Source organism: Vulpes lagopus, chromosome 10, assembly GCF_018345385.1.
Source record: "Vulpes lagopus strain Blue_001 chromosome 10, ASM1834538v1, whole genome shotgun sequence".
NCBI lineage: Eukaryota > Metazoa > Chordata > Mammalia > Carnivora > Canidae > Vulpes > Vulpes lagopus.
The window spans coordinates 59412017-59523463 of NC_054833.1; the positions used below are offsets into that span (position 1 = coordinate 59412017).

General features: G+C 50.9%; 6 protein-coding genes across 21 annotated transcripts in view; 4 read left to right on the forward strand and 2 right to left on the reverse strand.

The window, feature by feature from the left end:
* The window catches only part of CTC1 (CST telomere replication complex component 1), a 21502-nt gene extending 1534 nt beyond the window's left edge, over nt 1–19968 (reverse strand). For 2 of the 7 annotated variants that reach the window (XM_041771734.1, XM_041771738.1), the window contains exons 1-19: nt 15621–15756; nt 13185–13276; nt 10161–11512; nt 9799–10010; nt 9087–9231; nt 6355–6639; nt 6114–6242; nt 5350–5582; nt 5057–5234; nt 4766–4966; nt 4145–4271; nt 3492–3606; nt 3039–3360; nt 2852–2941; nt 2396–2589; nt 1103–1191; nt 835–1009; nt 441–518; nt 1–11 (exon numbers count right to left, since the gene is read on the reverse strand). The exon at nt 1–11 is cut by the window's left edge and continues 134 nt beyond it. In XM_041771734.1, coding sequence (XP_041627668.1) covers nt 1–11; nt 441–518; nt 835–1009; nt 1103–1191; nt 2396–2589; nt 2852–2941; nt 3039–3360; nt 3492–3606; nt 4145–4271; nt 4766–4966; nt 5057–5234; nt 5350–5582; nt 6114–6242; nt 6355–6639; nt 9087–9231; nt 9799–10010; nt 10161–10823 — 3247 coding nt within the window. In that variant the 5' untranslated portion in view covers nt 10824–11512; nt 13185–13276; nt 15621–15756. Of the gene's footprint in view, nt 12–440; nt 519–834; nt 1010–1102; nt 1192–2395; nt 2590–2851; nt 2942–3038; nt 3361–3491; nt 3607–4144; nt 4272–4765; nt 4967–5056; nt 5235–5349; nt 5583–6113; nt 6243–6354; nt 6640–9086; nt 9232–9798; nt 10011–10160; nt 11513–13184; nt 13277–15620; nt 15785–19173 lie in introns of those variants that run through there. The other 5 variants (XM_041771739.1, XM_041771740.1, XM_041771736.1 and 2 more) reach the window with 4 other exon arrangements.
* A 4256-nt stretch (nt 19969–24224) lies between these two features.
* Nucleotides 24225–43385, forward strand: PFAS (phosphoribosylformylglycinamidine synthase). 4 transcript variants are annotated; one of them, XM_041772217.1, is made up of 28 exons: nt 24225–24336; nt 25712–25890; nt 25974–26109; nt 26564–26669; nt 27330–27519; nt 27628–27733; nt 28523–28663; nt 28783–28907; nt 29254–29382; nt 30017–30148; nt 30284–30412; nt 35831–35904; nt 36016–36172; nt 36463–36524; nt 36656–36817; nt 37285–37410; nt 37535–37666; nt 37897–38127; nt 38287–38467; nt 38759–38842; nt 39048–39203; nt 39419–39538; nt 39814–39959; nt 40085–40292; nt 40449–40540; nt 40621–40735; nt 41359–41682; nt 41766–43385. In XM_041772217.1, exons 2-28 carry the CDS (start codon nt 25749–25751, stop codon nt 42074–42076), a joined length of 4017 nt encoding a protein of 1338 aa, XP_041628151.1. In that variant the 5' UTR covers nt 24225–24336; nt 25712–25748; the 3' UTR covers nt 42077–43385. The 4 variants fall into 4 exon arrangements, with proteins under 4 accessions (XP_041628151.1, XP_041628152.1, XP_041628150.1 ...); XM_041772218.1 differs by lacking the exon at nt 24225–24336 and adding an exon at nt 24341–24449; XM_041772216.1 differs by lacking the exon at nt 24225–24336 and having other exon boundaries at nt 24345–25890.
* Nucleotides 43386–53879: 10494 nt separating this feature from the next.
* On the forward strand, nt 53880–55323 carry RANGRF (RAN guanine nucleotide release factor). Of its 2 annotated transcripts, XM_041771336.1 has the most exons (5): nt 53880–54066; nt 54162–54278; nt 54503–54659; nt 54753–54838; nt 55049–55323. In XM_041771336.1, the coding sequence occupies exons 1-5, from the start codon at nt 53966–53968 to the stop codon at nt 55170–55172; spliced, it is 585 nt and encodes a 194-aa protein (XP_041627270.1). In that variant the 5' UTR covers nt 53880–53965; the 3' UTR covers nt 55173–55323. The 2 variants fall into 2 exon arrangements, with proteins under 2 accessions (XP_041627270.1, XP_041627271.1); XM_041771337.1 differs by lacking the exon at nt 54753–54838 and having other exon boundaries at nt 55049–55184.
* Nucleotides 55296–60011, reverse strand: SLC25A35 (solute carrier family 25 member 35). 4 transcript variants are annotated; one of them, XM_041771334.1, is made up of 6 exons: nt 59994–60011; nt 57957–58531; nt 57017–57082; nt 56527–56679; nt 56071–56205; nt 55296–55900 (listed from the first exon to the last, which is right to left on the reverse strand). In XM_041771334.1, exons 2-6 carry the CDS (start codon nt 58329–58331, stop codon nt 55727–55729), a joined length of 903 nt encoding a protein of 300 aa, XP_041627268.1. In that variant the 5' UTR covers nt 58332–58531; nt 59994–60011; the 3' UTR covers nt 55296–55726. The 4 variants fall into 4 exon arrangements, with proteins under 4 accessions (XP_041627268.1, XP_041627269.1, XP_041627267.1 ...); XM_041771335.1 differs by lacking the exon at nt 59994–60011 and adding an exon at nt 59433–59736 and having other exon boundaries at nt 57957–58303; XM_041771333.1 differs by lacking the exon at nt 59994–60011 and adding an exon at nt 59433–59736.
* ARHGEF15 (Rho guanine nucleotide exchange factor 15) lies at nt 59261–81305 on the forward strand. Of its 2 annotated transcripts, XM_041771330.1 has the most exons (17): nt 59261–59384; nt 69152–69254; nt 71251–71903; nt 72573–72905; nt 73134–73188; nt 73996–74054; nt 74163–74374; nt 74474–74634; nt 74795–74947; nt 75052–75181; nt 76547–76621; nt 76741–76833; nt 76923–77083; nt 77179–77331; nt 77503–77585; nt 77697–77801; nt 79703–81305. In XM_041771330.1, exons 3-17 carry the CDS (start codon nt 71300–71302, stop codon nt 79852–79854), a joined length of 2529 nt encoding a protein of 842 aa, XP_041627264.1. In that variant the 5' UTR covers nt 59261–59384; nt 69152–69254; nt 71251–71299; the 3' UTR covers nt 79855–81305. The 2 variants fall into 2 exon arrangements, with proteins under 2 accessions (XP_041627264.1, XP_041627265.1); XM_041771331.1 differs by lacking the exons at nt 59261–59384; nt 69152–69254 and adding an exon at nt 69721–69770.
* Nucleotides 81306–84850: 3545 nt separating this feature from the next.
* On the forward strand, nt 84851–97783 carry ODF4 (outer dense fiber of sperm tails 4). 2 transcript variants are annotated; one of them, XR_005990458.1, is made up of 3 exons: nt 84851–87523; nt 96715–96888; nt 97168–97293. XR_005990458.1 is itself a non-coding variant. In XM_041772929.1 (3 exons), exons 1-3 carry the CDS (start codon nt 94254–94256, stop codon nt 97674–97676), a joined length of 795 nt encoding a protein of 264 aa, XP_041628863.1. In that variant the 5' UTR covers nt 94246–94253; the 3' UTR covers nt 97677–97783. The 2 variants fall into 2 exon arrangements, 1 of the variants encoding a protein (XP_041628863.1); XM_041772929.1 differs by lacking the exons at nt 84851–87523; nt 96715–96888 and adding exons at nt 94246–94728; nt 97492–97783 and having other exon boundaries at nt 97168–97302.
* The last annotated feature ends 13664 nt before the right edge of the window (nt 97784–111447 follow it).

Below are 111447 nucleotides of genomic sequence, written 5' to 3' on the forward strand. Positions count from 1 at the left end.
GCAGTGGAGCACTAGAGAGAGACACAGACGTCAAGGGGCAGCCAGGAGGGTTCTGGGAGTGCACGTTGTCTGGAAGGACTGAGCAGGTACAGGGATTGGGGCAGGAGGGGGTTCTGTGCTCTACCAGGAGCCTTATGGCTCATTCTGGATCCTGACCTCAGACCAGTGATTTCTCAGGCTCGAACCCAGATGATAACCAAGAAAGTTATTTGCATCTTAGACAGAAAAGCCTTCAAGAGCCTAGAAACACTAAATCTCTCTGGGTAAGATAATAAGCATTAGGCAGGCATTCTTATCTGGGGCAGAGGAAGTCCTCTGACTTCACATGTTCTCCTTGTGGTACAGAACACTAGTTATGGCAAAAACCCCAGAGCTGGAACCACATGTTGGGTGCAGATGCAAGGCTGTGTAGTCTGGGGGTCAGGGCCCAGCGCACTGACCTGATTGTGGTCTCTGGGGGAAAACTCAGGACCTGCAGGTAAGTGGATGGCCGGAAACAACAGTAAATATTGTGAGATCTGCAAGTGCAGCAGGCAGGGTGAAGAGGAAAGAAGTCAATTTGAGGTAGAAGCTGGCACCGGATCATAGGCTTAGACACAACCTCCCCAACCCACAATGCCCCAGCCCCAGAGGGATGCTCCCTGGCTTGAGCAAAGGGAGGAACGAGGGAAGGACTAGTCTGGAGCATCTCATGAGGGTAGAGGGCAGGGGAGTAATATCAAAGAGAAGGTGTGGCAGCATGGCAGCATGGTCAGGGGCGGGGGGGGGGGGGGGGGCATTTCAGAGATCCCCAGCAGTAGGGAGGAGGAGCAAAGCAGCCTCACAGATCTTCACCTGGAAATCTTCTTCTCCAGCTGGTTGAAGTAGACTCGGGCACCTGGAAGGAGGCCTAGTGGGGGAGGCAAGTGTGGGTCTTTGATATAGATGTCCAAGTGCGGGCGGGACTGGCAGTCAGCAGCCTCCACGGCTACAGTCAGCTTCACACACCCTCTGGAGGCCCGAGCACCATCTGCAGCAGCCAAGGGAGGGGTCAGGGGCATCTGCCTAGACCACAGAGTCTACTCTACTCTACTTCACACTTTCCCGCCAGAGGAGGCATTACCAGGCTTCGTCCAGAAAGGGGCCGGAAATGGCTCACACAGGGTCCGTGACAAAATCTCAGCTGAGAAAGACACCAGGGACTCGGTGAAGCTGTAGGGTCATAGAAATACAGTGAAAACGGAGGCATAAGAAAGCAGAGATTGGAGAGAGGTCTGAGGACAAAAGGAGGAGCCCAAGTCTCTGCTAGAACATCATTTACAGGGTCCTAAAAAAAACCCTGAGCCGTGTCAAGTCACACACTAAAGGTAACAGGGCAGGCACCTTGCCACTTTGGCTCAGGTCATGATCTCAGGGTCCTGGGATTGGGCCCCGACTGGAGTCTGCTTCTCCCTCTCCCTCTGTCCCCCACCTCCCCCTGGTGGTGGGCATTCGTGTGTTCTAACAAATGAAATGTCTTAAAAAGAAGACAAAATTGACAGGCCTTACGGGAAAAACAGCTTATCACTCAAAACCTACACAAGACTGTGAGCAGAGGCCTTACCAGAAGTACCCCAGACGTCAAATGTGCCATATGCCTGTGTACCTAACAGGTGGCCCATCACTGGCAGCTTCACATGCTGGCATTCATGCCCACTCCTTCAAATTAGGGGTCCTTGAGAACACTTTCTACTAGAGACCAGTTTTATAAAAACTTCATGAACAATCCAGTAAGGCTTTTTTGCTTTTTGAAAACACGGGGAAAATCTGTGGCTTCCTCTGCACTGGCAGCTGCCCCAAGACAACAGTTGTTCCTTGAGGCCAGGAGCACTTCCACTAATAAGAAAGGTCCTGCCCTATAGAGTTTAGCTTTGTTTTTTTTTTTTAATGGTTTGGTGTTTGTGTGTGTCTGTTTTTTGTTTTGTTTTTTTTGTTTTTTGTTTTGTTTTGAAAATTTATTTATTCATGAGAGACAGAGAGAGGCAGAGACACAGGCAGAGGGAGAAGCAGGCTCCATGCAGGGAGCCCGATGTGGGACTCAATCCCTGGACTCCAGGATCACACCCTGGGCCAAAGGCAGGCGCCAACCGCTAAGCAACCCAGGGATCCCCAAGTCTGTGTTTTTTAATATTTCCTTTCATTGCTCTAACTTTTCCTTAGTTGTGAGAAAGCTTGCTTGTGATCTTCTGAAAAAATAGTAATGTACAAGGGAAAACTCAGGCATGAAACACACCTTCCATCTAAGGGGGACAGCATTCTCTGGGAGCTAAATACTGTTACAGTAACACATGCTAGGGCAGAGGACAGGCTGTTCAGCAAGTCAGCAGGCAGGAAGAGCAAGGGGCCACATGAGCTGGAGAAGCTGGTGGACATTTACTTGCCACTGAGCAGGTCGTCCAGTGGGGTCTTAGGCAGGGCCTTGCTGCTCTCCAGTGCAGCTGGGAAGTCCTGGCCATTCTCAACCTCCAGAGTCCAGTCGTCCTGGACAGTGAGGCAGGAAGCATAGCCAGCCAGCTCCAGAGGGCGGTGGGGTGTGCATGACGGCCCACCCTCCTCGAACAACAGTGGGGTCTGCCAGCAAGAAGACAACTCTCTGAGTGTGTCCTGCTCCAGAGGCAGGTTTGCAAAATACTACGACGCAATTTTGCTTCCTTCCCGGAGCGTGGTGAGGAAGTGGTCTAGATTCAGATAGGCTTTCCAATTGATCTAACTCCACCCTTCTTCTAGGAAACCTGGTAGATATAGTAACCAGGCACTGCCACGCCCTCTCCAGACCACAGGCCAAAACAACTTTCTGGGGAAGGGTGAATGAAGAACCAAATGGGGCACTCACAGGAGGGCCAGGACCCACGAGCCGGTACACTTGACCTGGGTGCAGGAACTCAAACCAGCGTACTGAGCAGCCACGGAAGACTAAGAGAACCTGGGAGGAAGCAAGGGAGGCAGGCAGGTGCTGAGGCCCCAGACAGGAGCCAGGCGCACAGGATGTCAGGCCCTGGGTCCCTACAGTCCCAGTTTACCTTCCGATCCTTGTTCCCATCTCCTTGGGGTTCAGGTGGACCCCATGCAGTCCCCTCCTTCCTCTGGGTGCCCCCAAGCCAGCTCCCCGAAACGTAGAAACTGAGGATGGGCTTGGGCACCTCTGGGCTAGCTCCTGGGGGGAGACAAAGATTCCTCTTCATCAGTGCCTCCTTGCGGGACAGCAAGAACAGCCGGCTCTGTTCTATGTGGGAACCCTCTGGGCGGGCGGGCTCTGCCTGAGTGAGGGAGGTGGCTGAGTGAACCAAGGGTCTGGGCACAGGCAGGATCAGGGCATCCGCCAGGAAGAACTGGATATAGACTCTGTTGAGACAAAGAGTAGGTTTCTTAGTAATGCACACAGGTGTCACAGGCCCCAGCACTCCACCACCTGTACCAGGTCTGCCCCTTCCCCTCAGACCTTCAGGGTGTGGCCACTATCCCAGGGGCCCAACCTGGCCTGCTGCTTCTGGATGAAGCCTGTTATGTTCAGCTCCTTATAGGAAGGAAAGTTGCTTCTGACATTCCTTTCTATGACCAACTGGAACTTCTCTGTCCGCACCAAGCAGCCTAGAGAAAGAAAGTTTTCTACTGACAAGAGGAGGCGACTGTGGAATGAGCAATGAAGTGGACCACCCTGCATGTCTCACTGCCCATCCGAGGCCTGAGCTGCTCCCCTAACACAACACGACAGCCCAGACCTGACCCCCACCTCAGAGGGATGGTATCTCCAAGGGGGAAACTGTCCCAGCCACATGTCCAATGCTGCTCCTGGCCTCCTGGGCTACAATGCCTCAGTTCTACTTTCTCATAAATCCCAAAATGCCTCGACCTAAGAAACTGTCCCTGTCCATATATCTCAGTGAGTCCAAACTAAGAAGTGTCTCCTGATGTGCACGTCAGAGGCTATGGTGGGAGAAATGAACCTTGGGATTGGTGTTCTGGCTGGAAAAACCCCTGCTCCTTTTCTCTGCCAATACTAGCGTCTCAGACTTGTCCCCAAGCTCAAGGATCAACACGTGCCACTCAGCATCTCAAGAAAACCTCAACAGGTACCTCCTCTCCCCAGTCCTACTGTTCTGAGACACCACCACCCCCAACTCCACACCTATGAACCGGGAGTCAGTGATGGGCTGAGAATGCGTGGCCAGGATCAGGCAGGGGAGGGAACCAGTCTTGTCCCGAAGCTGCAGACAGCCTTTATGAGATGAAGCCGCCAAAACCCCAATTAAAATCTGTAGGGAAAAAAAAAAAAATCTGTAGGGAGATACAGGACAAGATATCGGGTATTTGTTCAACAAATACTCAGCAGCTACTCTGCACCAGATGCTATGTTAAATGCTAGCTACAGAACAAACAAAAAAGATGTTGTCTCTGACCTCAAAGGACTCACATGGGTATGAAAAAAAACACCCAAGCATTCGCACATTCAATAGCAGGGGTGAGGTTAGAAGCAAGAGACCATGCAGGACCTCACAGGGCACAGTAAAGACTTTGCATTTTACCTTACGTGCTCTGAGAGAAACCAGCAAAGGATTTAAGGCAGCTTTGTAAGCCCAGTGAGGTTGGACCCCCTCCCTGTCTGTCGCAGGGAGAACAGATGGGGTGGGCGAGAAGAGACAGAGCCATCTAATAGAAGCCTGGTGCCGCCAAAGTGACGAGGAAGATCATGGGAGGGCAATGAAGGTAGCCTAAAGTGCAAGTCCTGAGCACCGGGCGCCCCACCTACCTGGGCTGGGTGGAAGGTGGCAGGCAGCAGAGAGAGCCAGGACCAGGACACACGCTGGTTGAGCTGGGAACTGGTCAGATGGGAAGCCTCCGGGAGGGGCAGGAGGGTCTTGGGGTCAAAAGCAGCCCAGGCCCTGCATCGCCCTTCCTCTTTCAGGGTGGTCAGAGTGGGGAAAGAACATGGGGTCTGCAGCCGCGTGTACTGTTGGGACGGAAGAGAAACCAGATAGTGCGGCCAAGTGTCCCTCAGGGCATCAGCTCCGCGACCCATCTCTCCCACACATGCTCGCACCTTCTGCAGGGGACAGTGATGCGGCTCTTCAAGGATCTCCTTGTGTGCATTCCGACGGGTACTGCCTGGTGGAGTCAGAACATCCAAGACAGGAGCCAGGAGTTGCAGCCCCGGGCTGGGGTTCCCGGGAGAGGAGTGCTGCAGGAGCTGGTGGTGTCTCAGCATGTGGGGACACAGCCTGGGCCAGGAAGAGAAGCAGTCACATGCCCCAGAGGGGTGTGTCCCTTCCAGGATCCTGCTCCCCTGGCCCTGAACCCCTCCAGCCCCCCGACTCCGAACCCTGCCCTCCTCACTTGGAGGCCAGCTCCTCCAATGCCTTGGTAGCCCACAGGTACAGCGGAAGGCCTAACTGACGTTCCCACACCAGCTGCTCATACAAGGAGGCTCCCTGAGCCTGATAGAAAGACTGAGTCTCAGGCTTCTGACAAGAAAAGCCTCGAAGTAGAATGGCGCCATGGAGGCAGGGGGCGAGCACAGGCCTTCTCGTCCCTCCACCCACTGATTGCAGGAGGTGAACATCCTGGAGCTGAAGAAAAACAGAAAAAATGAAAATGGAGAGGTGAAACTGTCAACTCAATGATCACTGGAGAGTTGCCTGTAGTTCCCTACTGCCTGGCGCCAAGAGAAACCTTTTCTCACATACTGGCCATTTCCTTCCAGCTCCTGTGCTCCACTTTCTGTCCAGCACAACCCACAACCCCCATGAGAAGCCTTCACCCTGCCCCCCACGAGCCCCGCCCAGTTTTCCTATGGGCCAGGAGGCTCTTGGCTGGTGTGGGGGAGCCACCAGGGACTCAGCTCTAGCATCTCCCCCTCTAGTTCCAAGGCCCTTCCTTTAAAGATGTTCCCAGGACCCAGACTCTACTCCTTCCTGATCTGAGCTCCCATCCAAATCACTCCTGGTATTAAGTATGCAATCCCCACCATCCAACAACACGTAAATCTTTTTACATTTTTGCTGTAGAAGTTCCTAACCTGCTGCTGCAAAACACAGCAGCCTGTGAAGGTCAGAGAAACTGTTGAGAGAACCTGTCACCAGGCCTGACCCCTCACCTACCTCCAGGGAGACACCCGGCCGTACCACCTTCCTGAGGCTGTGGAACTGCTGGTAGGCGAGGCAGAGCGCCAGCTGCCCGTCCACCTCATAGAGCCCGGCCGGCTGACTTAGCACACTAGTGACCTTTCCCTGCAAAGAGGCCAAAGGTCCAGTTGATCCCTCTTTCTTTCCTCTCTGGAGACCCGAATTTCCTGGCCCCCATCCTCATCCCTGAACTCTCAGATCTCTCCTTTTTGCTCACCGTGTAGGATAAGAGTGTTGAGTTCCGGACAAGAGCTGTTTCCCTGTCCCCGTCTTGGGAGCTACTGGGCATGGGGAGTGGCGCAGGGTCAGCCTCCAAGAGGGGACCATCCAGCTCCAGTTCCAGCTCTCGCACACATTCTGGTTTCAGCGGCAGCAGATGGGAGGAGGGACTGGTCGTCCAAACACGGTAACAGTGCCCACGGATCCTGACTACTCGCAGCGCTGTCAGCACATAGGACCTACCAGGCCAAAGGGCTCGGTGCCACACCAGCTGGGCAGGGATCTGGCTTGTGCAGGGGCAGGCAACACGGCACATGAGACGCTTCCCACGACACTGCCCCTCTGCCAGAGTCTCTTCCCATCATGATCTGACCTCAATCACCTGCTCCTCATGAGTTCTGCCTGTCTGCCAATTAAATATTAACCTTCTGGATCTGCTTCCTCTCAGAGGAGATACCAAATATTTCCTAATTCCTCCCTCAAGATGTGAACCAGCCCTAAAACTTCCTCCAAGATACAGAAACATTCCACCCCAAACTCATGGCTTTTGCATTTCCCCATCCTACCCCATAACACACAAACTACTTTGGTTTGTTTAATCATACGTATGGGGTACCACATGCTCAGACAGCCATGAAGGGAAATACAAGAGACTGGTCGCTCCATCCTAACGTATCTCAACCCCCTGGGGAACAGAGACACACACTCAAGTAACATCGAGGAACCATATACGATCTACTATCAGAAACAACACACGTTCAGCAAGGTCTTGGGGAAAGACCAAGAAAGTCAGGATGGGTAGAAATGAGTGGGAAGGCCTAGTGAAGGAAGCGGGATCTGCATAGGGCCCTAAAGAGTATCTCTGGTTTGTCAAAGTAGAGAAGACAGAGAAGGGTGATTCAAGCAGGAGGCAGCAACATAAAAGTGCCCAGAACTCAGGATGAGCAAGGCAGTGAGAACATCAGCCAGGATGGAAAAGGAACTTTCCTGGGAGCTGCATGACACAAGATGGAAGCCAAGAGGAGAGAGAAAAAGCCCAGCAATGACCTGCTGGAGACTTCATTTTAAAGGAAAACACAAACTGTCAAAGTAGGGAAATAAAATAAGCCTGGGACAGCAGGGTATCATGTGGATTGCAAAAGGTGGTTGCTGAGGAAATGCAAGCAGAAGGGCAAGAAACAGCATCCCCAAATGGAATAACCTTCCAGGACGCGCTCCTCCCACAGGCCCAACACAGCACACTGCCATTGGCAGGGCTTCAGAACCTGCTGCCAACTCAGGACACCCAAACCTCACACACCTCCGTTTCTACCCTAGAACCGGGGGTACTGCCAATCAGACCTCAGGCATCACACCTCGGCACGGGTGTTGCTGGGACCTGACGCAGGCTTACTGCTTATGCAGAACCAGTGGTTACCAGTGGTCTCACTCAGCAAGCCAGCGAGTGCATACTGGTGCCTCTGCTCTTACCCCACTGCCCTCTGCACACTATGCTTTCTTGCACCAGGACGGCCAACATCGTAGCCCCTTGTCCTATATTCAGACCCCAGGGCCCTTTCCTTCCTGTCTGAATGCCAGGATCTGAATGCTGACCCCAAGCTCTGCTCTCCTGGGCCCCCTGCACCCCAAGGCTACACAGCATAGCGCCATAGCTCCACACCCTCCACTCCTCTTTGAACACAAAAGCCCTACCCGAGGAAATCAGACCCATGTCACCCCAGCACCAGACCCTTCCCAGTGGGGCCATGGTCACTGTTCAGCAGCCTCTCATCCCTGACTGCCTTGCACAGCAGTTACCCTGAACCTCTTCTCTTTTCAGAGTCAAGTCCTTCATTTGCAAGAGATGATGATCTCAGCTCCTCCATCACAGAAGAGATTCCCTGGGGTCATCCAGGGTGACAGTATGTCTCCAATATGTCTGCAGCAGCTTATGAACATAGCAAGATCACTCCTCCCCTGAGCCAATTCCACCCTCAGCAGCATTGCCAGCGGGCTCTAGGAGACTTGAAACAGTCTAATGTACAGAAAATACAGAAGCTCCTCTATTGGCCAGGAGGAAGAGAAACAAGACCAGAAATTGGAGCAGGCCCTAAGCATTTTTTAATTTTAGCATTTTCAGCTACTTTACCTGCTAATCACTGTCACTCAAGCTTTTGACACATCCAGCCACAGAATTCTAGCAGCGCTAATAAATCTCAGGTTCCCTTTTTTGTTATGTACATAAGAACCCTTTTACTCTGTCTTCAACACTTTTAAAACATTTTTCAGATAATTACGTAAGTTATAAAACAATACTGTAAAAATTAACAATTCTAAGAGTGACTAATAAAAGCACCAAATTTTTAGAAAGTACATGTAGCCAAAAAAAAGTGCACATACTCAAAAGTCTTAAAGGTGCCAAGATGAATAATTTTCTTGCATCCTGCTAATAAGGGGAAAAACAAGTGATTCTGACAGATTCTGAAACAGTCACACACAATATGAAAGTTGTCTAGTCAAATGAGGTGCACAGCAGAAAAATCTGCTCCCTACTTCATGTGTGTGGGAGCAATGCTACCTGGACCCCCTCAACAGCACTGTCCTCCCCGCCACCCAGGAAGCAGCTCCCCTCCCCCAAGCTGCACTCTTTGCCTGTTGCACTCTATATAAGGACTCCTGCTCTGATGATCCCCCTTCCAGCTAAAAGTCCCAACACCCCCTCCAGAACCCTGCACTCACCCCAATCCTCACCTGCACGACAATGGACACGTGGCTGCCAGCTGGGGAGGACCCGCCAAGAGACAAGACAAAGTGAGCTTTCTTCTGACTCCTCACCAGAGCGCTCACTCGAATCAGCTTCCCAGCCAGGTTTGGCTGCACACCTCTGAGCTTGCCTCTAGAGAAGGAAGAAAGATTAAGACAGAAGGCCCATTTTTTATTTCCCTTTTTCCCACAGATGCCTGCCCTTCTGCTGTAAATAACCTAGTAGTCATCTAAAATTAAAATCTCCCTGGCCCAAGACGCCTGGGTAGCTCAGTGGTTGAGTGTGTGCTTTTGGCTCAGGGCATGATCCCAGGGTCCTGGGATTGAGTCCCGCATTGGGCTCCTCCAGGGGAGTCTGCTGTTCTCTCTTCATCCGCCTCTGCCTCTCTCCCTCTAATGAATAAATAAAACCTTTAAAAAAATAATAAAATAAAATAAAATAAAATAAAATAAAATAAAAAAAATAAAATCTCCCTGGCCCAAAGCTATTACTGTGAAGACGTCCTGCAAACTCGTCCTGACCTTGGATAAGGCAAACGTCCCTTGAAGACTCTGCACTCAACATCTGGGAGAGGCCCTCTGGTTCCCTTTGGCTCAGGTGGGAACACTCTACCAGTATGGCTCTCAGGACCTTTCCCGCCTTCCTCCCAGTCTCACAGCACTCTAGCCTCCCTGAGAGAGTGAGGGAAGGAAGGGTTACCTGTGCCTGAGCAGGCGGGAAGCAGTCTCTGGGTAGAGAACAGGGAGCGGGGTGAGAGGGCCAGGACTAGTGTTGGAGGGGCACACTGGTACCGGAGCACTCAGGAGCTCTAAGTGTCCTTCCCCTGAAGAACTCCACCTGGCAGGAGGGAGGTAACTCCAACTGGGGAACAGAAACAGACGACCCAACCAAGACAGGTCCAGATCTATGAGCTAGAAAAGACCAAGAGCAACAGTTAACCAGGACCCTAGCATCCCACCCACACTCTGCTACCTTTCTCCTTTCAGAGAATTCATGGCCTCGATCCCTAGACACCATCCTTGTGAGGCTTGGAGACACACGACCCTCGCCCTCCTACTCACCTCACAGTTCAAGACACCAGTGTTATCTTTTACATAGAGGTCTCCTTTCCTGCACTCCTGCTCCAAGTCCCCCGACAGATCTGTCAGTGTCCCTAAGAGTATCAGCCGCTCCCGTGGGAGGGGGGTTCCATTCGGCCCAGCCTCTTGGGTCCAGGCCTGGTATGCACTGCTGCTCCAGGACAGGTGGCTACAGCATGGGAGGTTCTGGTGGGTCTTGAGGTCCTGCACTGAGACAAAGCTGCAGAGGGAAGGAAACAGAGGTCCTGCAAAGCCGCATCCAAGCCTAGGAATTACCCACAACCCCAATGATTTCCCCAAGCTCCCAAGGAAAGATAAAGGAAAATAGAGGAGCTTAAAGGGCAGGAGCCTCAGGGCTGAGAGCCTAAGACATGAGGATGAGGTCTGGGCCCGAGGATTGGGGGGTGTCCTAAGGCAGGGTCCAATGCCACTCTGAACAACACATGGCAAAGAGAGGGCCCAGACAAAGGAAGAGGTGCACCAGCAGTCTGAGGGGATAAGCAGCCTCTGGGGAGAACGCCGGACCACACACAGCATCCCTGACAGCATCTCGGCTCTCCGCTGCATGGAGAACCCTGACAGGGCCGCCAGGGCATGTGCCTGCTGGCCAGACCTCAGCAACCCCAGCCAGGTGTCCTCCCTCATCTGGGATATCACAGAACCTGAGACCAGCGGGGAAGCAGAGGCTCAGCAGGAGTCGGTATCAAGAGCTCCCAAATCTCAAAAGATGCTTGAGATTGGCCATTCTCCAGGCAAGGTTCGCAACACTGCTCATTGCCACCCATGGCAAAGTGAGGCACCAAGAATGTGCTAAGTAATGGTGAGTTTCTCAAGGTTGTGACGGATGCACATCTGTCATCCCACTCTCCCACACACTTGCCTTCTCATGATCATCTGAACAGAAGAGAAAGGATAAAGGTACGAACCGTCACAACTTACCCTCCTCCTTATACTCATGAACATCACCCCCGTGGGAGTACAAACAGCTGGGAACGCTGTCCTGGGTGGCCCACTCCCCTTCCACATCTGCTTCATTCTTTCCCAAAAGGCTTTGGAGAATATAAAAGGCAAAGATGGAGACTAGCACGTGTTGAGTACTAGTCTATGCACATACTATAACGGGTCCATTCACACTCAGGAATGCACTGCAGCTTCACCAAAAACCCCGGTTATCACCACCAATGAAGAAACTTCAAGAGGTCAGGTACACTATGGTGTGGGTGGCAAAGCCAGGGTGTCTCACTCAAAAGTCCAGGTTCTTCCCCTGTGTTTCTCTACTTCTCTAAAGGCCCAGGACAGGCAGCTGGAGAGAGCGGTCTCTTTCCCCTAGGAACCTTCAGGACAGAAAACAGGATGGGGTCACTTTTCCCCGATTCTTCAGGGTCTAGGTAAGGAAACTGAAAGTGAGAACCCCAGATCCTTGCATTGTCACTGCTCTCCAGCTTGCAATGCTTACCACACTACCTGGCACATGGCAGGCACTCCACAAAGGAGAAGAGAAACACAGATAAATAAAATCTTTAACCCTGTCAAGTAATCCCTATTTTATTCTTGCCCACCATTCCTTACGGATTCCTCACTTCTACACAAACATAAAAATATATTTTACACTTTTCAAGAATAAGAAACTTTAAAGAGTTTCCAAATTTCCTAACCATTCCTGACTTACCACTTTTCCATTATTCAATTTTTTAAAGATTTTATTTATCTACTTGAGAGAGAGCACGAGAGCACACAAGCAGGGGGGAGTATGGCAGGCAGAGGGAGAGAGAGAAGCAGACTCCATACCAAGCAGGTAGCCTATTGTGGGGCTTGATCCCAGGACCTTGGGATCATGACCTGAGCAGACACTTGCTTCACGGACTGAGCCACCCAGGTGCCCCTCCACTATTCTGGTAATGCCAGAATCTTGAGAAATTTGGATCTTTCTTAATTAGAATATGATCACAGAGGCCACTAGGCACATACCCAGCTCACCTGTGGGAGACTCTAACCCTCCTGCATGAGGCTTCACGGCAATCACAACCTCTTCAACCACGACTAATCTGTCCCATGTTAGAGGGACAGTTTTCTAATGAGATTTCATTCTGTGTTTACATAAACAACGTATTTAACCTTACTAGTTCTAAAAACTGGAGGAACAAAGGAAAACGTGAAGCCAGTGGAGCAGAATGAGAAGTTACGAAGGGGGAAAAGAAGCTCCCAGGTAAGTGTGTCCTGAGAAATTCCTTTGGGATTAAAATAAGGTATCAGATACAAACAAAAAACACCTTTTTAATAAGATAAACACCAGATTGGGGAAAGGCTCAGGATATACATATACATTGCTACGTGTGTCCTTTGGCACAAGTCTGCCAGTTGGAATGCAGAGTGAAAGCGGCCAGTGGAGTGGCTGCATGTGTGCTCACTGAGCCTATACCTCCCTTCAGAACAGTGGGTGCTACCAGGGAGGGTAGGGAACAAGTGGGTGGGGACAGAGCACGGAGGACACTCCACTAAACCTGTAATGTTTTACTGCCTATAAAAAAGAACTGAAGCAGGGTGCCTGGGTGGCTCAGTTGATGAAGCATCTGTCTTTGGCTCAGGTCATGATCCTGGAGCTCTGGGATCAAGTCCCAGGTTGGGCTCCCTGCTCAGTGGGAATCGGCTTCTCCCTCTCCCTCTGCCCCTCCCCCTCCCCCTGCTTGGGTGCATGAGTTCTCTCTCTCTCCCTCAAATAAATAAAATATTCAAAACAAAAAACAACTGAAGCAAACATGGCAAATGTTAAGGTTTTTAAAAGCTAAGCGGCAGGGGATCCTTGGATGGCTCAGCAGTTTAGCACCTGCCTTTGGCCCAGGGCGCGATCCTGGAGTCCCAGGATCAAGTCCCATGTCGGGCTCCCGGCATGGAGCCTGCTTCTCCCTCCTCCTGTGTCTATGCCTCTCTCTCTCTCTCTCTCTGATAAATAAATCTTTTAAAAAAATTTAAAAATAAAAAAATAAAAGCTAAGCGGTAAGTACTGACCATGCACAGCGTGAATAAGCACCCTGATGAATCTGGAGGGCTTTCACAGGAAACACTTTCTCAACGGAGGCAGCACTGTGTTGGTTTACAGTCTGGTGGACCAGCATTTTTAGTTTCCATCAGTTTATAACAAAGTCCATGGATAAGAAAACTATTCAGAATTTTGAAAATGATGTTCACATAACAGTACAATTAAGCTGTCTTCTCATTCAAGATCCCTTGCCTTTACTGCTGGAGACAGACTGTGGGGCCGAGTGACCACCACACTGCAGTGCGCAATGTAAATCCAGGAAGAAAAATACCTTATGCTTGCATAGGGCTGGGAAATGCCTAATTAAACAAAGCTAAACAGGCTTTCATTTTTCTTTATTTTTTAGAGGATAAACAGTGATACATACACTCACATAACAGAATACCATGCAGCAGTGGAAATAAATGAGCTAGAGCTCTTAACATGAGTCAATCTCAGGAACATGTGAAGCACAAAAAGAAATTGCAGAGGATATATAAGGTACGGTGCTATTTACAGAAAGTCAAGACATAACCAAAACTACATTACATGGCTCAGAGATAGGTGTGTGTGTGTAATAAAAATATAAAGAAACAGGAATAATACACCCCACATTCGACAGAACTACCTTACGATCCAGTGATTGCACTATTTATCCAAAAGATACAAAAATACAGATTCAAAGGGGCACTTGCATCCCAACATTTATAGCATCATTAACAACAATACCCAAACTGTGGAGAGAGCCCAGATGTTTACCAGTTGATGAATAGATAAAGAGGAAGTGGCCTATGTATACAATGGAATATCACTCAGCCATCAAAAAGAATGAAATCTTGTGATGACATGAATACAGCTAGTGTATTGCTAGTGAAATAAGTCAGGTAGAGAAAGACAAGTACCACATGATCTCACTCATATGTGGAATTTAAGAAAAAATAACAGATGAACATATGGGAAGGGGCACCTGGGTGGCTCAGGTGCTTCTGTACCTCCCCCCTGCTTCTGTACCTCCCCCTCTCCCCACTGTTCAGGCTCTCTCTTTAATAAAATATTTTTTAAAAACAGAGAGAGAAAAATAAACCCTAAGACTTTTTTGGGGGGGAGGGAGGAATAAGATTTTTTTAACTTATTTGACAGAGAACAGAAGAAGGAGAGGGAGCTTCAGGCAGAGTGACAGGGAGAAGCAGACTCCCCACTGAGCAGGGAGCCCAACACAAAACTTGATCCCAGGACCCTGGGATTATGACCTGAGCTGAAGGCAGACACTAACCAACTGAGCCGCCCAAGCGCCCCTAGAGACTCTTAACAATAGATCACAACTGAGGGCTGATGGAGGAAGGAGGGTGGTGGATGGGCTACAGGGGTGGTGGGTATTAAGGGCAGCTGTTGTGATGAGTACGGGTGTTGTTATGTAAGCAGAAAGCAACACTGCACTATGTGTTAACTAACCAGAATTTAAAGAAAAATTTGGAAAAAAAATAATTAAAATGTTAAGCCAAAACACTGTGTTAACTCACTGGAATTAAGATAAAGACTTAAGGGGCGCTTTGATGGCTTCGTCAGTTAAGCGTCTGACTCGGATCACGATCTCAGGGTTTTGAGATTGAATCTCAGGTCAGGTCCCACTGGGACCACATGGAACCTGCTTAGGATTCTCTCACCTTCTCCCTCTGCCCCTCCCTGCCCTCTTTCTCTTTCCTTAAAAAAAGATTAAAAAAAAAAAAGATAACAAAAATAAAAACTTAAAAAAATACACCCACATTTGAAATAGTGGTTACTTGGATGAGTTAAACAGGTTTCTTTTCAGAGGACTTTCAGAGCCTTTAGTATGCTAATGAGCTTTGTGACTTCCCTAGAGAAGCTTTCCACTGTCTCTCAAACTTATTTGGCCATGGAATCCTTTTCTTCCAATTCTTTATTAACATAGCCTTGAAGAGTTTCAGAAATGTTAGTGTTGTTAACAAACAAAAAACACAAACACCTTCAGAAGACTTGAAATTCTGGTCTTAAACACAACTATCTGCACTTGCTGACATCTTAATTCTGTACCTTAGTTTACACACACTTACACACACACACACACACACACACACACACACACGCGTGCGCACGCGCGAATCTCAGCCTTTCTACCATCAGAGCTCTTTTTCCAAATTTTCTGCCTTCCCCTTCATCCCTCTTCTCCTTGTTCCTAACTTGACTTAGGTCAATTTGGAGAGCTACAGGAAAAGGCAAATAGCTTGAAGCAGGACGGAAAAGCTGGCAGAGGCGATTGTGTTAGAGCACGTTCTACCCTGCGCTGCCCCGTACCCCTCCCCCCCCCCGCCCCCCATCAAATGCCCCTCCTGTTTTCCCCTTGTTAACTGTTAACTCTAGGTCCTTTCTTGTCAGTCCCACAACTCCTGAACCCCTCCTCTCCTTACCTGTAGCTGAGGGGCAAGGGAAAACCCTGGTTCTTTCCCTGGGACAACCAGACAGTCTTCACACAGTCAAGCACCGACTGAGTCAACTGGACTTCAGGCTCACTGTCAGCGGGACACAGGGTTTCTTGGATGAAGGTCTGGGCAGCCTCCAGCCAGGCTTGCTCCTGAGGAAAGAGAATCTAGTTAAAACATGTTCCTAACCATCCTGCCCATCCACAGAATTTTGGGATTCCAGTAATAAAAAAAGAAATTAAGCGGGCATGTAAATAAACAAGTCATAGAGTTTAGAACTCGGAAGAAACCTTAGAAGCCTTAGTCCGGTCACACCTCAGGCCACTGGCCACCCAGCTCTGGTCTTACCTCTTTCTCTCCTAGGTGTCACTTGATAAGTAGCTGTATGGGTGGTCCTACCTCTTTCTCTAACAAACCCCATACCAATCCTTAACATGCTCAACGGGAATATACATTGCCCTGGGAACCCTCCTCTGACCATCCCAGACTAAATGCTGCTCCCATCCTGGAGCTCCCACAGGACCATGACATATTTCTATAAACAGCAATGATCACCAGGTACAGCACAAGGGTGTCCCATGCTATGTGGGATGTGGTTCTGAAGCCAACAAGTTGAAAAATAGTCAAAATCACCCTTGGAAAAATCCTTTAAGTTGCTCATAAATAAAACACGGTGTTATACACTAATAAGTATATACAAGACTAAAAAATGCCTAATTATAAGCAGTATATAAAAAGGACATAGGGATCCTTGGGTTGCGCAGCGGTTTGGCGCCTGCCTTTGGCCCAGGGCGCGATCCTGGAGACCCGGGATCGAATCCCACGTCGGGCTCCCGGTGCGTGGAGCCTGCTTCTCCCTCTGCCTGTGTCTCTGCCTCTCTCTCTCTCTGTATGACTATCATAAATAAATTTAAAAAAAAAAAAAGACATAGGCAGAGTAATTTTTAATAATTATTATTTTTTGTAACAGATTTTATTTATTTGAGAGAGCGGGAGTGCATAAGCAGGGGAAGCAGCAGAGGGAGAGAGAAGCAGATTTCCCACTGAGCAGGGAGCCTGACGTTTGGCTGGATCCCAGAACACAGAGATCATGAGCTGAGCTGAAGGCACACGCCTAACCAGCTGAGCCCTCCAGTCTCCCCAATCATTCTTTTCTTTAGTCAAATATGTACATTTGAATTCCCATAAGCTAAATCAATGTAAGATGCAATCCTACTGGATTTGTTTTGTGTTCTCTTTTCAGCTGAGATGTAGGCTTCCTAAGGAGGGCATGAGCCACCTTTGTATACTTACCACACATTCTGGACATCTAGACGCCTCTTTATACAGATAGCTCTAGAGAAGGGGACCAGTTTGGCCTATTTCCAATATCAGGCTGCTTTATTTATTTAAAGTTTCTGACAGGGGTGCCTGGCTGACTCAGTTAAGCATCTCAGGGTCATGAGATCGAGACCCCCACATCTGCTTGAGACTCTCCCTCTGCCTCCCCCACCCCATGACACAGCAAGGGCTCTCTCTCCCTCTTCTCAAATACATAAATCTTAAAACAAAAATAATAAAATTCTGACAGCATTGGGCAGCCCTGGTGGCTCAGCGGTTTAGCGCCACCTTCAGTCCAGGGCGTGATCCCTGGAGACCTGGGATCGAGCCCCACGTTGGGCTCCCTACATGAAGCCTGCTCTTCTCTCTGCCCCCCCCCCCATATGTGCCTCTCATGAATGAATAAATAATATCTTAAAAAAATAAAAATAAAATTCTGACAGCATTGAACAGACCTTGAGGAGTAGGACTTTTATCTCTCTAGACCCCCAGTGTTAATTCTAAACCATTACAGCTCTATCCCTGTTCCTCCTCTATTAGCCTTCTGGTCAGTCCTCCACATTCGCTCAATCTTTAGCAGCTTGAGAAACCCGTCTTCAGGTTCTATTGATTTGTGTCCTTGTGGACAGCTCTACCACTAAGCTTCACCTTCACTCCACCTTAGCCAAACACTGTCACCTGTGGTCATCGTTGTCAAAACTAGAACAGATCAGAGTGCTGGCTGGCTCAGTCACTGGAGTACAGGACTCTTGATCTAAAGGTTTTGAGTTTGAGCCCCATGTGGGGTGCAGAGATTGTTTAAAAATAATCTAAGGGGATCCCTGGGTGGCTCAGTGGTTTAGCGCCTGCCTTTGGCCCAGGGCGTGATCCTGGAGTCCCGGGGTCGAGTCCCACGTCAGGCTCTCAGCATGGAGCCTGCTTCTCCCTCCTCCTATGTCTCTGCCTCTCTCTCTCTCTCTATCAAAAATAAATAAATCTTAAAATAAATAAATAAATAAATAAATAAATAAATAAACATAAACATAAATAAATCTAAAACAAAAACAAAAACAAATTGGACCAGATCATCATTCAGCACTGCCTCAACAACATAATGAGAGCCTCACCCAGACTCTCATACTTTTTGTCTTCCTCTATAGTTGCTGAGGACCTGTCCACTACTTGGCATATAGAATACTATTTTTCAAAGTGGTGCCATTGCCTCACAATCCCCTAAGTTTTGTTAAAACCGAATTCGTGGATCTCATTCACTGAATCAAAATCCTAGCAGGAGTGGGGGGACCCAGGAATCTATATTTTAAAGATTTGTTTATTTACTTATTTAGGGAGAGAGTGCCAGTGGGGAGAGGGGCAGAGGGAGAGAGAATCTCAAGCAGACTCCTGGCTGAACAGGGAGAGTGACACAGGGCTGATACAACAATCCTAAGATCATGACCTGAGCAGAAACCAAGAGTCGGACACTTAACTGACTATGCCACCCAGGTGCCCCGGGAGTCTGTATTTTATTTTTTAATTTTAATTTTTTTTTAAGATTTATTTATTTATTCATAAAAGACACAGAGAGAGAGAGAGAGAGAGACACGGGCAGAAGGAGAAGCAGGTTCCCCACAGGGAGCCAATGCAGGACTCAATCCCGGATCCTGTGATCATGACCTGAGAGGAAGGCAGGCGCCCAACTGCTTAGCCACCCAGACATCCCAGGAGTCTGTATCTTAATTAAGCTCCCCAGATCATACTGATGTAAGCTGAAGTTTGAGAACACTATACACTTTCCCCTCAGTGGCCTCTGCCACTGTATGTCCACAGATGCCACTTTAGTTGAGCTCTCTCTATTTCGTTCTGGTTATATCCATCTGCTTATTCTCCACCTGCCCAACCTACAGGTACCTTAAAAACAAAACAAAACAAAATCCAAACCACCCAGTCCTCTTCCAACATTCAGTAATCAGCAAACAGCATCCTCAACCTAATAATTCTACCCCGAAACCCCAAGTCCTCCTTAACATCTTCCTTTCCCTACACAAGTCCTCTAGATTCTACCCCCTTCATATATCTCGTTTCCTCAGTCTCCACTTCTGGAACCTCAACACTGCTGCCGAGGTCGAGGACACCATCATCTCTCCCCACTTTCCAACCACAGCCGCCTAACTGGCACTCTCCACCTACACTGCTACCTCAGGACGCGAAAACGCAAATCTCATCCAATCGCGTTTCTGCTTACCACCCCGCAGTCACTCCCCATTATCCGAAGGTTAAGGTCGCTGTTCAGCAAAAGACTCAGGAGCCGGTCGGCTTGTCACGCCGTCCACCACCACCCGACCGAACTTAGGTTTTCCGAAGATTCCTGTTCAATCTCTTGTCCTGAGAGCTCCGTCGGCGCTTTTCTGCCCGGCTCACCCCAACCCGCGCTGGGGGGTCTCACGCGCCTTCCTGGTGTACGGTCGTCCCTTCCCCTGCAGCCGCGCCAGGGGCCTCCCCCCGGCCGCCCCGCCCCACCGTTCGCCCTTAGGCAGCCCGCCGCTTCCCACCCCGTAGGACGCCTGGAGAGGGGGCGGGACGCGTCCGAGGCTCACAGCTGCCGCCGCGGGCACCAACAAATGCGTTCGCAGAACGCGCGACGGGAGAAGGACGAGCAGCCTCGCAGGGCGGACCCCCCCCGCGCCCAAGCGCGGCCAGCGGAGGCAGGCCAAGCAGCCAGCTGCAGGGGACAGGACGAGAAGGGAAACGGGGACGAGGGACAGAGGAGCGCACTCACGGAGTCGGGAACTGGAGCCGGGCTGGCCTCCATGATGCGCCCGAGGCTACGCCCTGGGAGAGCCCGCGAACGGCCGCCGCGTGAGGGCTGGCGGGAAGGCCGCTGGGTGACGTCATCGGTGGGCGCGGCCGCGGCTGCGCCACCGGCTCCTCCCACCGGCGTGCTTGGGCCCTTCTGCGCAGCCGCCGCGGCAGTTCCCTGCTCTGGCACTTTCACTTCCTTCCGCGGTGACTTCCCGTCAAGCATCCCCCGCTCGGGCGAGGGGTTGGGGAATTTGGGGGAGAATCAGTTGGGGAGGCAGCCAGCCTGGTTGGTCGCCCCGGAGCATCTTTCCACCTCCACCTCCCCGATATTGCCAAGCAGACAGTCGTGCCTCCTCAGGGCAACCTGAGCACATCATTCATCCTTGTGTTACGGCCTTGACTCAGTGCCCTCAATCTTTGTTTCCCCACTAACCCCTGAATAACCTAGAAGCGCTAATCCTATTTATTCTATGTATCCTTGTGCTCGGGTACCTAGAACAGTGCTCGCTGCTAAATGTTGGTGGATCAATTGGGTGAAAGCCAATTGATCTTGCTGTTTCTAATGCCTCCAACCAACCAATCATTGCATGGCTTGGTAGGCGGTGAGGGAACAGGATTCATGCAATTCTGCGCCAGGTACTGTTCCAGGCTATGGAGGTACAGCAGTGAACAAAAATTAAAAAAAAAAATCCCTGCTGTCATGGAGCTTACATCCTATACTGACCGTTTAAAAGGAAGAAAGAAAGGAAGGAAGAAAAAAAAAAAGTGTAAACAATTAGGAATAAGTGCTATTGAAAGAGAAATAGGGAATGCAGGGGGTAATATGTCCTTTTTATATGCAGAAGGCCTTAATGAAGAGGTGACTTTACAGTAAAAGATTGGAAAAGATGAAGGATTCAAATGATGGGGATCAAAGAGAAAGGGGGGCACCTGGGTGGCTCAGGGGTTGAGCATCTGCCTTCAGCTCAGCGCATGACCCCAGGGTCCTGGGATCAAGGACTCCCCAAAGGGATCTGCTTCTCCCTCTGCCTGTGTCTCTTGCCTCTCTCTCTGTGTCTTTCATGAATAAATAAATACAATCTTTAAAAAGAGAGAGAGGGGGGATCCCTGGGTGGCTCAGCAGTTTGGCGCCTGCCTTCAGTCCAGGGCGTGATCCTGGAGTCCCGGGATTGAGTCCCTGATCTTGCATGGAGCCTGCTTCTCCCTCTGCCTGTGTCTCTATCCCTCTCTCTCTCTGTGTGTCTCCCATGAATAAATAAATAAAATCTTTTTAAAAAGAGAGAGAGAGAGAACAGATGGAAGAGCCACAAGCACAGAGGCACTATGGTGAAAAGAAATGCAAGGTAGTCAGTGCTGTGGGAAGGGAAGACAGGAAATTAAAAAGGTAAAATAAGGGGGATGAGGTGGATAGCTGAAAGAGGTGAAGACGGTTAAGAGATACAAACTTCCAGTTATAAGTCACAGGGATGAAAATACAGCATAGGGAATATGGTCAATAATATTGTAATAATTGTGTGTAGTGACCCATGGGAACTACACTTATTGTGGTGGGCCTTTTGTAATGTATATAACTGTTAGTTCATAATTCTGTTCACTTGATACTAATACAGTATATATGTCAACTATACTTAGATTAAAAAAATAAAATTTGGGGGCGCCTGGGTGTCTCAGTCTGTTAAGCATTTGCCTTCAGTTCATGTAATGATCTTAGGGTCCTGGGATCAAACCCCATGTTGGGCGGGAGCCCTGCTCAACACGGAGCCTGCTTCTCTGTTTCCCTCTGCCCTCCCCCAGCTCATGCTCTCTCTCTCTCACTCTTTCTCAAATAAGTCTAAAAATAAAATAAGGTCCGGTGCCTGGGTAGCTCAGTTGGTTAAGCATCTGCCTTCAGCTTAGGTCATGATCCTGCTTCTCCCCCATCCTCTGCCAGCCACTCACCCTGCTTGTGCTCTCTCTCTCTCTCTCTGTCAAATAATTTGAAAAATCCTTAAGAAAGTAAACTAAAGGGATGCCTGGGTGGCTCAGTGGTTAAGCATCTGCCTTCAGCTCGGGTCATGATCCTGGAGTCCTAGGATCAAATCCCACATCGGGCTCCCTGCCTGGAGCCTGCTTCTCCCTTTGCCTATGTCTCTGCCTCTCTTTCTCTGTGTGTCTCTTATGAATAAATCAAATCTTAAAAAATAAAATGGGGGGGGGGGGGAAATCCCTGGGTGGCTCAGTGGTTTAGCGCCTGTCTTTGGCCCAGGGCGTGATCCTGGAGTCCCGGAATCAAGTCCCACGTCAGGCTCCTGGCATGGAGCCTGCTTCTCCCTCTACCTGTGTTTCTGCCCCCCTCTCTCTCTGTGTCTATCATGAATAAGTAAATAAAATCTTTAATAAGATAAAATAAGGGAAAGTGAAAGAGGGGTATTTTAAATTATTTTAAACTTATAGCTGCTTCAAATTGTTTTGGGGACAAGATAAGCAAAATATAGTAAATATAAACATTGTAGATAATAAGAATCTCTAGGTATCATTTAAGAGGAAATAAAGACTTTAATTCTACAAGTTATGGTATCCATTAATTCAATGACGCATTCGATGTAAGCTCTCTGTTTCTCATTGCATGAACTAGTTATGCAGTGCACTGTGGTTTCATATTCTTTATGAAGTGAATCTTTGCAGTTGTTTCCTATGATGACATCAGAGATGTTTCTTCCCTTTCCACCAAAACAACAAATTCTCCAAAAGATCGCCCTTGTCAAAGCCTAAGGTCCCAAACCTAATCATTACTTTTGCTTTTCTCGACTCAGAAGACTGCTTTCATTTACCAAATCCATGAAGATGTGCCCTATATCCTGGGATCTACCTTTTTTTAAAAAAAAGATTTTATTTATTTCAGAGAAAGAGAGCACAAGGAGGGGGAGGGAGAAGCAGACTCCCCACTGAGGAGCCCAACATGGGCTCACTCCCAGGACCAGGGATCATGACTCAAGTTGGAGGCAGCCGTTTAATTGAGCCAACCAGGCACCACTCCTCGAATTTACTTTTGATAGTTCATAGGAGGGAGTGTTGAATTTAAGCTACAGTGATCAAAGAAAGCTGTACTGGATATCTACCCCGTCACTGGCATGATTTATTTTTAAATTTTAAAAAGATTTTTATTTATTTATTCATAAGAGGCACAGAGAGAGGCAGAGACACAGGCAGGAGAACCAGGTTCTCATGCAGGGAGCCCGATGGGGGACTTGACTCCAGGACCCTGGGGATCCCGCCCTGAGCCAAAGGCAGCTGCTCAACTGCTGAGCCACCCAGTCATCTCCAATCTGCCTGTTTTGAGGACTTGTCAGTGGGTAGTAGGTAGTAAGGAAATTTAATTATTATTTTTGTTTGTTTGTTTCCCACTTCAGCTCCACCTCTGTGGCAGCTGAATAGCAGCACTAGTACCTCCTTTTGTCCCTTTAAGTGTGCAGGTGGTAAGAACTTTCTACTTTCTGCCATTGCTATGCTCTGGGTTCCCCCACTGTAATTTGTTCCCTTAACCCTTTTTTTTTTTTTTAATATTTTGTTTATTTCAGAGAGAGAGCCTGCACAAGAGGATAGGAGAGGGGGAGAAAACAGCAGAATCCCCACTGTTAGGGGGGATACGGACATGGGGCTAGATTCCAGGACCCTGAGATCATGATCCTAAACAAAGGGTCTGAGCCACCCAGGTGCCCCTGTTCTCTTAAATCCTGCCCGTATCTCCATAAATATACTCTACCTAATTCTTGATTAAACCTTCTTGATTGTGCCATCTGCTTTCTGATGGGATCCTGACGCATACAAACCATCGTATTTACGTATCATTGAGGGTTTTGAAAATGCACCAAAAAAATGCGTATCTGGGCAGAAAGGACTAAGTGTCTGAGTTACAAAATCCTAGGAAACAAGTCAGGGCACTCCGCCCCAGCTCTCACATCTGTTACACAGGGTTTCTGAAAAGATCCAACAACGCGAACTGGTCACGTGCCTTAATGGATGCTCCTGCCATTGTTTAACCATTGTTTAATCGTTACCGGAGCTAGAACGTGAACATTGAAAATGCAAGCCTCCCACTCTGCTACCGGTTAAAAAATAATGCATCCCAGGATGTCTGGGCGGGTCAGTGGTTGAGCGTCTCCCTTCAGGTCACGGTGTGATCCCAGGGTCCTGGGAGCCTGCTTCTCTCTCTGCCTCTCTGTGTCTCATAAATAAATAAACAAAATCTTAAAAAGAAAAAAAATGCATCCATGGAGAAAACAAAAAAGTGGAAGGGAGCAGAAGTAGGAGGGAGAGGGAAACTGAGTTCTGGACAAAAAGGAAGCTTCTCATTCCGTTTCCTGCATTACAAGTGTCTGCCTCCATCAAGGTTTGCACGGGGACCAGGGATAGGAGGACACAAAACGGCAAACTCCCGAGATTTAATTTCTGAGCTAGGCCACCCGCGCTGTCCTGGCCTGCGAACCCCCGCCCGCCTGCGCGGTGGCGGGCGGAAGTGGGCGGGGCGCCACGAGGCCCCGCCTCCTCCCAGGACTCCGTTGGATGACGCATCGCCGGCGCGGAGGTACGCTACGCAGTGACCTGTGGCCATTACTGCCTTCCACACGTGCGTATTACTGGCGCCCGCAGCCCTGCTCCCGCACCCCTGCTTGCTACATCCTTTTCTCTCACCACCCCCACGCCTGATCCCGGCCACTTGTGTGTCCCGGGCAGGCCGAGGTGCGTCCAGCTGGGTCCCTGCCGTGTGGCCTTGCGCGCCATCGGCAGACGCATGGCAGGGGAGCACCCCCCCCCCGCACCCCTACGTTAAGTCTCCTCCTCTTGCGCGGTTCCTCCCACACACAAAAAGCCCGCCGACTGCCTCGCTTGTGTCCTGCTCGTCGTTGGGGGTGCGGCCCTGATAGACACAGCCCTGCCCTTGCGCGCTCTTGGAGCCCGTATAGACGGAAGCAATCCCGTGGCAGTTAGGATATAAAGAGAGGCGTAGGTAGGTGGCCTAGCCTTATAAAGGGCAATCAGAATGAGCAAGGGAGGACTCCAGCCTGAGTGAGCAGGAGCATCAAAAGTCAAGAGCTCCACCTATTGTTGGCAATCCAGTGGAGATAAAATAGCTACAGCCCATGCCCACGTGGGGGTTTGGTTCTAGTGGAGAAGGTAGAATTTTAAATAAATTGAAATGTCAGGTACTAGAAAGACAAAAATAAAATTAGGGGCGTCTGGGTGGCTCAGTGGTTGAACATCTACCTTCAGCTCAGGGTGTGATCCTGGTGTCCTGGGATCCAGTCCTGCATCGGGCTCCTCTAGGGAGCCTGCTTCTCTCTCTTATCTGTGTCTCTGCCTCTCTCTCTCTCTCTCTGTCATGAATAATAAAATCTTAAAAAAAAAATAATAAAGCCACAAGTGTGGATGAAGTCACTTCGGAAGAGCATGTAGACAGGAGAGAGTGAAGGACAGGTCCACAGCAGGTACCTGAGAGGGAAGTCAGAAGGTAGAGGCATACCAGGAGATGGTGTCTTCTGACTCCACCAACTGGGCCCAGTCTAGCTCATCCTAGGTTTACACTTATATGCTATTTTTTTCCAGAAAGTCTTCCCTAACAAATCAAGTGCTGGGTTGGCAGCCACAGTCTCTTGGCCTTAACCACCCTAGACTGGAAATGTTTGGGTGCTTGCCAGTCTCCGTCAATAGAATGTAAGCTGTTTGAAGGCAGAAGTGGTTTTTGTCTTCACAGCCATGTTCCTGAGACCTTGCCTGGGGCCTGGCAGAGTGGGAGTGCTCAAGGATCACGTGTCAAGGGTGTACCTGTTTACCCTCTTCCCATGTTTTGCAGGATGAAGACCCCCCCAAGCTTCCATTTTTCAGAGTATCTTGTCTCTCCGAATGCCCCTATTTCCCGTACCCCCATCCCTAACGCATCCAGAGCCTCAGCTGTCTTTGAAATCTGAAATCAGTTTGACAAGTTGTAGCTGATTACTTTTCAGGGACCTAAGTCATTTCCCACAACGGACAACTCCAGCGATGACCTCTGTTCTTCACTTCTATGTCCATCCCTCTGGCCATGAGAGGGCTGCTTCGGGACACACTCAAAGGAAGCTCCAAGGGAAGCTGCCAGCACTGCAGTCTGTCAAGACAGAGTTGTGCTACAATGTGAACTGGACAGGTTGGGCCAAGTATTGGATTTTGCAGGGAGGTGTGCCTGGCCAGGCAGTGTCTTGAGATGTCCCTGTCCTGTCTTCCCTGCAGCCAAGTCCCTCCCAAACGCTGAAGAGATGAAGAAGCTGATGTGGCTTTTTGGTTGCCCCTTGTTACTGGGTGATGTTGCTCAGGAGTCTTGGCTCCATCCCGACTCTAGTGACCTGCTGCTGGAGGTTGGGCCCAGGCGAGTGTCTCAGCCCAGGGTAAATGCTTTCCATGTTCTCAGGCAAAGCTCCCTTCCAAACCCGCTGCCCATCCTTCCACTTCCATTCTTCTTTCTTTTACTGTGACCTTTGGTAAGACTTGTTTTTTCTTCGCTCCATCCTACTCCCTGCTTAGAAAGCCATGCACATGGCTTCCCTATTTGGGAAGATGTCTTTGAAAGACTCAGCCAGCTACCAGGCATGTTCTGGAAGTAAAAGAGATTGCATTCTGAGTAGAAATCAAAGCATTTTATATTGGAAAGCAGGTCCGCTTTGATTTGAGTGACCCTCAAAAGCAGATTTCTCGGTGCTCAGGTCTGTGGCTAGAGGCCAGTGGTGAGGGAGATAGAGGTGAGAGGTGAGTGGGACAGCAGTAGGCAGGATCCATCATCTCGGTGGGGCTCTCAGGTCCTAACCATATGGCCCACCTCTCAGGCTGAACTTCTCCACGCCAGCATCCACCAACGTCGTGTCAGTGTGCTGGGCTGCTGGGCTGGGGGCTGTGGATCGTGTGGAGACTACCCGGCGCTACTTGCTCTCGGTGAGGCATTGGGCTCTCTGTGGCAATGAGGGAAGAGGAGCTAGGCAGGAGATAAAGAGATAAGGTCCTGAACGTGAGAGAAACGGGGAGGAGCTCTTGGCTTTAGGCCTATCCTGTGCAGATTGTCCATGCCTAAGACTGCCTGGGCGAGGACTGAGTGGGAAGGGACTCCAGCCCGTGCTCCCTTTGCTAATCTGCTTCCTTACATGGACTTGTGCCTGGAAGGGAAGTGGGACGTGCCTTTCTTTCTTTCTTTCTTTCTTTCTTTCTTTCTTTCTTTCTTTCTTTCTTTCTTTCTTTTTCTTTCTTTCTTTCTTTCTTTCTTTCTTTCTTTCTTTCTTTCTTTCTTTCTTTCAAAGATTTTATTTATTCACAAGAGAGGCAGAGATTCACGAGATAGGGAGAGGGTGAAGCAGGCTCCACACAGGGAGCCCAATGTGGGGCTCGATTCAGGCATTCCTGGATCATGCCCTGAGCTGAAGGCAGATGCTCAACCGCTAAGCCACCCAGGCGTCCCGGGATGCATCTTTCTAATCAGCACATGGGCACCATGCTGATTAGCCATGGGCAGGTCCTGTGTGATTCGGAGGACAAAGGATGCACCGTTTTGTCTAGTGTTCGGCTCTCCACCTCCTGCCCTCTGTGTGTGTTTGCACCTAGTTTGCCCACCCCCCGTCAGCGGAGATGGAGACCATCGCTCTGGCTACCCTGCATGATCGGATGACAGAGCAGCACTTCCCCCATCCCATCCAGAGCTTCTCCCTCGGGAGCATTTCCACACCTCTCAATGGCCATATCAACATCCTGGCTGAGGGCCGGTGTGCCCTGGAGAAAGCCAACCAGGAGCTAGGTGAGCAGGGGTGACTGGGAGGAAGGCCCAGGCGAGGCCAGTTGGGGTGCCAAGACCCAGGACCTGATGCCAGAGTCCTGCAGCCAGCTCTTCTGGGTTGTCTCCTAGGCCTGGCCCTAGACTCCTGGGACCTAGATTTCTATACCAAACGCTTCCAGGAGCTACAGAGGAACCCAAGCACTGTGGAGGCTTTTGACTTGGCTCAGTCCAATAGGTAGGGTGGGGTTGGGGTGGCACGGAAATGGGGACTTTCTGAAGTCTGAGCCCATGGAGGTTGGAAGGGAAGAGCACTGGCACTTGCCTTCATGGCTCTTCTTTTGGCTCAGGGGTGCCCCCGAGTCTATTTGAAGGCCCAGGCTCCTCATCCATCCAGTGGTCTATACCCAGATCTTGATTTCATTTTTTTTTAAGATTATATTTATTTGACAGAGAGAGCAAACATAAGCAGGGGGCTCTGCAGAGGGAGAGGGAGAAGCAGAGTCCCCGCTGAGCAGGGAGCCCAATGTGGGTCTCGATCCCAAGACCCCGAGATCATGACCTGTGCCGAAGGCCAACGCTTCACCAACTGAGCCACCCAGGCGCCCCTAGATCTTGATTTCATATTCACTTTGCATCTGAACAATCCAGTGAAAGAACGTTTGAAGATTATGGTTTTTGGGGATCTATTTTGACCTATCTAACTAAGAGGTAGCACTAGGGCTCCCTACTCAGCGGGGAGTCTGCTTCTCTCCCTTCCTCTGCCCCTCCCCCTAGCTGTACATCCTCTCTCTCTCCCTCCTCTCCCCCCCCCCCTCAAATAAATAAAATCTTTTTTAAAATTTTAAAAAGCATCAAGATTATAAAGACTGAAGAAGTGTCACAGGTTGAACGACACTAGGAAAGAGAAAAAATTTATAAACAAAACAGTCAGTTGTAACTATGGCCAGTTGCTGAGAAGACACGGCATGGCGTGAGAAGTGACCCAGCTTTCTGCCTGACCTTCCTTCCCGTGTCACCCCTGCAGCGAGCACAGCCGACACTGGTTCTTCAAGGGGCAGCTTCACATGGATGGTCAGGAGTTGGCACACTCCCTGTTTGAGTCCATCATGAGTACCCAGGCATCCTCGAACCCCAACAATGTCCTCAAGTTCTGTGACAACAGCAGGTGGGCTGTGCCCCAGGCCAGGGTGACCTCAGACATGGGGGAGGGGAGGGCTCCAGGCCCTGATGGGGCAAACGCAGGCCCCAGGAAGGACGCAGGTTCCAGAACCAGTGTGTCCACAGCGCAATCCAGGGGAAGGAAGTCCAATTCCTAAGGCCCGAAGACCCCACTCAGCCAAGCTGCTTCCAGCCGCACCGGGCACTGAGACACGTAGTCTTCACAGCAGAGACCCACAACTTCCCCACAGGTGAGCTGGTCCGGGGGATGGATAGAGAGATAGAGTGTGGGGTGGAGTGAAGGTCTTCTGGGTAGGGCCTGGGAGAAACAATGAGGTAAGCTGCTTGTCCTGAGTTTTTCTTAAAGTAGGCTCCACGCCCAATGTGGAGCCCAACATGGGGCCCAATGTGGAGCCCAACGCGGGACCCAACGTGGGGGTTATACTTCCCACCCTGAGATCAAGACCTGAGCAGAGAGCAACAGTCAGGTGCTTGGCCACCTGTGCCACACAGGCGCCCTGTCCTGATTTTTAATGGGGTGGTCAGAGCTGGGGTTCATCTCTTTGGTACCCATACCTCTTCCCCATCTCTTTACAGGAGTAGCCCCCTTCAGTGGTGCGACCACAGGCACAGGGGGCCGGATCCGAGATGTCCAGTGCACGGGCCGAGGGGCCCACGTGGTGGCTGGCACTGCTGGCTATTGCTTTGGAAACCTGCACATCCCAGGTCCCACCTCGTTCCTCTCTACCATCTCTTCCTTGTCCTGGCGGGCACGGAACACTTCTATCTCCTAGGTCATCTCGGTTGCCTCTTCTTGGGAGGCAGGGCTCTAGAGTAACTGGCCGGTCACCAACTGTGGCCATGATTCCAGGCCAGGAGAAACCCAAGTCAGACAGGCTTTGCAGAACTGCCATTTTCTTTATGAACTAGCATCTGCTCAGCAAGGAAACATACTGGGTCAGTCTCGTGACTATCACCTGCCTCCAAAGTCTAATTTCTTTAGGATTTATTTATTTATTCATGAGAGAGAGAGAGAGAGAGAGGCAGAGACACAGATGGAGAAGCAGGCTCCCCACAGGGAGCCTGATGTGGGGGAGGGGGACTCAAAACAAAACAACCCCCCCCCCCACCTCTGATCCTAAGATGATCCTAAGACTCGCAGGGGCTGGTGTGGGAGGTGGGGACCCAGATCGGTGCTTTATTGTAGGCTCTACATTTTCCTGCAGTGGGACTTCCTAAAGTTGGACATTCTACCTGCAAGGGTGTCCTTGGTGGCTGACTTAGACTCCTTCTTTGGAAGGAGTCTGGCTCCTCCGTGTTCTGTCTTAATGTTCCAGCCAACTTTCTCCTTCCCTTCCAGGTTATAATCTGGCTTGGGAGGATCCAAGCTTCCAGTATCCTGAGAACTTTGCCCGGCCCCTGGAGGTTGCCATTGAGGCCAGTAATGGGGCTTCTGATTACGGCAACAAGTTTGGGGAGCCCGTGTTGGCCGGTGAGGCTTGGGGTGTGGGGGTAACGGACACCTAATCCTGTTATCCGGTGGGCGGGAGGTGTATGATCGAGTGAGCGCTGGGGGCACGGGGTGACTGGACTCTGGCTCCCTCTCCCTGTCATGTCCGTGCTCTAGGCTTCGCCCGCTCCTTCGGACTCCAGCTCCCAGACGGCCAGCGTCGTGAGTGGATCAAGCCCATCATGTTCAGTGGGGGCATCGGGTCCATGGAAGCCGAGCATGTGCACAAGGAGCCCCCAGAGCCAGGTAAGAGCTCACTTCTTGTCTCTATACCCAGCCAGCTTTGTGTCCCCAGCACAGCAGCAGCAGCTGGAGGGAAATTTAGAGGCTACTTCCTGGATTGGTTTTTAACTCCCACCTTGTGTGTCTCCCCACCGCCTCTATGCAGATTTTCAAGGCAGGCCAGGGCCTTATACCAGTAGGGCTCTCCATCTGTGTTCCTTCTGTGTGCCCTGCTTTCCTTCTGCATGACAGGTACCCACTCTGCTAAGTCAAGCCAGCCAGTGTTCATTGTCAGTTCAGTGTTTGGCCTGCTATATGCCAGGGGTTTCTTTCCTGCAGCTCAGCTCAGGTGGGCAAACATCTCTTAGGCCCCGTGGTGTGATTGTGTGCTGGAGTGAAGATAAGAGCCAAGGTCGCATTTATTGAAGAGGTGACCCAATCATGTGGCTCAGAATTGAAAAGGCAAAAAAAGGGTTACACGGTGAAAACTGCCCTTCCCCTGACTTCCCAGCTTCCCTTCCTAGAGATAACCCATGTTTAACCAGTGACTGGTGTACCTTACCGAGGTATTTCCTGCATCTCCCACATATGTATATATGAGTATTCATCTTTTTTTTTTTTACAAGTGCCATATGTGCAGGCTTCTTTTTAATAATCCCATTATTCAGGGCAGCCCAGGTGCTCAGTGGTTTAGTGCCGCCTTCGGCACAAGGCGTGATCTTAGAGACCCGGGATCAAGTCCCACATCAGGCTTCCTGCATGGAGCCTGCTTCTGCCTCTGCCTCCCTCTCTCTCTCTCTCTCTCTCTCTCTGTGTCTCTCATGAATAAATAAATAAAATATTAAAAAAAAACCCTCATTATTCAGATGTAATCCGTGTACCATAAAATTCACCCTTTTAAAGTGTGCAAGTCGTCAGGTTTTTTTTGTTTTTTTTGTTTTTTTTTTTAAGTTAGTGCCTTTTTAGCATAAGGACAGAGCTGTGCCTCGAGCACTATTCATTCCAGAACACTATCATCACCGCAGGACCAGTTAGCAGTCACTTCCTCCCTCCGCCTCTCTCTGGCAGCAACTCATCTACTTCTTGTACTTCCTGCCTCTGCGGATTTGCCTGTTGTGGATGTTTCGCGTAAATGGAATCACACAGTATGTGGCCTTTTGTGTCTGGCATCTTTCACTTAGCACAGTATTTTTAAGATTACCTGTATCAGAGCACCTGTCAGTACCTTATTCCTTTTTAGGGCCACATGATACTCCATCACACAGACCTCTCGTGTGTTTATTCGTTCATCAGTTAGTAGACGTGTGGGTCTCTTCTACTTTTCAGCTAGTGCAGATAATGCTGCTGTAAACACATGTACATGTTTTTCTGTGCCTGTATGTTCTCTGATCGCTGGCCTATATAAGTAGGAGTGGAATTACGGGGGTGGGGGTCACACAGTAACTGTCCAGCTTTTTGAAAAACTGCCAGATTGTTGTACTGCACTGTTCTGCACCCACCCCCCCGCCCAGCAGTGGAAGAGGGCTCTCATGTCTCCGTGTCCTCACCAGCTCTTGTTACCTAGAGTCTCTCTGATTCTAGCCATCCTACGGCATGAAGTAGCATTTTGTGTGGTTTTCACTTGCATTTGGCTAATGACTAATGATGTTGAGCATCTTTTCACATGCATTTATAGATTTTCTTTGGTGATATGTCTGTCAGGATTCTTTGTCTTTTTTTCTGGATTTTTTCTTTTTTTTATTTTCAAGATTTTATTTATTCATTCATGAGAGACCCAGAATGGGAGAGACGCAGAGACATAGGCAGAGGGAGAAGCAGGGTCCCTGCAGGGAGCCCAATGCAGGACTCGATCCCAAGGACCCAGGATCACGACCTGGGCCAAAGGCAGACACTCAACCACTGAGCCACTCAGGCGTCCTGGACTTTTTTTTTTCATTTTTATTTTTAAAAGATTTTATTTATGTGTTCATGAGAGATAGAGGCAGAGACACAGGCAGAGGGAGAAGCAGGCACCCTGCAGAGAGCCCGATGTGGGACTCGATCCCAGGACCCCGGGATCACACCCTGAGCCGAAGGCAGACACTCAACCGCTGAGCCACCCAGGTGTCCCTTTTTAAATTTTTTTATTATTTATGATAGTCACAGAGAGAGAGGGAGACGCAGAGACATAGGCAGAGGGAGAAGCAGGCTCCATGCACCGGGAGCCCGACGTGGGATTCGATCCTGGGTCTCCAGGATGGCGCCCTGGGCCAAAGGCAGGCGCCAAACCGCTGCGCCACCCAGGGATCCCCGCCTTTTTTCATTTTTAAATTGAATTGTCTTTTTTGGTGGAGTTACAAGAGTTTTATGTATCAGGGTCTAAATGCTCATCAGATAAATACATGATTTGCAAATACTTTTTTCTTGTTCTGTGGGTTTTTTGCTTTCTTTATGGTGTCTTACGAAGAAAGCACAAATGGTTTTAATTTTGGTTAAGTCAGGTTTATCAATAACGTCTGCTGCTGCTGCTGCTATGGTTTTGATGACCTAGCTAACAAAATCGTTGCTTAAGCCAAGGTCATCAAGATTTATAGCAATGTTTTCTTATGATACTATTAATATAGCTTTTAGCTCGTACATTTAGGTTTCTGATACATCTTGAATGGATCTTTTTATGTGGTGTAAGAGTCTAACTTCTCTCTTTCATATGTGGATATCCAATTGTTCTAATGCCATGTTTCAGAAAGACGGTCTGCACCTTATTGATTGGTCTTGCGACTTTTCAAAAATTGATGGCCCAGAGGTTTCTGGCTTGTTCAGTCAGTAGAGCATACAGCTCTTGATCTTGGGGTTGTGAGTTCAAGCCCCACGCTGGGTGCAGAGCCTACTTAAAAGAAGAAACAAAAATCACTTGGCCATAAATGTATAGTTTGTTATTGATTCACAGTTGTATCGAACAGTCAGATTGATTGATGTATCTATCCTACCTGTTCTTGTGCAAGTACCGCACGTCTGGGTTATTACAGCTTTGTAGTACGTTTTCAAAGCAGGAAGTGGGGACACCTGGGTGGCTCAGCTGTTGAGCATCTACCTTCGGCTCAGGGCATGGCATGATCCTGAGATCCACAATTGAGTTCCTTATCGGGCTCCCTGCAAGGAGCCTGCTTCTCCCTCTGCTTGTGTGTCTCCCTCCCTTTTTTTTTTTTTTTAAGATTTTATTTATTTATTCATAGAGACACAGAGAGAGAGAGAGAGAGGCAGAGACACAGGCAGAGTGGACAAGCAGGCTCCATGCAGAGAGCCTGACATGGGACTTGATCCAGAGTCTCTACGATCACGCCCTGGGCTGTAGGCGGCGCTAAACCGCTGCGCCGCTGGGGCTGCCCTCTCCCTCCCTTTGTGTGTCTCTTATGAATAAATAAATAGAATCTTTTAAAAAATAATAAATAAATAGATAGATAGATAGATAGATAGATAAATAAATAAATAAATAAATAAATAAATAAATAAATATAAGTAAAAACAGGAAGTATGAGCGCCTGGGTGAACCATGGGGGCTCTTGGTTAAGCGTCTGCCTTCGGCTCAGGTCATGATCCCAGGGTCCTGGGATGGAGCTCCAAGGCAGGCTCCCTGCTCAGCGAGGAGTCTGTTTCTCCCTCTGTCTCTCCCCTTGCTCATGTATTTTCTCTCTCTCTCTCTCTGTTACTCATGAATACATAAATAAAATCTTAACAAAAAAATTTCTCCGTCTCTCCCCCTGCTCATGTATTTTCTCTTTCTCTCTCTGTGTCACTCATGAATACATAAATAAAACCTTAACCAAAAAAAGGTCTTATTTATTTGAGAGAGAGAGAGAGAGAGAGAGGGGCAGAGAGAGAAGCAGGCTCCACGCAGGAAACCTGATGTGGGACTTGATCCTGGGACTCCGGGATCACACCCTGAGCCAAAGGCAGACGCTCAACCGCTGAGCCACCTAGGCATCCCTCAAATAAATAAAATCTTTAAAAATAAAAATAAAAGCAGGAAATACGAATCCTTCAATTTTGTTCTTTTTCAAGATTGTTTTGGCCATTCTAGGTCTTTTACATTTCCATATAAATTTTAGGATCAGCTGATCCATTTCTGTGAAAAAGGCAGGTAGGCTGTGATAGGGATTGTATTGACTCTGCAGATCAATTTGGGGAGCACGGCCATGGTAAGTAACATTGTTCAGCCTTTTGCTCTGTCAACATGGGATCTGTTTCCATTTGTTTAGGTCTACTAACAGATGTTATAGTTGCAGTGTGTAAGTTTGGCACTTCTGTTAAATTTATTACTGGTTTGTTTTATTTCTGCCGCATAATTCTGTACCTTGCTCTTTTCTTTTAAAGATTTTATTTATTTATTCATGAGAGACACAGAGACACAGGCACAGGGAAAAGCAGGCTCCATTCAGGGAGCCCAATACAGGACTCGATCCTGGGACTCCAGGACCAGGCCCCAGGCCGAAGGCAGGCGTTAAACCACTTGAGCCACCCGAGGATCCCTACCTTGCTCTTTTCACTTAGCAATATATCTTGGAGATCATGTCATATTGATAAATGTCATACAAAATCGTAAAAAAAAAAAATCGTATTCATATGTGATCCTCCTTTTTTGGGGGGTGGGATAATATTTCAGTATATGGATAAATACCATAATTTATGAATCTGTTCTCCCTCATTAGCACTTTAGATTACAGTTGACCCTTGGACAACATGGGTTTGAGCCACGCAGGTCTACTTGTTTATGATTTTTTTTTTTTTTTTTATAAATACGGTACAGACCTCTAAATATTTTTTTCTGATTTTGTGAATATTGTCTGGCTGTATTGTAAGAGTATTGTATAAGACCTGCTGTGACAATACAGTAAACATATAATATACAGAATATGTATTCATCAGCCATTTATATTATTGGTAAAGCTTTTGGTCAATAGTAGGCTATTAGTTGTTGACTTTTTGGAGGGGGGGACTTGATTGTCCCATGCAGATTTTTTACTGTGTGGGTCGGCACCCCCTAACCCCAATGTTGTTAAAGGGCCAACAGTATTTCCTATCCGTAATACAAATGATGTTGCAATGTTTCATTTTAAACATAGGTGATTTTGTGCCTATGTGAATAAATCCAGAGTATAAATTCCTCGAAGTGTATTTACCCAAAGAATACATGCATTCGTGATATTGATTGCTCTCCCCTTATATCTGCTTCCCCCCCCCCCTTTTTTTTATATATATATCCGCTTCCCTTAATCTTTATCCTTTATTTATTGCCTACCTTCCTCTCAGGCATGGACATTGTAAAGGTCAGGGGTCTGACCTTTACCTGATTAAAAGCTGTAATAACCCAGACAGTGCGATACTTGTACAAGTACCTGATTGCTCTCCCCTTATATCTGCTTCCTTAATCCTTATCCTTTATTTATATGCCTACCTTCCTCTCAGGCATGGACATTGTAAAGGTCGGGGGTCCTGTCTATAGAATTGGAGTTGGCGGTGGAGCTGCGTCATCTGTGCAAGTGAGTGGGACTCGCTCAGGTGCAGGCTCCAGGACGTTGTCGGGCTTCATGCTTGGGTGGGATATGAGCTCCCAGACCCCAGCAGCCCAGCTGTACCATACATTCCCCCAGGTGCAGGGAGACAACATCAGTGACCTGGACTTTGGGGCTGTGCAGCGGGGAGACCCAGAGATGGAACAAAAGATGAACCGTGTGATCCGGGCGTGTGTGGAGGCTGCCAGGGGCAACCCTATCTGCAGCCTCCACGACCAGGGTGCTGGTGGCAACGGTGAGGAAGGGAATCAGGGCATGGGACCGGGCCTCCCTGGCCTCTTGTCAGGTTTGGCTGAGGTGGAGGTGTCAGGGATCTGCAACCAGCTGCCCAGCCCTGGATCCCATTCTCAACCCCCCCATACCTCCTGGAGAGGCTTGGATTGGGTGGTGGGAGCCTGCTGCAGGATGGTAGGTGATGAACGTGCGGCAGCAATGCACACAAGACACACAGAATTAGGGGCTCCTTTGTTTGCCGGGTGCTGCCCACAGCCAGGTCACCACCTCTCCTTCACGCCCTCCCATCAGGCAACGTCCTGAAGGAACTGAGTGACCCCGCCGGAGCTGTCATTTACACCAGCCGCTTCCAGGTGGGCCTCGTCCCCAGAGGTCCGGCCCCCATCACATCGGCCCCCACCTTCCCCCTAAACCCCCGACTCCTTGCAAAGACATGAGGCTGGCAAGTGCCCACTGACCCTTCACTTTTTCCTCCTGGATGCAGCTCGGGGATCCAACCCTGAATGCCCTGGAAATCTGGGGGGCTGAGTATCAGGAGTCAAACGCACTTCTGCTGCGGCCCCTGGACCGGGATTTTCTCAGCCGTGTCAGCGCCCGGGAACGCTGCCCGACTTGCTTTGTGGGCACCATTACAGGGGACAAGAGAGTGAGTTGGCCCAGGGAGCCTGCAGCAGTGGCAGTGGGTGGACGTGGAACTGCCCGAGTCTGGGCTGGAGGGAGGGAGAGCCGTCGCAGGAAAGGGATGAGGAGGATGGGGGTGGGTGGCACACAGACTGGGGAACAGCATGTAGGGGGTGGCCAGGGGCAGAGATGCAATGGGGGGGTGGGGGCAAGAACACACCCTTGTGCCCTGCTTTCTTTTTTTCTTTTTCTTTTTCTTTTTCTTTTTTTTTTTGAGAGAGAGAGAGAGAGAAGCAGAGACACAGGCAGAGGGAGAAGCAGGCTCCATGCAGGAAGCCCAATGCGGGGCTTGATCCCCGGTCTCCAGGATCACACCCTGGGCTGCAGGCGGCGCTAAACCGCTGTGCCACCAGGGCTGCCCTGTGCCCTGCTTTCTAGAAATATTCTGTGCTGGGCCTCACCATCTCCCTCCCTCTGGCTTTGTTGCTATAGATAGTTCTGGTGGATGATCGGGAGTACCCTGTTGGGAGAAATGGCCATGAGGATGCCTCCCTCTTGTCTCCCCCAACCCCCGTGGACCTGGAGCTGGATTGGGTGTTGGGCAAGATGCCTCGGAAGGTACGTAGGTGGGCGGCCCTCCTCTACCCCAGCTCTTCAGACCACCTTTTGCCCGGCGCATGTTGTCACCTTGTGCTGGGTGCTCCCGCAAGTACTCACACCCCGGTCCCCTTCTGTGTTGTAGGAGTTCTTCCTCAAGAGGAGTCACCCCGTGCTGAAGCCTCTGGCCTTGCCCCCAGGTCTGCGAGTGCGCCAGGCCCTGGAGCGTGTCCTGAGGCTGCCTGCTGTGGCCAGCAAGCGCTACCTCACCAACAAGGTGCTCCCTGCACCCTTCCCTCTGCCCACCCACCCCTGGCCTCCCGCTCTTTGGGATTGCTGTGGGGAATTCCACAGGCCCCAGGGAGAAGCGGCAGGGCCAGGGCAGCCACCCTGAAGGCCAGGTCCCCTGCTCCAACTCTCTGAGTCTTGTATATATGTTCGGGGGTGAGGCAGGTCCCCTGTGTCCCTATCCCTTGGCCTCTCGCCAACCCCCCGCTGGTTCTGCAGGTGGACCGCTCTGTGGGTGGCCTGGTGGCACAGCAGCAGTGCGTCGGACCCCTGCACACCCCTCTGGCAGATGTGGCAGTTGTGGCGTTAAGTCACCAGGAGCTCGTTGGAGCCGCCACAGCTCTGGGAGAGCAGCCAGTCAAAAGCCTGCTGGACCCAAAGGTTGCTGCCCGACTGGCTGTGGCTGAAGCCCTCACCAACCTGGTATTTGCTCTGGTCACCGACCTCCGGGTGAGTCCCCTGCAGCTTCCACCCTGGAGATGCAGGCTGTTGGGAGGCATCAGCATCCATCATCACCTTCTCTTGCCCTTCATGCTCGTGACCTCCCGGCCCCTCTGTCCCCACCCTCTCCACCTCTCTCCCTAATGCCCAGTGTCTGCCACTTCCCAGGACGTGAAGTGCAGTGGGAACTGGATGTGGGCAGCCAAGCTCCCAGGAGAGGGTGCGGCCCTGGCCGACGCCTGTGAGGCTATGGTGGCAGTGATGGCGGCCTTGGGTGTGGCGGTGGATGGTGGCAAGGACTCTCTCAGCATGGCCGCCCGGGTTGGCTCTGAGACAGTGCGGGCACCTGGTATGGTCTGAGGGTCATGGGGAGAGGGACAGACCTGTGGGGCTCGGCTGGCACCTCACTCCCTTATTCCTTTCTTGTCTTTTTTTTTTTTTTTTTTTAAGTTCATTTATTTTAGAGTGTGACAGCGTGGGGAGGGGCAGGGGGAGGAGAGTGGGGAGCAGACTCCCCACTGAGCGTGGATCCTGACCCAGCACTCCATCTCACAACCTTGAGATCATGATGCGAGCTGAAACTGAGAGTTTAACCACCTGGACCACCCAGGTGCCTCCACTCTTACTCCTTGCTCTGCAGGATCACTGGTCATTTCAGCCTATGCCGTCTGTCCAGACATTACAGCCACTGTGACACCAGACCTCAAGCATCCTGGAGGGAGAGGTATGGGTGCTCCTTCCTCACTGCTTTGTTTATTTAGAGCCTGGTCCTCTGTTTGGAGTCTGCCCTAAGAGATTTGGGCCCCTCGGCTCTGGGACCTGGGGGGAAGGTATCTTTGGGTCTGTCCACATGCCAGGACTTCAGTATCCATGAGCACGGTGAGGAGTCTGAGCCTTCCACTTCCCTCACCCCTGCCCCGTCTCCTCAGGCCATTTGCTGTACGTGTCTCTGAGCCCTGGGCAACACCGGCTAGGGGGCACGGCCCTGGCCCAGTGTTTCTCACAGCTAGGCGAGCAGCCTCCCAACCTGGACCTCCCTGAGAACTTGGTGCGTGCCTTTAGCGTCACCCAGGGGCTGCTGAGAGGTGAGTGAGGCCCTGGGGGAGATGGAGCACATGACTGGTGTGTGGTGGGCACTCGCTGGCTCAGCAAGTACAGGTGGGGCAGCAGGAATCCGTGGCCCTCCTGTCTAGTTCTCTGAGCATGCCCACGTTCTCACACATTACCTACTTTCCAGAGAGGAGTGGAAGGACATTAGCTTGAATCCCAAGGCTGCTGAGCGTTTTTCTCCTTCCTCCAGACCGCCTCCTCTGCTCAGGCCATGATGTCAGTGACGGGGGTCTCATCACCTGCCTGCTGGAGATGGCCTTTGCTGGGAACTGTGGGATAGAGGTGCATGTGCCTGCCCCTGGGGTCGATGGTGAGCTGCTGGGGGTCTAGACTCGGGCTGGGCTGCCCCCCTGCCCCCGCCGTAAACCCCATGTCCTATGAAAAAATGAAGCATCCCCAACCCTGTCGCCTGAGTCCTTGGCTCTCCTTTCTGACTACTGAGCCAGGTGACTCACCCATCTGGGACAGACCCCGAGGCCACATCCTTGGTCCATCTCTCTTGTCCTCCCCTCACCTCAGTCACTGAGCCCTGAACCGTCCCCCAACGGTAGCACCCTGGTCACCCTCATGCCTTCATTCTCCCAGCATTGTCTGTCCTGTTTGCTGAGGAGCCGGGCCTGGTGCTGGAGGTGCAGGAGTCTGACCTGGCCCAGGTGCTGAAACGCTATCGGGTTGCGGGCCTCCACTGCATGGAGCTGGGCCCCACGGGCGATGCTGGGCCCCACGCCATGGTGAGGAAGGGCAGGTGGTGCACAGTCGGGAGGCCGGGGCTCCCCTGTGCCAGCCCCCGGGGGGGCGGGGTGCCCGGGCAGGATCCCCGTGCTCTTGATCCTGAGTGACGTGCCCTGGCCTCTAGGTGCGAGTATCGGTGAACGGGGCCGTGGTCCTGGAGGAGCCTGTTGGGCAGCTCCGAGCCGTCTGGGAAGAGACCAGTTTCCAGCTGGACCGGCTGCAGGCAGAGCCCCGCTGCGTGGCCGAGGAAGAACAGGGGCTGAGGGAGCGGATGGGGCCCCGCTACTGTCTGCCCTCAGCCTTCCCCAAAGCTTCCGTGCCCCGTGAGCCTGGTGAGGGGCTGTGTGCCATCTGGGCCTCCCCAACACTGGGCCGGTGGGGGGTAGAACTCAAGGCCTACATGCTAGCACCTGCCCAGAGGTGTGGGGGGCCAAGGTGGGGTGTTAGGGAAGGAGCCCCTGGCCCAGAGATGCTCCTTCTCTCCCAAGGTGGGCCAGTGCCCCGAGTTGCCATCTTGCGAGAGGAGGGCAGCAACGGAGATCGGGAGATGGCCGATGCCTTCCACTTGGCTGGCTTCGAGGTGAGCAGGGCGGCTGGTGGAGCTGGAGCCGGAGCCTTGGGCTCCTTGTCCTCCCATACTGCCTGTCTCCGTCCTGCCAGGTGTGGGACGTGACCATGCAGGACCTCTGCTCTGGGGCGATCGGTCTGGACACGTTCTGTGGCGTGGCCTTCGTGGGCGGCTTCAGCTACGCAGATGTCCTGGGCTCTGCCAAAGGTAAGCATCAGGCTCATGCCCGCTCCCTCCTCTGCACATTCCTGCGGAGATGCCTTGGCTCCCTTCATCCTGACTGAGAATTGACCTCTCACCTCTCTGGGGCTGGGAACAGTGAGTTCTTTAACTTGGGGCCACATGCCAGCAGAAGGCCCGTGGGTAACCTACACAGGTCAGGGTGGCTGGGTGGCACAGGATGACACCAGCCCCCACTAAAGGGGCAGCAGCTACGCAGCCCTAGCATATTGTGCTATTGGAAAGCTGGTTCAGCATGTCCAGATCTTTCTAGTTTATGGGAGAAGCTCCAAAACACAGATTTTTATATAAAACCTGATCTTTAAACAGGCAATTAAATAAAAGATGTTGAATGCTCTGCTGGCCAGGCAAAAAGACTTACGGGGCCATCTCTGGCCCAGGAATGGCAACATCTAATTAAAGCACATAAACCTGTTTCTCCCCTTTGCTTTTGCCCTGAAGGAGGTGTGGGTGCACGCCTGTGTATGTGTGTGTGCATGTGTGTTCGGGGGTGCCAGGGGTCACACAGGGGAGGAACAGTGATGCTAACATAGAAAAGCGACCATCGCCCTGGACCCTAGCCGCACCCTGACGGCCCTGTTCCCTCCCAGGGTGGGCGGCTGCTGTGACCTTCCACCCAGTGGCCAGGGCCGAACTGAGGCGCTTCCGGAAGCGGCCCGACACCTTTAGCCTGGGCGTGTGTAATGGCTGTCAGCTGCTGGCTCTGCTGGGCTGGGTAGGAGGCAGCCCCAGCGAGGAGGCCAAGGAGACCAGCCTGGACTCCTGGCCAGCCCCGCCCGGCCTTGTGCTGCGCCACAACCTGTCTGGACGCTTTGAATCTCGCTGGGCCAGTGTGCGGGTGGGGCCCGGACCGGCCCTGATGCTGCGTGGGATGGAGGGTGCCGTGCTGCCCGTGTGGAGCGCTCACGGGGAAGGTGAGGCCCCGGGAGGGGTGGGGGGCTGGGCTGGGGCACAAGGGAGCTTGGCTCTCACTTCCCTCCTCTCCCACCCCCTGCAGGTTACATGGCGTTTTCTTCTCCGGAGCTCCAAGCCCAGATTGAGGCCAGGGGCTTGGCTCCGCTGCACTGGGCAGACGACAATGGGAAGCCCACAGAACAGTACCCCATGAACCCCAACGGGTCTCCAGGAGGGGTGGCCGGCGTCTGCTCCCTTGATGGCCGCCACCTGGCTGTCATGCCTCACCCTGAGCGGGCTGTGAGGCCCTGGCAGTGGGCGTGGCGCCCTCCTCCGTTTGACTCTGTGACCACCTCCCCCTGGCTCCAGCTCTTCATCAATGCTCGAGACTGGACCCGGAAAGGAGGCTGCTGAGTAGGTGGGGGGTGGGAGGGGGTTCTGGGGCCTGACCAGGGCCTGTGCCCAGGGTCCTCTGTCCTCCCTGTCCTCAAATTCAGAAGCATCTCACCCGATCTCCAAATATGCCTTGGACAAAGGGCCTAAATGCCAAGAAAAAACTCAGCTAATTTTTAAAATCTGCCTGTTCTTGCCTTACGACATTGGACCTGTTTTCGGTTCCTCTGCTCTGACAGGGTTTGCTGATTGTGGGCCTGGGAAGCAGTGCTTGGGAAGTCAGGATGTGCAGCCGGGAGAGTGTTCTGTGGTCCCCCCAACCCCTACTCCACCCAGAGATTCCCACATTGTGCCTCCTGTCACTCTCTGGGCTCGGAGGGACCTCTTATGTGCCCCTTCCTCGTAACCAGGGTTGAGGGGCTGGGGGTGTACAGAAGCACACTAGTTGGGACCTGGGTGTCCTCAGAAAAATGGCAGAAGCTCTCTGGATGCTGCTTTTTAAAATGTAGTGCTGTGCTGTGCAAGCAGTTGTTGGCAGAAGTTTCTCTGAGCAGGTCTCCGTCTGCGTCCTCCAGCTGGCCTGGTGCCAGGCTTGGAACTCCGTATTTGCTTCTCCATGTGGCAGCTCCCTTTCCCAAAGAAATGGTCAGCACCTGCTTCCCTGGAATTACACCTTTAACCTTCATTCCTTCATCCATTCATACATTCCATTAATTAATTAATTAATTAATTAATTCATTCACTGATCCCATTGATGTTTGGGGCAGTGACTGTGCCAAGCACTTTCGCTGCCCCCAGGGATTTTATGATCTAATAGAATTTTAAATAATAGCTATAGGGGCGCCTGGTTGATTTAGTCTGAAGAGCATGTGACTCTTGATCTCAGGGGTCGTGTGTTTAAGACCCATGGTGGGTGTGGAGATTAAATAAGTAAACGTAAAAAAATAAAAATAAAACCATAGCTATATATTGCACTTGCCATAAACTGAGCATGTGCTTGGCATTTCATATGAACTAAAGTATTTCTCATAAGAATTCAGCAAGATAGTGGATATGTCTCCCTCTTTTTTTTTTTTTTTTTTTTTAACAAAGGAGGAATTAAGGCTAAAGGTTGCATAAATTGCCTAGAGTCACAGGGCTTAAAGGCAGAGCTAAGAGGCCCACTCACTCCTACAGCTGCTTCTTGCCTTCCTGCAGGCTGCACCGTCCGTTGCATCCTTTGCTCACAGAGTATGTGTGGAAGGCACTTCCTCGTGACTTGTGCAGCAGGGTCTGTTTGTCCCCTATATGTTATAGTTCAACATCCTGATTAAAGACCTTTCCCCGAGAATGGAGGCTGGAGTCAGATCCTGGAGGATGTCGGGCCTGGTGGGGGTGTGGGGATGGGGCTAGTGAATAGCCACAAGAAGAGATGGATCCTGTCATAGGGATGGTGCAGTGTGACATCATAGCTACAAAGGAAAACATTTCAGGCCTTTTTCTCATTGCTTTGCAAACTGACCTACCCTGACCAGTGGGGGGCTAGAAGGGTCATTTTTGGCATTTGAGCATTCCTCCCTGATTCTGGGAAACTATGTAATTAAAAGGAAAAGGGCCGGGCAGCCCCGGTGGCCCAGCAGTTTGGCGCCACCAGCAGCCTGGGGTGTGATCCTGGAGACTCGGGATCGAGTTCCACATGGGGCTCCCTGCATGGAGCTTCTCCCTCTCCCTCTGCCTGTGTCTCTGCCTCTCTCTGTGTGTCAATAAATAAATAGAATCTTTAAAAAAGGAAAAGGGCCGTCTGGGTGGCTCAGTAGGTTGAGCCTCCGACTCTTGGTTTCAACTCAAGTCATAATCTCCTGGGTCATGGGATCGAGCCCTGCACCGAACTCCCCGCAGGGAGCTTGCTTCTCCCTCTGTGTCTCATGAATAAATAAATAAATTAAAAAAAAAAAAAGTTGTATTTGACAGCACTGGCAGGGGAGGAGCAGCAGGCAAAGAGAGCAGGAGAAACAGGCTCTGCACTGAACAGGGAACCCAACACAGGGCTGGATCCCATGACCCTGACCAAGGTCATGACCTGAGCCCAAACCAAGAGTCAGGCCTTTTTTTTTTTTTTTTTAAGATTTTATTTATTCATGAGAGACAGAGGGAGAGAGGCAGAGACACAGGCAGAGGGAAAAGCAGGCTCCATGCAGGGAGCCCGACGTGGGACACGTGGGACTCCATCCTGGGTCTCCAGGATCAGGCCCCGGGCTGAAGGAGGCACTAAACCGCTGAGCCACCCAGGCTGCCCAAGAGTCAAGACTTCTTAACTGACCGTGGGCACCCACATGCCCCCCAAAATGTAGTCTTATTAGTCGAGTTTTCCAATGGGCACCAAATGAGTGCCACATGGGCCTCTCCATCTTCCAAAGGAAGCTGTGATGTGCATGGTGAGACCCCCTGTTCTTCCCCCTAAGAGAGAGTGACCTTGACAGGGACAGCCTTTGGCACTTTCTTGCCCTGACTCCTTTCCACTTGCACAACTGCTCAGAGCCCTCTCCTCCCCTCACCTGCTATGTGGATCCTTGCTCATCTCAAGAATGAGGCCAATTAGATCTTCAAATGTACTTGATTGGATTTTTTCCAAAAGATTTTATTTATTTACTCATGAGAGAGACACAGGCAGAGGGAGAAGCAGGCTCCCTGTGGGGAGCCCGATGTGGGACTCAATCCCAGGACCCCAGGATCACGCCCTGAACCAAAGGCAGATGCTCAACTGCTGAGCCACCCAGGTGTCCCTTTCTACTACCCCCTTTGAAGAAAATCTTGCCCCATTTTAAGCTCACATTGTTCTGTATATCCCCTTCATCCCCTACTTTGTACTCTGCTGGCTTCCCAATCATTCCCTGCGGAAGCGACAGCCAGTTGTTCCCCGATATCTGACTCCCCATCTACAAATACAACCCTCAAGTATTTTTGCAGGGGTTGTGTGTGCTCAAAAGAAAGATGCCGCCTCCCAGCTGCCCATTAACAGGGAGGGCTGTATTCTTAAGGGAAAGGTGCCTGCTTCTCTTCAGCTGTTCCTGCTTCCTGCTGTCTGAATTGAAAACGTAATGGCTGGAACTCCAGCCCTTATATTGGACCTTGAGGCAGATTTTGGACTTGGCATCCTGTGGTGCAGAGTAACGAGACAGGAGGAGACTGGGTCTCTTGACACTGAAGACTACATATGAGCCTCGGAGGCCTTATGTGTGAGAGACAAACTTCTGTCATGTTTAGCCTTACTCTGCTGTTTTCTTTTTTCTTTTCTTTTCTTTTTTTTTTTTACTCTGCTGTTTTCTATCACTTGTAGCCAAAACTTATCCTATGCCACCCTTCCTAATTCCCCATTATTCTTCAAGGGCATTGGTACCTGGTTCATAGTCTTGCTCAATTCCTTCCATTGTCCTGGATTCACGTTTAATCATTTAATGCTCTGGACCTTTGTCCAGTGACTTCCTACATTTCACCGTGGCCAACCACCTCCCTTGGGTTTTGTCATCACCCACATCTGCTGCACCTCCAAGTTCACTGATCCAAGCACCCTGCCTGTGACTATAACCTCCCTTCCTTGCATCTTGTTTCTTCATCTTCAGGACTCTGAGATCTCAGTCATCAGGACCTCCAGCTCAATAACACCCCCCTCCCCAAGCCACATCTTTCTTCCCCACACATCCGACTTCCAGGTGGAACTTATCCCATGCCCTAAAAGTTGACTGAGTATCTTCTCATCATTCCCCATGTGACAAAATCCCAACCTGTCACCTTCTCTGAGAAAGCCAGACAAAGGGCAGACTGTCTCATAAATTTATCATAACCCACCTATGGGGGAAACAGGGAATGGGAATTAGAGGTCAAAGGCCTTAAGCGGGCCCTCCAGTAGAGCAACAATAACAATATGCCAGGAACGGAGGAGGTACAGCTCTTAAAAAAAGCCACCTAGGGGCGCCTGGCTGGCTCAGTCAGTGGAGCATGTGATTCTTGATCTCCGGGTTGTGTGTTTGAGCGACACATGGGGTGCAGAGATTATTTTTAAAATCTTAAAAAAAAAATAGGGCTGCCTGGGTGGCTTGGTTGGTTGAGCATCTGACTCTTGATTTGCACTCAGATCATGATCTCAGGGGCGTGAGATTGAGCCTCGTGTCAGGCTCTGTACTGAGCATGCACGGAGTCTGCTTGGGATCCTCTCTCTCCCTCTTCCTCTGCCCCCCACCCTGGAGCTCACACTCACTCTCTCACTCAAAACAAAACAAAACACTTTTGTAGCAACATCTAAAGCTAATAAAGTCCCTTCCTTTTTTGGGGTTTCATCAGTCAACAGCTTGATGCTGGGAGCTCCACACACCCTTTCCAGCCCAAGTCACTGCTGCGGCATATTCTTCACTTTTGCAATCTTAACACAGAATTCATTTGATCAACAATCTCAGTTGAGGGATTCCCAGGTGGCTCAGCGGTTTGGTGCCTGCCTTTCGGCCCAGGGCATGATCCTGGGGTCCCAGGATTGAGTCCTGCATCCGGCTCCCTACATGGAGCCTGCTTCTTCTCTGCCGGTGTCTCTACCTCTCTCTCACCACCTCGTATGGCACCTGTCACCCTCTAGGTGCTCAGTAAGTACAGGTGGAACACATGAATAAATATAAATGTTAAAATTAGTAAAGATTGATAGATTTTTTTTTTTTTATAGAAGAAAAAAAAATCACTCAGTGATTCTCATTTCCGGTGGCTCAGCTTCACAGGTCCTCTCAAGCATTTATTTCTTTTACTTCCTTTCTCTAGTGGTTCAAAGTGACAAGCTCTTATGACATCAAATGAGGGACACTGTGTGTGTGTGTGTGTGTGTGTGTGTGTGTGTAGGTGGGGGTAGATGGACACAAAAACAGTAAGTCTTACCTTTTTCTCAATGTAACACCTGCCTGGCAGCCAACAGGGTCCCGGGGCGCAGGCAGGCCCATCTCCCCACCTCCTGACTCTGGGGTGGAAATTAAATTTCAGCCAGTCCTTGGGCATGTGGGGGCAGCACCAGCCAGACAGTGGAGCCCCATGGACTGCTAGGGTGGGGCTTGGATTGGAATCCTGTCTCAGGTTCCAGGAAAGACCTTCCTGTGTGAGCAGCCCACTAGGAGTGCCGGCGACTGTGAGTCACTCCCCGCCCCCCACGCCGAGGAGGGGTGGGTTTGTGCAGCTTCTTTATCTGCCAGGTCAGCCTGTGGCCACAGAATGGGGGGGATCCAAGAGGATCTCTCATTCTGGTAAAGAGGATGGTGAAGGGCCTCCTCCCAGGGCACTCACAGGGAGGGAGATAGAGCCGAAAGGAACCATCTCCACGGAGGGTCTTCTAGGGGAGGCTCAGGGTGCCATGGGAGTGCTCTGCAGGGAACGGGGCCCCACCTGTCAGGCTCAGCGAGGGCTTCCCAGGAATGACAGGACACCTGTCATGATAGGAAAGGAAAGGAGTAAGGACACTGGACACCTGAGAAGAGCAGAATGAAGTGCCAGGAAGCAGCCACAGCACTCTCCAGGCAGGAAATGCTGGCTCCAACTGGGGCATGCAGTGGAAGCCCAGATGGAAGGGGATGGAAGGATCCCAGAGCCGCTGGGGTGCAGAATCACCAGGAACTGTATGTGAGAGGATGAGGACAGAGCGGAGCCCATGGGTGAAGCCCAGACTTCCTGGTTGGACCACCAGGTGGGTGCTGATCTCTGTAGTTGTGATTGGATCACAGAGGCTGGGAAGAAGGTGATGGGCTCTGCTTGGCTGCGCTGGGACTGAGGTGTTAGTGGGCCGGGAGAACGGAGGTATCCAGCAGGCTGGTGGGAGAGGTCTGGAATGGAGATGATCTGGGAGCCCCTGGTGCATGTACGGAGAAGGTCACCTAGGAGGTCCAGCAACCATGTTTAAGGGGTTGGCAGTAAAATTAGGAGGCTCAGTGGCTGGCTTCCCAGTTGTGGGAATATCCTGGGATGCCCTTGGGAAGGAAGCCAGGGCAACAGAGGGCCTAGGGAGCCAACCCAAGCCCTCCACCGCCGAGTCCTAGCTCCGCTGACCAAGGCAAACTCTTCTGGCCCCGAGATCCTCTCCCAACTGAGTGCATGCAGCCTGCCTCCACCCCCAACACTTCCCCTGTGGCTGGTTACAAGGAAGTGATGTATTAGCTAACTAAAGCAGATGAAAAGCACAAAGTTGTGTGGCACTTTGGGGCTTGGGGCCCCATGGACTCCCAACGATACCTTCCAGAAGGTTCCAAGGGAAGGAACAGGGGGCTTCCCCCACCCTCCCACCCCGGGGGTTAAAGACAGAGGGACTATAGCCCGAGGAGACCCCTCCTCAACCTCCCCCTCCCCGTGAGGATCCATCAGATTCTGAAGAGCTGCCACGGGACCCCTCCCCACACCTCCTCCCTCCCTCAGAGGCAGGCCAGGCCATGGGGGGTGGGGGGAGGCGATGGGGGGGATGGTTTGCCACAGTGTACCACCTCTCCCAAGTCACCTCCTCCTACTTCTGGAACAGATGCTGAGAGACACATGTGAAATGCAGGAGGGCCAGTGTCCATCGAGAGGTCAAAAGTGCGGGCTGCCAGAACCAAGCTAGGAGAACATGACACTCATTCGGAGGGCACATGCCCTTTGCCAGCTCCAGGCAGAGGGTCCTGAGGAATGTCGCTGAGTATGGTCACTTGGTGCACTTGTCTCGGTGTCACTGGCTTGGACAATCCCATACCCAAAAGGAGGAATGGCAGGATCAGAGGGGCTGGACTCTACCTCTGGGAAGTGGAGGCAGTAAAGTACCCAGTCTTGTGACTTAGGGGCCAGAACAGAGGCCCTCTCTCCTCTTTGCCCTGTCTACAACCAAACTCTTCACTGCCTACTTCTGTCATGGGCGTCACCATTCTTCTTGGCCTGGCCACCATCTTTGACACTCTCTTCATGCTTCCTCTACGCCTTGCGGGCCCCCTAGACTATGGCTTCTCTTGCTTATTGCTTTTCTGGCTTCATCTCTTCCTCTCCTGTCTCTCTACGAGCTTAGTGTAGACCCTCATCCCCCTGAACTTGGGATATTAACGACTTCTTATTCTGTTTCACCCCGACTGGTCTAACACCAACTGCAATAAGCATCGAATGCCTCAAGGTACAGTCTGTTTTCCACCAGCCAACACTCATTTCAGATGCCAACCATAAATCTTACAAGTCCCTAAGTAACCACATCTCTGGCCAACTGGCTATAAATCCCACAGTTCCTGAAATGCCCAGAGGTTCAGTAATTCACTGAAACAACTCGAACTCAGGGAAGTACTATACTTTTGATTGCTGTTTCACTCTAAGGACACATAAATGTAAGGTCTGGAAGGGTCCTGGAAGGAGAGCTTCCAAGCTCATTCCCTGACAGATCAGTGTGTTTGCCATCCAAGAAGTTCTCTTGAGCCTTGATGTCCAGAATCTTTATTGGGGCTTGCTTTTTTTTTTTTTTAAGATTTTATTTATTTATTCCTTCATTCATCAGAGACAGAGAGAGAGAGAGAGGCAGAAGCAGGCTCCATGCAGGGAGCCAGACGCGGGACTCAATATCCCTCCCCCCACCCCTCCAGGATCACACCCTGGGCTGAAGGCGGCACTAAACCACTGAGCCACCCGGGCTGCCCAAGGGGCTTGGGGTTTTATTAGGTTGCTATCAAGTGGCTCAAATTTCCAACCCTTTCCATTCCAGGGTTGGTCTCTATGGTGTGTGGCCTACCCTCACCTTGATTCTTCTCTTTGCATAAAGTCATTGCCTTCATGTAAACTATCAGGGCTCAACCTTGAATAACAAAGAACTCTTGTCACTTGGAAAATCCCAAGGATTTGGAGTTTCCCCGCTTGGGAACCAGGAACCAATGCCAGTCAAGTTGTTTATGGCACATCTCTTGACTGGTAAATAACCTGTTGTTATTTGTCTCTTAAGCAATATCCATATGATAGTGATAGGCCAGTCCCCCAACTCCCTCCTTCCCTCCTGCACAACTCAGGGAAGCTAAAGGTGAAAGTTGGGTATGGTCCCTGCCTTCCTGGGGATTAGACCTTTGTAACACAGTGGGGTGCCTGCAGTGAGGACAGGAAGGCCAAGAGTCACAGCCATCCTCAGAAAGAGCAGTGAACCCTGGTAATGAGTTAGCCAGGAAAGAGCAGGAGAAAGAAAGTTCTAGATGGAGGGCACATGGGTAAAAGCACAGAGGCATGGGACACCTGGGTGGCTCAGTGGTTGAGTATCTGCCTTAGGCTCAGGGCATGATCCTGGGGTCCTGGGATTGAGTTCTGCATCGGGCTTCCCGCAGGGGCCTGCTTCTCCCTCTGCCTGTGTCTCTGCCTCTCATGCATAAATAAAAATAAAATAAAAACAAAAAACCCCCACAAAAAACAGAGGCATGAAAGAGGCTGACTCAGTCAAGGGGTCAAGGGAAGGTCAGAGTACCTTGCATAGAGAGCATGGGGAGGTAGGGGGAAGATTAGGGGGATACAAGGGCTGGAAAGTTCCATGGTGGGGGGGTTTTCGGTGACAGCTACAGAATCATCCTCAATACAAGGACACGCTGTTCTTCCTCAAACACCATGGTCATACCAGGCCTTTGTTTAGCAACCTACCGTAGCTACCACTGATCTTCCCCTAGGGCCTGGTGCAGGGCCAGGGCACAAAATTCATAGCTGGGTTTCTTAAGCTCTAGCCAATCAACGTGGATGGGAAAAGTTACTTATTTCCAATGGCTTCTTTTTTTTTGAAATTTAGCATCTCTTGTCATCATAACTGTAGATACCAGAGCACAGTGGTATGAGCCAGCACCAGAGACTCTGTGGTAACAGCAGTCACAGATACCAGCACCCACATTAGAGTTGTCACAGATCTCCTGAACTTCAATCTATGTGCATTGCCAGCTTGATGTTACACTTAGCAGATCTGCTGCTAAGTCTTGTTTAATGTGATAACAAAGCAGCACATTTTTACTCTAACAAAAATCTGGGGTTTTAATTTTTCATTATTGTATTTGAATATTTTCATTTCCTTTGTCTCTCTACATATTTTATTTTGTGAATCTGAAAACATTGTTCTGAGTAGGGGTCTATGGGCCCCTGCCAAACTGCCAAGGGGATGAATAGTAGAAAAAAAAAAAGTTCGGGACCCCTGGGTAGCTCAGCCGTTGAGTGTCTGTCCTACATGGGGCTTCTGTGAGGAGCCTGCTTCTCCCTCTGCCTGTGTCTCTGCCTCTCTCTGTGTCTCTCATGAATAAATAAATAAAATATTTTAAAAAACCCAAATGTTCAAAACTTCTGCTTTATAGAAATATTAAATATTAAAAAAAATCCCTCCAAAATTGATGCTTGAGTTTGGGTACAGAGCCCCCTCTCTGGTACAAGTTCATCACTTTCCACCTGGGGCTCTAGGACACCTGCCCCCAGAGAAGCCAGTTGTATCGACTGCATGCAGGGCATGGGAGAAGGGGTGTGGAATCCATCAGCTGCAGGTCTCTTTCAACCAACTATCTGAGAAAAATGGCTCGGGCCACCTCTGCCTCCTGAGATTTGTCCCATATACCCATAGCCACAGCCAGTTGGACCACGGATCTCACTCATGTCTGGCTCGTGGCCTGGGAATGGCCAGGCAGGAGAGCTTGCCAAATAGGTCCCCAGGTTGAATGACCCAATTAGATTCTATTTCTTGGGATTTTGAATTGGACCATATATAAGAGTCAGCAGTTGAGAGGGCCCCAAGAACTGCCAGACACACAGACAGAAGTGAAGGATGAGAGGGAGGGAAGTGAAGTCCAAATGGGAATTTGCCAAGTTAGGGTGGCTTTCCACTCCACTCAACCAGAGGAGGTCTGGTCTTGTGCCTGTTTCCCTTCGTGGAGATCTGCTTCTTACCACCTGGAAGAGCCTACCTAACCTGTGTCCCATGAACTCAAGAACTGTGGCAGGCCAGAAGTCCCCAGCTGCACCAGGCTCCTCCAAGAGCATAGTGCCTGGCATGCCAGAGACCCCAAATCAGGAAGTCAGGGGCAGGGGCACTTTCTCCTCAGTCTCCTTAATCCTGTGGGGCCTCCTCCTGGGGGTAGCCACTCCCTACCCCACCTTGTCCCAATGCCAAGGCCTTATTAACTTCTTTGTCCTTGAAAGTCTCTTTCCAAAGGTTTCCTATTTGCTTGACTGCTCACAAAGCAGCTAGAGCCAGTATTGCCCTGTGGAGTCGGGTTGGGGGTAGGGGCAGGTGGCAGACCAGCAGAAATGAAGAGGGAGGGACAGAGAGACAGAGGCAGAGTAAAGTAGACTCCTCTGGTCTAGCTCCCTTGGTTTTCCTTGTCTGGGCTCCTCTCACTCTCAGGTCTGCAACACTCCCTTCCTCTCTAAAATTCCCCATGGATCAAACCTGGTTCACTCTCTGCCCAGAAACAGATCCAGATCCAGCTACCTCCATAGCCCCTTTAATCCTAACAACATTTTAGAGACGAGGACATAAGGACTAGAGAAGTCTGAGACTGGTGGTCAGAAGGGGACAGTCCCAGCTCCTTGGGAAGCTCTATAAAAACCGTGCACAAGGGGCACCTGGGTGAGTCAGTGGTTGAGCATTTGCCTTGGGCTCAGGGCGTGATCCCGGGGTCCTGGGATCGAGTCCTGAGCCCCGCATTGGGCTCCCCCAGGAAGCATGCTTCTCCCTCTGCCTCTCTGTGTCTCTCATGAATAAATAAATAAAATCTTAAAAAAAAAAAAAGTGCACAAGTCCTCTCCAGTGTCACTGTTTCCAGCTCCTGCCACCTGTCCCTCACTGTACCCTGGCCAAGCCAATACACTTGCATCTCCCAAGATACGCCTTTTCAAAAGTTCCAAGTCTTTGCACCTGATGTTCCTCTGCCTAAAACACCTCTAGGATGCCCTGGTGAATTTTGGGTCAACCTTTAAGACTCAAAGTGTTCCCAGCAGTCCTTGGTGAGGCAGGGATCATGACCTAACTGCCTTTGTATCTCCAGCTTCGGTAAGGGGCCCCAAAATGAGGAGTCCCCTGGCCCCAAGGCCATGAAATCATTAGGGTCCGTAAGTAGAGGCAGCACTTGGAACCCCGTGGGTAAGGCGTTTATCCATTCATCCCACAATACCTAATGGCCCTATTATGTTCTGAACACTGGCAGGCGCTGGGGATTAAACACGAATGGAGAAATCAGCTGGCAGGATGTCACTGGGCGAAAACTTTTGAGAACATTCTAAAAAATCAATGAAAGAGAAACAACAGAGGGTTTAATCCGTGTTTTCCTCCAGGTGCGTGTGGGGGCGGCCAGCCTCTCCACCCCACCCGCCCCCACCAAGTTCTCAAGGCAAGATTTGAGACGGATTAAACACCTAATCCGCGGGTTGGGTCTCGCCTGCAGGAAGGGCCTCACACCTGGCCCCCTGTTCCCCTAAATCCCCGCATCCGGGGAATTAGCGGTCGGGGTTGCAGCTCGCTGCCTCCAAGTCCCCGCCAAGAAGGGAGCTGCAAGACCTTCAAAGGTATTCTCCCGATTCAGGAGACCCCACACAGACGTCAACCCCTTGCCCGAGCAAGGGTCCCCAAGGAGGGTCTCAAGCGACAGTCTCAGAAGGCGCGACCTCTTTAAATAAGGGAGACTGTGGGCGCGGGCTGGAGGGCACGCGGCGCTCACAAACCCCGGCGCCAGGGTCTGACTTCACCGCTTGCAGCTCGCGGCAGCCCCCAGGTCCCGCCCCCGCGAGAGCCAGGCTTCCGGGAGCCGCCCCGCTGGGCACCGCCCCCCAAGACGCAGACGCTGATTGGCCAGCGCGGCCGAGGGGCGGGGCCAACCCTTAAAGGGGCGGGAGCTAAGGTGGACCGGAGGCGGCGGCGGTGATGGTGATGCCGCGTGGCCACACGTGGGTTTCTTCTATATCTCTCTGATGCCCGCACCCAGTCCCAGGCCCATGGAGCCCACGCGAGACTACCCGCTGTTCGGGGGCGCCTTCTCCGCCACTCTGCCTCCGGGGGCCCTTGACGTAAGGTGAGAAGGCGCGAGCGCCGCGGCCCCGTCCGGTGGGATGCGGGGAGAAGCGAGGGCTCAGCCTGTGGGGGGGGGTCTGCCTCGACTCTCTCCAGCGACCTGCGACCGGTCCCGGACAATCAGGAAGTTTTCTGCCACCGCGTGACTGACCAGAGCCTGATCGTGGAACTTCTGGAGCTGCAGGCCCACGTGCAGGGCGAGGAGGCTGCGCGGTGAGGGAGGTGGCCGCCCTCGCGGCTGGCCAATGGGAGGGCCGGAGCCGAAGAGGTGGGCGGGGCCTGCGGCAGGACGGTTAATCAGGGCCGAGAGGCAGCCCAAGGGCAACACCTTATCGCGGGAAGTGAGCGAAGCTTAAAGGACTCGATGATGCTGGGCAGGAGGCAGTGGGCGGCCGGTCACCGTCCCTCCCTGACCCCGCCCGCGCCCCCTCCTCTAGGTACCACTTTGAGGACGTGGGCGGGATGCAGGAGGCTAGGGCCCTGCAAGTGGACAGTGTGCAGCCCCTCCTTTCGGAGAACCTGGCTCTCCGGAGCTACTGTCAAGAAGCCTGGGTCCTCTCTGGCAAGCAGCAGGTAGCTAAAGAAAACCACCAGGTGAGAGCACGGGAGTGTGAGATTCCTGGAGGGGTGATGGGAGGGGCCCTGGGGGGCGGGGTCAGGTAAGCATCGTGACCCTGATCCCTTCAGGTAGCAAAGGACGTGATGGTGCACCAAGCTTTGTTGCGGCTGCCCCGCTATCAGACTGATGTCCTGGTCACCTTCAATGAGCCCCCGTAAGGAGGACAGAAAGGACACATGGCTCATGACTGGGTCCCCCAGGAGGATCTGCTGGGAGGGGCAGAACGGGGAGACTGGCTGGTGGGGTCCTCCAAGAAAGAGGGAGAGGGCCAGAGGCTTGGGGTCCTTCTGGGAACAGGAAGTGGGACTGTCACCACCTGAGGCCTGGATGATGTTCTTTCTCCATCTGTTCCCCCACCCCCAAGCCCTGACAATAGGTTATCTCTTGGTCCTGAAAATCTGTCACTTCTGCCCTGGAGCCTGGGTGACTTTGAACAGCTGGTGACCAGTCTGACCCTTCACGATCCCAACATCTTTGGTCCCCAGTAAAGATGCTGAAACACTGCGTAAAGCTGCTGAAGCACACAGGGACCCTGTTCTGCAAGGGGACCAAGGAGTTGGATATATGCCCTTAAATCCTTCCCTGTGCATAAACATAAGACACCTCCTGTCTGCAGAAATAAACTTGCTTTATAACGAAGATAATATCTCTGTGCCTTTGAATCCAACAAGACACCTGGGTCCCCCCTGGTTCCTTTTGGTCTTGGAGTCGGGGGTTAAAAGTTTGTGCATAGGATCAGAAGGGGACCCAAGGCCATCCACATAAAAGGAGGGAATACTTTGGAGTGATTGGCTCTGCCCTGAGAGAGGGGGTGTGACGTGTCCAGGAGGATGGGTAGGGAAGGTTTAAAGTGACACCCAAGGAAGGGAGGCAGACTGTTCCTTGTAGTGATTTAACCCTGAGAAAACAGATGGGGAGTGGTGTTGGCTGTCCCCCTTGGGTGGATGACAGGTCACCTGGTCAGAAGTCACTAGGATATAGTAGTGGAGGCAGAAGTGTCCAAGGAGTGCTGATTTGGTGGTGTGTGCAAGAGTGGCTGTTGTCATTTGGTGTACGTGTAGTAGAGGGTGCGTAACTGGTCCCAGAAGAAGAGGGAAAGGATGGTGTGGGGGCCAAGGCGGAAGTAGGAGGCACCTATACCCTTGTACATGCCAAAAATGCCCTCTGTCCGAGCAGTTTGCAGCAGAGCATCCAGGATCCCCCGGTACATGAGGCCCTGAGAGCGGGTTGAGAGGGAGGGAGAGCACAGGAAAGGAGTCTGTCAGAGCCCACCAGGGGCGTCATCTCAGCGGGCTGCATTTTAGGTTGTCCCACCTGCACCCACAATTTGCTTTCACCCACCGCCTGGCCTTCCCTGCCTGCCGGCACTCCAGAGTACCCCCTTACCTTGCCCCGAGCATCTGTGGGCTGGTTGTAGAGCCTTGTACTGGCCACATCAAAGGGTGTCATGGCCAGGACCACTGCAATGCCACTCACCATGGCAGCCACCAGAGCAACCTTCCAGCTCTGGGGAGGAAATATCTAAGGGTGGAGGGAGGAAGAGAATTTTGTCAGCCAATTGCTTAACCCCTGGGAAAGAACGGGGCCTTGCCCTGGGGATAGAGTAGAAAGCCTGTAACTCAGGGAGCTCCCAAGGGCAGGATGCTCCAGCACTCAGATGCACCATCTGGGATGAGGTGACAAGAGGATCATGGGAAGGGCGTAAAGAGTCAGTGACCCTCAAGTCCTCCTGCCATTCCCTCGCATCGAACATCACCATGCGACATTCATGGGGCCCAATTCAGCTTGTCCTCCCACTGCCCGCACCCCCAGCGTGGCCCCATCCCTTTCGCCGGGCAGTACCTCCCACTGAGTGATGAAGTCCTTGGTGGATGAGAAGGTGCAGAGCTGGGTGGAAGAACCGATGATAACTCGGGGCAGGCCGCCCAAGGCCCCACGCCACAACCCCACTAGACCATGTTTCTGGCCAATCTCGCTTAGCGCCTGAAACATGCCCTGGTAGGGGAAGACCACGGGGGCGGGCTTCAGTCACCCCGGCATCAGGGAGCTGCCACCTAACCCTGCCAAGGAGGGGTCTTGAATGGGCACCCGGTGTCTGGACAACCAGTTCCATGTGGACTTAGATTTGGAATGTTTCTATCACCCGCACTGTTCTCTTCCTCACCACTCCACAGGAGGGGCAGGGGGTGGGTGCTGAATCAGTGGGCTAGGCAAGCCATGGCTGCCTTGCAGCTGTTGGGCACAGGCAGAGAGCTGCGGGGTGGGTGGTGCAGGAAGTGGGGGGAATGGGAAAGAATGGGCAGGGACCCCAGTAGGGTTGGAAAACACTCACCTGATGCTTATACTGATGTCCTACAGCAATTTCTGAGGCTGCCTGTGCCTGCAGGTGTGTCTTCACCTGGGGACAAGAGAATGTCATGGCCTATGGCCCAGTGGTCAGCCTCCCACCTCAAAGACCTGAACGCCTGACCCCATCACACTTCCTCCAGGGTGTTCAGCAAGGAGTATCCTTTTAATCTGATAATTGTTGTTGTTCCCACTTAACACGTTGGTCATGAGACTCTGTGTCCCTTGGCTCCGGTCCCAGGGGATGGATCTCCTAGCACTGCAAGATACCCCACGCCCTCTACATCTTCCTTCCCTTGGGGGTTGAGTGAGGGATGGACAGGTTAGAGAATGGCAACATTTCCTAAGACTGTCCCTATTAGGCAGCACTTGGGTGTCCGGCCTCTCATGTCAGCTCCTATTCCCAGACTGGATCTCTAGTTACCACCATGACCAGACTCCCCCATCCAACTCTGGGGCAGGTTACCATAAAACTTGTTCTCTGGCTCCCAAGCCCCAAGGAGGCATGTGGAGGCTGACTTTGGAGGGGTCACTGTTTCTGAATGTCATATCCTAGGAGTGAGACCAGACTTGCCTCTCTTATAGAACTGCCTGACCGCCAGTGTCTTCCAGGAGGAACACTAAGCAGAACCTAGTCCTAGCAGCAAGCAGCTGTGTGACCTTGAGCTGGTCACTTCCCTTCTCTGGGCCTCAGGCTATTGATCCTTCACCTATTCCAGAAAACTCAAAGGAGGAGACTGTGGGATTATAATTCTGTGGTGCCCAGGACTCTCCCTCATCCCTACACCCACTGACGATGTTACTCAGATTCTTCATTGTTCCCTGCACAAACCCACTTCCAATCTCAGTGTCAGATTGTGAAGGCCCAGGCCCCACCCTACACCAAGGGTCTGCCTGGAGGCCCCAGGCAAGACCCTTCCTCTCACCATGTAGATGGGGCTCCCCAAATAGGCTCCCATGACCCCAGCCAGGGCCCCAGCTGCTGCGCTTCGCGGAGGGCTGAGGGTGCCTTCGGCAGTATGCAGGTAGCCTCTGGCCTCAGCCAGGCTGTAGGTGCCCAGGCGGATGCCATTCATCAGGAACTGGTATAAGAGGGCAGGGGCCAGTCCCTTCTGCAGGGCAGCCAGGCCATCCACCTTGCCGATGGTGATGAAAGCGTGGAAGACATTTCGGTAGTGCCGCTGGTAGGTGCCGGGGGCCTTCAATTCTCCCTGCAACTGCATCCTGGTCTTTACCACCTCCAGAGGGTTGGTGAACACACAGGCCCCGCAGGCTGCCAGGCCGCTCATCAAGAAGTCCATGGTGGGGTCGCAGTGACAGGAAGTGACCCAGGAGTAAGAAAGTAAAAATGAGCTTCAGAAATGGAGTCAGAACTCAGGGGGTAGGCCTCCGTCTTGGCAAGTTTGGACTGCAGGAGGCAGGAACTGAGAGATTTGGGGTGAAGAATGTTAGGGTCAGATGTCAAGAGGTCAAAGGTTAGCTGGAATTTGGGAGTCAGGAGCTGGCAAAGAGAGAAGGAAAAGGAGTTTAGGAGAGTCTGGTGGGAAGGTTATGGCAGTGCCCCGTCGGTCACGGGATCCGAGGTCAAGGAGGGGCAGAAGCCAGGCGGATGGCAGGTGGGATGATGGGGATGGTCAGCCACGGGCCCGGGAGCAGGGAAGGGAAAGGGGATTGGGGCGATGGGAGCCGAGAGAGAGAGGAAAAAGAAAACCAGCAGGTTACGGAGGAAGAGGATCCGGGAGGAGATCGGTGGCGTCTGGATCGGGGGTGGGGGGGGGTGGGGGGTGGGGGTGAAGGAAGTCGGAACTCCGGGCCGGGGATGATGTCCCCAGGCAGCTGCCGGAGCTCGCAGTCCCCAGGCAGCTGCCGGAGCTCGCAGCAGCTCGGCCCGGGGAACCTGCGGAGGCCGGGCCGCCACACTCCAGCCCCGGAGCGCGGCGCCCAATGGGGAGCCGAGGCGAGCGGGGGCCGGCAGCGCCAGCCAATCAGCGCCGAGCCAGCTCCGCGGCCAATGGGAGGCGCCCTCGGCAGCCCGGCCCCCGGAATCCGCGTGGAGACAGTTGGAATTAACTCTCCCCGCGCCGGCGCCGGCGCCCCAGACTCGGGGCTCCGGGAGGGGCGCCCCGGGAGCCGAGCGGGGAGGACAGCTTGGCGAGCCGAGGCCGAGAGCCGAGGCAGCAGCCCCCTACTGGGCGGGGCATGGTGGTGGGTGGGGGTGGGGTGGGGTGGGGTGTTGGCGCCGCTCCCGGGGCAGGTGGACGGCGCCCCTCCCTTCCCTCCAGTCGGGGTCGGCGGCGGGCGGGGACTGCCAGCCTGCGGATCTGCTCGCTGCCCCCCGCCGATTCTGGCGCCAGGTGAGCCCGGAAGCTGGGGCTCCGCCCACAGGTGCGGAGGGGACACACCTGCTGGACCAGGCCGATCTCTAAGGCCGGCGACCGGATCCGTAGGTCCCAGAGCCAGGGTGTGGCTGGCTGCGGGGAGCGAAGGATGGCGTGGGAGCGCACTCACAGCCCTGAGCTCTTGATCCTCGCCGCAATCCAGAGAAGGGCGGACCCGGGCTAGGCAGGGAGGTTGATCCCCGGGTTTAGCCTTCCACTGTCAGCTAGCGGTGGGAGGGCGCCTGGGATTCTGGACTCCTGTCCTTGCTCGTGAGTCTGGTAGCTGTTAATCACGGGTGAACTGGTGAAAGAGGCTGGAGGAGCTAGCCACTCCGGGAAGGGCTTGAGGGAGAAAGAAGGCTTGGAGAAAGAAAGGATGAGGCAGGAGGAGGAGGAGGAGGAGGAGGCGGCAGCGGCAGAGGCTGGCTGCCTGCGTGTGAAGCAACCACCACATTTAGACTCAGAGTGCCCTTTGGAGTTCCTGTGTGTGTCTATTTGCTTACCAGCTAGATGACCTTAGGCAAATTATTTAACATTTCAGAGATTCTTTTGTAAATGGGAATGCTAAGTATCTATTGCACTTACCTGGGTGCAAGTGTTGGACTCCTACTAAGTGCTCAGATAGCAGGTTTCCAGAAAAGCCACAGGCTATCAGACCCCTGTGACACTTGCATATCCTGTTTCCACGGCTGGAAATGACTCTAACCCCTTTTGGTGATTCCCGATCCTTCCTCACCTTGAGCTGTCTCTCCTGACCCTGGAAGCTTTGGCAAGTTCTCCACTTTCAAGCTGTTTCCCTCTGGCTCTGCTCCTCTAACAGTTATCCACATTTCTCATTTTAATTAGCAGTTATTTACTTACTGTCTGACTCCTTCCCTACCCAAGGAGTTCTTAGATACCCCCTGGGGACTGGGTCTGAGTCATCTCTATCTCTCCATTGTCCTGCTACCACATTGAGCCTTAGGGAGACTGGAGGGGTCCCGAGCAAAGTACAGCAAACAGCAGGACTTCCCACCGGGCTTCTCAAGAGGGACTGAAACAGTCCTCGGAAAATTTCCAAGGGATGCTCCCAGATTTCTCCACCTGGTGGATGGGATGAGAATCTTTTTTTTTTTTTTTTTTAAGATTTTATTTATTCATGAGAGACAGAGAGAAAGAGAGAGAGAGAGAGAGAGAGAGAGAGAGAGAGAGGCAGAGACACAGGCAGAGGGAGAAGCAGGCTCCATGCAGGGAGCCCGATGTGGGACTTTATCCCAGGACCCTGGGATCACACCCTGAGCCGAAGGCAGATGGTCAACCACTGAGCCACCCAGGTCCTCCCCCAAATGTATATTTAAGGTTCACCCAATATTTTTCTTTTTTTAAGATTTTATTTATTTGACAAAGAGTGTGCATGAGCAGGATCAGAGGGAAAAGCAGATCCCACTGAGCAAGGAGCCTCACCTGGGGCTCAATTCATGACCTGAGCCAAAGGCAGATGCTCAGCCCACGGAGTCACCCAGGTGCCCCAGTCTTAGCCATTCTAATGGGTATGCAGTGGTACCTACTGTTTTAATTTGTAATTTCCTAATAACAAATGATGCCAAGCATCTTTTCGTATGCTTTTTGCCATCTGTTTATCTCCCCCACCCCAGCTTTAAGGAGATGTCATTGACATATAAACATACGTTACGTTTAAGGTATACAAAAAAAAAAAGGTTAAGGTATACATTTGATGACTTGGTACATATATATTGTGAGACGATCACCACAATAAGATTAGCACCTCTATCCCCTCATATGATGACCCTATGTGTATGTGTGTGTGTGTGTGGGGGTGGTGGTGGTGATAACTTCTAAGGTCTACACTCTTAGCAACTTTCAATATTATGGTTAATCATAGTTGCCATTCTGTACATTAGATCCCCAGAACTCATTTTAGAGCTGGAAATTTATACTGTTGTATATCTTCTTTAGTGAGGTGCCGGATCTTAATTGGGTTGTTTTTGTTTGTTGAGGTGAAGAGCTATTTGTGTATCTTGGATGAAATCATCCTTTATCAGATATGTGTTTCAGAAATGTTTACTCACAGCCTATGACTTGTCTTTCCATTCTCCTACAGTATCTTTTGCAGAGCAGAAGTTTTTAATTATATCAAAATTTAATGTCAAATTTTTGTCCTTCACAGACTGTGCTTTTGGTGTTGTATCTAAAAGCATATTGCCAAACCCAGGGTAGCCTAGATTAGCTCCTATATTTTCTCCTAGAAATCTTGTAGTTTTATATTTTACATACAGGTCTATGTTTTTTGTTTTGTTTTGTTTTGTTTTGTTTTAGAGTGAATGGTGTAAAGGTCTGGGGCTAGATTTAAATATATATATGGCAGCCTGGGTGGCTCAGTGGTTTAGCGCTGCCTTCAGCCCAGGTCGTGATCCTGGAGACCCAGGATCTAGTCCCAAGTTGGGCTCCCTGCATGGAGCCTGCTTCTCCCTCTGCCTGTGTCTCTGCCTCTCTCTGTGTCTCTCATGAATGAATAAAAAATATATATATATATATATATATATATATATATATATATATATATATATATGGGGTTCCCTGGGTGGCTCAGCGGTTTAGTGCCGGCTTTCGGCCCAGGGTGTGATCCTGGAGTCCCGGGATCGAGTCCCACATCGGGCTCCCCACAGGGAGCCTGCTTCTCCCTCTGCCTCTCTCTCTGTGTCTCTCATAAATAGACAAATAAAAAAAAACATATCTATGTCCCAATTGTGCCAGCAACTTTTGTTGCGAAGACTATCCTTTCTCCATTGAATTGCCTTTGCTTTTTTGATAAACATCAGTTAAATATATTTGTGTAGTCTCTCTCTCTAGAGTCTCTATATATCTGTGTGGTCTCTCTCTAGAGTCTCTATTCTCTCCAATTGAGCTTTTTATCTATTTAAAAACTTTCTTTTAATTAAAAAAAGATTGCATTTATTTATTCATGAGACACACACACACACACACACACACACAGAGAGGCAGAGACACAGAGGGAGAAGCAAGCTCCCTGTGGGGAGCCCGATGGGGGACTAGATCCCAGGACCCTGAGATCACACCCTGAGCAAAGGCATATGCTTAACCACTGAGTCACCCAGGCGCCCTGATCTTTTTTTTTTCTTTTTTTAAAGATTCACTTATTTATTTGAGAGAGAGAACACAGGATGGGAGGGGCAGAGGGAGAGGGTGAGATAGCCCAAAGCATGCTCTATGCTCAGTGTGGAGCCCAACGTGGGGTTCGATTCCAGGACCCCGAGACCACAGCCTGAGCTGAAACCAAGAGTCAGACACTCAACCGCCTGTGCTACCCAGGCGCCTCTCTTTGTGTCTAGTCTTTTGCTAACACCCTGTCATCTTGATTACTGTCAACCGTTATCTTTTTCTGGATATGAATTTCCTGAGACAAATTTGAGAGGAGTTGAAGGAGGACCCCCGAGGTGGGCACCAGGTGCCTGAGGGTGGAGGGCCCTGGGCTGTGCCTCTTCTGCACCTGAAGTGCTCAGACTCCACCTGGTGGCAGTGGGACTGAATCCTCCTCTCTCCCCACTGGGATCAGAAGTTGTATGGATTCCCAGAGCATTCGATCCTCACTGTCCTCTTCTGATTCATCTTACACCACAGCCTGGATACATACCCTAGTGGCTGCCCACATGAGAAAGGATCCCCCAGTGTTCTGGACTCCCAGAAGGATTCTAGTGCAGTTCAGGATCTCAGTCCTCCCAGAGACCACTCAGACTCAACATTTCTTTCATTGTGAGCTCCTCTCCCCTAGCAAGGGACTTTTTTTGGTTACAAATGACAGAAACCAAAAACCAAAAAACAAAAAACAAAAAAAAAAAAAAACAAAAAACAAAAAAACAAAACAACAACAACACCAAAAAAAAAAAACAAATGACAGAAACCCGGGGCACCTGGGTGGCTCAGTGGTTGAGTGTCTGCCTTTCAGCTCAGGGCATGATCCCAGGGTCCTGGGATCAAGTTCTACATCAGGCTCCCGCAGGGAGCCTGCTTCTCCCTCTGCCTGTGTCTCTGCCTCTCTCTGTGTGTCTCTCATGAATAAATAAATACAATCTTAAAAAACAAAAAAACAAAACAAAACAAAAAAAAACAAACAACAAATGACAGAAACCCAACCCAAGCCAGCTTACAGAATGGGAATTCATAAACTCACCTAATGGAAAAGTGCAAACAGAATTATGATTTTGGGCCAGTGGGATGAGGGACTCAAATCTGTGTCTCTCCGCCTCTCCCTTGTGTTGGTTTTATTCTGAGGCCACTTCCCTGATGGCCGCCAGCAGCTCTGGGCCTGTGTCCCCCCCCCCCCTAGCCTAGCAGCCCCAGTGGAAAGACAGTGCTTTGCTTGTGCACAACTGCATAATGAATCATTCCAAAACTTAGCGGCTTGAGACACAAAATATTTCATTGCTCATGAATCTGTGGATCAAGAATATGAGCAAAAAAAACAAGGAAAAAAAAAAAAAGAATTTGGGCAGGGCCCAGCGTGGATGCCCCAGGATGGTGTCAGATGGGCTGGAGGTGGAAGATCCAAGATGGCCTTGCTATGTGGGCGTCCTGATTCTCTCAGTGGTTCCTCCCTCCTCATGGCCTCTCACCACCCGGTCGTCTAGCCCACATTTCTGTACACGATGGCCGGCTCCTGAGAGAACAAAGCAGAAGCTGCCAGTCCTCTTCAGGCCCCAAACAGGCACAGTGTCAGTTCCCCGGCAATTCTCTTGATCGAAACAAGTCGCTGAGCCAGCCCAGATTGAATTGCAGGGAAAATAAATTCTTCCTCTTGATGAGAGGAGTGGCAGCCGAATCACCTAGCAATAGGGCATGGGGATGGGAGGGGTTGTGCAGTCATCTGTGGAAATGAGCCATCAGGGAGAGTCGAGTCTCTTTTTCAATGAATTTGAGCGTAAGTCCTGTGTGGATTATGCTTTGGCCCTGCTTGCGTTGCATGCTCAGCCCCCACCCAACCTTAGTGGCAAGGGGAGAGTGTGTTGACCGGCTGCTTGTGGGCCAGGCACCACCCCCAGAACGGGCCATCTGGACTAGAATGATGGGAATGGGGGGCAGTTCCTCAAAGGACAACCAGGTACCAGAAGATGGGAGAGTGAGTGTGGGACTGGTTAAAACTTTACTGTCCCTTCTCCCCATCTCAGCTCAGAAAGCTTCAGTGCCCATCTGCCCCATATGGTTGCACACTATGTGGCCTCTACTTGTTCCTCCAGCCTCATATCACTTTTTCCATTTTGAAAAGCTAAGATTTCCTTTATTTTTTTTAAAAGATTCTTTTTTTTTTTTTTTTTAAATTCATTTATGATAGTCACACACAGAGAGAGAGAGAGGCAGAGACACAGGCAGAGGGAGAAGCAGGCTCCATGCACTGGGAGCCCGACGTGGGATTCGATCCCGGGTCTCCAGGATCGCGCCCTGGGCCAATGGCAGGCGCCAAACCGCTGCACCACCCAGGGATCCCTAAGATTTCCTTTAAAAAAAAAATATTTTATTTGACAGAGAGAACACGTGCATATGAATGCACATGAGGGGGCAGAGGGAGCAAGTACCTTAAGCAGTGTCCATGCTTAGTGGCGACCCTGATGTTGGGCTCAATCCCAGGACCCATGACCTGAGCCGAAATCAGGAGTCGGATGCCTAACCAACTGAACCACCCAGGTGTCCCCAAGATTCCAGATGGGCCCACATTCCTCTTTACTGCACCTGTGCTTCTGTGGTCTCTCCAGGTGGGCACCTGTGTCTTGCCTCTTGGTCTGGCCAAGCCCTACCTGATTTTCTTTTCTTTTTTTTTTAAAGAATCAGAAATGATTTATTTTTTTTATTTATTTATGATAGAGAGAGGGGCAGAGAAACAGGCAGAGGGAGAAGCAGGCTCCATGCACCGGGAGCCCGACGTGGGATTCGATCCCAGGTCTCCAGGATCGCGCCCTGGGCCAAAGGCAGGCGCCAAACCGCTGCGCCACCCAGGGATCTCCCCCTACCTGATTTTCAAGGAACAGTCGACGCTGCCCAATGTGGAGGTCAAGAGATGAGAAATAAGACCTGAGGACTCATGTGTCCTTTCATAAAAGAATCCTCAAGGAGAATCAAAACCAATCTGTTTACTTTGTTCATCAAATTTCAAATGGAAAGTGTTTTGTTTCGGGCAAAAAAAGACATGAGGCACCTGGGTGGCTCAGTTGGTTGAATGTCTGTCTTTGGCTTAGTCATGACCCCCGGGTCTTGCGATAGAGCCCCAAGTTGGGCTCCCTGCTCAGTAGGGTGTCTGCTCCCCTCCATGCCACCCTCTTACTCATGTTCTCTCTCTCAAATAAATAAAAGATTTCTATACATATTTTTTAAAAATATGTTAATTGCAGCATATATTGTAATGGCAAACCTTAAAGCTACCCACACATCTTGCACTGGGAATGGATTGTAATAATCAGGATTCTTTTTCTTTTTTTTTTTTTATTTATGATAGTCATACAGAGAGAGAGAGAGGCAGAGACACAGGCAGAGGGAGAAGCAGGCTCCATGCACCGGGAGCCTGACGTGGGATTTGATCCCGGGTCTCCAGGATCGCGCCCCGGGCCAAAGGCAGGCGCCAAACCGCTGCGCCACCCAGGGACCCCAGGATTCTTTCAGCAAGAAGTGATGAAACCCAGCTCAAGCTAGCTTTAGCACAAAAGGGAATTCAGTGGCTCAGGAAATGGGGGACTGTCCAAGGGACCCAGATGAGATGTCAGGCCCCCTCCATGTCTTGGCTCTGCTTCCCTTGGGTATGGGGGTCATTTTCTCCCACTATTGACTAGTTTCCTTCATTACAGGGTGGGGTATGGGGGGAGGGCAGCCAAGTCTGCTTGCTTTGGACTTACATTGTTCCTGCTCTGTGACCTTGGAGGGAAGAGAAAGCTCTTTCCCAGGGGCCCAGGGAAGGAGGCTGTCTTGGCTTGGGTGACTTGTGCATTCCCGGGCCAGTCTCTGCGGCCAGAGGAATGAGGATCTGGGGATGGACCAAACCTGGGTCAGATGGCCAGGGGGAGACTGTCCCACTGGAACCATATGGAGTGGGGGTTCCGGAGTGGTGGTGAAGTGTTTCCTAGAAGACTTTGACTGCTCTTACCAAGATGGTAAAACCTAGTTTGCTTTTTTTAAAGATTTTATGTATTCATGAGAGACACACAGAGAGAGGCAGAGACACAGGCAGAGGGAGAAGCAGGCTCCCTGTGGGGAGCCCAATGTAGGACTCAATCCCAGGACCCCGGGGTCATACACTGAGCCAAGGGCAGATGCTCAACTGCTGAGCCACCCAGGCGTCCTGGGTTATCTTTTTTTTTTTTTTTCTGGGTTATCTTTTTTTTTTTTTTTTTAAATTTATGATAGTCACAGAGAGAGAGAGAGAGAGGCAGAGACATAGGCAGAGGGAGAAGCAGGCTCCATGCACCGGGAGCCCGATGTGGGATTCGATCCCGGGTCTCCAGGATCGCGCCCTGGGCCAAAGACAGGCGCCAAACCGCTGCGCCACCCAGGGATCCCTGGGTTATCTTTTTTAATGTTACTTTTATAAGTAGCAAAATGAAGAAGATAGTTCTATTTTAAAACAAAACAGGATTCGTTTGGCTACATATGTGTATCTGGCTTTCTTGAGTGGGTTGGTGAGGTACTCTCAGAGAGATTTCCGAACTCTGCAAGCCCAAAAGGATCTGGAGATGAGGGCTGGGAAGTTGGAATTCTGGTCCTGGTGTGTGTGTGTGTGTGTGTGTGTGTGTGTGTGTGATCAACAGAATTGAGGAAATGGTCTCTAGGGAAGGAGAGTTGGGTGCTAGTGGGTTATGAGCAGAGAATTTAATTCGATTCAATTTTTTTTTTTTAAGATTTTGCTTATTTATTTGAGAGAGAGAGAGAGAGAGAGTGCAAACAAGGGAGCACAAGCAGAGGGAGCAGGGGCAGGCAGAGGGAGAGGGAGAAGCAGACTCCCTGCTGTGTAGGGAGCCCACATGGGCTGGACCCCAGGACCCCAAGATCATGACTCGAGCCAAAGGCAGATGCCTAACCAATTGAGCCACCCAGGTATGCCTCTTTTTTAATATTTTATTTACTTATTTGACAGAAAGAGAGCAGAAGCAGGGGGATTGGCAGGCAGAGAGAGAAGCAGGCTTCCCTGCTGAGCAGGGAGCCCGATGTAGGGCTTGATCCCAGGACCCTGAGATCATGACCTGAACCAGAGGCAGACGCTTCATGAACTGAGCCACGCAGGCACCCTAATTTGGTTTAATTTCTAAAATATTAAGCATGTATTATATGCCTGACCTGTCCCAGAACTTTGGGATAGATACATCAGTGAACAAAACATAAAGATCCTGCCACCAGGAAGTTTATTATTTAACATGAAAACATAACTATAAACATAATTTATTGATTTAACAATAAATGTTTTGCTATTTTTAAAAATGAGATTTATTTACTCATTTTGGAGAGAGAGTAAGAGAGCAGTGGTAGGGGCAGAGGGAGAGGGAGAGAAGTAGATTCCCTGCTGAGCGGGGAGCCCAACATGGGGCTTGATCTACAACCCTGAGATCATGACCTGAGCCGAAACCAAGAGTCAGATGCTTAACTGACTGAGGTACCTAGGCGCCCCGACATTTTAGTATAAGGAATGTTTGCAGGGCACCTGGGTGGCTCAGTTGGTTGAGTGTCTACTTTCAGCTTAGGTCATGATCCCCGAGTCCTGGGATCCGATCCCAAGTCAGGCTCCCTGTTCAGCGGGGATCTGCTTCTCCCTCTCCCTCTGCACTACCCTCTGCTTCTGCTCTCTCTCTTTGTGAAATAAATAAAATCTTAAAAAAGAAAAAAGGAATGATTGCTTATGGGAAAGAAGGTGGGTTGGGAATGCCGCGTGGGGCTGCAGACTGCAATTTTTGAGTGGTGGGGCAGGCCTCACTAGAAGCGTCTGAGCAGCAGCTTGGAGAGGTGAAGGACGTCCGGATGGGGATGTCTAGGGAGGCGGGCTTCCAGACAGCATGTGCTACCAATGCTCTGCAAGCGGGGAGCGGGGGGGGGCGGGCGACGGAGGGTAGACGGGTAGCGGTGGTGCCTGGTTGTTCATTGGGAGAATTTTGCTTTTCACTCAGAGGAAAAAATGGTTCAAACGCCTTTATCCCAGTTTTCTGGCTTTTCTTTCTAGTGCCTTGTTTGTGTGTGTGTGCGTGCGTGGGAAGATCTAGAAAGAGTGGCACCTGGACATAGGCAGAGGCCCCCGGATTTCAAAACTGCCCTTGGATCTTCCACCCACTAGCCTGCATCCCAGCTGGGGTGTGGCTGGTTCCACCCCCTCGGTTGTTTTTACAGCACCCCCCCCCCAGGACTCAGCGCCCCAAGCACAGAGCAAATTCGAAGTGAGAGGGTCCCCTACCCACCCAGCGCCAGGGATACCGACTGTCAGTCCATGGGGAATGGACATCAGGGCATCCCAGTAGGAGAGGGAGAGTCGGGGGCTGGGACCCACACAGAGGGGGTCTGAGGACAGTGAGCAGGCAGGGGTCCCAGCAAATGTCACGGGCCCACCTGGAGGAGACGGGTTTCCTCTCCTGCCGGCTCCCGGGCCCTCTCCCCCTGCTCCCCCCCATACACACATGCACACACGCCTGACACAATGGACGGGTGGGGCTGAGGAACTGGCTTCCTCTGGAGATCTCAATCTGGGCCCTCGATTCCCGCCCCAGAAACACAGGAACAGACATTCGGAGACCTGGCCCCACACTCGTCGCTCCCAGGGATAGTAGGCAGGACAGGCTGAAAGTAGAAACTGCTTCCAGAAAGATAAAGGTAAGTTTTGGGGGGTGGGGGCACACTCTGGCAGAACTAGGGAGGGAGAATCCTGGGTGGGGGTGGATCTTGGTGTGAAATAATGGACCCACTCACACCCAGGGGGACAGGTCAGCAGCTAAAGGGACAGGCCATCATGTCAGGTGCAGGACAGATGGTCAGACATGTCGTGGAGGGACATACACAATCCTCTAGCTGACAGAAGTGTCCAGCACCCCTGCCCAGCCCTGTGCCATTGCTACCTGGTCCTTACCCCCAGCCCCTGCGAGTCCCTGGTCTACACCTCAGTGCAGACTGAGCGGGTGCATATGGCACCACCCATGCTCCAGGCCCGAGGTTCAGCCTTTCCCTAGACCCTCGGGATCCTGGGTCCCTCACATCTTCCAGAGCCCTAGTGTGCGCATGTGGAGTGTGGTGTGGTTTGGGGGGGGGTGTCCGGTTGGGAGGAGGATCCGATTCCTGTTTCCTGCCCCTACTCACTCAGCCCTGGGAGGACAGAGGGGAGAGGACCGGAGGGTAAGTGCTTGGGTCCGAGTACCTAGGTCCCTGGGAGACAGTCCCGAGTGGGGGTGGGAAAGGAAGTAAAGGCAGGTACCTGTGGGGAGTGAAGGGGGGAGGAATCCCTGCGGGGGCCAAGGCTGGGAGGAGGCTGAGGGCCAGTGAGGACACTGCCTGGGCCACCTAAGGAGCTTCCTGCCAGAACACAGAGGCCATTGAGCTGCAAGACTCAGCCTCCGGCCCCCAGCCCCCACCCGGCATCCTTTCTCCAGAACCCAGTCTGGGGCCTGGAGGGGTCTGACTGTCCAGTCCAGTCCTGTGTTGACTCCTCTGCGAGTTCCCCCCCACCCCCCAGCCTTCTCGGGATTGCCGCCGCCGCCGCCTGCCCGCAGGAGGCGAAGCCCAGGTGCCAGCGTCCTGGACTCCCTGGTCCTCACCTTCTGTTGGGTCTCCAGACCACCCACCTGCCTCCTGGAGGGACCCAGGCTGCCACTGGGGCCTCTCTGGCCAGACTGGTGGTGGCAGCGGCGGTGGGGGGGCGGGGGACGGGGAGCAGGGAGGGATGAGGACGGGGCAGGACAGACCATGCCTGGGGCCTTCTGGTCTCTTGGGGTCAGAGGCTCCAGGAATCTTCAGGGCAGGAAAAGGAGACTAAAAATAATCCGGAAAGGGAGAGTCCGGAGAGAGGAACTGGGAAATGGGGGGCGGAGGGCCGGCGGGAGCAGGGAAATAGTGATGCATCCCTCGCTGCCCGGCTCCGGGGCGCGCCTGCGCACACGGGCCCCACGCAGACAGCGCCCCACATGCCCGCCCCCGCTTCTGCTCCCCCCTCCCCCGCTCCGGACATGTGCCTCCCCACCCCCACCCCGGACACGTGCCCCTGGGCACCCACTTCTCCCCCCGGACCTGAGCCCCCACCCCCGACACACGCCCTCCACCCCTCCCCCCGGACACGCGCCCCCGCCTCCCCACCTCTCCCCACCCCGCACATGCGCCCCCGCCCACCCAGAGCTGTGCGCTCTCAGCGCATCTCACGGCATCCCTGCAGATGGCACACACGCACGCACACACGCTCACACACCCGCGCACACACAGAGTTCAGCAGCTAGACGCGCGTGGCCACAGGGCAAGCCCCCATGTCCCCGACATTTCCAGTTCTCATGTACCCGGGCCTCCCACCCCCACCCCCCCATGTGGGTCTCTAACTGGGCGCCCCCACGCCCGCCTCCCTATCTCCTCTGGCCCGAGGCTGGCACCTGAAGCCCAAAGACAGACACGCAGGCCAGACCTGGAAGGCGCGGGGGTGGGGGTGGGGGTGAGAGGTGCCGACCGAGCCGGTGGAGATGAGAAAGGGGCAGACGGAGGGCACCTGCCTTCCCTCCTGCCCCTGACGTCCTGCCCGGTTGCTGGCCAACAATTTCTGTTCAGAGGCCTCAGTCTACCCACGGCGGGGGGGGGGGGGGCGCTAAGGGTCTCTTTCTCCCTCCCTCCTCCTTAGGGGATGACTCCAGCAGAGGACCCCACTCCTTTGAAGAGCCCAGAGGGAGATGTCAGCCCAGTCTCTTCCTGCAGCGACACCCCCCACGCAGAAGCCCCCTCGGATCATCCGCCCCCGCCCCCCTTCTCGGCCCCGGGCTGCGGCGTCCCCAGGGCCCCACCACAACGGCTCCTCCCCACAGGAACCTGCCCTCACCTCCAATGACGCGGGGACCCCAATGTGCACCCCCATCCACTGGGACTCCCCGGCCGCATCCCTCAAGCCCCCTGCTCTCCTGCCCCCATCAGCTTCTAAAGCCAGCCTGGACTCCCAGACTTCCCCAGACTCGCCTTCCAGCACCCCTAGTCCGGCATCCAGGCGCTCCGTCTCCCCAGAACCTGTTCCCAGGTCTCCGGTGCCTCCACCCAAACCCTCGGGGTCACACACCCTGCCCCTGCTCCCCACAGCGGGGGTCCCAGCCCAGGGAGGCTCTGCCTCGGCCCCAGGCACTGTGAGGAGATTGGCTGGCAGGTTTGAGTGGGGGGCTGAAAGCAGGGTCCAGGCTGCCAACGCCCTGGAGCTGGGTCCCCAGGGGGCAGCGGATGTAAATGGGGAAAGAGAGGCTCCACAGGTCAACCTTGGCAGCAGTGGGTCCCAGGAGAATGGCACTCCGGGTAAGTGCGTCGTGGGGCACTGCTGGAGGGGGTGCCCATCTAGCTCACCTTCCTTGTTTCCAGTGCTTTAAGATGGGGCATTTGCAGGGGCTATATTTGTTTTTTTAAGATTTTATTTATTCAGGGCAGCCCGGGGGGCTCAGCGGTTTAGCACTGCCTTCAGCCCAGGGTGTGATTCTGGAGTCCCGGGATCGAGTCCCATGTCGGGCTCCTTGCATGGAGCCTGCTTCTCCCTCTGCCTGTGTCTCTGCCTCTCTCTCTCTCTCTGTGTCTCTCATGAATAAATAAATAAGATATTTTAAAAAAAGATTTTATTTATTCATTCAGAGGCAGAGACACAGGCAGAGGGAGAAGCAGGCTCCCCTTGAGCCCAATGGGGAATTAGATCCCAGGACCCTGGGGGTCACGACCTGAGCCCAAGGCAGATGCTCAAACACTGAGCCACCCTGGTGCCCCCAGGGGTACATTCTTACACAATAGCTTCCATGTTCAGAAAGTTGGTTTCAGTAATTTGTTGTGGTCTGAAGACAGGCAGGTGGAGGAGATAGATGCCTGGGGCTGGACCCCTGAGTTCCCCTGCTGGACGGGTTCAGGGAGGGAGGAGGCCAGGGCAGGGTGGGGCCAGGCCCCAGGGGTCTCCTCCTTAGATCCACCCCCTGTCTCCCACAGATGCTGGCCTAGCCTGCCCTCCCTGCTGCCCCTGTGTCTGCCACATAGGCCGGCCTGGCCTGGAGCTGCGCTGGGTGCCCGTGGGGGGCTATGAGGATGGCCCCAGGGCCTTCTGCCGGGCCTCCCCAATGAGGGCCTCCCGCTCCCGTCCCAACCCTCCCAGCATCAGTCTCCCCCCAGTCGTCCTTACGTCCTACCGCTCCACAGCTGAGCGCAAACTCCTACCACCCCTGAAAGCCCCCAAACCAACTTGGGTCAGGCAGGACATTGCCATCTCTGGGGACCCCCCCAAGCCAGATCTCGATCTACCCTTGGAAGATGGAATCCAAACAGGTACAGGGCCTAGGGTAGTGGGCCTCTGGGTTGGGAAGGGAAGGGGTGGAGGTAGAGAGGTGGAAAAGCCAACCACCTACAACGGGGCCGGGGGCTCTCTGTTCCTCCACCAGCTGCTGCCCTGGGCTGCCCTGGGTTATGGTCTCTGCTGGGGCTGGAGTTGGGAGTTCTGGGCTGGGGATCCTGGAGGTCTGTTCTCTTCACTCCGGGCTCTCTCTCTCTCTCCAGGGGACAATCCTGATGAAGCTCCTCCAAGCGCTCCTCCAGCACCTGTGGAGGGCAGGTACCAAACACCCACAGCCTTACTCCTACCCCAGAGCAGACGAAGCTTCAGGCCCCGCTCAAAGCCACCTTCCCCTACCTTGAGTCTCTAGAGCAATTGTCTACAAGTCCATTTGGCTCCAGAAACACCACTTCTGTGTATCTGGCCTTGTTAATCATTTTGCTTATTTTATTTTTAAAAAGTGATTAATTTGAGAGAGAGAGAGCATGGACACGTGTGCACTAGCAGGGGGAGGGCCAGGGGGAGAGGGAGAACCAGGCATCCCGATGGGCAGGGAGGTGGCCCTGGAGCTCCATGTGATGCCATGGCAGGTAGGGCTCCATCCCAGAACCCTGAGATCGTGACCCCAGCCAAAGGCAGACACTTAACTGACCGAGCCACCCAGGCGCCCCTTGTTAATCATTTTAGGGTCACCACCCCCATCAGAGCTGGTTTGGGCTCATTCCCTTATTCTGCACTTGCTGGTGTGAATTCTCCTAGGTTGGTCGGATGAAACAGAGCAGGGAGGTGTGAGTTTGGGTTTGATCTCGCTAAGTCTCACTGAGGCACAGGCAGGACATCCCAGACAATGGTTTCAAATGTGAGAAACTGGAGAGAGAGGCTTGAGATCCTGGGAGGGGATGGGGCCCGCCTGCTATGGGACCTCACACACAACAGGCTCATAACTGAGTTGTGCGTCTGCACTTGGGTGAGAGTCCCCGCAGACGACCTGCATCGGAGTTGTGCACTCATTCATACTATCATATGAATAGTGCCTCTGGGAGGTAACTGGTGGCTCTGGGGCGCTCCATCCCTTTCTTTCTGCAGGGACAAGGAGGAACTGGAGGAGCTGAAAGAGCAGAACTGGGAGCTGCCCCTGCAAGACGGTGAGGGCCTCTGGACCTGGGGGACCCCCTCCCCTGGTGTGACCAGCAAGCAGCTGGGAGGGGTTCTGAGGTGCTGGGCATCCCTGATGTGCCCCGTCTGCTCCCCAGAGCCCCTGTACCAGAACTATCGGGCAGCTGTGCTATCAGAGGAGCTCTGGGGAGTCAGTGAGGATGGGTGTCCGTCTCCCACAAATCCCGGTGAAGCTCCCACCTTCGCTCGGCCGCCTGGACCTCGCAACACACTGTGGCAGGAGCTTCCGGCTGTGCGAGCCAGTGGCCTCCTGGACACACTCAGCCCCCAGGAGAGGCGCATGCAGGAGGTGGGGGCCTGCCTGGGCTTGGGCCAGGGAGGAGGAGGGTGGGACTCCGGTTCTGGGCTGCCTGGGAGCTGGGCTTTCCACTACTGCCTCCCTCCTCAGAGCCTGTTTGAGGTGGTGACATCTGAGGCCTCCTACCTGCGCTCCCTGCGGCTACTGACAGACACCTTCGTGCTGAGCCAGGCTCTACGGGACACGCTAACCCCCCGGGACCACCACACCCTCTTCTCCAATGTGCAGCGAGTCCAGGGTGTCAGCGAGCGGTCAGTGGGGTCCCGTCCTCGCAGCCCACCAGAACTCGGGCTGCTGGGCACTCCCGTAGTTTTCTGCTTGTCCCAGGTCTTCCCTTCCACGCGCCCAGTTAGTGCTCAGCTCTTGGCTCAAACACCCGGGAGACCCAGCTCTCTGCTCCGCCTCCTTCAGGTTTTTAGGGACACTACTGTCCCGAGTGCGCTCTTCCCCCCACATCAGCGACCTGTGTGACGTGGTGCATGAGCACGCTGTGGGGCCCTTCTCAGTGTATGTGGATTACGTGCGGAATCAGCAATACCAGGAGGAGACCTACAGCCGCCTCATGTGAGTGTGCTGGGGGAGCCGTGTGGGGGAAGCCAGGGAGCAGGGCTGGGGGCCTGACTGGGCAGGCAGGGGAGCCAGGGCCTGGAGGTGGACTGTTTTCCCAGGGACACGAATGTGCGCTTCTCTGCCGAGCTGCGGCGCCTGCAGAGCCTCCCGAAGTGCGAGCGGCTGCCCCTGCCCTCCTTCCTGCTACTGCCTTTTCAGCGCATTACGCGGCTCCGCATGCTGCTGCAGGTACCTGTCCTGGTGGGGAGTGGGGCCTCTTTGCCCCACACCAGACCCCATGTAGGAGTGGTGGGGAACCCTGCTCCAAGCCTCCTGCCAGGCTTCTCAATCCAGGACCCACCAGGCCTCCCTGGAGCTAACCACATATCTCATCTGGCAGCTTGCATGCCATGAAGGTGGCCCTGGCTGGAGACACCAGTTCTGAACTTTGCTCTGCCACCACTTGGCTGAGGGGCCTTGGGCAGGTCCCTTTCCCTCTCTCAGGGGTTTCAGGGGAATGTGGGGAGTGATCTTTGGACTGTCCCACTGTGTGCCTTCCCAGGGGGGGTGATGTCACTCCCAAAGGGGCAAAAATTAGTTCTCTGGAGGTGTGAAACTCTTAGCTATGCTGATGTTGATGGTACTCCCACGGCCACATACATAGGTGCACAGCATATTTGGGGTATTAAAATTTCATGGCTAGTGGGACACCTGGAGAAAACATGTCTAAAAGGGCTCCATGGGACCCCTGGGTGGCTCAGCGGTTGAGTGTCTGCCTTCAGGTCACGGCGAGACCCCGGGATCCTGGGATCGAGTCTCACATCGGGCTCCCCGCAGGGAGCCTGCTTCTCCCTCTGCCTGTGTCTCTGCTTTTCTGTGTGTCTCTCATGAATAAACAAATAAAATCTTAAAAAAAAAAAAAAAAAGGGTTCCTTGATGAAGTGATGCTGGGGCGTGGGGGGTAGGAGGAAGGTTGAAACTCTTTCATGGCAAAGTAGAAACTTCTCCCTAAACCAGGTGATCCGGTATGAGGAGGCCACATCTAGATTACCAGCATTTTTTTTTTTTAATTTTAAAGATTTTATTTGTTTATTCTTGAGAGACACACAGAAAGAGGCAGAGACAAAGGCAGAGGAAGCAGGCTTCCTGCGGGGAGCCCAATGTGGAACTTGATCCCAGGACCCTGGGATCACGCCCTGAGCCAAAGGCAGATGCTCGATCACTGAGCCACCCAGGGCCCCGAACCCAAGCACTGTGAACCATTCTGCTATATTGTTTGCGCTAAGAGTTGTGGTTGAGGATGATTAAAGCAGTAGCAGCCCTCTTTCTTGGTATTTGCCGTGTGCCGAGGACTATGGCGAGTACTTTGTGTCTTTTCATCTCGTTGAATCCTCACGGCAGTGCTGTTGGTATGCTAAGGTGGGTATTAATTATTCCCACCTGATAGGTGGGGAACACTGAGGCTCAGGGAGGTAACTTGCCACGCTCGGGGTTGTGCAGAACCAGTGAGTGGTGAGGTCCCCCTGCCTCATTGAGGCAGCCCTGTGACCCCAAACTAAGCATTTTGTCAAGCCAGGCGGGACCCTCTGAACTGAAGCCCCTCCTTGTCTCCAGAATATCTTGCGCCAGACAGAGGAAGGGTCCAGCCGCCAGGAGAATGCACAGAAAGCCCTGGGTGCTGTCAGCAAGGTGGGCAGGAGGGATGCTTGGGGACCTGGGACTGGGGGGTGGGGAGGGGATGTGACCAGGCGGACAAGTGGTCGGTAGGGGTGCAGCCAGTAAGGGTGACTCGGCTTCCCTGACCCCAGATCATTGAGCGGTGCAGCGCCGAGGTGGGGCGCATGAAGCAGACAGAGGAGCTGATCCGGCTCACGCAGAGGCTGCGCTTTCACAAAGTCAAGGTTGGTCCCTGCCCCGGCCCCCCCTCCTCTCTCCTCCCCTCCCCTCCTGTATCTGCAACAAGCCAGAACCACCGCCTGCTCCTCCACAGGCCCTGCCCCTGGTGTCCTGGTCCAGGCGCCTGGAGTTGCAGGGGGAGCTGACCGAGTTAGGGTGCCGGAGGGGGGGTGTGCTCTTCACCTCACGTCCCCGCTTCACCCCCCTCTGCCTGCTGCTCTTCAGTGACCTGCTGCTCATCACTCAGCCCAAGAGGTGGGTCCCAGGGAGGGAGGGTACCCAGGCTGGGGTCGGGAGGAGGGGTCCAGCGGGTGCCCGTTCTCCATCTCAACTGCCTCTTTCCCGGGCAGCGGGCAGCGGCTACAGGTTCTGGACTATGCCCACCGCTCCCTGGTCCAGGCCCAGCAGGTTCCGGACCCGTCTGGACCCCCTACATTCCGCCTCTCCCTTCTCAGCAACCACCAGGGCCGCCCCACCCACCGGCTCCTACAAGCTTCATCCCTGTGAGTCCTGTCTCCTTTGGGGAAACACCCCCCCCCCCCCCCGCCCCAGACCCTCACTTGGTTTCTCAGAGCCTGCCCCCTCTTCCTCAATCTCCCCAATCTGCAGCCCTGATTATCCCAGCGCTGTCTGTCCCTGGTTCAAACATGACCCTTCCCTGTGTCCCCAACCAGATCAGACATGCAGCGTTGGCTGGGAGCTTTCCCCACTCCGGGCCCCCTTCCCTGCTCCCCAGATACCGTCTATGAGGACTGTGGTGAGTGTCCCCCAGAGGGGAGGTGGTGGGGAGAGGCAAGGCTTCTGGGGAAAATGAGGGAGAAGCCAAGAAGAGTCTCGATCCCACTGCATGTCACTCACCCCCAACCAGACTGTTCCCAGGAACTGTGTTCGGAGCCTTCTGTGCCGGCCAGGACTGAGGGACAAGGTCTGGAGTCCAGGGCTCCCCCCAGGCACCCGCTCAAGAGCCCTGAAGGTGAGAGATTCTTGTAGCTATTCCTTTGGTGATTTTTTTTTTCTTTAAAGATTTTATTTATGAGACACACACAGAGAGAGGCAGAGATACAGGCAGAGGGAGAAGCAGGCTCCCTCTGGGGAGCCCGATGTGGGACTCGATCGCAGGGCCCTGGGATCACCACTTGAGCTGAAGGCAGACGCTCAACCGCCAAGCCACTGTTGTTAGCATCTTAACATGAGTTTCAAAATAATTTCTCAAGTGTGAGCAGTATTTGTTGTCCAGGCATTTTTTGTGGTGTGTGTGTGTGTGTGCCCAGAAATAAAATTCAAACCTGTAGTGGGAGAGATAATCACATAGAAAATACTAATATTGGGGTTCCTGGGTGGGTCAGTGGTTGAGCATCTGCCTTCTGCTCAGGGCATGACCCCAGGGTCCTGGGATCGAGTCCTGAATAGGGCTCCCCACAGGGAGCCTGCTTCTCCCTCTGCCTGTGTCTCTGCCTCTCTTGGTGTGTCTCTTATTAATAAATAAGTAAAATCATGAAAAGAAAAGAAAAAAAGAAAAGAAAAGAAAAGAAAAGAAAAGAAAAGAAAAGAAAAGAAAAGAAAATACTAGTATGGTATGAAGAGATTGATATCTAGATATTGGCCTAGATCAGGAGTGAGCAACCTGTGGCCGAAGGGCTAACTCTGACCTGTGTTTGTAAATAGTTTTATCGGAACACAGCCACACCCGTCTGTTTTCATATGATCTGAGTGCTTTTGTCTTCTATGTGCTTAACTACTATGTTGAGTAAGCCTGAAAGCCTGAAAAATCTACTATCTGGCCATTTATAGAAAAAGTGTACTGACTCCTCATTTAGATAGTATTTGAAGGTAGATCAGCAAAAAGATTTTTTGTAAAGATTTTATTTATTTATTCCTGAGAGACAGAGAGAGAGGCAGAGACACAGGCAGAGGGAGAAGCAGGCTCCCTGGAGAGAACTTGATGTGGGACTTGATCCCAGGACCCTGAGCCAAAGGCAGACATTCAACCACTGAGCTACCCAGGTGCCCCAGCAAAAAGATTTTTGATGGGGTTCAGTATGGTATTTTGTTAGAGGCATTGGAAATCTTGGAATTATCGTTAAATATCAATTGCAGAAACCACCCATGATTGTTAACTGTCCAATACTCTACCAATAGAGATAGCAAAATAAATAAGGCCAGTGTTTTGAAATTCTTCATCATGAGTCCTGATCATGGGTTCTGGTCTCCATAGCGTTATAGCTTGTCTCGCCTTTCCTCCCCAGCCATGACCCATCTGTGACTTCTGCACTCTAAACAAGTTTCCTTTTCATCCCGTTCTCACTGTCACGTTATTGATATCATTGACTAGCAAATGAACATTCAGTACGTGCTTTCTTCACAGAGCCTCTGGGTGACAGCGTACAGCCTGTAGGTTCTAGAATAGCTGAGGTATGAAGATGGGCCTGAAAATGATGAGGCACATGGTGTCTGGGGGAAAAGTGTCTTGGAACAGAGACAGGAGTCAGTGCAAAGGCCCTGCTGGCCGGTGTGTTCGAGGAACAGTAAGGAGGCCATCGTGGTAGAGGGAGTGAAAAAGAGGGGACAGGGCAGGTGAGGTCACAGAGGTACCGGGGACCAGAACATGCAGGCCCTCGTCGGGTCTGTAAGAACTCCGGCTCTCCCTCTGAGTGAGCTGAGTGCCCGCTGCAGGGCTGGACAGAAGGGACCCCCCCATCCTCTGTTGCTGCAGTGACCTCTACTTCTCATGTCACATCTTCTGATGCTCCAGGCTTCTCCAGTGATCCCCACACTCACTGTGACCCTTGGGCATTAGACCCCATCAGACCCCCTTCCTTTCCTTCCTCTCCCTTGCCTTGGCTCCACTTGGGCCTCTTATCTCTCCTTCCCCAGGCTGGCTGAAGGGGTTTCCTGGGGCCTTCCCTGCCCAGTTGGTGTGTGAAGTCACAGGAGAACACGAAAGGAGGAAGCACCTGCGCCAGCACCAGAGGCTCCTTGAGGCTGTTGGACCCTCTTCAGGCTCTTCCAGTGCCCCCCCACCCTAATGCAGGCTGGGTGGCAGCGGCGGTGGCGGTCACAGGTTGGGACAGCCGGCACCTGGTGCGCGCGGAGAGGACCAAGCTTGTCCATCTTACCGGATTAGCTGTCAGTGGAAAAGCTACCTCTCTTGGCCACCAAAAGGGACTGAGCTTCAGGAGGAGGAGCCCATGAAAACAAGGCTGCTGGACCCACCGGTGATGGAGACTGAGGATGGCTCGAGTGGGTGGCCCACGGAGACAGAGCAGCCAATGGTGCTGAGCTGGCCGAGCCACTGGCCCAGGAGTATCTCTGCTCCGCTCACAGCCGTGAAGACCAAGCTGGGTCAATAGAGTTTTACAAACGGAGACAAAGTCTGAGGATAAACTAGCCAACAGCAACGAGCAGGGTGGTGCTCTGGGCCCAAGAGGCGGGTGGTGACCCTGCTTGGTTCTGTAGCAATGACTGTCCTGCCCTTCGGGTATGGGGAGCGCTGGGTTCCATTCCTGGGGTGACCCCTCTGCCCTCTCAAGCCACTTCCTTTCTCCTAGAAGGATCCAGAGCGTGTGTCTGAGAGTCAGTGTGTGTGCGCGTGTGCACAGGTCTCTATGTATCAGGGCAGGTGGTCCTGCTGGACGTGATGTGTGTGTGTGGTCTCGCCCCCTCCCAGATGACTGAGTGCTCCATTTCTTTCTTCACCCCCTGCTTTTCTTATTATTTTCTCCAAGGAGACAGGAGATCTGAGCTCAAGAGGGATGTGCTGGGTGTGGCTAGAGTCGGGGATGAGCAGCCTGAGTTCTGGGCCAGGGACCCACAGCAGCTGGAGGGCGAAGCTGCGGACCGGCCACGCAGCCCAGTGGAGGAGCCTGAGGACATGAAGACGGCCAGTAGCTGCGGCCTGAAGCCCCCTGAAGCTTCCTCGCCCCAGACTCGGCCTCCCACCTGCCTGAACTGGCACCAGTTATCCAGCCTCTGAGCTTTGGACTGGCTTTGGGCCCCAGGTTTGGGTGAAGAAACAGGAGCTATGGCTCGCGGGCTGGCCAGTGAAGGCTCTCCTGCCTCCATCCTGGACGTCTCACCAGCAACACTGGGCCAAACAGTGGAGGGAGCACAGAGAGCCAGTGTGGTGCCCCCTGCCCCCCCAGCATCTCCTTCCAGGGGAGAAACTGTCCTGATGCCAGAAGGAGGGGAGGGATTGAGCCAGCGCGGAGCCGACAGCTGCTGGCGAGGGAGGACCTTGGCCTTGCACCAGGCCTTCCCTGAGCTGGGCCGTCCCGCTGTCCCTTCAGCTCATATATGGCAGCCAGCCCAGGACAGCAACTGCACGCCAGCCATAGGAGATGCAAAGACTCTGGGAAGGCGGGGAGGGAGAAAGTGACTGGCATTTGGCCATCCGGGACTTTGCACAGTGCCTGGCATACCAGAAACCCTCAATAAATGTTGGCGGTCCTGCAGTGAGCAGAATGTGTGCTTAAAGGAAGGGTGGTTTCCAAATGTGGCTTTGGAAGCGGATGGGGCTGCTCGGAAAGAGATTCTCTGAGACCGAGGGTCAGTTTGCTGGGGCCTGGGGCTGGGGGACCGGGAGAACCTCTGTGTGATGCAATCCAATCCTACACCTGTTTCTGGAGTGCCTTCTCTGTACCAGGCGCTGTTCTAGGACATGGGGATACAGAGATGAAAAGGACCAGGGTCCTGCCCTCAAGGAGCCCGCATTTCAGGAAGGACAAGAAGGAAGCAGCCCTGGGAAGATCTGGGCAAAGAGCCTTCGAGAGGTGGCAAGAGGGAGACTGAAGTCCAGGAAGAGGCGACAGTGGTCATAGAAGGGAGCTGGTGCACACGCTCCTTCACGTTTCCCGGCATGAAGCACCGCCGGAGCTGGGAAAGGGTGGAGGTGGGCAGTGAGGACCACGGTGCAGGATGGAGAGTGTGGATGGGACAAGAAATGAGGCTGGATTGTGGGGAGGTGACAGAGGTGGCACCTGAGGCAATGAGGTGCAGGTGGGGACAGTGAGAAAGCTGGGCTCCTGGCGGGGGGAGAGTCTCTCTGCCAGTCAATAAGCCCTTCCTCTACCCACAGCCGGGCTCCTATGTGAGACTTCTGGGGAATCTATCCTGAAGATAGGAAAGGGCGCTGATGGGTCCTTGCACTGACCCTTTGACGGCATCTGGTCAACATCGTGGTGGCAGAGGGTCATGGCCACAAGGAACAGGTGGATGAGAGGAGCTGTGCCCCCTTCTCTGCAGAGCCGGCTGGCTAGCTCTCCCCTCCTCTCCTAGCCCCACCGAGCCCTCCCGTCCACTCCCTGCGATCTTGTCCAGTGCTCCTCAGCCTGGCATCTCTGTCCCCCTCCCTCCCTCCTTCCTCGCAGGGCTCGCCTTCTCTCTTCAGCAACAGGGGTACTGATGGCGATGGCTCCTGCTCTCAGGCTTGGCCAGCTCGCCAGGCAGGCATGCCACCCGGTGCCGGAGGACACGTCCTCCCACCGCTCCTCACCTGCCTGGCTCCCCAGTACGCCCAGACCAAACTGCGGACTCCCCACCCAGCGGCCCCAGAGCGCCCAGGCCAGGCCTAGGAGGCGCGTGGCTAGCCCCTCCTCCGGGCTCCATGACAGGCACTCCCCGCCCCGCCCCTCTGCGCAGACCTGCACCTGCAGTGCAGCGCTGGGAGGGCTCCCCTCCCCGGGTCCCTGGCACCGGTTCCCAGTTCCCAGGGCTCTCCTCCTGCTCAAGGTAGGGAGGGCCGCAGGGTGGCCTGCCCCTGACGGGGATCCCTCAGGGGTTGAGGCTCCGGCTGCGGGTGCATCCTCAGGGCACCTTCTCCCTGGGCATCCCGGGGGTTCCCCTGCCCCACCCCGCTCGTGCCCCTGCCCCCCCCCCGCCGCCCCCGCCGTCTCCATCTCCCACTGTGTTCTGGGCCCCAGCAGAAGCTTCACACGTCAGCTTCGCCTTCATCACCATCGAGGTCTGGGGCATGGTTCTTGGCTTCACTCTTCTGTCTGTGAAGCACTAACCTAAATCTCGATGGGAATTATGCCACCCACCCTCCAGAGAACACAGATGTCACTTTTTTTTTTTGCTATTTGTAAAATATAATCTCCTCTCTTTTTAAAAGATATATATATAGGGGATCCCTGGGTGGCTCAGTGGTTTAGCGCCTGCCTTTGGCCCAGGGCGTGATCCTGGAGTCCTGGAATTGAGTCCTGCATCGGGCTCCTGGCATGGAGCCTGTTTCTCCCTCCTCCCGTGTCTCTGCTTCTCTCTCTCTCTGTCTATCATAAATAAATAAATAAATAAATAAATAAATAAATAAATAAATAAATCTTTAAAAAAATAAAAGATATATATATTTCATTTTTATTTGTTTTTATTTAAATTCCATTATGGTTAACCTACATGTTCAATTAGTTTTAGGGGTACAATATAGTCATTCAATAATTCTATGCATTACTAGGGTATATATATATATATTTAAAATATTTTATTTATCTATTCACGAGAGACACAGAGAGGCAGAGACACAGGCAGAGGAAGAAGCAGGCTCCCTGTGGGGAGCCGGATGTGGGACTCGATCCCGGGACCCTGAGATCACGACCTAAGCCCAAGGCAGACACTTGACTACTGAGCCACCTAGGTGCCCCAGGGCATATTTTTAAGGTACAATTTACATACAGAGACATTCGCCCTTTCTAGTGTAAAGTCCTGAGATTTTTGACAAACGTATATAGATAGTCATGTAACCACCATCATGATGGAGAACCAAAAGCCTTCCATCACCCCCTAAAGCCCTCTTGTGCTCCCATGTGGTGAACCTCTTCCTCAATTCCAGCTTCTGGCAACCCCGATCTGTTTTCTGTCCTCTGTAGCTTTGCCTTTTCTATGATATCATATAAATGGAATCATACAGTAGGTAGCCTTTCAAGTCTGGCTATTTCGCTAAATGTATTTGAGATGCATCCATGTACTTCATTACTCTTTATCGCTGAGTGATATTTCGCTGTCCGGGTATATCAGAGTTTGTCTGTTCCCTAATGGAGGGGCATCTGGGTTGTTTTTAGTTTTAAGTGATTACAAATAAAGCCATTATGAATATTCTTTTTAAAAACATTTTAAAAATATTTTATTTATTTGAGAGAGAGAGAGCACAAGCAGGGGGAGCAGCAGAGAGAGAGGGAGAAGCAGACTCCTTGCTGAGCAGGGAGCCTGACTAGGGGCTCAATCCCAGGAACCCAGGGTCATGACCTGGAACTGAAGGCAGATGCTTAACTCACCAAGCCACCCAGGTGCCCCCATTACAACTATTCTTTTTTGTTGTTGTTGTTTTTAAAAGATTTTTATTTATTTATTCAGAGAGACACACACACACACACACACACACACAGAGAGAGAGAGAGAGAGAGAGAGAGAGACAGGCAGAGGGAGAAGCAGGCTCCATGCAGGGGAGCCCAACGTGGGACTCAATCCCAGGTCTCTAGGATCACGCCGTGGGTCGAAGGCGGCGCTAAGCCGCTGAGGTCACGGGGACTGCCCTACAACTATTCTTATACAGGTTTTTGTACAAACACAACTATCATTTCACTTGGGTACACACCTAGGAGTGGCACTGCTGAGTCACATGGTAAGTGTATGTTTAAGTTTTACTAAAAACTGGGGGGGGGGCACCTGGCTGGCTTAGTCAGGAAAGCGTGCAACTTTTGGTCTTGGGACATCTTCTGATGCTCCAGGCTTCTCCAGTGATCCCCACACTCACTGTGACCCTTGGGCATTAGACCCCATCAGACCCCCTTCCTTTCCTTCCTCTCCCTTGCCTTGGCTCCACTTGGGCCTCTTATCTCTCCTTCCCCAGGCTGGCTGAAGGGGTTTCCTGGGGCCTTCCCTGCCCAGTTGGTGTGTGAAGTCACAGGAGAACACGAAAGGAGGAAGCACCTGCGCCAGCACCAGAGGCTCCTTGAGGCTGTTGGACCCCTCTTCAGGCTCTTCCAGTGCCCCCCCACCCTAATGCAGGCTGGGTGGCAGCGGCGGGTGGCGGTCACAGGTTGGGACAGCCGGCACCTGGTGCGCGCGGAGAGGACCAAGCTTGTCCATCTTACCGGATTAGCTGTCAGTGGAAAAGCTACCTCTCTTGGCCACCAAAAGGGACTGAGCTTCAGGAGGAGGAGCCCATGAAAACAAGGCTGCTGGGCCCACCGGTGATGGAGACTGAGGATGGCTCGAGTGGGTGGCCCACGGAGACAGAGCAGCCAATGGTGCTGAGCTGGCCGAGCCACTGGCCCAGGAGTATCTCTGCTCCGCTCACAGCCGTGAAGACCAAGCTGGGTCAATAGAGTTTTACAAACGGAGACAAAGTCTGAGGATAAACTAGCCAACAGCAACGAGCAGGGTGGTGCTCTGGGCCCAAGAGGCGGGTGGTGACCCTGCTTGGTTCTGTAGCAATGACTGTCCTGCCCTTCGGGTATGGGGAGCGCTGGGTTCCATTCCTGGGGTGACCCCTCTGCCCTCTCAAGCCACTTCCTTTCTCCTAGAAGGATCCAGAGCGTGTGTCTGAGAGTCAGTGTGTGTGCGCGTGTGCACAGGTCTCTATGTATCAGGGCAGGTGGTCCTGCTGGACGTGATGTGTGTGTGTGGTCTCGCCCCCTCCCAGATGACTGAGTGCTCCATTTCTTTCTTCACCCCCTGCTTTTCTTATTATTTTCTCCAAGGAGACAGGAGATCTGAGCTCAAGAGGGATGTGCTGGGTGTGGCTAGAGTCGGGGATGAGCAGCCTGAGTTCTGGGCCAGGGACCCACAGCAGCTGGAGGGCGAAGCTGCGGACCGGCCACGCAGCCCAGTGGAGGAGCCTGAGGACATGAAGACGGCCAGTAGCTGCGGCCTGAAGCCCCCTGAAGCTTCCTCGCCCCAGACTCGGCCTCCCACCTGCCTGAACTGGCACCAGTTATCCAGCCTCTGAGCTTTGGACTGGCTTTGGGCCCCAGGTTTGGGTGAAGAAACAGGAGCTATGGCTCGCGGGCTGGCCAGTGAAGGCTCTCCTGCCTCCATCCTGGACGTCTCACCAGCAACACTGGGCCAAACAGTGGAGGGAGCACAGAGAGCCAGTGTGGTGCCCCCTGCCCCCCCAGCATCTCCTTCCAGGGGAGAAACTGTCCTGATGCCAGAAGGAGGGGAGGGATTGAGCCAGCGCGGAGCCGACAGCTGCTGGCGAGGGAGGACCTTGGCCTTGCACCAGGCCTTCCCTGAGCTGGGCCGTCCCGCTGTCCCTTCAGCTCATATATGGCAGCCAGCCCAGGACAGCAACTGCACGCCAGCCATAGGAGATGCAAAGACTCTGGGAAGGCGGGGAGGGAGAAAGTGACTGGCATTTGGCCATCCGGGACTTTGCACAGTGCCTGGCATACCAGAAACCCTCAATAAATGTTGGCGGTCCTGCAGTGAGCAGAATGTGTGCTTAAAGGAAGGGTGGTTTCCAAATGTGGCTTTGGAAGCGGATGGGGCTGCTCGGAAAGAGATTCTCTGAGACCGAGGGTCAGTTTGCTGGGGCCTGGGGCTGGGGGACCGGGAGAACCTCTGTGTGATGCAATCCAATCCTACACCTGTTTCTGGAGTGCCTTCTCTGTACCAGGCGCTGTTCTAGGACATGGGGATACAGAGATGAAAAGGACCAGGGTCCTGCCCTCAAGGAGCCCGCATTTCAGGAAGGACAAGAAGGAAGCAGCCCTGGGAAGATCTGGGCAAAGAGCCTTCGAGAGGTGGCAAGAGGGAGACTGAAGTCCAGGAAGAGGCGACAGTGGTCATAGAAGGGAGCTGGTGCACACGCTCCTTCACGTTTCCCGGCATGAAGCACCGCCGGAGCTGGGAAAGGGTGGAGGTGGGCAGTGAGGACCACGGTGCAGGATGGAGAGTGTGGATGGGACAAGAAATGAGGCTGGATTGTGGGGAGGTGACAGAGGTGGCACCTGAGGCAATGAGGTGCAGGTGGGGACAGTGAGAAAGCTGGGCTCCTGGCGGGGGGAGAGTCTCTCTGCCAGTCAATAAGCCCTTCCTCTACCCACAGCCGGGCTCCTATGTGAGACTTCTGGGGAATCTATCCTGAAGATAGGAAAGGGCGCTGATGGGTCCTTGCACTGACCCTTTGACGGCATCTGGTCAACATCGTGGTGGCAGAGGGTCATGGCCACAAGGAACAGGTGGATGAGAGGAGCTGTGCCCCCTTCTCTGCAGAGCCGGCTGGCTAGCTCTCCCCTCCTCTCCTAGCCCCACCGAGCCCTCCCGTCCACTCCCTGCGATCTTGTCCAGTGCTCCTCAGCCTGGCATCTCTGTCCCCCTCCCTCCCTCCTTCCTCGCAGGGCTCGCCTTCTCTCTTCAGCAACAGGGGTACTGATGGCGATGGCTCCTGCTCTCAGGCTTGGCCAGCTCGCCAGGCAGGCATGCCACCCGGTGCCGGAGGACACGTCCTCCCACCGCTCCTCACCTGCCTGGCTCCCCAGTACGCCCAGACCAAACTGCGGACTCCCCACCCAGCGGCCCCAGAGCGCCCAGGCCAGGCCTAGGAGGCGCGTGGCTAGCCCCTCCTCCGGGCTCCATGACAGGCACTCCCCGCCCCGCCCCTCTGCGCAGACCTGCACCTGCAGTGCAGCGCTGGGAGGGCTCCCCTCCCCGGGTCCCTGGCACCGGTTCCCAGTTCCCAGGGCTCTCCTCCTGCTCAAGGTAGGGAGGGCCGCAGGGTGGCCTGCCCCTGACGGGGATCCCTCAGGGGTTGAGGCTCCGGCTGCGGGTGCATCCTCAGGGCACCTTCTCCCTGGGCATCCCGGGGGTTCCCCTGCCCCACCCCGCTCGTGCCCCTGCCCCCCCCCCCCGCCGCCCCCGCCGTCTCCATCTCCCACTGTGTTCTGGGCCCCAGCAGAAGCTTCACACGTCAGCTTCGCCTTCATCACCATCGAGGTCTGGGGCATGGTTCTTGGCTTCACTCTTCTGTCTGTGAAGCACTAACCTAAATCTCGATGGGAATTATGCCACCCACCCTCCAGAGAACACAGATGTCACTTTTTTTTTTTGCTATTTGTAAAATATAATCTCCTCTCTTTTTAAAAGATATATATATAGGGGATCCCTGGGTGGCTCAGTGGTTTAGCGCCTGCCTTTGGCCCAGGGCGTGATCCTGGAGTCCTGGAATTGAGTCCTGCATCGGGCTCCTGGCATGGAGCCTGTTTCTCCCTCCTCCCGTGTCTCTGCTTCTCTCTCTCTCTGTCTATCATAAATAAATAAATAAATAAATAAATAAATAAATAAATAAATAAATCTTTAAAAAAATAAAAGATATATATATTTCATTTTTATTTGTTTTTATTTAAATTCCATTATGGTTAACCTACATGTTCAATTAGTTTTAGGGGTACAATATAGTCATTCAATAATTCTATGCATTACTAGGGTATATATATATATATTTAAAATATTTTATTTATCTATTCACGAGAGACACAGAGAGGCAGAGACACAGGCAGAGGAAGAAGCAGGCTCCCTGTGGGGAGCCGGATGTGGGACTCGATCCCGGGACCCTGAGATCACGACCTAAGCCCAAGGCAGACACTTGACTACTGAGCCACCTAGGTGCCCCAGGGCATATTTTTAAGGTACAATTTACATACAGAGACATTCGCCCTTTCTAGTGTAAAGTCCTGAGATTTTTGACAAACGTATATAGATAGTCATGTAACCACCATCATGATGGAGAACCAAAAGCCTTCCATCACCCCCTAAAGCCCTCTTGTGCTCCCATGTGGTGAACCTCTTCCTCAATTCCAGCTTCTGGCAACCCCGATCTGTTTTCTGTCCTCTGTAGCTTTGCCTTTTCTATGATATCATATAAATGGAATCATACAGTAGGTAGCCTTTCAAGTCTGGCTATTTCGCTAAATGTATTTGAGATGCATCCATGTACTTCATTACTCTTTATCGCTGAGTGATATTTCGCTGTCCGGGTATATCAGAGTTTGTCTGTTCCCTAATGGAGGGGCATCTGGGTTGTTTTTAGTTTTAAGTGATTACAAATAAAGCCATTATGAATATTCTTTTTAAAAACATTTTAAAAATATTTTATTTATTTGAGAGAGAGAGAGCACAAGCAGGGGGAGCAGCAGAGAGAGAGGGAGAAGCAGACTCCTTGCTGAGCAGGGAGCCTGACTAGGGGCTCAATCCCAGGAACCCAGGGTCATGACCTGGAACTGAAGGCAGATGCTTAACTCACCAAGCCACCCAGGTGCCCCCATTACAACTATTCTTTTTTGTTGTTGTTGTTTTTAAAAGATTTTTATTTATTTATTCAGAGAGACACACACACACACACACACACACACAGAGAGAGAGAGAGAGAGAGAGAGAGAGACAGGCAGAGGGAGAAGCAGGCTCCATGCAGGGAGCCCAACGTGGGACTCAATCCCAGGTCTCTAGGATCACGCCGTGGGTCGAAGGCGGCGCTAAGCCGCTGAGTCACGGGGACTGCCCTACAACTATTCTTATACAGGTTTTTGTACAAACACAACTATCATTTCACTTGGGTACACACCTAGGAGTGGCACTGCTGAGTCACATGGTAAGTGTATGTTTAAGTTTACTAAAAACTGGGGGGGGGCACCTGGCTGGCTTAGTCAGGAAAGCGTGCAACTTTTGGTCTTGGGATTGTGAGTTCAAGCCCCACACTGGGTACAGAGATTGCTTAAAAATTTTAAAAAGTCTTAAAAAAAGAAAAACAACACCAAGGAGCATCTGGGGGGCTCAGTCAGTTAAGTGTCTGCCTTGGGCTCAGGTCATGATCTCAGGTCCTGGGATTGAGCCCTGCATTGGGATCCTTGCTCAGCAGATTTTCTAACAACTAATGATTCTGAGTATCTTTTCAAACGTTTATTGGCCATTTGTGTATCTTCTTTGGTGTTCGAAACTCTCGGCTTTTGAAAAAAAACAGGTGGTTTATTTTCTCATTTTTGCATTTTGAGAGTTCTTTATATATTCTAGCTATATGTCCTTTATCAGATATGTGATTTGAAAATATTTTCTCCCATTCAGTGGATTGTCTTTTTCATTCTGGTAACTGTGTTTTTTCAGAGGGCAGAAATTCTTAATTTCGCAGTCACTTCTTGCTTTGTTGTAAGCAGCGATGTTTTTCTTTCTATTTCTGTTCAGCTGGTTTATATAAGACAATGGAGTTTCTCACAGAGGCAGAACCAAGCAAGTGGGACACACTGACAAGCAGGTGTGCCCATTGTTTTCACATGTGTCCAAAGTCTGGAGGTCAAGGGACATCTTGGGGAAGGTGGCCTGGCAACCCAGATTTTCTCAGTGTGTGATCATCAGACCAGCAGCATGGACACCACCTAGAAGCTTGTTAGAAGTGTGGCACCTGCGTTGTAACGGGATGTCTGGGTCCTTAACACACACTAGAATTTGAGGAAAAACCAACAATGGCTTTCACAGACATAAAAGGGAAGCCACCTTGCAGCTCATGGACACTGGCTGTTGACATATTCTAGCAACACCAGGGGCCCAGGAGCTCACCGCAAAGGAGATTTGCACTGGTGTGTGCAGCAGGGAGAGCCAGCTTGGGGTAGGACTGTTTCTGGGGGTTGTAGAGACAGCAGAGCAAATCCCTGTGGACCGATGAGGAGCGACAAATAAGCCTGTGTGAGTCTGAGTCCACAGTCTCCAGGTCAGCCCTGCCCGTGGTCACCAAGAGGCTATTGTCCCATCCGGGATGTCCAAGCACGCATGCTGTCAGGTCGGATGGTGGGCACTTTCCTTTTCAGAAATCTCCAGGCCTGGCACTCCATTCCGCTTCCACTCTGTACCTGTGCCAGCAAGTTATCATTACATATATCTATCTATCTATCTATCTATCTATCTATCTATCTATCATCTATAATCTATCATCTCTACACCTAGGGCATCTGGGTGGCTTAGTCAGTTAAACATCTGCCTGCGGCTCAGATTATGATATTGAGGTACTGGGATGGGGCCCTGCATCGGCTCCCTGCTCAGCAAGGAGCCTGCTTCTCCCTCTGCCTCTACCCCTCTCTCTGTCTCTCATGAATAAATAAATAAAAATCTTAAAAAAAAAGTAACCTCTACAGGTTCAAGCCCCAACGTGGGGCTTGAACTCACAACCTCAATTTCAAGAGTCACAAGCTCCACCTTCTGAGTCCCAAATTATCATTATATTTTGACCGCTTGGCTTCCTTTCTTTTGTAGAACTGTCCCTCTCCAAGTCCATGTGGCTCTGGTGGGCTGTCGGCCAGGGTGTCCACCTTCCCACCTCAGAGGTGGACACGTAACCCCGTTGAGGCCAGGCAGACTGTGGGATTTGGAATCCCGACCAGGAATAGACAAGGATGGAGGGGGCTAGGGGTGTACTGTGGGCAGAGGGCCAGCTCCTGTAATGATTCACCCGTGCGCCCCACTCCTGCTTAGTTCTAGCCTGGACCCTCGACTTCCTGTCCGAGTCTGTGTTCTCTCACTTTTGCCCCAAGACATTCTTTTTGCCTGACTTAGTCTGGGTTCCTGCTTGTGACCAGACAACTCCCACTGATACACAATCACGTCGCTGTGTGTACAGGCCTGCTGTCGGCCTGTGAGGCCCCTCTGTGCCTCCACCCTTGTGGTTGACACGCAGCCCCTCTGAATAGATGTTGGAGTGGTTGTCTTGGGGGAGTTGCATCTTTACGAGATACCCAACAAAGTGCCTCTTCCTCCAGGTCAGGGGGCCCCCTTGGAGGGATGTCAGTTATTGAGCAGACTGGACCTCAGTTCTCCCTCCCCACCGCCATCCAAGCTCTGTGTGTGTGCTTGTGCAGTGCACATCCTGCACAGCTTTCTGTGGAGACCCTGTTATCAGGTCCCCCACCCTTCCCTTCCGCTCTCTTCTCGTCCTTCCACCTGCCAGTTTACCTCTTTTAAGCATTTACTTGGATGGCATCAAGGCTGATAACAGCCATGTTTACTTTTGTGGCCATAGTTAAGTCTTCCGTGCTTTGTCTATCTGTTGATTCTAAAAGTCGAAACTCAATTAACAGTGTTTACCTTAGATATTGTGACCACATAAATAGCTTTCATTGCAGACCTAATAATCGCTAAGATTGCATTTCCTTTCTTAGACTACTTTTCATTACCTTTTGGAAAACAATACCTGATACATTCACAGGATCGCATGAATTATATGTTAGTTATAAGTGATTATTATATAATGAATACTTGTGCATCAATCACCTGACTCAGGAACTGATAACCTATTATCAATAACATGTAGGTACCAGTGCCATTCTCCCTTCCTCCCTGTCACATTCCCTTGCCTCTTCTGGGAAATAACCACTGTTCTATATTTTGCATTTATTAGTCCACTGATTTTTGCTTTTTATTCATATTTTGAAAAGTTTATTATTTGGGGATACCTGGGTGGCTCAGTGGTACGATTGCTAGTAATGTAGACTCAAAATTATAAGATTCAAAACTTCAATCCAGCTTCATTTAAAATAAAAAGAAAGGGATGCCTGAGTGGCTCAGGGGTTGAGCATCTGTCTTTGGCTCAGGTCATGATCCTGGGGTCCTGGGATCAAGTCCTACATTGGGCTCCCCGCAGGGAGCCTGCTTCTCTCTCTGCCTCTCTCTCTCTGTGTCTCTCATGAATAAATAAATAAAATAGAAAAAAATATTTAGAGAGGGGTGGGGAGGAGCAGAGGGAAAGGGAGAGAGAGAGAATCTTAAGCATGTTCCACCCCCAGCACCAAGCCCCAGGCATGGCTTGATCTCACCACCCTGAGATCACCACCTGAGCTGAAATTAAGAGTCGGGTGCTTAACCGACTGAGCCACCCAGATGCCACTGATATTCATTTTTATTGTTTTAAAAATATTTATTTATTTATTTATTTATTTATTTATTTATTTATTTATTTCTAAGTGATCTCTATGTCCAATGCTCGAACTCACGACCTCAAAATCAAGAGTTGCATGCTGCTCCCACTGAGCCAGCTGGGTGTCCCTCTGCTGATTTTTTTAAAACCTCACGTGCAATCATAGCAGTATGTGTGCCTAAACAATGTTTTGCTTAGTTGTGTTTGTTGACCAGCTCTATACAAACTATATCATATTTACAGTGTAGTCTTTTAGGAGTTAATGTCTTTCAGGAAACATTGTATTTCCAAGGTTCTCCCATGCTGTTAGAACTGCTTGTTAGGGGCGCCTGGGGGCTCAGCCTCTTAAGCGCTGCCTTCAGGTCTGGTCCTGATCCCGGGGAGCCTGCCTCTCCCTCTCCCTCGCCCCCACCCTGTGCTCTCTCTCTTTCTAATAAATAAATAAAATCTTTTAAAAAATCATAAGGTAATAATAACCACTATCACTTTCTGGGAATTTAATATGAAGACATGAGTGTCTTTTATTATCTCATGTGATATTCATCTTTTAAAAGATTTATTTATTTGACAGACAGAGTGAGTACAAGAGGGTGGGGTGGGGAGACAGAGTGAGAAGCAGGCCCCTGCTGAGCAGGGAGCCTGATGCAGGGCTCGATCCCAGGACCCCAGAGTGATGACCTGAGCTGAAGGTGGACGTTCAACCACTGAGCACCCAGGCGCCCCTTGATTTATTTATTTATTTATTCATGATAGACCTAGAGAGAGAGAGAGAGAGAGAGAGGCAGAGACACAGGAGGAGGGAGAAGCAGGGTCCATGCCAGGAGCCCGACGCGGGAGGACTCCATCCCGGGACTCCAGGATTGCGCCCTGGGCCAAAGGCCAGAGCTAAACCGCTGAGCCACCCAGGGATCCCTCATGCCTCTTCATTTAATATTCAAACCAAGTTTCACTGTCCCTGTGTTACAGATCAGTAAACTGACAGATGCAGAAGCTATAGGCTATAGGCAGGTTCACAGGCCCATGGTCTTCTCTGTGTCAACTGGAGCCCCAAACCTGTGTTCTTCACCCCATGTATCACTGCCTCCACAGAGTAAACCAACTCGGTGGGATTCAAACTCACATCCCAAATCTGAAAGGCTTTTTCCCTGGGGAGAGCTTCTGGGGTCTGAGGTCTAGAAGCCACTACCATCAGGCTGCCCCCAGGGGTCTCTGAATCATTTACCTGTAACTTAAAAGGGAGGTTAGAAAAAAATTTCAGATTGTGGGGTCCCTGGCTGGCTCTTAGGACTGGGGCTGCCACGGTGGGCCCCTCCCCCACTTGACACTCCCCCCTTCCCGCCTCCCCCTCCCCTGGGGTCGGGAATATTCCATGGCAGTTACAGCCCCTGTCCTACTGAGTGGGTCTTTCCCAGATGCCAGGCCCTGCGATGCAAAGTGCTCTGCTAGAGAAAAATATTTAAAAGATGAGGGACCACTGTGCCCGGCGGGGGAGGGGGGAGATGGGGTGGAGGAGACAAGGGGAGATGGTGGGTGTTCAGGATGCGGGCTGCGGACTTTAGGGGCGAGCTCCCTGGGATGGGGGGCGAAGAAAGGATGAGCAACAGAGACCTGGAAAAGAAGCGGGGGGCTGGGAAGCAGGACAAGGAGGAGTGGAGTCTAGAGCAGGAGGTGAAGGTGCAGAACCGGCTGTCGGGCCCGGACCACAACGGGCAGGCGTGCGGGGAGCACTGCTCCGAGCCACGGAGGATCTCTGTGCTGCCCATGTGGTGGAGGATCACGCACAGCTCCCGCTGGATAGCGCAGGTGGGTGCCTCGGAGCTCAGCCTCCTGGCCTTCGCCCTGCTGCTGGTCATGGTCTTCTCCAAGAGGTGGCTGCACCCCTCCCGGAGCCGCTTCTACCAGCGCTGGCCGCGCAACGTCAGCACCGGCATCTACACGTCAGCCCACGTCATGTCCATGGGGCTCCTGCAGATCTGCAGGCTGAAGAGCTGTTTCCCCTCGGAGAACGGGAAAGGTGGGCCCCTCTGCGCCCCCCACCCCACCCCAGGGCCCGGCTGTCAGGGGGAATTTCCATCCTCTAGGCTTGCAGGGCGCCAGAGCTTGGGGAGGAGTCCGCAGGCTGCTCTACCCTCCCTGGCCCTGGCCCTGGTGCCAGCCTGCTTTCCCCCTCTGCCGCAGTTTCTGCTGCTCTGGGCCAGCTCTGGGTTTCCTTGTCTTTCCTTCCCAGCATCCTGTGGCCTTTCACTGCCGGTTCTAGTCCCGGCTCCCAGGCTGCTTTCTCAGCTCTTGCGCCAAAGCAGAGCTTTGGATCTCTGTTCCAGGTCTTCATGCTCTTAACATTAAAAAAAGAAGAAGAAGAAAGAAGAAAGAAAAAAAGACTCTTGTTTGGAGACAAACATCTATCATATTATTATTATTTTTTAAGATTTTATTTATTTATTCATGAGAGACATACACACACACACAGGCAGAGACACAGGCAGAGGGAGAAGCAGGGTCCCTGCCGGGAGCGCGATGTGGGACTCGATTCCAGGACCCCAGGGTCATGCCCTGAGCTGAAGGCAGGTGCTCAATCACTGAGCCACCCAGGTGTCCCTATCATATTTTTAAAAAAATATTTATTTATTTATTAGAGAGAGAGAGAGAGAGAGAATCTCAAACAGGCTCCATGCTGAGAGCAGAGCCTGACTTGGGGCTTAATCTCACCACCCTGAGATCATGACCTGATCCCAAACCAAGAGTCGGATGCTTACCCAACTGTGCCTCCCAGATGCACCCCCATATCCTTTTTATTTATTTTTTATATTTTATTTATTCATGAGAGACACAAGGAGAGAGAGGCAGAGACGCAGGCAGAGGGAGAAGCAGGCTCCATGCAGGGAGCCGGATGCGGGACTCAATCCCGGGACGCCAGGATCATGCCCTGGGCTGAAGGCAGATGCTCAACTGCTGAGCCACCCAGGCATCCCCCCCATATCCTTTTCAAATGAACACACAATGATCCAACGTATGGGTACAGTATATTTAACAAGTCTCTCCTTGGACATATAAGTATCTGTGTAAAGAAGATCCCTGAGGGATCCCTGGGTGGCGCAGCGGTTTAGCGCCTGCCTTTGGCCCAGGGCGCGATCCTGGAGACTCGGGATCGAATCCCACGTCGGCCTCCCAGTGCATGGAGCCTGCTTCTCCCTCTGCCTGTGTCTCTGCCTCTCTCTCTCTCTCTCTCTGTGACTATCATAAATAAATAAAAAAAAAAAAAAAAGAAGAAGATCCCTGAACACAGATTTTAGTGCCACTTTTGGATTATTTCCTTACCATAAAATCCAAGAAGCATTGTTGAGTCAAGTGGCCTTAACCATTTACATTATTTCTGATATTTTGTGCCAGATGACTCATCAGAACACTGCCTGTGGTAGTGTGTGAGAGCGCCTCTTCTCTCTAAATCTTTTCCTATACCAGGTATCGTCAATTTTGTCTCCATCTTTGCTTATTTGATAGATTACCAAGTCACATTTACTTTGCGATTCTTTGTATGGAGCTTAATGGGTATATCGGACTTTTGTATTTCTTCTTTTGAGAATTATAGTTCAAGTCCTCTGTCCGTTTTCCATTTTTGTATGGTTGGGATTATCAAACAATCTCCATATCAAGAATCCTGGCCTAAATAATGAGTGAAAGTGATATTCCATTGTTATCTCACATGCACATTTCTGGGATGCCCAGGTGGCTCAGTCGGTTAAGCGTCTGACTCTTGATTTCAGCTCAGCTCCTGATCTCAGGGTCTCGAGATTGAGCCCCATGTCAATGAGCTCTGCGCTCAGTGAGGAGTCTGCTAGAATCTCTCTCTCCCTCCGCCCCTCCCTCTGCAAGCTCTCTCAAAGAAATAGATAAATCTTTAAGAAAAATGTGCATTTCTTCAGTTAACTTTTTCTCATGTTCACCAGATGACTTTTTTTCCTCTGTGAATCCTAAGTTCGTTCTATTTTCTTGTTTTCTACAGATAGTTTTAAGCTGTGGACGAATCACCCAGTCTTTGGGGTGGCCATTATAACCTTCTGCCTGGCTCTGGGGCTGGGCTTTGTCTTCACCATCTGGCTGCACCTGCCGTACCTACCTGGTCTTCAGAGACTGCCTTTCTTTAGCTGGATTGGGACAATCATGAGCTTCTTTGAAGGTATCCCCTGGCTCTGGAAATGGTCCTTAGTTTCTCCCAAACCACATCTTCCTGGGCACTTCTCCCTCTTCCTTTCTTTAGGGGTGCAGAAGGGGTTTGAGGGGTGATGGCTGAACAGAACTGGTAGTCATGGAGAACTGAGTTCCATCATTTCCCAGTCCTTGGAGAGGTGGGGTTGGAGGGGTTGATGGTGGTTTGTGGCTGCGGCCCAACAAGTGAGGGAGAATCCCTGTGGGATCCTTAGGTAAGGATAAGATCTCTCTGGTTCTTGTCTCCTAGTTATCCTTATTTTCTTCACCCTCCTGTTGTTCCCTATTAACCTCTGGATCTTTGAGTTGAAGAAGAATTTATCAATCCCCATCGGCTGGAGCTATTTCATAGGCTGGCTGGTGTTTTTCCTCTATGTCACCTGTGGTGAGTGGCCTGAGGGCCCTGGGAGCAGGGGACTCGGGTGATTAATGGCAGAGGAAGTGTGCAGGGACGGGGCTGGCGATGCCCAGGGACAGGGTCTTGGGGATTTATCTTCCCTTTGGCTTCACCTCACTGGCCACTTTCCTCCTGTTCTTCAAATTTCCTCTTCCCCATCCCTTTGTGCTTTTCCAGCTGCCCTTTGCTACTTCAACCATAAACATTTCTGGAGTGTGATTATGAACCATCCCTGTGGCACCGTGTTTTGCAGCAACAGCTCCAGCCCCAAACAAAACCTTCTGAAGAAGCTGATGGTCTCAAACACCTCGATTAAGCAGGGGGAAATCCTGAATCCTGAGCAAAAGAATGGATCTCTGTAGCCTTGTTGGAAATCCTGGCACCATGTTGTGCCCATTCACCTGAATCCCTGTCCTCATCCTTTCTCACAGCCTTGGGGGGATTGGATTTCATCACTGCAAGGAACTAGAGAGGGAGGACATTAGGTCATCTTTGTGCTTCTCCTCCTTGTTCTGGCCTCCTTACAGCATGTGTGATGTGGAATAAATTGTCTCTTGTTTATCACGTCTGGCTGTTGTTGAGACAACAACTCAAAGAAGGAGAGGAAGGGAGAAAGAACAACTTTGTTTCCCAATTGTTACTGCCTAGGAGCCTTTTGGCGCCCCTTGGTTCTTAGACTTGCCCAATTTCTACCATAGCACACTTGTAAACAGATGTTTCAAGAGCTAAGCCTCTTTTAACTTTGCTCCCTCTATCTCAACATTTGTTAATAGGGGGACTGATCAGGAGAGAGATATCACTATTATTTTTTTTTTATTTTAAAATTTATTTAGATAGTCACACACACAGAGAGAGAGAGGCAGAGACACAGGCAGAGGGAGAAGCAGGCTCCATGCACCAGGAGCCCGACATGGGATTCGATCCCGGGTCTCCAGGATCGCGCCCTGGGCCAAAGGCAGGCGCCAAACCGCTGCGCCACCCAGGGATCCCTTATTTTTTTAATAATAATTTTATTTATTCCTGAGAGACACAGAGAGGCAGAGACACAGGTAGATGGAGAAGCAGGATTCACGCTAGGAGCCTGATGTGGGACTCGATCCTGGGACCCTGGGATCATGCCCTGAGCTAAAGGCAGACAATCAACCACTGGGCCACCCAGGTGTCCCGAGAGATGACTTATGAACTAGTTGGTTTATTCATAGTGAACAACTCAAGAGCAAACCGGCTCCGAGGTAAGAGGCAGGTACCTGGGGTGTGGCTGTACTGTATGCGTTGGGCAGCAATCCCACCTTCTGTGTCCTGATCGGGTGACTGAGAAGTCCCAGAGCTCTGTACCTGGGTGCCACCTCCACCATACCCATCTCCATCACCCCTTCACCATCACTACCACCTCCATTACTACTACCTCTGCTCTGGCTACAGCTCTCTACCCAAGCCTCCCAAGTTCTCCATCCTGTAACAGCAGTAATAAAACATGACAAGAAGGAAAATATTAAGAGTTAAGACCTAAGCTCAAGAGACAAATTGCACCTTTGGGTTATAAACTCAGTTTCATGAACACAGGCAGCACCTGTCTCAGGCAGCGCTGGCAGTGACTGTTGGGATTCAGACATCCTGTACAGAAAGGCTGGCCTCCCAAGACAGCAGCTATAACTGATCTTTGTCAGATGGAGCCATCATGCTAGCCAGTTGGAGGAGGGAAGGGACAAATTATGAGTGGATTGGATATGTATTATTAGGTTGAACCATATGATACTGCTGTTCTAGGAGTTAAATGCTGGTGATTTAATATGGTTCAACCTAATATGTATGGCTGATTTCTATTTGGTTCTGAGGCTCTTTTTAAGATTATTTTTACTACACCTGACCTGCAGTAGTGGAATTCCTTTTTTTTTTTTTTAAGATTTTATTTATTCATCACACACACACACACACACACACACACACACACACACAGAGGCAGAGGGAAGCAGGCTCCATGCAGGGAGCCCGACATGGGACTCGATCCCGGGTCTTCAGGATCAGGCCCTGGGCCAAAGGCGGTGCTAAACTGCTGAGCCACCAGGGCTGCCCAGTAGTGGAATTCCTAACTTAGTTTCAAGCAAACGGTCTGAGCGAAGAATCAAATATATGGGCTTGAAATTTGGGCAGAATAGGCATTCCACAAATCCCCATTCATGATCCACCTTATACTCCTTCCCCCTGGTAGCAAGGATTTATGGAAGGACTTATTGAATTAATCATCCTGGGGGAAGGGACATCAAACAAAGTGATGTCATGACCTCTGCTATATATACAAAATTGGAGAAGGGATTTTGTAATTTGGAAGAAGCCATAAACTCAAATGCCTACAGAGACTAGGCAGGTAGCATAAATAGATAAAGGGGGCTATGCTTCCAATCTGTATATAATTTCCCTCCTCTGATAAAGACATGATATATTATCTATTGCTGGATAACAAATTACCCTGAACTTAATGGCCTAAAATAATAAATATTACATTATCTGACATAGTTTCTGGGATCAGGAATCCGGGAACAGCCTAGCTGAATGGTTCTTGCTCAGGGTCTCACATGAGGTTATAGTCAAAATGGCAGATGGGGCTTCAGACATCCGAAGGCTTGACTGGGGCTGGAGGACCTACTTCCATTGTGGTTCACTCATATGATTGTTGGCAGTTCCTTGCCACAAGGGTCTCTTCATGGGCTACTAGATTGTTGAGAGCTAATATCCCCCAAAGTGGTGATCTAAGTGAGAGCAAGGGAGGAGGAAGGAAGAAGAGGAAGCGCCAGTGCCCTTTATGACCAAGTCTTGGAAGAAATATAGTTACTTTCACCATGTTCTGTTTGTTGGAAGCCAGTCATTACATCCACTCTGCACTCAAGAGGAGGGGAATTAAGTTTTACCTCTCCAGGGGAAGAATACCAAGAATCTGTGGATATATTTTAAAACTACCACATTCTGCCTTCTGGTTCCAAATTATTTACATTTCTCCTACATGTAAGACACATTCACCTCTCTCAAGGTTCTGAAAATCTTTATCCCAGTAGAGTGTCAACCAGCAAAAAGTTCAGAATTTGGGGTGCCTGGGTGGCTCAGTGGTTGAGTGTCTGTCTTTGGCTCAGGTCGTGATCCCAGGGTCCTGGGATCAAGTCCCAAGACCCCTGGGATTGTAGTCCTGGAGGCCTGGGATCGAGTCCTGGGATGGTTCTCCCTCTGCCTCTCTCTGTGTCCCTTATGAATAAATAAAATCTTTTAAAAAGTTCAGAATTCTATTGTGTTGTAAATGAGGAACTAAGTCCTTCTCATAGGGTCTTTAAGGATTATTCCAACAAAGCTGTGGAAGTTGCACTCACAGAGGTATGTAAAAGTGGAGGACTCATTATATCCACAGGTCCTAGAACAGGGAGGCATGATGTTCCACATGGAGACCCCATAGGAGGAGTGCCCAGAGATCAGACTCAACCACACAGATGCGGAGCTGAGAGAGTGAGGACCCATGGCCAAGTGCCTTTATTGGGATCAGAGTGGAGCATACAAGCAAATGTATGAGGGAATTTCACTAGTGCATTTGAATGTTACTAGGTTTTAGCCAAGGGAGGGCAAGAAGGAGAACTTGTGGCAGGAACCAGCCTCATCACACTGGTGCACCTGCCTATCTGGTGAGGTGTTAACAGCCTAATTGTGGAGATGTTGAGGCATCAGGCAAATATGAGGTTTTAAGAATTTATGATATACTAGCCATCTGCTATGGGCTCAATTGTGTCTCTTCCCAAATTCGGATGTTGAAGCCCTAACCCCCAGTACCTCAAAACATAACTATTTGGAGATGGGATATTTAAGGATGGGATTAAGATGGGTGACTGGCCTTCATTTAACCTGAGTGGTGTCCTTATGAGAAAAGGAGATTAGGAACATAAAAGGACACCAGGTATATGCATGCACACAGGAAGGATCAAGAGCACTACTAAGAAGGTGCTCATCTGCAAGCCAGGTCAGAGAGGTTTCAAAAGAAACCAAGCACTTGATCTTGGACTTCCAGCCTCTGGAACTGTGAGAAAATAAATTTCTGTTGTTTAAACCACCTAGTCTCTGGTACTTTGTTATGGCAGCCTCAGCAAACCAATACACCACCTAAATTAGGTCCAGGTACACATGAGGCTCTTTGGATGTAATGCCTCAAGTTCAGTTGCTCTCAATCTGAATATCTGTGACCTACGGAGACATGTGACCATCCCCCACATATCCAGAAAACAATGGCAGGACAGTCAAGGGGTAACTTTTACAGATGTTACTGCTTAAAAAGGGGGACAGTGACATATAACGAACATTGAGTAGTGTATAGAATTATCAAATCACTATGTTGTACACTTGAAGCTAATATAACACTGAGGGGGCAGAGGAGGGATGAGGAGCATACAGGGGTCACTGGTCCATAGCAGTTTTGAAATCCAGCTGGGGGAAAAATGTTGAAATTTCCTTGATTAAGACTCAGTCCTATTTCTGCCCAGCTGTGTCTCCATGTTTTTTTTAAATTGTTTTTTGTTTTTAGACATAACAAGCATGCCATAAAATTTACCATTTTAAAGTATATGAATTCAGTGGTTTTAGTATATTCATAATGGGCAACCATCACCACTATAATTCCAGAATATTTCACTGATCTTTCCCCATTTCCCATTCTTTTCAGCCCCTGGACAATACTAGTCTACTTTCTGTTCCTAAGCATTTGCTTATTCTGGACATTTCATATAAATGGAATCATACAATATGCAGCCTTTTGTGTCTGTCTTTTTTTTGCTTAGCATAATGTTTTTAAGGTTCATTCATGTTGTAAAATGTATCAGTACTTCATTCCATTTTATTGCTGAATAATATCTCATTGTTTGGATATGCCATACTGAAAAAATCCATTTGTGGGGCTCCCTGGGTGGCTCAATGGTTGAGTGCCTGCTTTCGGCCCAGGGCATGATCCTGGAGTCCCGGGATCGAGTCCCACATCAGGCTTCCTGCATGGAGCCTGCTTCTCTTGCTGCCTATGTCTTTGCCTCACTCTCTCTCTCTTTGTCTTTCATGAATAAATAAAATCTTAAAAAAAAATCCATTTGTAAGTGGATGGACATTTGGGTTGTTTCTATCTTTGGGCTATTATGAATAATGCTGTTATGAACATTGCTGTACATGTTTTCAATTCTCCAGTGTATCAAACCGGGAGTGGTAGCTCTATGTTAAACTTCTCGAGGAGCCTGTTTCTCATGGCAGCTGTACCACTTTACCTTCCCACCAGTAATACACAAGGATTCCACTCTCTCTATACCCTGGCCAACAGTTTTTTTTTTTATCCATTTTTTAAATTTTTGCCATCTTAGTAGAGTCATTGTGGTTTTTTTATTTTTATTTTTATTTTTATTTTATTTTTTTTTGAGTCATTGTGGTTTTGATTTGAATTCTCCTAACACATTTTCCCAAGATACATCTCCTGTGCCTACTGGGCATTTGTATATCCTCCACTGCTCCACCTGTGAGGCCTTTGGTGCTACTTTCTGAGTCATCCTTCTTTCCATGAAAGGCAGCTTGTATTTGCAGCTGTGAAATTTTCCCAGTCTACATCCTGCTAGTAGAATTTTTAGGGTCCAAAGCCTCTCTTTCTTTTTGTACTGTCTCTATCATTTGCAGACCATGCTGGTGGTATTTCGGCCAAACTTCTGTGAAACATTCTGTGGCCTCTTGAGACTCTTATTGAGATTCACTCCACTAGACAAAAATGGCTTCCAGGCAAAGATCAGGGTCAGAAATGTGAGAGCTGCATAGCTGGTTAGTTCCAGCTCAGCATCTCTCATGAATTTGCAGTCAAAGGGTTGGCAGGAGCTACACTTGTCTCCCTCTCAGGAGACTCACCCAGATAGGATTGTTTGCTGGAGGCCTACATTTCTAGCCATGTGGACCAAAGGGCTGCTTAAGAATCCTCATGACATAGCAACTGGAACTGTCAAGAGCAAAAAGTCTACAAGAGAAAGAGATCTACAATCTTTAATGATCTAGTGTCAAAAATCATACATCATCACTTCTACTGTATTCTGTTTGTTAGAAGAGTCACTAACCCCAGCCCACACTCAAGAAGAGGGAAATTAAGCCCTTCTTGAAGGGGGAGTATTAAAGAATTTGTGAAGGTAATACTATTAAATTTATAACTGCATGATTGGAAATGGCAGGGGACTATGTCAGTCCATGTACACATTACTGCTTATTTGCTGACTCACCTGGTTGGCCTGGGGCAGCCCGCGACCCAATGTTCTTCCAATTCCTGCCAAATTCTCCTTCCACCTCTCCAATTCCTGGGCCAAAGTTATGTTCAACTCCATGATGACAGACAGGCCCCTCTCATTGTCAAAGTTGGAAGCTTAGAGGCAGTAGGAGACCAACATAGGTCTCAGCCCATCCTCAGGAGTTCTGTCTCTGCATTGTAGGTTCCAGTTTATTTTTTTCCACTCCCCTTTCACATCTTCCCTTCCTGACAGCCTAGTCTGACAACTTCAGGTTCCAGAATTAGGCACAGAAACATCAGCCTTATATAGATGATCTAACTGGCTCCCCACTTGCAAAAAAGTCCCTTCGTGGTTCTACTTCTTTGGTTGAGTCTTGATTGATATACCACTAACACCATCTGGGCCTGCTATTCAGCCCATCCTCTGAGTTTTTATTTCAGTTATTGTATTTTTCAGTTTTATTTATTTTTAAAAACTTAATTTATTTATTCATGAGAGACACTGAGAGGGAGGCAGAGACACAGGCGGAGGGAGACACAGGTTCCATGCCGGGAGCCCAAGATGGGACTCGATCCCAGAAGTCCGGGATCACACCCTGAGCCAAAGGCATAAGCTCAACTGCTGAGCCACCCAGGTGTCTCTATTTTTCAGTTTTAAAATCTCCATTTAGTCCATGTATCTTCAATTTCTTTGTGGAGGCTTTCCTTTTATTTTTTAATTTTTTTGCTTAAGCATGGTCAGCATTGCTTTGTTGAAACATTTTTGTGATGCTCCTTAAAATCCTTGTTGGAAGATCCCAAAGTCTGTGTCATCTCAGAGTTGGCGTCTCCTGGGTGTCTTTTGTCATTCAACTTGCGATTTTCTGGGTTCTTGGTATGATGCATGATTTTGTATTGTATCCTGAACATTTTGGTATTACATTACAAGACTCTGGGTATTATTTAAATCTTCTGTTTTAGCAGGCCCTCTCTGACATTGTGCCTTGGAGGAAAGGAATGTTTCCTTACTACAGCAGGGTGAGAGTAAGGGTCCAAGTTCTCCACTCAGCCTGTGGACACCCCGGCAGGGGGAGGGGTACTTCATTACTGCTGGTCAGAGGTGGGATTTCCCCAGGCTTCCTTAGGTGGGAGGGGGAAATGTACTTTAATACTGCTCCCCATGTGGCCTCTATTTGGGGTGGGAGCTTTTTTTTTTTTGACCACTGGATGATACTGAAAGTTCCAGCTTCCCACTCAGCCTCTTCTGAGAGAGGAGGAGAAAGGCCACCTCATTACCAGGGGGTGGGGGGGAAGTCCAGGATTCCCATGTGGTCTCCACTCTTAACTGTGTGTTTGTAGGGGCTTTGTTACCACCTGGTTGGAATGTAAGTCTTGGTTGCTCACTAGGTCTTATCTGCTACCACTCAGCTAGAGGTAGGGGAAGCAGGGGTGGTAAAAGAGCCTGTCAAGAGTAGAAGTCCAGGCTCCCTGACTCAGGCTCTGCTGATGAGGCTGGCAGAGGGGCCATGGTTTTCTCCATGGTGTTTGGCTGGAATAAGGTAGGTATTTTCTACAAGTTTTCTGTCTTGCTAGGTTGCCTCTTTCCTGGTCCTTTGGCTTAGAGAGAGCAAACTTTATTTTTTAGTTTCTTCTCATTGGCATTTCCAAGTTGCTGGCTTGGCCACCACCCAGTCTGTGATACTCTGAAGGCAAAAAGAAAACCTGGCAAGCTCACTGCATGTTGTTCTTGGGATCCAAGATCCCTAGCCAGACTTTCTTGACTCCACCTTTCAGAGCCAACTTGTATTTGTTTTATATATAACAATCAGGGTTTAAGCTGTAGAAGAAATCTGTCTGTTGCATCCTGGTCTGGGCCAGAAGTTCAGTTATTTCCCCCCCTTTATACTAGTTACTTTTTCTAACCTCTTAAAATGGGAGTTTAGATGATTGATTTTACATGTTTTTAAAAATTTGAATTAAAAAATATAAATATAAATTTCTTATAAGAACTAATCTACAAATTCTCTCCAAGCACTGATTTCCCTGCATCACACAAATTTTGATATATTGTGCTTGTTTTATTCAGTTCAAAATGTTTTCTAATTTCCCTTGTGATTTTTTTTCTCCCTTGACTCATGGGTTATTTAGAAGTGTGTTCTCTGATTTTAAAGTACCGGGGGATTTTCTAGATGCTTTACTATTGACTTCTAATTCAATACTGTTGTGGTCAAAGAATATATTTTGTATGATAATAATCTGTTTAAATTTATTAAGACTTGCTTTATGGCCCAGCGTATGGTTTATTTTGATAAATGTTCATGTGCACTTAGAAAGAATGTGTATTTGTAGTTGCTGGATACAGTGTTAAGAGTCAATTAAGCCAAATTAGTTGATGGTGTTGTTTGTTTTTTATTTTTTTTAAGATTTTTATTTATATATTTGGGGGAGAGATAGAGAACGAGTGGTGGGGAAAGGCAGAGAGAGAATCAGACCCCCTGCTGAGCAGGAAGTCCAATGAAGAGCTCAGTTCCAGAACCCTGAGATCATGACCTGAGCTGAAAGCAGACACTTAACCAACTGAGCCACATAGGCCCCTGACAGTGTTCTTTGAATCTGTATCTCTGGGTATGCAAGCTAGTGCAGCCACTCTGGAAAACAGCGCAGTTTCCTCAAAGAGTTGAAAATAGAGCTACCCTATGACACAGCAATTGCACTACTAGGTGCAAAGATACAGATGTAGTGAAATGAAGGGGCACCTGCACTCCAGTGTTCATAGCAGCAATGTCCACAATAGCCGGACTGTGGAAGGAGCCACGATGTCCATTGATAGATGACTGGATAAAGAAGAAGATGTGGGATGTACATACAATGGAATACCACTCAGCCATCAAAAAAAAAAATCTTGCCATTTGCAATGACATGAATGGAACAAGAGGGTATTTTCCTGAGCAAAATAAGTCAATCAGAGAAAGGCAATTATCATATGATCTCACTCATGTGTGCAATTTAAGAAACAAAAGAGAGGATCACAAGGGAAGGGAGGGAAGAATAAAATGATGAAAACAGAGAGGGAGACAAACCATAAGAGATGCTTAATCATAGGAAACAAACTGAGTGTTGCTGGAGGGAGGGGGTGGAGGCGACGGGGTCACTGGGGGGATGGGGATTAAAGAGGGCACGTGATGCAATGAGCAATGGGTATTATATGAGACTGATGAATCACTGACCTCGACTTCTAAAACTAATAATACAGTATATGTTAATTAGTGGAATTTAAATTTTAAAAAATCAAAAATCAAAAAAGGAGAGAAAAATCTATATCTGTACTGATTTTTGGGGGGAGGCTACTTGTTCTATTAATTTTTGAGAAGGGTGTTAAAATCTCTAAATTTATTTATTAATTTATTATTGTAGATTTATTTGCTTCTCTGGTTCTGTCAATTTTTGCCTTAAGCATTTTGAAGCTCTATTGTTATGTATATACACATTAAAATTATTTTTATTTATTTTTATTTTTTAAATATTTTGTTTATTTATTCATGAGACACACACACACACACACACACACACACACAGAGGCAGAGACACAGGCAGAGGGAGAAGCAGGCTCCATGCAGGGAACCTGATGTGGGACTCGATCCCGGGTCTCCAGGACCACACCCTGGGCTGAAGGCGGCGCTATTACTGTGGAGCCATCTGGTGTGCCCTAAAAATTTTTTAAATTTAAATTAAGTTTAGTTCAATATAGTGTATTATTAGTTTCAGGGGTAGAATTTAGTGTGTATATACACATTTTTAAAAAAGATTTTATTTATTTGAGAGAGAGGGAAGGAGAGAGAATAAGTAGGGGAAGAGCAGAAGGGGAGGGAAAGGTATGAGCTGACTCCAAGCTGAGCACAGAGCCTGACCTGGGGCTCGATCTTACAACCCTTAGATCATGACCTGAGCTGATATCAAGAGTCAGACACTTAACTGGCTGCACCACTCAGGCACCCCAAGAATTCCATTTTTTTAAAGGCTGAATAATATTCCATTGTATGAGTATATCTCATTATGTTTATCCATTCTTCTATTGAGGGGCAGGTGGCTTGTTTCCACCTTTTGGTGACTGTGAATCCTGTTGCTGTGAATCAATCTCATTTATGTGATTTTAAGCCAAAGAGTCTGCTGGATTCAGTAATAGCCATATATTTTCCTTCCTATGAGGGTCATTAATTTTGTTCACCAAATATTTCTAGCTCTTTGCCTTCTGAGGGTATGCTAAGATTACATCTTCTGGCTCCCCTGTCATCAGATGGGGTCCTGCGACTAGTTCTGGCCAACAGATTGTAGCACACCCTTCTACTTCTGGACCAGAGCCTTTAACTGCCAGCGGGAAACCCTCTAGGGATCTCATTGCCTTGGCCATCGTCAAGATGCTGGCTGACCTGTCACCCTGGATGCTAGAATGAGGAGACATGGAAGCTGAGCCTCTAGCTGACCTTTGGTAGATATGTAGTGTTATGGACTGAATTGTGTCCCCCCAGATTCATAGGTTGAAGTCCTAACCCCAGTGTGGCTCCTTCTGGAGATGGAGCTTTGGGGAAGTAATTAAGGTTAAATGAGGTCATACAAGTGGGGCCCTGATCGGATAGGATTGATGTCATTAAAGAAGAGATGCCATAGAGCTGCTCTCTCGCTTCATCTCTGTACACATGCACCTGAGGGCAGAGCTGGATGGAAGCTGCTTGCAAGGCCAGGAACACAGCTCCCACCAGAAACCCAACTGGCTGGCACCTTGATTTTAAACGTCTAGACTGGAGCACTGTGAGAAAGTAAATGTCTGTCGTTTAAGCTTCCAGTCTGTGGAATCTTGTTATGGAGGCCTGAAGACTAAGGTAGGTCGTGTGAGTGAGTGTTACCTTGGTTGTTACAAGATTGTAGGATTTTAAGATTTTAGGTTCTTCATCCTCTCAGCATAGCTGAGACTATCTTGATTGGCACGATCCCTTTGGCTGAAAGGAAAAGAGAATGATACAGTGAGGCCGAAGCTGCTCTACCTTTAGAAAGGCAACTGCAAATCCAACAGAAGTGGATTTTTGGACCTTGGTTCAATTGACCAAGGTCTGATGGCAAGGCCTGAAGAAGCTGCTGCGATTGCACAAGAGATACCAATACATGTGTGACGTCAGAATGACTAAAGAAACTTTTTAAAAAAGGTTTTATTTTTCAGTAATCGCTATGCCCCAGGTGGAGCTTGAACTCACAACCCTGAGGTCAAGAGTCTCGTGCTTCACCAAATGAGCCATCCAGGTGCCTTGCTAAAGAAATTTTTATAAATAATTTTTTTAAAAAAGATTTATATATTTATTTGAGAGAGAGTGAGAGCAAGAGAGCAAGAGAGAGAGAGAGAGAGAGCAAGCGAGCAGGGGGGAGGAACAGAGGGAGAGGGAGAGAGAGCCCCAAGCGGACTCCACACTAAACATGGAGCCCGATGCAGGGCTCAATCTCACAACCTTGAGATCATGACCTGAGCCAAAACCAAGAGCCAGTCACTTAATTTACTGAGCCACCCAAGCACCCCCTATAAATAATCTTGACAGAAAAATAATGAAAAAAGTTTTTATCACACATGTATACATTTGATTTTGGGGCCCTTTTTCCTCAATGTAGGTTAGGATTTACATTCTTTGTATCTTCAGTCTAAGGTCTTAAAAAATATTCTGCAGTTATTATAGTTTTCTAAACTAACTCACTGCTGGGGCACTTGGCCTGGTCAGTATGTAGAGCATGTGACTCTTCGTCTCAGGGTTGTGATTTTGAGCCTCACGTTGGATGTAGAGATTATTTTAAAAAAATAAATGAACTTGGCGGCACTTGGGGGGCTCAGCAGTTGAGTGGCTGCCTTGGGCTCAGGGCGTGATCCTGGGGTCCCAGGATCGAGTCCCGCATTGGGCTCTCTGCAGGGAGCCTGCGTCTCTGCCTCTCTCTGTGTCTCTCATGAATAAATAAATAAAATCTTAAAAAAAAAAATGAACTCACTGCTTAGTATGCTGCTTTTCATAGCACTTGAGTAAATAAACTTTTATCATGAAGAGAATCCAGTTGGGTTTTTGTTTTGTTTTGTTTTTTTTAACCCCTAGGGCTGCTGTTAAGCTTGTAGTCTCAGGCTGTAGGATTGGCAAACCTGCAGTGAAACAGGGAGATATAAATAAGGTGAATAAAAACCAAGTGCCTCCAGAGAATGTGAAAAGAAGCCACAGACTAAGTAAAAAACATTTGCAGAAAATGTATTGATAAAGGACTCTTATCCAAAATATACACGTAACTCTTAAAAATCAACGAGAAAAGAGCAATCTTATTTAAAAATAGGCAAACAATCTGAATACAGACAGATTGCCAAAGGTGACACACAGATAGCATATAAACATAGGAAAAGATGCTCAAGGTCACATGACATGAAGGGATTGCAAATCAAAGCAAGGAGAGGCCACTGCACACCCATTCGCATGGCTAAAATCCAGAACAAGAGCAAATGCTGGCAGTGATGTGGAGACAGGAACTCTCATTCATTGTTGGTACGAGTGCAAAATGGTGCCTTTGAAAGATAGTTTGTCAGTTTGTTACAAAACATACCCTTGCCTTATGATCTGGCAATTGTACTCCTAGGTATTTACCCAGAGAATCAAATATTTATACCCATACAAAAAGCTGCATGTGATTATAGCACCTTTATTCATAATTTTCCCAAATTGGAAGCAACCTAAATGTTCTTCAACAGATGAATGGATAAACTGTGGTCTGTCCATACAATGGAATAGTAGTCAGTGATAAAGAGTAGTGATCTATCAAGCCACAAAAAGACATGGAGGAAACGTAAATGCATATTGGTAGGTGAAAGGGGCCAGTCTGCAAAGGCTCCCTACTGTATTGTTCCAACCATATGACATTCTAGAAAAGGCAAAACCATGGCAACAGTGAAATGACCTGTGGTTCCCAGGCATTTGGAATGCGGGGTGGGGGTGGGGGGGAAGAATAGGGAGAGTGCAGGGGACTTCTAGGACAGTGAAACTATTCTGTGACACTATAAAGGTGGATACATGTCTTTTTTTTTTTTTTTATTTATGATAGTCACATAGAGAGAGAGGGAGGCAGAGACACAGGCAGAGGGAGAAGCAGGCTCCATGCACCGGGAGCCCGACGTGGGATTCGATTCCGGGTCTCCAGGATCGCGCCCTGGGCCAAAGGCAGGCGCCAAACCACTGCGATCAAACCCAGGGATCCCAGGTGGATACATGTTATTTTACATTTGTTGAAATTCATAGGATGGATAACACCAAGAGTGAACCCTAATGTAAACTATGGACTTTGGGAGATAATGATGCATCTTGTTGGCTTATTGACTGTCACAAGCATACCACACTGGCACCAGATGCTGGTGTCGGGGAGATGGTTATGTGTGTGTGGGTCTGTGTGTTGGGGTACCTGGGGGCTGTGTGTACTTTGTGCCTGGTTTCACTGTGAGTCTAAAACTGCGTTCAAATATTGTCTATCGGGATCCCTGGGTGGTGCAGTGGTTTGGCGCCTGCCTTTGGCCCAGGGCGCGATCCTGGAGACCTGGGATCAAATCCCACGTCGGGCTCCTGGTGCATGGAGCCTGCTTCTCCCTCTGCCTATGTCTCTGCCTCTCTCTCTCTCTCTCTCTGTGTGACTATCATAAATAAAAATTTAAAAAACAAAAAACAAATATTGTCTATCATTAAACAAACGCACAAAAATTAAACACTCCACCAAGTGCCAACACAGAGAGAATATAGAGTTTAGTTTTCTACAATGGAGAAAACACAAGCCTTATAATTTTCTGCCTCCACAGATCATTCGACAGAAACAGGCTAAGAACCCCTGTTTTG

Bases quoted from the DNA above. Each gene is read 5' to 3' on its own strand.
- ODF4 (XM_041772929.1), top strand. From the start codon at position 94,254: ATGCGGGCTGCGGACTTTAGGGGCGAGCTCCCTGGGATGGGGGGCGAA. The intron at 94,729-97,167 runs GTGGGCCCCTCT...CTTGTCTCCTAG, and splicing joins CCCCTCGGAGAACGGGAAAG to TTATCCTTATTTTCTTCACC. The intron at 97,303-97,491 runs GTGAGTGGCCTG...GTGCTTTTCCAG, and splicing joins TTTCCTCTATGTCACCTGTG to CTGCCCTTTGCTACTTCAAC.
- PFAS (XM_041772217.1), top strand. From the start codon at position 25,749: ATGACCTCTGTTCTTCACTTCTATGTCCATCCCTCTGGCCATGAGAGG. The intron at 37,667-37,896 runs GTGCTCCCTGCA...CTGGTTCTGCAG, and splicing joins AGCGCTACCTCACCAACAAG to GTGGACCGCTCTGTGGGTGG. The intron at 38,468-38,758 runs GTATGGTCTGAG...CTTGCTCTGCAG, and splicing joins TGAGACAGTGCGGGCACCTG to GATCACTGGTCATTTCAGCC.
- RANGRF (XM_041771336.1), top strand. From the start codon at position 53,966: ATGCCCGCACCCAGTCCCAGGCCCATGGAGCCCACGCGAGACTACCCG. The intron at 54,067-54,161 runs GTGAGAAGGCGC...GACTCTCTCCAG, and splicing joins CCGGGGGCCCTTGACGTAAG to CGACCTGCGACCGGTCCCGG. The intron at 54,279-54,502 runs GTGAGGGAGGTG...CCCCTCCTCTAG, and splicing joins CAGGGCGAGGAGGCTGCGCG to GTACCACTTTGAGGACGTGG.
- SLC25A35 (XM_041771334.1), bottom strand. From the start codon at position 58,331: ATGGACTTCTTGATGAGCGGCCTGGCAGCCTGCGGGGCCTGTGTGTTC. The intron at 56,680-57,016 runs GTGAGTGTTTTC...TTCCCCTACCAG, and splicing joins GACATCAGTATAAGCATCAG to GGCATGTTTCAGGCGCTAAG. The intron at 55,901-56,070 runs GTAAGGGGGTAC...ACCCGCTCTCAG, and splicing joins CCACAGATGCTCGGGGCAAG to GGCCTCATGTACCGGGGGAT.
- ARHGEF15 (XM_041771330.1), top strand. From the start codon at position 71,300: ATGTCAGCCCAGTCTCTTCCTGCAGCGACACCCCCCACGCAGAAGCCC. The intron at 72,906-73,133 runs GTACAGGGCCTA...CTCTCTCTCCAG, and splicing joins GGAAGATGGAATCCAAACAG to GGGACAATCCTGATGAAGCT. The intron at 74,635-74,794 runs GTCAGTGGGGTC...CGCCTCCTTCAG, and splicing joins GTCCAGGGTGTCAGCGAGCG to GTTTTTAGGGACACTACTGT.